Below are 121,896 nucleotides of genomic sequence, written 5' to 3'. Positions count from 1 at the left end.
TTAATGATTCATCTTCCTTGACCGGCTTACACTCTGGTTGGGAGTGTGATGGGGGGCTGAATATCAGGACAATGTAGAGCGATGAAAACTGAACAACTAGAGGACGTTTTGAGTTGAAAATGCACATAATCATGAACAGGATATTACAACTAATTAGAGTTAGGCAGAATTATTCCCCTCTCAGACTTACCTAGGTGTATTTTCCATGTACCATACATACACAAACGCTTGGCATTAGTATCTGAAAAGGTTAGTGAGTCAGCCACTTCCTTATTTGGGTTGGAGAGCGGAGAGGGTGTGTCTTATTTGAGAATGAATGGGCATAGTTAGTTCAGTGCTGTCTGGTGTGGGACAGTTAGTGTCTCAGAGAAAGAGTAGATGTCTGATCCTTAAAATGGCTCTCCTCTATCCTTAGTCATCAGTTTATCTAAGGAAGAATTGGTTGAATTTGGGATTCTCATCTTCCGAGGTGGATGTGTTAGTGCTGGGGTGAACCTGGCTTGCATGGCAAACTGAAGGGAAGAAACCTAGTGTGGTTTTACTCTTCTCAGTAGGATGATAGCACCCGAATGAATGATGAGCATATCGGGATACCACAGTAACAGGATGACTTTAACCTCCCAACTAGCACCCAGACTGAAGCACAAGAGGGTCAGATTCAAGGTAAGTTGTCTTTATTTCTATGTCAAAGTTGTCATGTGTTACTGTGTATTCATGTCTCTTGTGTAAAAGCGTTCAATGTTTGTGTGGAGGCATAGGCGATTGAAGGCATTGGTTCAATAATCCTAGTTAAAGTGAAAGTCTTGGTCAATGCAAAAACAATACTGTCACCAGTGTCAGGCAGTGTAAGTGCACTGGGGCCCACCACTATCGAGGCCTACATGGACTCCAACTCAAGATGTGCACAGGCCTGTAAATAAACGCCTGCAGACTCCTGCGGGGTAAAAGAGGGCATCTTTCCCAGACAATTCAGCCCACCGGTGTTGCATTAGAAAATGGAATCAAATTCCTACGATTGTTGTTTTTCTTTGCAGGCTTCAGAAATAAGTTAATTGGACAGTGTGCTCCTACAAATGCTTGTCATTATTGGATGACTAAATTGTCAATGTAAATGTTGGTGTTCCTCCATTTGCAATGTAAGGTCCAGTCTGTCAGCTGTCTCCAACATTACAGGTCCCATTGCCCTAACTGGTCCTGTGTACTTTTCAGTCTCTAGCTCAGGTATGCACAACACCATTTTCAGAAACCAAATGTAGTCCTATGTAATGATTGAGTATACAGTAGAGATATTTTTGTAGCACTGCGGTGAGGTTTTTCTCTTCACAAAGTCTGTTTTGTTCAAGAGGTTCATAAAGAGACCATTAAGCTAATATTTATCTGCCCTTAACATTGGTTAATGTACTCTAGGAATCCACCTTTTTGGATCCTGAACCACCAACTGAATTGTGCTGTTTTCACAGTACCCCTGAAGAGCCCTCTTATGTACATTTTAACAGCGGTCTTATAAGTCTTCTCAAGTACCCCATTTAGATTGTCCTAGTACCCCTGTTGGGAACCACTGCTCTTCCATCAGTATGGTGGGTAAAGAAAGTCACCACTCAATTTCAATATGTTCACCTTTTGTTGCCTTACAGCCTGAAATAAAAACACAATTTTATTTACACACATAAACACACATTATCCAAGTGAAGAAAAAAAAATAATAATAATCTGAAAGTTCATAAAAAATATATTTAAAAATTAAAAAGGTAAATATTCTATTTGGTGGATATACCCCCATGAGTTAATACTTGGTTGAACCACCTTTTGCTTGAATTACAGCCATTGGTCTCTTTAAATATGTCTCTGATAATCTCTGCTAGACTGTGCAATATTGTCCCATTCTTCCTTGCAGAATTGTTGATGATTAGACCATTGCATGATGATCGTTAATGGACTGCACTCTTCAAGTCATTTCACAGATACTCAATGTCTCTATACAGATACTCAGATTGCTCTCATTCACTCCTGCACAGTTTCCACACAGCTGCAGCTCATTCCATTCATCACCTCTGCAGTATATCTACCCAGGCTGTTCACCTCTTCGGCGCCAGATCGTTAGTCTACACCACAGGTGTCAAACCGGTTCCACGGAGGGCCGAGTGTCTGTAGGTTTTCACTCTCACCTTGTACCTGATTGATTAATTAGTTCACTAATTGGTTAATTTCTACCCCCACCTGGTTGTTCAGGTCTGACCTGGGAACCAATTTAAAGGAAAACCCAAAGACCTGCAGACACTCGGCCCTCCGTGGAACCGGTTTGACACCCCTGGTCTACACCTATGACCTTGCTCAAACTGCTGCTGCTTGCTACTCACTTGAGTTACCTGCTTCACTACCTCCCGCCGATACCTGTTGAACCATTCTCTGCCGTTTTCTGCGAAGCTGCCGAGTTCCACCCTGCACTGCTCACTCACATTCCCCTGGATTTCTGTTGGTGAATCAAGACTGGACATTCTGTGACTACCCACTCTGGTTCTCAGCCCTGCCCTGGATTCCTCTCTGCCTGCCTGCCTGTCTTGCACCTCACTACCATCCAGAAGCTGCACTGCCCAAACTCCCCCCCTTTGCACAATTTAGTTTGACTGTTCAAATAAACATCTCTGAAAGCTATCTGCCTCCGTATGTGTTGTCTCTGTGTTTTGGGTCAAACAGCATCCTGACACAGCCTCCCACAGAGGCCTGATTTGTGGAGCACTTGTGATATTGTGGTCATATTAACACACTGACCAGTCTTTACCATAAAGACCTGAAGCTCCTTTAAAGTTACCATTGGCTTCTTGGTAGCCTCTCCTCCTTGCACTGCCATCCAGTTTGGAGGTACGGTCTGGCTGGTCCCATTCCCCTTCCACTTCTTAATAATGGTTTTAACTGTGCTCCAAGGGATAGACAAAGCCTTATAATTAATTTAATATCCATCCCCTGACTTGTGCAAAACTTCATCTTGTAGATCTTTTGAAAATACAGTATCTCACAGAAGTGAGTACACCCCTCATATTTTAGCAAATTTATGATTATATCTTTTCATGTGACAACACTAAGGAAATTACACTTTGCTACAATGTAAAGTAGTGAGTGTACAGCTTGTATAACAATGTACATTTGCTGTCCCCTCAAAATAACTCAACAAACAGCCATTAATGTCTAAACCGCTGGCAACAAAAGTGAGTACACTCCTAAACGAAAATGTCCAAATTGTTGTGTTATTTTGAGGGAATAGCAAATTAACACTGTTACACAAGCTGTACACTCACTAATTTACATTGTAGCAAAGTGTCATTTCTTCAGTGTTGTCACATGAAAAGATATAATCAAATATTTACAAAAACTTTTGTTAGATACTGTATGTTTCCACCCATAGTGCAGTCTGTGATTGGAATTGCAGTATTATGCAGTGGATTCCTCTAAGAACAACTGCTTTTATTCTAAACTAATCAAAATCACTGCAATTGAACGTAGATGGAAGCCAATTAGTTTGATGTTTGCAATTGCAATTCTATTTTACTGTATCCAAATTTATTTTTGGTATTTAACTGTTTTAATTTTAATTAATCTTCAAAGCTAATTAGATTTCATTTTTCACTTGGATATTGTGGGTTACTGTGTTTAAATAAAGGCATATTTTTTGTGTGTTTTCATTTCAGTCTGCAAGGCAACAAAAGGTGTGATGACTTTCTATACCCACTGTACATCTAGCAGACCTGAACAGGCATATGCAATGTTTTATGACTTGTGCACATAAGATTGAAATACATCCAGGAAGGTTTGCCGAAAAAAATTCTCAGTGAGAAAAAAAATCTATTTTTAGCATTTTGGAAGTTGGGGATTTTGAGCCTATTTTCCATTTGAACCAGGTTTGGAAAAGGGACTGCAGGTTAATATTGCAGCCACATGGGGGCACCAGTTAGACATTAGCCAAACTGGCTTCTGTATGCTGTAGTTTGGAAGGCTATGGAGACAAACGTTAAACCATTAGATGTCATATATTCTGATCTATTGCTGGTCTTCTGTGCTCAACCGTACCCTTGTGTGCTTTAAAAAGAGCAAAAAAACGGAGTGATGCCTATATTTACAGTCCTTTTGAGAATGTTATGGTCCATGTTTCACTACAACCCCATTTCCAACAAAGTTGGGGCGCTGCACAAAAATCTAATAAAAACAGAATACAATGATGTGCAAATCATTTATCCCTAAATTTAATTGAAAATAGTACAAAGACAACATATCAAATGTTCAAACTGAGAAATGTTATTGTTTTTGGAAAAATACATACATACCCCTTTGGAAATGTATGCCAGCAACACACTTCAAAAAACATGGGACAGGGGCATGTTTACCACTGTGTTCTATCACCTCTTCTTTTAACAACACTCTGTAAGCGTTTGGGAGTCCAAATGCTGTATTTTTGAAAGTGAAATGTTCTCCCATTCTTGCTTGATATATGGGTGACAGGTCTGAACTGCAAGCAGGCCAGTTTAGCACCCGGCTCTTTTTCTCAGAGCCATGCTGTTGTAATATGTACAGAATGTGGTTTGGCATTGTCTTGCTGAAATATGCAAGACCTTCCCTGAAGTATGGCCTTCCCTGAAATACGTTGTCTGGATGGCAGCATATGTTGCTCCAAAACCTGTACATATTGTTCAGCATTAATGGTGTGTTCACAGATGTTGGTTTTTGGCCTTGTCCCTTACATACAGAGATTTCTTCGGATTCTCTGAATATTTTAATGATATCATAGATGATGAGATCCCCAAACTCAATTGTTTTGCTATTTTCTGTTGAGAAACGTTATTGTGGTGGGGAGCATCCTCACTTCTGACAGACCAATCATCTCTGGAATTATCTTTTAGTACCCAATCATGTTTCTGACCTGTTACCAATTGACCTAATTAGTGATGTGATATTCCACCAGGTTTAGTTTTTACTCAAGTCATTTGTTGCCTCTGTCCTAACTTTTTTGAAACATGTTGCTGGCATCAAATTCAAAGTGGGCGTGTGTTTTTCAAGAAACAATAAAATGTCTCAGTTTCAACATTTCAATATGTTGTCTTTGTACTATATTCTACTGAATATAGGGTTTAAATGATTTGCACTTCATTGCATTCTGTCTTTATTCACATTTTACTCAGTGTCCCAACTTTTTTTGAAATGGGGCTGTTGAATCTGATGAATTTGTAACAAGATTCAACATTTCTGTAAAAGCACTTTGTGACGACCGCTGATATAATAATGGTTTATAAAATAAATGTGATTCATAAAAGCTCATTAAAATAATTATAGCCACCATACTTTGCAAGTATTTTATATTTTGCATGTGATTATAATTTATGACAGTCATTACAAATTACAGTCAGCGCAATCAATTAAAGTAAATACACACCATTACAGTCATAGCATGTAAAACGTGTCATACTCATACCAAGTGTCTGGCGGTTAATCGGAGTCCTTGCAAATGCACAATAGCTTAGTGTAAATGCAATAATTGTCATCAGTTTTATTTTATTTTAATAAATGTACTTTTTATATTTTGTTTTAGCAATTTGCATACATCTTTGATAAATCTTCATTAGTTGGTTTCTACTGGTCATGTGATTTTGGTTAATAACCTCTGCTCCTCCCCTCGTTACCTTTAACTACACAGTGAAGTGCCGATTAGATGTCTGTGAGTTGATGTAAAAAAATTCCATTCACCTTATTACCACTTTCATCTCTGTAATTCTTTCCTGTGACTGCTCACTGGAAGTTAGTGAGTTGAAAAGAAGGAAAGGTGGTGAATGGACTTCCTGCTCTTATAATGCAATACCACCTTATTGTCCATCTGTCACAACGGAAACTGGTGAAAGAAAAGACTCTTGGCTTCTGGGTTTGCTTCTCATTGTGTACCACTGGAAGAATAGCTTCTGCTCAGCCAAAAGCTAACAGGCATACGAATCCAAACACCAACTGTCCCATCTTAGTTATTTGTGATGTTTTTAGTATCAGTCAATGGCGTTTCAGTTGATTTTGAGGCACATGTAGGGAACAGGAAGTGCAAGTTTTCAAGGGCCCCCAGACAGTGGGAGACACACATGGACTGAGATTCCAGTTTGCACGGTCCCCCTTGGTAAATCCTAGATAAACCCAGACAGGGCTATGCATGCTGGGTTACCTAGATATTTGCTAACAGGATCCTGCTGTTTATTTAGTTCTTCCTTTGCTCATATTCCTTGTTTTGGAGGGTAATTGGTTGTTTATGTTACCTTTTATGGGGCATAGTGCCATGCAGGGTATTGTAGTAGGTAATGACTACAAACTGGAACTGCTGTCGAAAGAAACAAAAAAATAACTGTCTCCTATTTGTTCGCATACAATGGTAAGAATAGTTCAGAGATGCTTCTGGGTAGGGCTTCTGCTGTAAAATTATCTTATGTCTGAGTTATTAAAACCACATGGGCATTGATTTTCTGCTATATATTTCATGGCACCAATAACAATTCTGGGATATTCATTATATTTTTGTGTAGTGGAATACACTTGGAATATGCTATTCCACTCCATTTTTGTGGAGTGGAATTTATGTATTTTTTTTCTTCACAATTCACCCCCAGATATGGTCAGTTAGTACATCAGACGTACATTATAGACCGGGACACGCAACACACACACCATTACACAGTAGGAGGGGTTGATGGTGGGGATGTTTGCGTGTGCTTTAGGGTGTTTTATTTGTGGCAAAACCAGCGTGACGCACCAAAGAACTGAACCAAACCCAGGACAGAAGGAACCAATTACTACCATGTTCTAGACAACGTATCCAAGAGAAACAGGACTGTCCATCTCTGAAAGGAAAATGTGAACATATCCATTGGCTGTGTTAACTATTATTTCAATACTGGGGTTCTTTCCAAGTCTGTCTAAATTTTATTTTACATTTCTTATTCACATGTGTCACATAGTGATTTTATTAACCTTTTCATAATTACTTTAATGTTCTTTCTGGGTTATTCTGGTTTGGCTGTGATCATCATCTGGGGTTTTGGAAATAGTTTCCTTTTCAGATATGCTGTTCCTTTATCCATAAACTGGACATAACAAAGAGAGATATTTATCCAATAAACTCTAATTATCCAGGTAATCCACAGATTATTTACCTGTCGAATAACTCATACACCAGATTATAAACCTGTTGAATAGTTTATTGGCCAGATTACGATAGGATAACACTTTTTTAATCCCTGTGGGGAAATGCAGGTGTTAAAGCAACCACACTGACAGTAGTGCAATAGGAATGCAAGAACTGTAGAATACAAGGAGCCTGTTGAATAGTTTATACCCCAAATTATAAACCTGTCAAATTAGCTTGTACCCCTGGTAATGAACCTGTCATCTAGCTAGATCGTACTTCAGATTATGAACTTGTTGAATAGCTTAAACTCCAATTTATGAACCTGTCAAATAGCTCATAGTCCAGATTATTATTCTGTCGAATTCCTCATTCTCCTGATAATGAACCTGTCAAATAGCACATACATGAGATTATGACAAACAGGTGGCTTTTGTTGTATTGTTACAGTCTTTTGAAGAAAGCATGACTATCTTTGTCACGTGATTTGTGACCTCACAAATAAAGGTCTGTCTTATCTGAGTGTGCTGTCTCGTCCTCAATAAAATGTCTTTGTTTCTGTCGCATAGAGGTTAAAACACGAGGGCTACCACTCAGTTGGAAGATAAATGACCGCCTTGTTTTAGCTAATAGAAAGAAAGAGAGACAGAGGGAGAGAAAGAAAAAGGACAAAGGGAGGGGGTAAAAAGAGTGAGAGAAGGAGGGAGAAAAGAGTGAGAGAGAAAAAAAAGAGAAAAAGAAAGGGTGAGAGGCAAAAGGAATTAGAATGACAGGGTGGGTGGATGCAAATGGAAAAAAAGCAGACATGGAAGGAGGGGGAGAGAGTGTGGGTGGAAGAACAGGGAGGGAGAAAGAGAGAGAGCCAGGGCAGAGAGTTGTGTAGTCTGTCTGTCTCATTCCCATCTCTGTCTCTGTCTACTCAATGTGTTTGTCCCAATCTCTAACCACTTCATGAATGTAGAAATAGACGTATCAAATCATCAACAGGATCTCCCTAAGGATATCAAAAACTGGGACGTTTCTGTTCTCTGTCGCTCATGAAATATGGAATTCCTACCTTGTCTGTGAAAATATTGGATTTTACCATTTCTGTACATTTAAACTCTCCTGGAACCAGGTAATGACTATGTTACTCTCCTTGTGTTGCGTGTATGTAGGGGGTAAAGGAATTGGTTAAGTAGTGTCTATATCACAGAATTTGTTTGTTAGTGCTTGTATGTATACAGTAGAAAAAGTTCATGAAAGACTGCAAAGGGAATTTCAGTGAGATTGAGAGGAAAAGGGGAATTTCAAAAAAGATGAAGGGAAAAAGTGAATTTCAGTGATCTTAAATGGAAAGGAGAATTAAGGAATGGAATGTGTCAAGGGAAAAATGAGAATTGGAGGAAAGGAAAACTAAATGTCCTACTCACTCATCCCTGGAAATAAGCAGTACCCAAGACCATAAACACTATTACAGTTGCACCTAACATGTGGTGTAGAAATACAGTGAGTAGACATGTCAACATACTAATATTCCGGCTGTGTGGATTGCAGTGGGGCAGTGGAGCCAGGAGGTGGCTTAGTCTGACCTCAGGCAGGAGGATAATGGATAGTGGATCTATTGTACCAGTGTGTCAGAGTGCCATACTCTCACATGACCCATTCATTCATACAGTGTGTTTGTGTGTGCGTGTGTGTGTGTTTCACCATCATGCTACCAGACCACAGAGCTCCCCCAATTGAGCTCCAGTTTATCGATGTGGACGATCTACCTGGAATGTCTGGTGGTGTTCAGATTTCTGAAACCGTACTCATAATGCAGAAGTATAAAATCCTTGTGGTGTTTGCGCAGCCATGACTGTGCTAGTTAAAGTTACTTGCGTTTACTTTGATCCCCAAGAAACACACCAGTTTAAATGTTATTACTGAAGGACTAGAACGAACAGGTGCGCGCATTCGTCTGTGGGCTTGTTCCTGTGTGCACGCATTTGACATAGTTTTTAGTCGACTAAGTGAATGGAGTCTTTCATATGAGCTTGGGCTGCTTCAGAGGATCAGAATCACTTATGTCATTTTCTGCAGCTTTGCATTGTTTTGTCAGTTGTTTCCCACAATGTAGTGAAGACATGAGTTGTTTCTCACACTGTAGTGAAGACGTGAGTTGTTTCCCACACTGTAGTGAAGACGTGAGTTGTTTCCCACACTGTAGTGAAGACATGAGTTGTTTCTCACACTGTAGAGAAGACATGAGTTGTTTCTCACACTGTAGTCAAGACATGAGTTGTTTCTCACACTGTATTGAAGATGTGAGTTGTTTCTATCACTTTATTGAAGATGTGAGTTGTTTCTATCACTTTATTGAAGATGTGAGTTGTTTCTCACACTGTATGGAAGACGTGAGTTGTTTCTCACACTGTAGTGAAGACGTGAGTTGTTTCTCACACTGTAGTGAAGACGTGAGTTGTTTCTCACACTGTAGTCAAGACATGAGTTGTTTCTCACACTGTATTGAAGATGTGAGTTGTTTCTATCACTTTATTGAAGATGTGAGTTGTTTCTCACACTGTAGTGAAGACGTGAGTTGTTTCTCACACTGCAGTGAAGACGTGAGTTGTTTCTCACACTGTAGTGAAGACGTGAGTTGTTTCTCACACTGCAGTGAAGACGTGAGTTGTTTCTCACACTGTAGTGAAGACGTGAGTTGTTTCTCACACTGTAGTGAAGACGTGAGTTGTTTCTCACTGTAGTGAAGACGTGAGTTGTTTCTCACACTGTAGTGAAGACGTGAGTTGTTTCTCACACTGTAGTCAAGACATGAGTTTAGGTTGGATCCCCATCTGCTATTGCCTGGGCAGCAGCTTCATTAAAACATGTGACCTAGTACAGAACAAGTATAGACTACAAATCCTTAATTATCCAACATAAATTAATATAATAAAACTGTACATTGGAAACACTCGAAGAAACAGCAAAAATATGAACACAAATTTCTTATAGATACAGCTCTGGAAAAAATTAAGAGACTTTTTCTTTCCTTTCCAAAAAAGTTGAAAAGGAAAGTTTTGAGTGAGGAACAGAAGCGTTCAATTTGTAGTGGTCTCTTAATTTTAACCCTTCTGTTCCTCACTCAGAACCTTCTTTTTTTACTTTTTTGGAAAGGAAAGAAAAAGTTTCAGTGGTCTCTTACTTTTCTCTGGAGATATATATACAGCTCTGGAAGAAATTAAGAGACCATTGTGAAATTATCACTTTCTCTGGTTTTACTATTAATAGGTATGTATTTGAGTAAAATGAACAGTTTGTTTTCTATAAACTACCGACAACACTACTCCAAAATTCCAAATAAGAATATTGTAATTTAAAGTATTTATTTGTAGAAAATAACTGGTCAAAATAACCAAAAAAATATGCATTATTTTCAGACCTCAGATAATGCAAAGAAAACAAATTCATATTGACAACAAAATACTAATGTTTTAACTTCAGAAATCAACATTTGGTGGAATAACCCTGATTTTTAATCACAGCTTTCATGCATCTTGGCATGCTCTCCACCAGTCTGTCACATTGCTGTTGGGTGACTTTATGCCACTCCTGGCACAAAAAAAATGAAGCAGCTCAGCATTGTTTGATGGCTTTTGACCATCCATCTTCCTCTTGATCAAATTCCAGAGGTTTTCAATTGGGGTCAGGTCTGGAGATTGGGCTGGCCATGACAGGGTTTTGGTCTGGTGGTCCTCCATCCACACATTGATAGACCTGGCTGTGTGGCATGGAGCATTGTCCTGCTGGAAAAACCAATTCTCAGAGTTGGGGAACATTGTCAAAGCAGAAGGAAGCACGTGGTTCTTCCAGGACAACCTTGTACTTGGCTTGATTAATGCTTCCTTCACAAAGACAAATCTGCTTGATTCCAGCCTTGCTGAAGCATCCCCAGATCATCACTGATCCTCCACCATATTTTACAGTGGGTGTGAGACAATGTGGCTTGTAGGCCTCTCCAGGTCTCCATCTAACCATTAGACAACCAGGTGTTGGGCAAAGCTGAAAATTTGACTCGTCAGAGAAGATGACCTTACCCCATTCCTCTACGGTCCAATCCTTATGGTCTTTTGCAAACTTCAGTCTGGCTCGTCTTTGCTTCTCATTGATGAATGGCTTTTTTCTAGCTTTGCACGACTTCAGCCCTGCCCCTAGGAGCCTGTTTTGAACCGTCCTCGCCGTGCACTTCACCCCATCTGCTGTTTGACATTCTTTTTGTAGGTCACTTAATGTCATCCTACAGTTGTTGAGAGACATTCGAATGAGTTGACGTCATCTCGGTCAGTGGACAGTCGTTTTCGCCCTCTGCCAGTCTGTAGCTTTGTTGTCCCCAATGTCTGTTGCTTGACTTTGCTCTTATGAACCGCCGTCTTTGACATTTTCAGGATGGAAGCAACCTGACGCTCACTGTATCCCTCTGCCAGTAAAGCCAGAATTGAACCCTTCTTTTCCTCACTTAAAGCTTTTCTTTTCAACTGTCATGCTGAATAATTATGTTTTATTCAAATTAACTTTGAGGTACTACTTGCACTGTTTTTGCCATCCAGCTGGTCCTATTGCAAGAGGATAGTGATGACCACAGCAGTGGTTTTTATACTTTTCCTTGTTAAATTAGATTTGGTTTAGGTAATCACCTAATCAGTACCTCATTAAGTAAAATGAGGTGTGCCTGTGTTGGAATTTAACAGACAGTGGAATGGAATGGCTGCCATACATGTAGAGATGCTGATTTAAGAAAAATTAGGAGTGGTCTCCTCCAGAGCTGTATTTATATTTTTATGTGCAATTCTATATTTAAATACATTTCAGAAACAACCTGCCTGAGTAACCTCTTGTGGCAGAGCAGTCAATAATGATGTCTCTCTATAGAACTAACTGGAATGCTGAACAAGATGTCCTTGTTTTTCTCAGCTTCTGGGCTCCCATTCCTGGGTAAGAAGCTGTATTTAACATAAAAGAGCAAAAACGTGGTTCATTGTGGAAATATTTGCCTGCATGAGTTCTTGAATTCCATCCGAGAGAAACAGTATAAGACAAGGAGAAATGAGGGGTGGAGTCGCTATTGTGGAAACATTACACCGGCTCACAGCAAGTGAATGTGATGTGAGAAGATATAAGGTACAATTCGTTTCACGTTGTTGTTTTCTCTTCGTTTTCCTCTGGTTCATGTTTTGTGCTCACAGCTGTTGAAGGGTCATCTGTGTTTATGTTCAGTGCATGTTCAGGTTGAAAAATTTATATTGAATATATTTCTCCTGGTTTATCTGTGTACCATGTGAGTGTGTGTGTGTGTGTGCTTACAAATATGACTGTGTCTAGCCCCTCACTTCACTGTTCTGCTGACTCATTGAACTTTGATGTAAACTGAGCGTGAACCCTTCCAGTGAATTCATCTATTCATTGACTGCTCAGAGCGTGGTGAAATTCACACCCTCTTCCTACTTCTCACAAGTTGCTTCACTAGATAGAAACTTCCCTGGAGGCTCATTCTAAAGTAAATTAAATGAAAGCAGCTGGATTGAGGGCGTCAATGGTTTTCGTGGTGATGCGAAGCATCATGGTTTGGTCATCTGAATCTGCTTTAGGATTGTAGGAGAAAATTACTTCTGTCTCCTTTTAGTACTTCCTAACTATAGAAATAGAATCTACTTTAAACAGATTGTCACAAAAGGCAAATCCTAGTCAGCTACAATACCTTAGTCGTCTTGACTTGAAAACAAAACACACTTCCATTAATTCTTAACATTTTCTTTTCATAATTCTTTCTCAATTACAATATTGCCGAATGCAAGTAAAACATGTTTTACCCCTATTTTACCATTGAAGGGCACATGCTTGCTTGCTACAGCAGTGACCAACTAGGGTTATTAACTGCGTTGCTCATGCCACACAGCTAACCCTAGTTGGATCTGAATGTTTTTGGGTACTGGTGAGATGCTTGAAGCGCTAGGCTATGTGCTGATCCCAATGAATTAGTTCACTCTTTAAGCCTGAATAAACCATAACCCTCCCCCTTCCCACCTGGGTCGAGGTTCCCCTGCCTCCTAGAATCCTTGGAGCAGGTGAGCAGGGTTAAGTGCATAAAAGTGGTCTTCCATCCAGGAATGTCTGGGGGATAATCTTATATTCTTAAGATATTTCACTCCTTTGTATTGCCTTTTCATTTTTTTTATTAGATGTGAAAGTGAGGACAGATAGGAAGTGAGAGTCCTAGTGTGCTAGAAAACCAGTTAAATGTTTACCTGCGCTTGCACTGGTACGTTTTGTTCTGGGGCTTTGCCTTAGACCACTAGACCACATCAGGCCACTGGAGGGATATTCTTCAACACCCTGGTGAAAAGAGTTCTCCCTGCCAAATGAAAAGCTTGAATCTGTCATCCATCATGGAGAGGAGCAGAGAGGGATGACAACACAGGTCTGAAATAGCTCTTTTGGCAGAGAATGGTGCTCGCAAAGCCAGGGTTGTGGGTTCAATTCTCACGGGGAGGGGTTAATAAAGTTTAATCACTCGCTACTGTAACTCGCTCTGGAGTTAAATGTCTTTCAAATGTCAATTCACCCCAAATCTGTGCAGCAGTCAAATTTGTTTGCAAATTACTTAAATGTCAATTCACCCCAAATCTGTGCAACAGTCAAATGTGTTTGCAATATTCTCCTCCTTAAATCTCAAGCCCAAAACATACACAATATTTTCCTCATTTAATCTCAAGCCAAACCCCCCCCGCAATATTCTCCTCCTTTAAACCCCACCCCAAAACACCCACAATATTTTTTCTCCTTTAATCCCCAACCCAAAACACACCCAATATTCTCCTCCTTTAATCTCAAGCCCAAAACACACACAATATTCTCCTCCTTTAATCCTCAGCCCAAAACACACACATTATAATCCTCCTTTAATCCCCAGCCCAAAACACAAACAATATTCTCCTTCTTTAAATCCCAGCCCAAAACTCATACAATATTCTCCTTCTTTAATCCCCAGCCCAAAACACACACAGTATTCTCCTCCTTAAATCCCCAGCCCAAAACACACACAATATTCTCCTCCTTTAATCCCAAGCCCAAAACACACACATTCCATCATGTTCCATGGCTTGGGGGGGGATCCTCCTCGTTGACACAAACATGGTCTGAAGAGAACCAGTAGTGCTGCCAGAGAAAGACTGACTCATCCCCAGAATACAAGTGGCTAGTGGCAAGAGGATGGTATTCAGACAGGCAGTCACACCGTGCAGCTGGCCATCCATGCCCTTTCACCAAGGCAGATCTGGGTTCTGATGCTTTTCGATTTCCTCAAAATACTTTGAACATTCGAGTCTGTCTATAGTGCTATCTGGGACTGGTTTACAGATTCACAACCCATCAATTGTTTTTATGAAGCCATGACAAGCTTGATCAATAAAACAGTGGAGATGATATTCAAGAATTCCACTAGTAATAATGCGTTGAGTTGAGTTGAGGTCAACGTATTATTCCTATTTTACTGTTAGATAAATTAATTTTGATTTATCTCATTACTATTTTTTTTATATCAACAGAAGTTGGTTTAGAAACCAATTTTAATATCTCAAGTTATTGAGCTTAACTTTTGTTATTTGACATACTGGTTTCATCAACATACAGATTTTTCTTGGCTGCAGGTTGATGTTTAGTAAAGTCCTGCTGAAGAATTCGCTTCACCATCCCCAAGAGACCTTTATGTCCCTGGGTTGGCCCACAGGAAACAGCCCTGCTCTCTAGGCCTGTTCCATCTGTTTCCCCGGTTGTCTGACTTTTTTGTTTATGTTTTGATTTTGTTAAATGATCCATCATCTGTGCTCATTTCCCTTCATCCACCCTTTGGCTTTGACCATGGGAACAGACATAAGGGATCAATACTAGACTCTCTCTTTATCTCACCCATCCACTCACTCTCTCCTTCCTCCTCTCTCCTCCTCCCCTCCTCCCCTCCCCCTTTCTCTTCCTCCCTCCTATTCCCTCCCTATCCCTCCTCTCTCCTCTCTCCTCCTCCCCTCCCCCTTTCTCTTCCTCCCTCCTATTCCCTCCCTATCTCTCCTCTCTCCTCCTCCCCCTTTCTCTTCCTCCTATCTCTTCCTTCCCTTTATCTCTCACTATGCTTGTTGTTTTTCTCTGCCAGACAGATCCTGAGGTGCTCTACAGCAGGCATGTATTCTCCCACATCCTGTATAAAGACGGGTGCATCCCACTATGATATAGCGTTATCAATGCTTTAACTGTTTCAGGTTGATTCATTTGTTCCATTTCATATTTAGAAATTCCCCAGTGTACCTGACAATTCCCCAAAATTCTCACACTTTCAGATCGGAAACTCAGCCCTTTGTTTTGCCAACAATACAGAGTCCCAAGAGCAGGAAGCTGCTTGGTGGAATTCCACAGATGATGACTCAAGGTCTTTTCCCACTTTTCCGCCTCCCCTCCTACTCCTCCGCCTGCGCTATGACACGTATTTCCACTGTGGGTCCCCAACCGCCAACGCCAGCTTTTATTTAAAACAAAATGGAAATGCTGAGTAGTTCGTATCCACAACAGAGCTGAGTTGGGATGTCCAGCTGGGCGCATCTGTTCTACCATAACTCCCTCCAATCAATGGAAGGACTGTGTGTGGATGAGAAACAGATTTACATTAGTTTATTCTGCTTCACTTGTTCTCTTCCTCACTTCCTCTTCACATAAAGGAGATCTGGACTTAGACATGACCTTGTGGGCTATCTGTCCAGTGTGTGTTTGGACCACAGAAGATGACTGTTCAAGTCCTACACTGAGGGTTATTCTGGGTGTCTAGGGAGGAAGTTCAGAAAGGTCCCAGAGTTTAACCTTGGACCTGAAGAAAGACCTATTTCGGAAGGATTCTTCTGATCTTGTTGGCCATGTCTCTCGTGTGACGTGGGTGTAACTGGTTTATAATGTGCACCCCTGGGGCCCTCTAGAGCTCGGTGAGTGACAGAAGTAGGCAAGAGGTTATGTGTAGAAAACCATGTGGTCGATTGGCTATTGCTATACGCCTCTGTGGAAAATCCTACAGAAAGACAAGTATCGCACTACAATTTGGATTCCCTGTGAGTAGAGACGGTGAGTGATTGATCGTCATCTTCGTCTTGTTGAGAGCATTGATCTTTTACATGTTGTTAGTATAACCGCCCCGGACAACTAGCTTATCTACCAGCTGTTCACAAACCCCTTCCTCTCTTCAAGCCATCTAGGCTGTTGCTTCCAACTGCTGGAGGTTGAAATTACCAAAATGTTCAGCTGTAGCCAGACATTGTGATGGTCCGAACCTAGTTTCAGTTATGAATCTGAATATTGTAGTTTGTTTATTTTCCTTTCATGTGCTTCGAGAAAATTACTTTAATGAAAACTCTGTATAAAATGAATAAATGTTTTATCTTATTAGGATAACTGGAAGCCAATCAGATCAAATCCAACAGTTCTATTATAGAACTACATGTGCCTCCTAGATGTACATACCCACATGTTCTCCGATGTCCGCTGTCCTTCGGTTTCCTGATTTAATGTCCCTTTACTGTGAACTGAAAGGGGAGCAGGGATCAGTCTAACAGAGCCCAGACTGTGTGGCTGGCTTGGTCTATTTTGAGCAACCCGTGGCAACACTGCAGGGTATAATTGCCCGCTCCATAATCACACGTTACAGAGGAGGGCCCAGCATTTACAAGCATCTCTCCCACATGATGGGTGTGTGCGCTGAGATCAGATCAGAGTGCTCTGTAAGAGTCTTCTGTGTGTGTGTGTGTGTGTGTGTGTGTGTGTGTGTGATACATTACCCCACGGTCCCTGTCACTCTATGTCCTCCAGTTCTATTCTCTGTGCGGGTTGAGATGGAACCAGTGTTGACCATACATTGTCACCGAGTGGCATGCTGGGAGGTAACAACAGGGTTAAACAGGGTTAAGGGGCCAGGGACCAGAGCCAGTAATAAACAGGACAGGAGGACGCTCTGTTCTCAATGCGACCGGAGACTAACACTGATGAGGATTGTCAGAGACAGCCATGTGGCACTACCCAGCTGCTCTGGCCTGAGATGACATCACAGGGAGAGGGAGACAGAGGGAGAGAAACACTTTTGTGTTTCTGTTTACCATTTTCAATTACTGTAAATTACTACACGCAAGATTACAAGGGGCAAGCAACATGAAATATTAGTGGTCTACCACAGTAATGATAAAAACACCCAAGCATAACTAAGGATTGTCAGTCATACTGTCCTCCAGTAGCGATTTTGTTATGAGACATGATTTAATTATTTCCTCTAACTTCAGCTAGTTTTTTTTTTTAACCCAATTTCATATATTTGACCTGTCTTTGCTTGCTTGAGAGAGAAACGCTTCACATTCCAGATAAACGTCCTGATAAGATGCAGAATGAATGTGACAAGGAAGGAGGAGGGGTGAAAGGTTTTGAAAAGTACTTTTCAGATATTTTTTTCTGAACGTTAAGGAGAGAAGGTATTCAAATGGGTTGTCCTCATCTTCAATACACATCATGGCAATGGTAAACAGAGACAAACAGAACAAGGTAATCAGCCATATAATATGTATATATTTATTTGTATGTAATAATCTAATGTTATTCTTTTGGATATAAAACCTGTTTCCCTTTCATGTTCATGCTATTTTTTCCAAAATAAAAGTAGTATTATTAAATTAGTGATTAGTAATACATTATCATTATTACACTAATCATTTTGCTATGTTATTACCAGTTATATTATCTTGCAATATCTGCTTATACTTATTAACTGGTATTAACAATTTGGATTATCATTGTGCAAAGAAAGGAAGTTAAATCTCCTCCCTTGCAAAAGGAAACTCATTGCTGTCTGCTCATTTTAACGTCTTTATCAAAAAGCTCATTTTGACTTTCAGGAATGTTTACAATGAAGCAATTTTTTGCTTGGTGGCTACGGAATCCTTTTGAGAACATGTGTCATCCCCACACAGGCTTGAAATCACTGCCCCTAAGCACCGGCTTCTAACCTACTGTATCCTGATTGTTCCAAAATAATCTATGTGGGAAACCAAAACTAGGATCTACTGTGACATGTATATTTCTACATGGGCCACAACAGATTCTCACTTCTCGTCTGTCCTGAAGAGATGACTTTGACATCTAGTTTAGCTCTATGGTTTTACATAACATCCAGAATAGATGAAGAAGGTGGTGGCATTAGGGTTAGTCTAAATGTTTGTCTGCTTCTGTTTGTGGTTGAGACAGCTCACTGCATGTTTAGAAGTGCAATGTGAAACAATTACTCTAATTCAACTATATATACTACACAAACTGATAAGCAGGTATAGTCTACAGTCACTGCTATGTAATAGCCTAGTGCTGGGTTTCCAAACCTGAGTGATGCATTCGGTCTTCAATGAGGTCTGGAAAATGTGTTTGATCCATTTTATGCTAAACAGATTAATCATAAGTATTCTAAATAGATAACGTTTTCTAAACTACTCCAATCTGTTTGTAGTTCAGATTTATTGAATCCATCGCTGAGATGGTTCATCCAGTTTCATAACACTCCTGTTCAAAGTTGAGATAACCATGTGTGACATCAGCTATCAACTGGTCATATCAACCGTCTGTCTTTAGATAGCTATTTACATTTTGTTTGGGATCTGACCAGCTCAGAGGCATGGCATGTTGCTCAGACTGAAGTGAGTGCCTGAGTGAGTGGGGGGATTTCTAAGCTGGAGCCAACGAGCCAGACAAGACTCATCAGTGTTAGTGTTGTCTACGGTTAGTTTTTGTTTGTCTGCTTAGTCTAGGATGTTTCTATTTACCGTATTAGACGTCTGATCTTCCGGGCCTTTTCACTATTTGCTGAGGTAAAATGTGTTACAAAGCTGGACTGTCACAGACGCTGATTCATGCCCAGGGGGACGCTGCCAGTGAGCATAAATATTTTCTGTCTTACCTTAGCCATTGCAGATGCACTGAGTGTGTGGGTCAGTTGAAATTACCTTTTCCGCCTCGTGTCTCGATAGACAGTGTGTGTGTGTTCGAAAAACTGTAGTGCTCTGTTTCCTACAGAGGGCACAATATAGTGACAAATGATGAACTGGACAAATATAGATTGTTGGTCAGGAGATGGCGATAAAGCCTAGGAACCATTGTAGACGACCTAGAAAGTGATGCATCTTTGAGATTACCGTATAAGTCTATTTTAGGATATTAATTTCTCTAGTTGAGCAGTTATCTGGGACAGCTGAGTTCTAAGGAGAGCAACGCTTCTATATTAAGTTTGTCATGTGTGTCTTCAGTGTGTGTGACATACTACAGAATATCTTCACCTGTGTCTTTGTCTGTGTTCTGACAGGATCTCCATGTGTCAGAAGGTGTGATTGACAACACAGCCAACATGGACCAACTGAATAGGAATGTTTTGGAGCATCATGGACGACAGACTCACCAACACCAGGTCTTACAGGTGCGAGGGTGTGTCAGTGTGTGGATGTGTCAGTGTGTCGATGTGTGTGTGTCGGTGTGTGAATGTGTCAGTGTGTCGATGTGTGTGTGTCGTTGTGTGTACCTGTTTTATTTTCTTATCCTAACTATGATTATAGTACAAAGAAAATAATGAATATACAATTATGTGAATATTAAATGAATATTAAAAGTAGCTTTATTAGACTTTGGGTTAAGTTTAGGATGGGTGTTATAAAGGAAAAGCTATTGAGATTAAGGGGACATTTTCAAACAGTATTAGATTGCTGGTCCTCAAAATGCAGTCAGTCTTTTTTTTTACTTGCCCATTTTGGCCTGGACATGTAATATGTTGTTTATATGTGCACAATCTATGAGTAGGAGCACTGTCATACCCTCATTTAGCCATGAAATTCCAAGTTTAGAAGCCTTCCGTAGTATTATTTCTATGTTGTGAAGGTCAGCAAACAATAAGACTGGCGCTAACGACTAAGGTCAGGAGATGGCATGGAGGATAAGGGGCTCAAAAAGACTGTGACATTATGAACTCTGGGTGAGAAATTTTGTTTTAGACTGACAGAAACAAAGAGCTGAAATGAATGGTGACTGAGGTAATTCTCGGGGAGTCGATGATATATAGCAGAACCTTTCCACCATGTAATATTTAACAAGGAAAGCTCTTAAAATTAGTTTTTTCAAGGAATTACTTTGAAGCAGCGGTGACAGTGTGATTTACACACAGACGCACGCAAAGGAAATACTTAGCTAGCTTGTTAAACTGCAGATGAGAGGCTGAAACAGTGCCTTCAGGTGTACTGGCTGCTTAGTTTTATATTCATACCTTCTTCAAAGCATGGAACATTCCTCTATATACATTTTAAGACAGACTCTAAAGGCATGATGCCTAAAGCTTTATTTAATGTAAGCACCCCATGAGTCATTTATCTGCCATAAAGCTACTATTGTATGTCTTCCTGTTTATGTAGCTACATGTGGAGTACATTGAGGTCAAACCAAAGAAAAAGGAAAAAAATCTACATTTGAATATCAGTTGATAAATACACTTTGAAAGTAATTATTTGAATGTCCTGGAAATATACTGTACGACTGGTCCATAATTAGTGGACACAATTGGACAGTCTTGTGCTTTTGTCTTCAAAATTAAACCATCCGGTCTCTCCCTGCATGCCCAAACGAGGGGGTGGACCCAGATATCCTGCCTAGCGTAAGCTTCTTATTAATCCTATAATGGGAGAAGTTGTGCAGTGGGCCGTGGGGAAACATACAGCTTAGTTTGGCAGACACCCACTCCAGTCTCCTGAAAAGCTCCAATAACGTGTGAAAGAAGGAAAAAGGGGAATCGATTGGGAGTCTGCTTCCAGGCTGATAGCCATGTGGACATGGGTATATGATCACTAAAACGCCAAAAGACCGCAGTCCAAGTTTGGACTTCACAATTTTTCACAGTTTTTTTCTTTATCTCACGTCTAGGGAATCATGTCGGTTTTCTCATTGACTTGTTTTTTTAATACATTTTTTGGAATTTATAGAGCACTCCACTGGACCTGATTGAGACAGGCAAGTCACTGAGGTTCCAAGCTGAGCGCCCCCACCTGGTCAGTCTAGGTAGTGGACGTCTCAGCACAGCCATCACGCTGCTACCTCTACAGGAAGGTAAGCACTTTGGTTTCTCTGAAATATTCAGAGGACGCCTCTATTGAATGTGTTCTTGGACTATAAACCAAATAGAGACATATTTTGATGTAATCACCACGGCAATGTTGCTTTGAGCAGACTGAAGCAGATTCTCGTGATTTCATTTCCTGTGTTTTAGCCAGTAAGTGCTGTTTAGAAGCATTCCCACAGCATGATACTGCCACCAGCATAGTTCACTTGAGGAATGGTGTGTCTACCACACAGCCCATGGTCATGCAGACCTCTTGATATAGCTGACTGACTCACCATTATTCCAGTCTCCGCCACTGAACTCTGTTTCTCTTTCAAAATGATTGTTGACCTCTATGAGTTCTCTCAAAGTCTCCTTGTTTGATCCCTGTGTTTTGAGGAACACATTTTTTTTTGCAGTACCAGCGAGGTCTGAAGCAGCTTCCACTTCCTGATTATTAATACACTGATATTATTTGTTGCTTTTTTAAATATATGCAGTCATATTAATTCATATTTAAGTTCTGTAGTATGCTCTTTGGTCATCTTAATCCTTCAGATTCACAGCCTGACCAATGACACTTGAACATTGGAATTTTTCACCAGAAAATGTCACAGCAGCTTCATTTGTTCAAAAGTAGAGGTTAATGGTAAGGTCACTGTGTCCTTATTTGGGGAATGTGTAAACTGTCAGCATCCACTCCACAGGGGTTGAAAATGTATATACACACTACTGTTCAAAAGTTTTAAAACACCACAATCTTTCCAGTTTTTATTGAGTTTCACACAGTTTAATGTTATAATGTGCTCTGAAATTAAAGCATAGAACAAATAAACAACTGGAGACAAAAAATAAATCATGGAATGGTTTTGTTTAACAAAATTGTATGTTAATATTTGACTCATCAAAGTAGCCACCTTTTGCAGACATAACAATCGAACAATCATGGTATTCTTTCTACGAAAGAAGTCAAATAAATTTTGGAACGCTCTTCCCAACACTGTTCCAGAAGTTCCCACAAATATGTTGCACTTTCACCGTTCTGGGTTGCTTTGCTTTCACCCTTCTGCTTAATTAAACCCAAACCAGCTCGATAAGCTTTAAGTCTGGAGACTGTGCTGGCTATTACATGATTTGAAGCTAGTTCTGACTTGGAACCCCTGACTAATTAGACCTACACCAGAGGGTATTGAACGGCGTTGCAAAATACTGTGGTAGCCATTTTGGTCCAACTCACACTGTGCAGGTCACTGACTTTGGATCTAGCAGGAACCATTCTTTTGCCTACTCAGTGGTGAACAAAAACACTGTGTGATGAACTGAAGATTTCAAGATGGCTTTCTTACTGTCACTTAACTTGTCAAACCTGCAGCTCAAAATGTGGTCTTCACAGTTGAAACTTACTTTCTTCGAATGGTGTTAAGCTGTGCTTGAAGCTGTTGTCCTGTAAACTGCCTCTCACGCAATCTGTTGACTCTCAGACACTTGTCTTCTGATTTAGTTGTTACTTTGGCCAGACCTCTTCCTGTTAGAGTTTCCTCCAGTTTCCAAGTGCCTTTTGAAGGTGTACGAAACTGACACCTTTCTTTGTAATTTCTCTAAAAGAAAGACCTACACCCTTAAGGGTTATAATGTCTTCTTTTGTTAATTGCCTTTTCTCGCCATTATGATAGCAATATACTACTTCCTGCAGTACAAAACTGTCCCAGTAATGCTTATGAGGGTGTTGTAACACCTTTAGAGCTCACACCCCCCCAAAACATCAGTGAGACACCACCATGCTTCACAGTGGGAATGGTATTCTGTTCACTATAGGCCTTGTTGATCCCTCTCCAAACATAGCGCTTATGGTTGTGATCATAAAGCTCTATTTTGGTCTCGTCACTCCAAATGACAGTGTGTCAGAAGCTGTGAGCTGTTATTGTAACCAGATTTTCTTGTGGTATTGGTGCAGTAAAGGCTTCTTTCTGGCAATTTGACCATGCAGCTCATTGAAACAACCACACTGTCTTTATCCAGAGCAGCCTGTATTTCTCCTAAGGTTATCTGTGGGTTTTTCTTTGTATCCTGAACAATTCTTCTGGCAGTTTTGGCTGAAATCTTTCTTGTTCTACCTGACCGTGGCTTGGTTATCAAGAGATCCCTGAATTTTCCACTTCTTAATAAGTGATTCAACAGTACTGACTGGCATTTGCAAGACTTTGGATATCATTTTATATTCTTTTCCATCTTTATAAAGTTCCATTACCTTGTAACGCAGGTCTTTTGACAGCTCTTTTCTGCTCCCCATGGCTCAGTATCTAGCCTGCTCAGTGCATCCACGTGAGAGCTAAGAATCTCATTGACTATTTATACACAGACAATAATTTCAATTTAAAAAGCCACAGGTGTGGGAAATTCACCTTTAATTGCCATTTTCACCTGTGTGTGTCACCTTGTGTCTGTAACAAGGCCAAACATTCAAGGGTATGTAAACTTTTGATCAGGGCCATTTGGGTGATTTCTGTTATCATTATGATTTAAAAAGGAGCCAAACAACTATGTAATAATAAATTGATTCATATGATCACTATCGTTAAATAAAAGACAGTTTTATTTTGCATAATCAGTCATATTTTCATATCAATGCTAAAATGTCACAATTTCTGCCAGGGTATGCAAACTTATGAGCACAATTGTACATATCCGTTACATTTTTTTAAATCTTATGAAGGCAACCACATGTAATGACAAGAAATGCACAGAAACAAAGATATGACTCAAATGGTTTCCGGTTCCACCAATACAAATGTGACTAAAAGGAATTAGTGAAAATGTTCATTTCAGGAAATGCTTTTACAAATTACCCATTAAAACTGCCACACAAGTCATGTCCACTTGCTTTGCAGCGGGATTCATAATTGTCTTCCCCTCATAAGAAGCTGATTTACATTCTTACACAATAACAACCAGAAGCTTAAGCTTTTGCAGGGGAAAATCCCTAACTGGTTTAAATAAACTAATGATTCCAAAGGTCTATCCATGCATTCACCTGTGCCCTAGCACAGAGCCAGGAGGTGGATATCCTATCTGTCTGAGAGGGGTATGAGAAGAGGAGGGAGCGATGAAATGAGAGTGCTGTGTTCAACCATGGAGCCTGTGTCTTCAGAGCCTCACCACATCTAATAATCCTAAGAATGACAAGTAGAGGACTTTGTGATAGGGAGTAGAAAAGAAGAAAGCAGCTACGCAACCACATTTCACATTGAAGTTACTTAGCACATGCTCTTATCCAGTGTGAGTTATGGTAGTGGAACAGTAGATTTTCATACTATAACCATGTTAGTTATGGACGAACTGAACACAGATTAATCATAAACGTCAACAATTTGGTCCTCTGTCATTTCCATTCCAGACATTACTGAAATGGATTAGCAAAAGATGGTGTTATAACAAAGCGGGAACTTCAAAATTGCATGGACAATGGACATTTTCAAATCTAACCAACAAATGAATGAGCGAAATACAGCACGTTGGCCTGACTTTCTCTTCACCCCTTTCAAACACATTAGTTATCTAGTGTGCACAGACACAGACGTATCTAGTCTCACAGAAACACTCTCTCTCCACACTTCCTCTCTGCCCCTTCACCCTGGACATTGTAACTCTACCAGTCTCACAGTGGTGGTCTCGTGATTCCTTTATCACTATCTTCCTGTCTGGAGAGTCGAGAACACAAGAAGCAGCGCTGGGAGGAGGTGAAGTGGTATGGCCTGCTGCAGTCCGACACACTGAGATTGGACAGGAATTCGAAATGCAGCCTGCTCAGTGATGCCCCTCCCCCCACAGTCCATGGCTATTTAAACGGTCTGGTGAAGCCAGGGTGATGGCTAACGTGGTAATTTGATGAATGGGGGGTTTAGGGGAAAGTGCTCCGCCGCCACCACGCCACTTGTGAAGTTATGTGCTCCACTCCTTTCTCTGGTTTTGCCTTTCATGCCTTACACCAGTAGTGGTTAGTCTACATGTACCATGTGACTGCCACAAGTCTGCTATCTGCCATGTTCAGAATGGACCTAGCAACTGCTGTAAGTTGTACTCCTCACACCCCAAGTGGCTAGGCCCCCATTGTGGCCATGAACTCTGGCTTTATTCCTTCCCTGTGACATCAGCCTGACCAGCGCAGCCCCCCCTTCCCCAAAACCACCAGTGCGGCTTTGAACTAGAACAATACAGTCCTTGTTAAACATCTTAAACTACCCGAGTGGACATGACTGAGTAGAATGAAACGGAATAGAAAAGAACAGAATAATATATATTTTACATTTATATTTCAGTTATTTAGTAGACACCCTTATCCAGAACATCTTACATTACTCCGGTTTTTTTTGCCCTACATGGATGTGTTTAAAAAAAGGAGATCAGGATTAATGACTGAATGCTGTGTTGTTACAGGGCAGACTACCTTGGGCAGTGGAAATACAGATATTTCCCTGCAGGGTCCTGGCATTGCTGCCCAGCATTGCTACATCGAAAACAGGGCAGGGTGCATCACCCTCAACCCCTGTGGCAATCAGTGCTCTGTGGATGGTCTTCCTGTCTCCAAGCCTGTACACCTTTCACAAGGTAATGTATACTGTATATATTACAATAACCACAATACAATTGAATAAACACATTCTTAACGTGTTATGAGAATGATTTAGCTTGTTACCAGGGATTTTGAGGAATTCCAACAAATGTAAGTCCATTCAGAGAAAGTAAATTAAACTCCAATTAAAATGAAATGTCCTCCTCATTGAAAAATCATTCAAGATGTGCATTTCCTGAAATAATTGGATATTAAATTGAATTCACCAAAACTCAGGTAATTACCTAATATTTTTCCTTTTGTATTTTAGGTCGTTCGTCTCAAAATACCATGTTTTCAGCGAATCCATATTTCCATTTCAACCAAATCAGCATTGTTGTAATGAAAGACCTTCGTTAAATACTATCTAGCAGCAAAACCATGCTTTACATTACCCATGTAGAACATTTCCTAGCTACATGTTTTGTTTCCTTTAATAAGAAACACAGGAAAGACATTAAGAACCGCCTATCTTGCTTGATAGCAAATGTATGACCTTGACTTAGATAGAGGGATACTTGATTAAACAGGCTGTCATAATTGCTTCAAAGAGTCCCTCTTGTTCTCTCTATCATTCTCCTTCACTTACTCTCTCTCTTTCCTACTGCTCCACAATTGATTTAGTTAGGTGGGCTGCATATTACTTCCGATTTTGCAAAACAAGGTAGACAGAAAATCGAACAGTGTAAATGTCATGTATAGACTTTGGACCCAGCCAAGGAAGATGACACGTGGAGGGTTAAGATAACCCCAACTTACCTTAGCATTGTACAGGGAGTATTCCTGGAGACATGATATGGTGATGTTCTATTCTACATAGAAGATCATGCAGAATTATTGCCTGATGCTTTTCCTGAATGATTTGCAGATGAATTTCTAACCTTACTACCTACAGACTGAAACATTATTACAAACCAGTCTAAATTTTATTCTACCAACTAGTTCCAGGAAAATGAAGATGGTTGAATACATCACTTTCTTACATGATGGCATCACAAACAATATTGATACTGGGTTCACTGCCCAAAAAGGGTGTCTAACCCCTGCTGTATTGTACAAAACTACCACATTTGAAATGGCTAGGGTGAAGCCTTGTTGACAGACAGAAGGTATAGGGCATGATAAAGGAGACAAACAGTCAGGTTTTAGTACAGTAGTAAAGATTATATATATATATATATATATATATATATATATATATATATATATATATATATATGTATGTATATATGTATGTATGTATGTGTGTGTATATATATATATATATATATATATATATATATATATATATATATATATAAATATATCCTGCCCTGCCCAGGGTTAGTAATTCCATTTTCAAAAGCGGACAGCAAACGTCACGTGGTCCTATAATAAAAACCACGGTTCCATAATAAAAGAACCAACCCGCCCCCTCCCGCGTCTTGCAACTATAGGGCCGAAGCCTGACAATAATATAATTTGTGGACTGGGTGGGCAGCCAGTGTGTGGGTCGCGGAGCCTACAGACAGCTGACAAGGAGGCTTGGGCTGCGGTAGCGTAGGCTACACTCGGATTCAGTTTTGTATTTAAAACGACAGAAAGTTTGAGTAGACTGTAGAAGAGTGCGTTTCACTTACAACGGTCTGTAGTAGTCTACTCTCCTCGTTAATTTGGGAACTTGCTCAATAATTTGCGAGAAAAAGGCTATTAGGCATCTGAATCATAATCAAAATAGCTTGCTTAGATTTATAATTCACTTTTACCGGACCTGGACATCTGGGATTTTTGTGCTGAAGGAGTAGAACCGCAATACTTTATATTCAGAGGCATTGGAAAAGCACGCACTTCTCGCGCGTTGTAATTAAATTACAAGGAAGAGCGAATGGAAAAAAGACAATGTTGAAAGCAAATTAACTGAAGATACACGTAAGTGAATATTGGGTCTTTAACGAATAAATATTATTGTCTGTTAAATATCTACCTGTGAATGTCATTTTCAAAACGAAAATGTGCTTGAACGCCACCATCGAAGATGTCGAGGTGTGCGGTCATTGCTTTGATAGACATCACCGCAAACAGCTATTTTTTGTTTTTGCAATTGTTGTAGTTAACTATTTTAAAGCGAATTTGTACTTTACTCACCTGTGGTTCATGTCTGTCAGCTATTTCACATGCTTGTTCCTAGAATGTATATGCTGTTCAAGTTTTGCATTTCTCCTCTTGACCCCTCTCCACATGAGTCTTAACCACCATGCACCGTCACCCTTCCTCCTCCCACACCTGTTCCAGAATAGAATGTGGGTCATGTTCCACTGTTGTGTCAATACAGTGAATTGGCACTGGCACTAAGGACCAATTAGACTTGAATCCTTTGACCAACTCTGTTGCCCAATAATATTGATTGCGCCATTTTCTCTTCTTTGTTCAGTTTTTGTTATGAGATGACTGTGACTCAGGGAGCCAACTAAAAATCAATCATAACCCTTCAACCAATAAGTGTATTGATAATGACTGCAGTCCACTACATTGTCATTGTAATCCCTTTTTTTATGTTGTATGTAGACCTCTGCTTCTACTAACATGCTATCTTATAGACAGCCTCTCCTCCCTCTCTTTCAGTTTCTCTCTTTGTCTCCCTGTCATTCCATTCTTGAGTGTGTTCATACACAGCCTGGATCATTTATTAAATGAAATGACCTCCAGTCATAATTCACCACTAAAACATGCCTGACTGAGATTGATTAAGCAGCTCTTAATTTACCACATTGTCAACAGCCAGCTCTGAGGTTTGAGTGGTCTGATCAGTGCAGTGGCAGAAGGTGGTTAGAATCACTGGGGAAGCCAAGCCAGGAATAAAGCTATATTACAAACTGAATTGTGATAATGGTGTTGTTTACTTTGCTCTATACGTAGTCATTCATACTCTGCATCACTCTAAGGTCCATGAAACCACAAGACAGTGGTTGAAACCACACATTGGTTTTAACGCAATACTAGAGATCCCTAAAGTATGTTGCATGTACTAAACTGTTCCCTGTAATATGACATATACAGCTCGGGAAAAAATTAAGACCCAACTCCTATTTTTTCTTAAATTAGCATCTCTACATGTATGGCAGCCATTCCATTCCAGTGTCCGTTAAATTCCAACACAGGCACACCTCATTTTACTTAATGAGGTACTGATTACGTGATTACCTAAACCAAATCTAATTTAACAAGGAAAAGTATAAAACCCACTGCTGTGGTCATCACTATCCTCTTGCAATAGAACCAGCTGGATGGCAAAAACAGTGCAAGTAGTACCTCAAAGGTAATTTGAATAAAAAAATATTATTGACCATGACAAAAGAGTTGAAAAGAAAAGCTTTGAGTGAGGAAAAGAAGGGTTCAATTCTGGCTTCACTGGCAGAGGGATACAGTGAGCGTCAGGTTGCTTCCATCCTAAAAATGTAAAAGATGGCAGTTCATAAGAACAAGGTCAAGCAACAGACATTGGGGACAACAAAGCTACAGACTGGCAGAGGGTCGAAAAAGACTGTCTTTCTGACCGAGATTGCCGTTGACTCATTCAAATGTCACACAACAACTGTAGGATGACATCACTTGACCTCCAAAAAGAATGGCAAACAGCAGCTAGGGTGAAGTGCACGGGGAGGACGGTTCGAAACAGGCTCCTAGGGGCAGTGCTAAAGTTGTGCAAAGCTAGATAAAAATCCCTTCATCAATGATAAGCAAAGACTAGCCAGGCTGAAGTTTGCAAAGGACTATAAGGATTGGACCGTTGAGGAATGGAGTAAGGTCATCTTCTTCACCTGGTCGTCTAATGGTTAGACAGAGACCGGGAGAGGCCTACAAGCCACAGTGTCTCGCACCCACTGTGGAATTTGGTGTAGGATCGGTGATGATCTGGGGATGCTTCAGCAAGGCTGGAATCAGGCACATTTGTCTCTTAATTTTTTTCAGGTTTTCGGGTTAAAAAACACCTAGGCTTATTGTTTTAAACCATGTAGAGGAAAAGCAAAACAAACTACAAAGAGCTGTGTCCGCTATTCTAACAACATTTGAACAAGTTCTTGACCTAGATTAGGTTAACAACACCAACTGTCTAAAGTACGCTTCCTATCTTAGATACCAAGGCTTCCAGTGGTTGAAGTAAAGGAAGTTTTCGCTATTAATGATTCTGGGGCCTTTTTTCGGATTATCTAACCCAATCCTGGACGGTGGAGACAGTTTTGAGAGTACAGTTTTTCCTGCAGTCACTCAAAACGTTTTGAGAATGTGCAGTCCCCTGTTGTGCTAATAAAATAAAATCTTGCCAATTTCCTAAAAGACAGGTCGTCATTCAGGAATGTTATCAGTCAGGGAAAATAACTGTCCTGGCCGTTCCCAACAGTATGAAAATCGTGCCAATGCTCTGTAGTAGTAATAATTTCAGTACCTCCCCATATTATTAATGCAGAACGGGACTTAGGACATAATTATCCAAATAGCTATCACATGCCTACTTATAGAATTGAGAGTTGTCTGTTTGGTCGATCCCTCCAGCCTTTGCCTCTTCCAGTTTCTTTGGGGACGTGGAAGGTTTTGCTAAACTGCAGGGTTGATAAGAGCTTGAAAGTTAATGCCATCTGTTGCACGCACTGGAGCCGATTCATAACAAGTTTCCTGAAAACATTAGGTAGCAATAAATCCCACTCATAACGTGAGCTACAGTTTAGTAAACAAACACGGTTGCCAGATAAATCCTCCTTGCAGACAGATTCACATATCGGTTTACCAGCAGCTAATAGAACTTGTTGGCATTTTTGTTTAAGCTGTAGTAGTTTACTAGCTAGCGTGGGCAACAGTTTAGTAAACAATGCCGATTGCAAGATAAATCTAACAGATTCGCAATCGGTTTACTAGCAACTAATACAACTTCCTGGCATTTTTGTTAGAGCTCATTGTGCAAGCTAACGTGAGCTACAGTTCTGTGAACAAAGCCGGTTACGGATACAGCCTCCTCACAGACAGATCAATCCACGAAGTAGCTGCTTTTACATTCTCCAGAGAGAATTAACAGTGATAACCATTGATACAATGCTCGTTTTGACACAAATACAATGGTCGTTTTGACACAAATTGTTTTCGGAGAACATACAGAGAACTATATCAATATACCCTAGCCTTCCCGTTTTGGAAAACCGAATATATCATATAATTTCGAACGCTAAATCTGTTGCCCCGTTCACTTTCATTTTAGCCGGGAGGTGCTTCCTTTAAAATATCTTAAACTCTCAAAACTGTATTAATTAAAAAATAATAATGTCTCCACAGTCCAGGATTAGGCCATATAATCCGAAAAAAGGCCCCAGGATCAAAAATGCCGATCCTTTAAACTTCTGTACTATTTGGTCATGGGAACAATGAAGGGTATGATTTCAATTGCTGTCCTGAATGAGAAATCAAGACTGTTTAATTTAGGGTTTAAGTACAGGTTTTAGCTAGATAGCCATTTAAAGAACAATACATGGCAGGATTCACATATTCCAGTCAATTATGGTTTTAATTAGTGTGATATTTTTGTTGTGAATCCAGATCTGCATTACTTTAGGATGTTGTGTCGGGCAAGAACTACCAAAAGTTGAGAACAGGAAAAAACTATTTGTCTAATTTTAATATATTTTTGTCAGTGGAAGTCAATTGCTAATGAATGTAAATCATTAAGATGCTTGACAGGGACAGAGCTTCATCAATTTAAATGTATGACTTCACAATTAGAAAGCCAGATTTAATTGACAAAAAATCTTTCTCTCCTGTGTTTGTATATGAAAGGATACAGCCGAATCAAATGGTTTTTCATCATGCAGTTGCAGCCAGCAGTCTCAGAATTGACAATAACCAGAACATCCAATGTGCATTGAATGTCTTTATCAGCGACACTTTAATCTGTTGTTTTATTTGACAATTGTCATTGTTATTCCATGTCTTAAAAATTCTGAACTAGTCATTGGTTCCAGGCAAATCACTTTACCTCAGCAAATAGCCAATATTACTTTGCATGTCATAAGCCTACCTTCAGTGCTATATCATCACTCGCTCAGCTAATAATGCAGCGCTACTTATCTACCATGATGGATGTGAACCGTGGCTGGAGGTGCCAGCTGGTCTCTCAGCTTTAATTGCCAGGAGGAGTAGAAGGCTAAGTGGTGGCCTATAGTCAAGGCCTTTTAAAAGCACTGCACTGAAATTTGCAGTCCTTCCCTGAAGAATTAATCATTACTTGGTTTGCAAGTCGTGAATACTGGTGGGATGTGATAGTCCTGTTTTTTCATACAGACAATGTTATCAGGTACTTTAACTTGTGAATGCAGAGGTCAGCAAAGAGACCGTTTTTCACAACACTGTTGTCCACTTTTGTCTCCTGTCCCATGTCAAATGATGCATTATTTTCTCCCCTAACCAAATGTTACTGTCTACTATCTGGAGTCTTCATTTCTGGACTGCTCCTGAATTCACTTTCTTATCCATTAGTATTGTCTCTTTACCACATTAATCTTAAACTTAAGTCCTGTGTAGGGGGGATGCTATCAAACATCCTCACCCATCGTGCACTCATAGTTCAGACCCACGTCCAGCTCTTTTTTTAGACCCCCACTGGACAGCTTGTCCTGGTAGTCTAACCTTCCATTTCCTTGTAGTAACCACTCTATGTTTCATCCTCTTGTCCCTCCAAGGGTGCATGCTGTGCTTTGGTCAGTCAGCCTTTTTCCGCTTTAACCACCCAGAAGAGGCCCTCAGGATGAAGAGCATGCTGCCAGGTGGGAGCCAGGGGCCTGGGGCCTTCAAAACCCATCAAACAGGTATTGAAGCTTCGTACAGCTCATATTACAGGAGACACTCATGTAGCCATAAAAACACAACAACGAAATACAGGAATCAGGCAGTTCTTAAAGAAATCATCTGCTCATAAGCGTAACATTGCAACCCTACAGCAACAGTTTCCGAACTGTTCTTCTTTAGCGGAGCAGTAATTTCCAATAGCTCTCGAGGACATCCTTTGGTGGAGTCACCACATTTACTTCTGTGTCAATTTGTTCTACACTGTAAGAAATGAAGGACAATTATTATTACTACTACAGTATAAACACTGTGCATCGTTAAAAGCTAGAAGAAAAGTAGGTACAGTAGCGTCCCACACAGAAGTATTATATATTGACATGTCTTTTGAAAAAAAATAAAATAAGTGCCTATATTTTTTTTAAACATATACTAATATATGTATTACTAATGTATGGGCATATACAGCTCCTGAAAAGAATTAAGAGACCACTGCACCTTTTTCTTTCCTTTACAAAAATGTTGTAAAGGAAAGTATTGAGTGAGAAACAGAAGCGTTCAATTTGCAGTGGTCTCTTAATTTTAACCCTTCTCTTCCTTACTCAAAACCTTTTCGAATTTTTGGAAAGGAAAGAAAAAGGTGCAGTGGTCTCTTAATTTCTTCTGGAGCGGTATGTCATATATATATATATATATATATATATATATATATATATATATATATATATATATATATATATATATATAAATAGCATTCTCCATGACTGTGTTAAAATGTATTATGTTTAATTCCATGTTGTGTTGATAAATGCTTAAAGTTCAGCATATTTCCTAAACATATTCAGGGCACATATTTAAATGTATGTTGAGAAATCCTCGACATATATGTTCATATATGCTTTGCATGAGTTTCCCGTGTGGGGTGGAAGATGGTGCTTCCTCCATCTCGTTTGCCAGTGATTGGAGTAACCCTAACCCATGCTTTCCTGACTGGTTTCACGTAGATAGCATCTGTAGCCTGTGACTGGAAGTATGCAGAAGAATCTTTATCTTTATATTTAGCGACACCAGATCCCTATAGGATTTCAGAACTCGCAGCTGAGTAACAAAATCTACACCAAACCCTGGCCTTAGTCCCTACATTACGGTACTATACCTCTTGGACATTGTAGTAGGGAATAGGTGCTGGGTCTGTCTGTGTGCATTGCACTTTTGAAACATCCAAACCTTTAAAGCACTGTCTGGTTCTCTCTTGCCGTAGACTCCCACGCAACAGGCAATGGGAGCCACCAGCCTTCCCCCCGTGAGAGGACCCGTTCAGGCTCTGGGCCCCACCCCATCTCCATGACCGGCAATGTAGAGCGGGACCTTCAAGACATCATGGACTCCTTGGCAATGGTCGATCCCCAGTCCTCTGTGAAGATGGCCCACCACCCCATCCCACAGTCCCCCATCTCCTCCACACTGAACGGGGTAGGGCGTCACCTTTTCTCCCCTCCAACTAGCCCCGGGGCCATGTCCGTGGGATCCAGCTATGAGAACGCCTCCCCTCCCGGACCCTTATCCCCGCTGTCCTCCCCTCTGTCGGTTGCCGGGATTGGCGCATTCCCAGGGCCTGTTTCTCCTTTGGTGCCTGCCCGCTCTTCCAGCCATACCCCCACCACCCAGACCCCTGTCCCCCAGCCTCGGACCTCCCCCCCTGGTGTCTCCGGTGGCCCAGCTGGGGTGCAGAGGGTCTCGGAGAGCCCCAGGCCTCTGAGGAAGACCCAAGCAGAAGTTTCGCAGAGCCCGGCTGCTTCCCGTAGAGGCCTGGGTGGCCCAGAGACCCCCAGAGCGGTACACAGGACTTCCTACATCCCCGTCTCCAGCGCCAGAATAAACACTAAGTTCTCTGGATCTCCAGCCTCCGCTGCTCCCTCCAGCCCAAGGGTCGGAGTGGGGGACTCAGGCTCTCGTCCGCCCAGCCCCCAGCTCTTCTCCATGGGTCAGTCCCACACAGACAGCCTTCAGCAGACACGCATGACCCCTGAACCTTTCGGACCTTCCTGTCTGAGGGACCTACCCCCTCCCAGTCCATCAGTGTTGCGCAGAGGTGCTGCTCTATCGCAGGGCTCCCTCCAAGAAAGGGGTCTGCGAGCCAGGAGTCCCTCACCCACCTCTGGGGGAGGGGGACAGCTGAGTGGCAACCTAGCCTCGGGCAGTCTTTCGGGGTCAGAGTCAGGAGCTGTTCCTTCTCCTCTCACTAGCCCCCGGGGTCAGAGGAAGAGGGCTGGAAGTGCCACCAGGGAACCAGCCGGAGCCTCAAGGGACCCCAGGGGGGGTGTACGGACCCGGGAACGCAAGAACAGCATCTCTGAGATCAATGACAACGAGGACGAGCTTCTGGAGTACCACCGCTGGCAGAGAGAGGAAAGGCTCCGTGAACAGGAGATGGAGAAATTGGTGAGTGTTTAGGTATTTGTGGGTGGGTGTTCTTGTGTGGAGTGGGGGTGTTTCTTTTTTAGTATGTTTGTGTCTGTGTGTCTGTGTGTTGGTTGGGAAGAGAGAAGGACCTTTATTTTGAAGCAACTGCCCCCCTTGTAGTGGGTAATTATAGCAGCTGTTGTGACAGCCACGCCCTCAGCACAAGGGCCTTTAAACTCCCCGAGGAATTTCTACAAGCATATCACTGGTTGCATACCCTATTCCCTGTTTAAAATGGTGCACTACTCCGGAGCTGAACTCAGAGATCTGGTCAGAATGAGTGCACTATGAAGGGGGAAAGGTAACATTTTGGGAAGCGCCTCAGACTGGGCCTAGGGGGAACGGGTGGCTGGCACACACGGATACACACAGTCTGAGGGTCTGGGTTTGCACTCCTGGCAGCTGATGAGGCCACAGAAGGAGGCTGTTCCCTTCCCAGTCTCCCATATACCGACGCTATTTCAGGATCCAAGACACTGGCGAGCGAACAGGCCAGTTACTGACAGCATGTTGCAATAATAGCATGTCTGAGCGTTAGCATTTGCGGTAAAAAGGGATGTGTGGTCAGATCTATGGGTTGGAGGGGAATAAATCAAGCATATTTATTAGTACAAAATACACAGCCAAACATGCACTGGAACTTGATGTGAAAATATGCTAACTTTGAGGGACATTCTGCAGAGGTAGGCTGTTCAGTATGGATACAAATATTATGGTCTACGCAACCCGGGTTCAGAAATAAATAAAATTTCTATGGTAGATCTTAAACTGTAGGTTATTACTTTAATTTAACATGGATTTACATAATTTTTTGAATTTTCAGGATGTGCAGGATATTTAGGTTTAGGAAAAAAATCAGAAACATACTTCAATAAAATGATCCACTCAGTGGTTAATACTTTTGCCATTATTGTCCCTTTCAGAAATAGTTGTAGTTCTTTGCTAAACTGGCTAAAATAACAGTAACTGTTATAATCAAATAATAAAAACGTTCTCTCAACACCTCAATGTTTTCCTCAGCTCTTGTCTAACTACAACAGTTCCAAATGATATATATATATTTTATTATTTTATTTAACTTCTGTTTTTCCAGATTGGTCTCATTAAGCACTTTAGTTAAAAAAAAGGGTGGTGTGCCGTGAATGATGGTGTAAATATTGACAGCCACCCACTTCATTATCCATCATTATACAGCAAGTAAGGGTGTTATTTTCACCATAAAAGGTGATGATGGCATGTTCCAGGCAGTTATAATGGAATAGAAAAGACAGAATTTTGCCACTCCCTCATCTATAATGTCTGAGTGTTGCCCGCTCTCTTTGTTCCGTTGAATGCAATGCTCTAGGCCACTGGCACATATCCGCTGTGGCGCTGCCAGTCTTATCAGACTATGGGGGGTGAAACAATGACCATGCTCATAAAGAAAAATTGCTCACTCTGGAATCACTATCTCCCTCAAAGAGATCCTGTTTCCAGCAGAGCTACAGGAAGAGACTGTGGTTTCCGCTGTCAATTGAGGTCTTTATCAGCTCCCTTACTACGGTACCTGTTCAGCTGCATCTCCTGGCTGTTTGTCAGACTGTTTTGGAATTATTTAGCATGCAGTGGGGCCTTCTCACCTCCAGGTGGCGACCACGCACCATATTAGGTGCTTGGATTTACAGAGGTGTAGGAATTGAATGCAGTTGGATTAACTGGTGCCAAGTGAGTTGCTAATTGAACCTCTTCATGTGGCGCTGTGGTAGACTGGCTGCCAAAATCTCCCTTTCTAATTTCATCAAATGGGATTTGGGATTACCAGATGCTTCTGCCAAGACTGGAATTAATGACTCAAAGAACAAACTGCCAGTTACCTTTCACATTGTTCTGAACATTTTGTCTTCACAGAGCTATACGCGGGAGCCTTGTTGCTTTTGAATGCACCCTTTTAGATGCAGGCTCCATAAACCCAGAGTTATGAATAGCCTTTAAGGAAATTGGCTTTATGATCTCATTTGAAATCATTCAAATATCTGATGTCCTGCCAATAAGGCGAGTTGTTACAATAAGCCAAGAAATAGCTCTGTGTTGCCACTCTGTCATAAAGTAGTGGTATACGGCTGTTGAGGATTCACATGCTTTTCTCCTTCGTGCATGTTTCTGCCCTGGGCCCAAGTTTTCAGAATTTTGCCCCCAATGTCTTTTAGATGGTTTTATGGACAGTAAATTGGGGGATGATATTAGAGAGATTTTTTCCTTAAAGAGCTGTAGGCTGAAATAATTCCGAAGCAGAACATGTGTTCCCGGGGCAGCGGATTAAACTGCTGGACCACCATAGGCTGCAAAATGTGTCTTTTGAAAAGAAGAAAAGGCATAGAAATTGCATGAATAGAATGGATGAATCTTTGACGAATGGCATCTCCTAATCTATTCAATTTCTGCGTATTTAATCCTACACGCAACACCCGACATCCAAATTAAAGGTATAGGGGGTACAATTTATTTTTTTATATGGGCAGGAACAATACACAGCATGAGTATAACATTGTTAGACTGCCTCTGTCTATTTAAAGGGCACAGTGAGCATGCCATTGCATTTTAGCTTTTCCTGGACTGCGTTGTGGAGTAATGGGTGGCAACAGCATCATGGGAGTGTTGCAGGCAGATTGTAGGCCGTTCAGTATATTATAGACAGGAAGTAGGACCTCTGTACACATGCTAACATTACCCCACACAGTGACAATACTTCACCTTAAATCAGTAATATTTCAATATACCTTTTCTCCTGCAACCTCAGCCAACCTTAACAAGTCATGTGTGTCTAACTTCCCACACTGTATTGTGTAATGCAGTGTTCTGTGTAGATAGGATCTTGTGGAGATAGATGTAAGCGTAAATGACCGCCGCAGGTGTTGAGGTCAGAGGTGACAGGTCTGATTAGGTAATTGAAGAGGTCATGAATGGTCACAGCAGGGGATACTGAGGGAATGAGGGCAGCATAGTCTTTTACTGAGGGAATGAGAGCAGCATAGTCATCCGTCCAGTGTTTTTGTTGGTGTTACCTAATGTGTCTATATTGAGAATGTGTTGAGTTTGAGTATATGAGTGAAAAGTTCCAGAGTGTGTATATTTGTACAGGAATTATGTATATTAGTTTCCATCTTTATTTGGTTGGTAACACTTTTATATCATTCAGTTTTAGAATAGGGGCTCTCAATTTACAGTCACCTCCAAAACTATTTAAAAATCAAAAGATAGTTTTAAAATAAATGTTTTTACTTCCGAGCTATATTGAATACATTTACTTTATTCTATTTTGCTTTTACATTTACATTAAAAAAGATGGGTGTAAAGATAGACAATGGTACCAATCTCTTTTCTATTTTTTTATTGAGGTTGGAGAATACATTCAAAGGAACCCTTCCTCCAAATAGCACCTTTACAGGTTCTGGAGGCATTTTGGCGGTATTTTCTGGAGGTATTTTTGCTCCTATGGACTGCTCTCTTCAATTTAAATCAGAGATTTTAAATTGGGTTCATGTCCAAAAATGCAGATGGCCAAACTTATATTTTATGGGATAAAAAACACAAGTATAATAAAATATGTATATATTATTGGGTACAATACTAAACAACTCAGTAAGTGATTTATAAATTTTCTAGAGTAATTTTTGCTCATCTTTATTAAAGGCCTCCATCCTTTTGAAGTTGATGGTATTGGCCTCCAAAGAGGTGGTCAAGAGGCATAGGACTATATTCTATAGAAGTCAAAAACAGTGGTTCCAAACATAATTTTAACATTCTCCCTGGTCCGTCTATATTAAATTGCAGACGGCTGGTATGATGGCTAGACGACCCCATGTAAAGGGACATGCTCTCTTGTTTCTGGTGTCCGATTACAGTCAACCAATTGAAACAGCCGATAGCTCGGGGATAGTTGCTTAGAAGGGACAATGTCAGACAAGGACAGTACAGAGCATTTCAGAAGCAATCTGAGTTGTGCCATTTTGTTATATGCCTTCTCACCCTGTGTGCTTCTGTGTGTGTAGGAGCGACAGAGGCTGGAGACGATCCTTAACCTGTGTGCGGAATATTCCAACACTCCCCAGAGTCTGGGGACTGAGACAGGAAGGACAACGGGTCAGTTCCCTGGACCAGGGGAAGGGGGTGCTAGAGAGAGATCCAGTATGCAGACTTGCAGCGAGGTCGCCCAGCGAGGAGGAGCGGCTCAGAGGCAGAGAGAGACTGACGACCAGAGAGAGGAGTCTAGCAGCACGGAGAGCACTCACCAGGAGGTGAGAAATAATACACTCACGTTTGTTTGACTGATTGAAAAAAGTCTACCTAAAGTTGACCTAATTTACCTCTTTCTTTCTCCTCAGCAGGAGGACTCTTCAGCCTTAGGCTTAGGTATGGTTGGGCGTCAGGAGCAGCAGTACCTGGAGGAGGAGAGGACCAGGGTTCTGTCCAGGGTGGATGACCTGAAACACAGAGTCACAGAGCTGGAGCAACAACTGCAGGAATCCAGACAGGAAGTGCGAATGTTTACCAACAGCAACCTTTATCCATTTTCAGCACCTCCAGTTATGAGCTCTCTGTTAAAATACAGTGCTTTGCAACACTGAAACCATAGGAAACTGATCTGTCTCAAATGTAAAGGGGACCTCTGTTACAAAACCAAAACAACTGCCGTGGATGAGCAGTGGCACTTCGTCTTATAGAGCTGAGGATGGACCTCAGATTCTAGTTCCCCTTTAGATTGTATTGCTCTTCGGGTGTCTTGGCTGGGTTACTATGAACTAAGCATTGTTGAATTTCCATCCCAGGCGGAGATGGAGAGGGCTCTGCTGCAGGGAGAAAGGCAGGCGGAGCAGGAGCAGGTGGAGGCAGAGATGGAGATCATATCACACCTCCAGTCTAAACTCAGCCAACTAGACAGGGCCACGCAGTGGGAGAAAGACAAGGTAACAGACCACACACACACAACTACTTTATCACTTACATGCCACGCCTTTCTACAGACACAAGGGTGCCTGGACCTTGTATTGTTAGATAGTTGTAAACCAACGCACTCAGTCAATGATCGACCACAAGTAATATAGCAGAGAGTGTTGTCCAAATGCTCAGCTAACAGGTTTTTTTACTTCCTTTTCTCTCAATGAGATGCTTGAAGCCTTGCAACCCAATGCACTTTAACCCCTAGCAATCTAATCCTCCAACCCACTCACACTAACCTAATACACTGCCTCTGACTTCTAACCTTTAAAGCTGCTTGGCTGCATGGCGTGGTTTTTGAGCAGAGTGTGTTTTTTGTTTCCCCCTGGGACGGTGTGTGTGTGTGTGTGTGTGTGTGGGGTGGGTGTGTACGGTGTGTGGTTGCTTGTACACTGTGTGTGTGTTTTAGGGGAGGGCTAATGTGTCCACTGAGCGGCAGGTCCTGGAGAGACTTCGTAATGGGTACAGTGAGTTGAAGAACCAGCTTCATAACTGTCCTGAATCCATGAGGGAACAGTTGAAGGAGCAACTACGGAGGGTCAGTGCTGTTCACATCACCAGTCCACTAGAGCACCAGAACTTCAACACTTGAACTACAGGGAGACTGGGTTTGGTGGTCCAATGGGTTGGTTATCACAGTGCTAATTAGCCCAAATCTAAAAGTTCCTCTCTAATATTGTCACAGTTAAAGTATGACACATTTTCATTTAATCAAGGGCAAAAGTACAAAAAATGATTCCTCCTTTGCAAGCTAATGATTTTAAATGATATAGCTAGCATGGCATCACACATGAACATCTTGCTTATTTTTTCATTTTCCCTAAATGCTATAGCAAAATCTAGACTGACTGTTTTCGGAAGTCAATTTGTAGACCTACATTCTAATTATATTAGCTAGCTACTCTATTGGCAAATTAGCTAGCTCGATTTTGGTGGAAGAATTTCAACATTGTGAGTGCACATAGAATGAAGGGTTTGGTTGACACTATTAATTCCAGTTTTATTCTTTGGATTATTAAAGAGCTCTTTATGTAGCAAACAAACCTTTTATCCTGGTATTGGTTGTAGGGTTAGCATCCCCAGTGCAGAAGAATACAGAAAACAATAATTGCAATTAGCCCTGCTTGCAATGAAAGTGAAATGCTGCTTGAATTAACTGATACAGAGCCTGCTAGCTAGTTGTCCACCACTGCTATTTATACTTTTAGCTCTATTAAATATCAATGAATAATCATAATCTTAAAAATATACACAGAAAAATATGCATTTACCAAATCACCCGCCGATATTTCTACTTTGCTCAAATCTCTCCCTCGGCTTAGCGTTACTATGACAACAGTGTAGCCCTTTGGCTCATTCAGTTTGCAGTTCCATGCAATGCACTCACACACAAAGCCAGGCTCATACAGGTGTGAGGTGACTAGAGTTGATCAAACAAGACAAATTGAAGGCTCTGTTTATCATGAAGCAATTTAAATGTATTTCTGACTGACAGTACATTAAACTGCCTCTGATCACAAAGTTGGTCAAATACAAAAAGTATAATTTCAAAAATTTCATTCATTTCATTCTTTCAGTGAAATGCAGAAAGATGTGTTTTACAGAACGGGTGCCAACCTTAGTGTGTTTGAGGGCTTATAAATCCATGTTGAAATAAAAATGAATAAGAACAACTGTCCACATCAAAATTCAACATCTTGGTCTTACTGTCAATGTTGAAAACAGTCTTGCAATAGTAAAATATACTGATGTTGTGAAATACACATGAAAATAAAGTGTGACAACCAACCCTGGTCTCCCCTACAACACTAACATGTCAACACTAGAACTACAACAGTGAACTGCCGCACTATAACTGCAATTCTAGAACTACAGCACTAAATAATTAGAACTACATGAGTATAACTAGAACACCAGAAATAGACCAACAACATTTTCAAAAGAACTACATGCCACATTACGGAACTGCCTTCAGATTCATGACAAACTACAGGCTGCACTAGACAGAAACACCCTCAGCCCAACAGATATAGTCAACAGATCAGGCAGTCATAATGCTTCATAGTGATGGGCAAATGAGGCTTCATTAGTGTTATTTTAGCAGCAGGATATGATGCTGGCAGCACTCAGATTTTCTTTATCACAATAAAATCCATCATTGAAATATATAAGGCAATATAGCTAACAATCTAGTCTGTAAAAATTAACAGAGAAGAACAATGTTGGAACGGACATTAATGTCACGGCTTCGGGGGTTGAGAGGAGCAAGGAGGAACCGGAGAAGGCGTGATGGAATGATAGTTTAATGTTTCCCAGCGAGAGAAATCAGTAAATGTATACACAAAGCGTTGAACAGCTCTTCCATAACGTAGAGACAATTACACACAAAGACAGGGGGAGCAGAGGGAACATATATACCGGGGGAAACAGCGATGATGAGGAACAGGTGCACAAACGAGACACAGGTGAAATGTATGATGAGACGGTGGTGTCAGAAAGCAGGTGACGTCGACCGCTGGGGCCCGCCCGCTGCAGGGGGAGGTGAACCAGCAGAGGTCGCAGTCGTCACAATTAAACATAAAATGACAGACTAGATTGACAGACAAGATTGTTAACTATATTGCCTTAATTCAATGATGCCTTTTATTTTGAAAAGGAAAATTTGTATTATATCCTGCTGCTAGAAGAACGGTATTGAAGCCTCGAATGGCCATCACTAATGCTTCACAGTCATTACACATCATGCAGTCATAACGGTTCACACAGTCATAAGGCTTCATTACATTCATCACGCTTCACAGTTATAACACATCACACAGTTATAACACAGCATACAGTCATTACACTGCATAACGTCATAACACTTCACAATGTCATAACACATCATGCAGGCATAATGCTTCACACAGTAAGAGCAGTTCAAAGTCGTAACACATCTTACAGTCATAATGCTTCACACAGTCATAAAACTTTACAAAGTCATAACACATAATGCAGACATAATGCTTTACACAGTACAACACTTATCATGGTCACAACACATCATACAGTCATGATGCTTTATCCAATCATAACATATACTGTAATACCATTTGATACATTCAGAACCAATCACCTATTAAAAACACATAGTGAATAGTCTGCTGTCCTTCTGTTTTCCTCTATCTGCTTAAGTGTGTTGCCTTCTGGGGGAAAAGCTGTGAAGGAAATTACATTTGGACGCTGTCGTTTATTTAGGAGTATGGGAGTCTCAATCCCTTTGCATGTGCTTGATGTATTTCAGATGTTTTTAGTGAAGTAGCCTATGTACATTTTGCCCTTTCTTCTGTGTATGTTGCAATGCTGTGTAACAACTTGCTTGGCTAATTAAACAACTAGCTACATGCTATAGTCGTTGTTTTGCTCCCCAATTTGTTTTTCATCCAATAACATGTTTTGATGTTGTTGTACTTCTATTTGTCATTGAAAAACAGTATAATATTGAATGGGTGTGATCTGTCTGTCTCTGTCTGTTATTGTATGTGTCTACCTGCCTGTCTGTCTTTCTGAGTGTAGGAGGCTGAGGTTCTGGAGGTGGGGACCAAGCAATTTGAGGACTTGGAGTTCCGTCAGCTGGAGAGAGAGAGTGGCCTGGAGGAAGAGAAGGAGACCCTCAGCAGACAGCTGGTCCTGGAGAGGGCTGAGTACCACCGCAGCGTGGCCAAGAGAAAAGTAAGGACACAGTACACTGCAGTTGTCTTAGCCAGACCAAGCCCAACCAAGCTGAGCAATAATATACTGGTCCTGTCACACATCCACTATAGTTTCTAGAAATGTGCTGCAAAGAATGAGGTTAAAAAATATATCACAACTAGCATGAGACTGGTGATAATAATAATAACAATAAATACCATCATGAAACATGTAATCGTTAGAACCTTAGAGCTTGGATGTGAAGAGGCGTTCCCCTTGTTTCTTCAGGAGAAGATGGCTGTTCTGGAGGTGCAGGCCAATCAGTTAGGGGTGCAGGCAGCCCAGGACTACGAACGGATGGTCAAGGACAGGACCGTGGCCCTGCAGCTTCTTAATAAAGAGAAAGATAGGCTTTCTGCCCTGGAGAAAAGATACCAAAATCTGACTGGAGGCCGGAGTTTCTCCAAGCCCTGCAGCACCGGAAAGGAGGTGAGAAGAAACACTGTTTACAGTGCCCTCCACAAAAATTGGCACCCTTAGTAAATAATAGCAAAGCAGGCTGTGAATTTATTTTCTTTATTGTTTATTCTCTTGATCTTTCATTCAAAATATGTACACAAATGAAAGAAGAAATAAATTATTATCATAAAACAGAAACTTTTCCAAAAAATGTGTCTCAATTTCTGGCACCCCTTCATTTAGTACTATGTGCCATCTCACTTTGTCAAGATAACAGTTCTGAGTCTTCTCCTATAATGCGTAATAAGGTTGGAGAACACATGGCAAGGATTCAGAGATCATTTGTCCGTACAGAATCTCTCCAGATCCCTCAGATTCCGAGTTCCACTCTGGTGGATTCTCCATATCACTTCATCCTACAGGTTTTCTGACGTTTATGTCAGGGGACTTGGATGACCTTGATTTTGGCAAAACCTAGATTTTTGTGTTGAGGTGTGCTGGAAGATCCAATCACAAACCAGTTCAAGCTTCCTGGCAGAGGCAGTCAGGATTTTGTTGGGTTAGGTACATGGAGTCCATGACAACATGTATCCTAAGAAGTTGTCCAGGGCCTTTGGAAGAAAAACAGCCCAACAACAACAAAGAGCCACCACCATACTTCATTCCTTAGGTTTACAAGGATTTACAGTGGAGAAGGAGAACTGACCCTACTTCCCTGGCACAATAATATAGCAGCGTAAAAGCTTGAGGCTGAGACCGGGGGTCCAAAGTTCTCCTGGCTCTGTTGCAGATCAAGATGATATCTGACGATTCCAGCTGCCAGTCTGCTGACAACCCCCCCATCCTTGTCCATCTGGTCATGCTCCTGAACTGGATTAGGTTTTATAGACTCTGGACACAGTCCAAATGCATTTATTAATTATTAAAACTTGTAATCTTAAAATGTTTAGAAGAGGAGTGGTCACCCCTCAGTGCCTGATGCCTTTCTAGGATTCTTCATAAATTTCAGCATTCTTAGGGAGTTTTTCCTAGCCACTGTGCTTCAACACTGTTGTTGCTTGCTCCTTGGGGTTTCAGGCTGGGTGTTTTGTAAAAGCATTTTGTGACAACTGCTGATGTATAAAGGGCTTTATAAATACATTTGATTGATTGACCACCATACTCTACAGTGTGGATGAGATACTTTTCTGCAGGGCTATCTTTCTGTATATCCCAAACCCACCTCTGGTTTGCTCTATTTTGGCCTCATTTGACCAGAAGAACCTGATTCCTTTGAAAGTTCCAGTAATGTTTGGCAAACTGTAGATGCCACCGACACCCGGTTCAGATTGATCTCCAGGAAACACACAGATTAGCACTTTATAGAAATCACAGTATACATTTGGATGACTCCCAGGGTGCCCGGTATCAGCTACAAGTCAGTGAACAACCCTAAAACCACTTTCAGACGGTACCTAAGGTACAGGTAAAGACAGTTTCACACATTAAACCCCCAGGCTCCCTTAAAACAGCAAGGCATACCACAGGCTAGTAACAGTTTACACAGCAAAATACCCAAAACACATACTGCATGTTAGATCAGCCAACACATGCTTGAGGTAAGTCATGGAAGTACGGCCCTCTGCCAACTACTCTGCAAAGAGTTATATGTCTCTGGGAGAATAAACACAGTCTCTGTCCACTTGTCCAATGTTCTATCCCAAGTAGCTTACCCACTCTGCTACTCCTTAGCTCTCCAGGTCAGTCGGGAACATCACTCTGTTGCTGGTGTTGACAAGGGTGTGCCATGTCTCTCGGGTGCCATGGCTTTGCTCCTCTCGTATACTGGGATTTAGCTTTTGGGTGACGTTGCTTTGCACCTCTTTGTTGACGGGGGTGTAGCTCACATTGACCGGGGTGTAGCTCGTGTGATGTCACTCTGCTCTTCTCGGCTCTGCTCCAGCTCTCGAAGAGTGGTCTCTGTGTGAAGGTGAACAACAGGGATCAGGCTGCGGCAAGCCTCCAGCCCTAGTGACTCTCACTGACCAAATCGTACGTAGGAGACAACCATACCTTTTTGCATGGCTAGCGAGCATTGGTTGGTCCTCTCTGCTGCTGGTGGGTCTTGCTCTCTCTTGTCCACGTCCTCAGCTCCTCCTTATTTCAGCCCTCATCGTCACATATTGGCTGTAAACTTCATTGTCTCGTGCTGGTGGTGAATGTCCTCGTCTCTTTGCTCCTGCCCTGCAATTCCTCCTGCAGATACTTTGGACACTCCTTATATGCTACAGGTGTCCAGTGAACACCTGCCACACACCTGTTCCCCATTTGATCCCACTAATTACCTAGTGGCACCACAGTCCACAAACACAATGTCCATCCCTCTACACGGTTTACATATCACCCCACCTATAGTTTCCACAGGTGACAAGGCACTTGAGTTTGTTGTTTGAGAGGAAAGGCTTTTTTTATGGCAACCTTCCATCTGTGATCCTTTGAGATTCTTTTGCCACTTGAACCATCCTCCTCACTGAGTGTGGGGTCAATATAGATGCACGTCCTATTCCAGGAGTTGCTTTAAACTTGTTAATTATTACACGTTTTATTTCACATGTATGCATGCATGTTTCTCAATCATTTACCTAATTTAGACTCCAATAAAGATTTTTGTGAATATTTTGAATACATTTTGTTTCCAGCCTGTGTTGCTCAAATTTACAGCCAATATTAGTGGAGAGCATTGTATTCTGTACATATCATTTAGTCAGGATAGTCCGCTCAAAAACAACATACGCAAGTCTGACATGGTCTGAGTTCCTAAGATAAGCCAAGGGCTTCTGTTACTGTTAATTGTCTGGTTGCTGACACACCAATGTGGTGATCGGCTGTTTGTCTTGGTGGACAAAGTGGTTTAAATAAGAGAGGTGAAGGTTATTGTAGTGATTGGATCCTCTGTTCAATAGAAGGGAAACACATTCATTTTGGGTATTCCAGGGAACTTGTTTGAAGGAGTTAAGATATCGGCTCTTCCATTTCCAAGAGTTTCAGAACCAGAATCTTTTGGTACCCCCCCCCCCCCCTAAAAAACACAAAAGTAAGAACAGTCAGGGTTTTACAGCTTGACTAAAAATGTGTACTGAAAATAGGAAGTGCCGGTGCTACATATCAGCGAGCCTGATCTAGTGCTGGTTGATGAGGAGGTTGGCCCACCTCCACACCCTCCCTGCCCTCCTCCCGCCTCCTTCTCTTCCTCGTCCTCCTCCTCTTACTCCCCAGATCTCTGTCCACCCAGGCCGCAGGAGGTAAACAAACATACGCATGTGGACTGAATAGACAACCTTTAATGCAGCATGAATACACACTTACCCATAATCCCAATGCCTTTTGGGGCATATCCTAACACCGCCTCCTCTAATTTGGGGGTCAGTCCCCTGAGAAGAGTGGACAAAGTCCCTCTCAGGCTTTTGTTTGTCAATGACTCTATGAATGGTATGCATTTTAACATGCATAGTTTGTTGGGGTTTGTCTTATTTGGATGTTAGATCCAGATTGTTTGGATCAGTTGTGGGGGTTTTTGTAGATCGAGTGTCTTTCCTTTTGTGTTGAGTACTGGACCTATAGTTATGGACTAATTCATTGTGTGATGTTTATGCACAACCATGTACTTTAGGGAAATAGCGCATGCATATGGAAAGTGTGTATAGGAGGAGTGTGTGTGTTTATGTATTTCTTCATTGAGTAAACAATGTTATTTCAATTTGCATTGTGGATGTCCATTCAGGAATATCTAAGGCTCTGTGATGTCTATAAGATGTATGGGAGCGGTGTTCCTGTCACGATCTACTCTACCACTGCGGCTTCTCACTGCCACCCTCACATAGTTGCTTCAGCAGCTCTACCCAGCGAGGTAGAACGTACCACCTGCTTTTTTATTTCTATTTCTGTCATGTCATTCACATTTGATGCAAGTCCATCAAAATGTCATAATCTTTTGTTAAATGGCTTGCTTGGCGATATACCTGTGGTTAACATTCTTATCTGTTCCTGCTTTCTCCCAATTTCTACAACTTTTGCCTTGATTGTGTTTGTGTTTTTGGTTGTGTGAAGGAATATGTGACCATTAGTCAGTTAAGCCAGATGTTGAGGATGCAGGAAATTGGCCCCTCCCCTGTACCTTCTATCCAATCATTCCAACTTGCCCTTGCTGAACCTGCCTTCTCCTGCCACTCAACTCCATATGGCCACTCCCCCTCTCCGTTAGTTGAGGTGTGTTTTTGTCTCTCCCACTTTTCTTCAAAAAAACCTGTAACCTTTCAGAAACTGTCTCATGTTGACCACGTTTATACAGTGATGTGAAATAACATTGTGGAGTTCTCCTGGGCTTTGGCATAGATAAGCAGTATTTTACTACATCTTTCAAAATGGACTCTCATTAAGGCCATTTACAATTTATTTGATCAAATGTTTTTGTTAGTTGGACCAACGTTTGTGCGCATATAATGTTCTAAACTCACTGAAGTATTGAATAATGTCAATAGTCCTTCGTTCATGGTTATTAATACTGCATGCGTGGTAAAGAGTCTTTGATCACAGGTCTTTAATACTCTCATCAAGGATTTTCCATTCTAGAGCTTAGTTTTCCTGCTTCCTTCTTTTTCTATGGTTTTCATCCTGTCCCTTTCTCTTGCTTGGCTCTACGATCCTCTGTCTGGATCCTTTGCAACAACCAGAGCCAGCCTGAGTGGACTAGGCCTCACAACACAGTCCTTAACTTAGAACGCTGGTACCAGGACATAATGTCAGCAGGAGACCCCCACCAGCAATCAGGCCCTCCTCCTCTCCCAGTTAAAACTCACTCCTCGCGCAGGCCTAGCCAGGTAAACTTTTCATCTCTTCCTTTGCCCTACGCTCCTTAATCTGTTTCATTTTCTTAAGTAAGGTTTGGTTCCAGTTGGGTAGCTGACGGGCTGTGTTTGTATGAATGTGTTTTGATGCTACCTGGTCATCGTAATCTCCTAGGGTCATTGTGTCCCGGCAGCTTGATTCGGTTTGGGACACCTGTCTGGCTGAATGGTTTTGACGTCCTGTGTCTCGTGTTTAGGTGTACCGGTCCAAACCAGATGGCGATGTAGGACAGACAGCGGCTAACTCTATTTGTGTCAACGGCGCCGCCACTCCACCACAGTCCAATGGGGTTACACTGGACCGAAGCACACCCACCATGGTAAGAGACTGGCATATACATCTTCTAGCCATGCAGATGGGAGTACTGTAAATGCACAGAAGCTTTGGTTCCAGTGAATTTGGGATGGCATCAACTATGCATTTATATTATTAATGGCACAATATGGCTGAAACACTCCACCGCCCTGATGTTACAGGACCTGAAACAATAACATGGTTGGCTTATGACACAATTACTGGCCTATGTCACCCATCACATTATTAGACCTGCCGACACTTCCACTTTACTGGCCTATGTCACCCATCACATTATTAGACCTGCCGACACTTCCACTTTACTGGCCTATGTCACCCATCACATTATTAGACACTTCCACTTTGGTAGGGTGCAACTTCCACAGGACATGGTAGGACTTCCATTATCACCTGCTGGGAGGTCCTAGATGATTTATGATAAGGTGGAATTTCCATTTTATGATGTAGGCATGTCCGGTGAATGAATTATGATGTGTATATACATTAGTTGAAATATGACAGTATGCTTGAACTGTGATTGCAAATCTTTTGAATGAATAGTTTTTTTACATATTCAACATTTGGAAGCACTATAGCAATTTTATCAAAATGTGTGTCGGGAAAATTGGTGGTTGTTTAACTTACAGAACCAGAAACTCTGAAAGACAAGGCAGAACATGTGAGTCCTATCATATTCTACATTTATATGCATGCCCTTTCTCTACATTCCTTCCAGGGTCTACAGCTGGTCTCCAGGGAAATGTCACTGTCAGGCCCTCCAGACATTATGATGGACAACAAGAGACATCTATCTCTGCAGAGCAAAGGTAACCAAGAACCTCCCCTTTCCTGGTCATTGATTAGATGCTCTAACCACTAGGCTACCAGCTGGCCCATTATTGTAAAAAACAAACAAATTCTGCCTTTCAAATTGAATGCATGAATGATGAAAAGAACCATTTGCACATTTGCTAAAGAGAAATGATTACATAAATGAGATATTTCTTGAATTGTTTTGGCTAGCAAGACATGGGAGCTCCTAGTCAGCCCTCCCTGTTCTCTTCCACCTCCCCCAGGCTTTCCACCAATCTATCACCCCAAGCATTGTCCTTACCCCTTCTCCCAATTCACCCATCAGTTCTCCCACTGGAAACTGCTTTTGGCTGTGCTGCAACAATGAAAACATGAAAATAATGATTGTTTGCAATATCCTCATATCATGACCACTAACTCGGGTTGACGGAGGACTGTGTGTAAACAAGGTCCTGTTGCGACAGCTCAGTACTCACCTCAACCACCCTGTCCGCATTCTCCCGCAGGTCCATCTCCAATGGTCCACCACTCCATCCTGCACCACCAGATGCCCCCCGCAGGCGACCCGCAGTACGACACTCTCAGCCTAGAGAGTTCCGACAGCATCGAGACCTCCGTCTCCACCGGCAACAACTCCGCCTGTTCTCCAGAAAGGTGAGAGACTGGGAGGGGCGGGACTTACTCTGTTTCCATGGGAACACTCAAGTCTGCCCTCTCTGTCTCCCCGACGATGAAGGGTCACTGTGTTCACTTTTGTTCCCACAATTTTTTGTTACACGTCTGTTCCCTTGACAACAAGTAAAACGTTACCTGTTGCCATGCCAACCCGCTTAAGTGGAAGGCGAGGAAAACCTGACCTTTTTTTTTTTTTATTGGTTTAAGGGGTTTCCCCAAGCTATTACCAGAGTGGAAACGGTTTCATATAAAATTGGGAGGATATAATGACTCTTTCCTGGTTTTGTACAGAAGCTTGTCAAATGAAATATGAGGAGGAAGGTTCTTCTGGTAACTGGTTGGCCTTTGTTGCTCTGTTGTTTCAGACTGTCGGACGTTTTGAAGGCATGTCTTTCTTTACTTTTCATTCCCCGTTCAGTGCTGCAGTAAACATCTCATCTGAAATTCCACCGCCTTTCCCTCTGCTTCTCTATTCTCCTCTTCCCCCTCTGAAAACACTAACCAAAACATCTCTCACTACGTAGTGGCAGTGGACTGGAGGCCCTGCGGATTGAAGAGATGGAGAAGATGCTAAAGGAGGCTCAGCAGGAGAAAGCCAGGCTGGTGGAGTGCCGGGTGAGTGCCGTCACAAACAGGGCACATGACCCAGGGCAGATGGGGATTCATGTCAGCGCAACTGACTCTGACTCTGCAATCATACCCCCGCAACCCTGCAGTATTTACACAGTCATTTTTCCCCTATTGTCAGAGTTTTTCTCCATCTCAAAAATGGCTGATCTTGGGTAATGAATAAAAGGAATACTGCAATTCCGTTTCAGTCATTGAGCAGATGGTTTTATCCAAAACAACTTTGGATAACACCTTGAGTACTTTGTGATAAGCGCCATGAACGAGAACACAACCAGAGAACTTTGACCTTGTTGGGGATTAGAAACAGCAACCTTTTACTTTCGGGCCGTAAGCTCTAACCACTAAGCTATTGCTACGGCTGGTTTGAATTAATCTCAGATTTTGAAGTCTCTTCACCTTCGTTCTCCCCATCTGTCTCAATTCACAACCCCTCATTTCCCCTGACCCTCCCAATCACCTTGTTATTGTCTAACCACCCCCCACCCCCGCCCTCCACTAACATGTCTGTCTTTCCCGTCGCTCTCATCTCTCTCCCTCAACTCTCCCGTCCTCCTATCCCTTTCCCCATCTGTTGTCCTCTCGCTTTTACTCCTGGCCCCATCCCCAGGAGAGGGAGGTGCAGGCGCGGCGGCAGATGCTGGAGGAGGAGCGGAAGAGGCGCGAGGAGGCTGAGAGGAGGCTGCAGGACGAGACAAGCCACAGGCAGAGGCTGGTGGAGGAGGAGGTGAAGATGAGAGAGAAGCACTTCTCCCAGGTCAGTGGGACATCCACAGCAGGAGAGGAGGAGGGTGGGGTGGGTAATGGAGAGAGAGGGGGATGGTACAAATGCGAGAGAGGAAACTCCAGAGAAATAGGGAGCGAGGGTGGAGAGATCAGACTGTAAGCTAGAAGAGAGAAGCTAAGGGGAGGGTCAGAAGAGTTTGAAGGAAGAACAGAGAGCTAGACCAAGGGAGAGAGAGAGACAGAGAGAGTGGTTGTGGGTTCGATTTCCATGGGGGGCCTGTATGAAAATGTGTTCACTAACTGCTATAAGCGGCTATGGATAAGAGCATCTGCTAAGTGGCTTAAATGTTATGGAGAGAGCGGAGAGAAATAAGAGTTTACTGTAAAGTATGATGTACATCACAAGTGCTTTCATCTCAGTTGAATGGCTTTAATTGTTTGAATAACGAATAATGAAACCAAAAAAACATCCTTTGGGATGATAATGGTGCACCTGGTGTGCCTCATTAAGTGCTACTTATTACATTCCATTCTCCCCTAAATATTTCTACTATGAAATACTGTGTGTTTGTGTGTCTCAGACTTTACGGCAAGGGAAAATGAGAACCCTTAGTGTGTCTGTGAAAATAATCTACATCACATCCTGCCGCCAGGCCAGGCCCATGACGCGCTACCTGCCCATCAGGAAGGAAGAGTTTGACCTGCGTTCCCACGTTGAGTCGTCGGGTCACAGCGTGGACACATGTCCCTATGTAATCCTCACCGAGAAGATGTGCAAAGGGCACCTGGTCAAGATGGGTGGAAAGATCAAGTCGTGGAAAAAACGCTGGTTTGTCTTCGACCGTCTCAAGAGGAATTTCTCCTACTATGCTGGTAAGGAAAAAGAAACTAGTCACTAACCAGTAATCACACACATCAATTTCTAAACTTTTATTTGAAGTACAAGCAAGTCTATTAACAAGCAATTATCTTTACAATGACGGCCCGGCAAAAGGCATACAGGCTTCTATGGTGAACAGGGGTTGGGATTGACCGCATGAGTAGGAAGCAATGGTCTAGCAACTATATTTTTTCCCTTCCTAACTGTTGTCATGAACTCAGGAGAGTTGAAGGTTGTGACAAGCCTTCTTCCTAGGCATCCAAACCAAGCTGTTCTGCTTTTCCACAATTCTCTTCAAACCAGGAAGTCACATGGTTCAACTTTCTCCGTCAAGTCACTCGAGTGAAATAACATCCATGTGTGCTGTGTACCCAGGGAGTCCTTCTAAGGTGCTCCTTTATATAATTCTCCTCAACACTAAAAAAGCCAGGCCTACCCCAGTATTTCAGTTTTGAATGAAATCTGAGTCAAATTACTTACTTAACCTTTCTTGTGACAATAGTCTAATTAAAGTGGCCGGTTAGTGTGGTTTCAGTTTGGACTACTTCTACCCAATTCTCATCATCTCCAAACCTCTTACTCTCTCTCCTTTCCCTCTTTTTCTCAGCTCACTTCTGCATAGCCTTTTCACCCCCTCACTCCCAACGATGATGATGGTGATGATGGTGATGAAATAAGCTGCAATAGTTTCTGGTGCTGTGCGTTAACTCAGTGAGGCGAGGCGGTATAGGCTAGCTTCTGGCTGGCTTGGTCGTGACTAACAAAACCAAACTCCCAACATTTCAAAAACATTTATCTCATTACTAAGCAGGTTTGGCTAATAAAAAAGGCAGAGCGGCGAAAGAGGCGACAAACGAGAAAAAGTGGGACGCATTTCAAAGCGTTTGCTTTTTGATTGTTGTTGGCTACACACTAACACGCCTCCCTGGCAGTACCAGGGTTTATTTAAGCAAGGAAGAAATGTTGAAAAATTCAAAGGATTTCAGTGATTGAAATTCTTAAAAATTCTTAACTCTAATATCAACTTGACTCTAATTATTTATTGTAAAGGACAATTTTACACAGTCACTCATCCATCCTGCGCATTTATGATACCTTGATATTATATAGTAAAATTCTGCTTGTACCCTTTTTCAAATGTAGCTGTAATGCACCTTGGAATGCAGTGTGCAATATAAATTATGTCATGTTATAATATAAATAACTTTTGTTTAAACTAATTCCAATTCATCCACTGTACTTTACATTTGTGCAAAATAAAATCAAAACATAAAAAAAATAAGCTGCTCATTGAATTCCGATTCTGTTTAATATAAAGGAGGCTAGGTTCTCACAGAAAGAAGACACATTCATTATCTTTGTGGTTTCTTCAGTATTTTTTTTATCAGAAGGGGGAAGCTTGACACTATTCAGTGTTATTTTGTCAGATTTTAGACAGAAACAGAAAGGCCTGTTATTGCATCAGTATAAGACTATAAAACACAGTGATTCTCCTGTCTCTCCTCTCAGACAACTTAAAACAGAGCGCTTTCTTACTCTCCTTCTTTCAGACAAGCACGAGACCAAACTGAAAGGACTCATCTATTTCCAGGCTATTGAGGAGGTTTACTACGACCACCTGCGCAGTGCCACTAAGGTACAGTAACTTTTTAGTCCTAACAGCTTCACGCTCATTACATTGTACATATGTCCTTTAGGTGTCTTTGAGGAAGTTGATAGTAATCATTGTTAATTTATTTACTGTGATACCTTTTTCCTGTAGGTTAATGTACAGTTTTTAGTTTTTTTGCTTTACTGCTATTCTAAATAATGAATTAGTAAGAATGTAAAGTGTATGCAAAACTAATGATTTCACTAGATTTCGCTAGGGGAAAACTATAGTGATTGTTTTAAGATTTTGACCAATTTACCAATTGTATTTGCCATACTTTTGTGCTAATGAAGACATAACCATATCCATAAATAGTGTTGTTTCCAGAGTGTGACTGAGTGCTCCCAATTTACTGTGTAAACCCCATTTCTCTCTATTACTTTCCATGTGTAGAGCCCCAACCCATCGCTGACCTTCTGTGTGAAGACTCACGACCGGCTCTACTTTATGGTGGCCCCTTCTCCAGAGGCCATGAGGATCTGGATGGATGTCATAGTAACCGGGGCTGAAGGATACACCCAGTTCATGACCTGAGGGACCAAGCTCACCGGGTGACAGACCTTACAACATGGTGGTGTGCGCTAAAGCATGTCATGAAAAAAACAAAAACTGAAAAGAACAGAAAGTGAGCGTTCCTTTCTGGGCAAGTGTGATTAGCCCCTCTCCATTTGAGTTTGTTTTCTTCCAAATGGTGCCTAAAAAACACTGGAGAGAAAGACTAGGGGCCTGCTGCAGCTGGATGTCTATCCACAGTTCTGCACTCGTCTGCTGTTGTTCATGACTGCGTCTACTTTCCTGGCGTATAGGCCTCTTCAACTTGCGCAGATGGGACTCTTCCTCTTTGTGATCGATGAAGGAAATCCAATATGGCTTTCCAGAGGTATCATTGGGAATCACCCCAGTAAAGATCATAAAGGAAGGAAAGTTTCCAATATTGAAAAGGGATTATTTTTTTGTTGCCAGTCTGGTTAAAGTATTTATACTATAGCATTAAAGCCAGGCTAGCTGAACAAGAGTTTATATTACTAGTCTCTGGCTGTATGAAAAGAACTCTATATAAAGAAATATCGGAGTTATGGAAAAATAGGAAAAGGAAAAAAAAAATCCCTTTTGTTGCCAAACATTTTTGATTAACAGAGTATGTATATGCACAAGTATTGAGTATGGAAATATTTAGTAGTTAAGTGAATTGTCTAATATTTTATTAATTGTAAGTCATCATATTAATGGCATTTTATTTAGATTACTCATTCAGATAAAAGCAAAATTATTGTGGCAGGTATTATATGCTTTGTTTGTTTTTTATATTTTATTGAAAAAAATGTTTTGGGAATATCATAAGCATGCAATTTTTTTAAACCAGTGTTATAGAACACCATCTTCTCCATTTTACCTACAACACGAACAACATGGTACTGACGGTTATGTAACTCTCAAAATAAACGCCTTTTAAATAAAAGTTGCATATGCACAATTACAAGTTGTTGATTATCTTTCTGGTAGCTAAAAATATATACAATACACAAAATATGAAGGCTTCAAATTAGTATTGCTGTATAGATAGAGATAGACTGGTTTTGGTACTGTATGAAAACCTACCAAACTGACACCAAGCCCAATTTCTTTTTCTTTAACATTTTCCTTCAGCCACATGGCAAAGTGTAAACAGTTTTCAATGAGCAGTAATATAGTCCCTTTTCTCGCAGCACTATAGTCAAAATATATAGTACAAAATCTATAATATAAATCCAGGAAGGACCAATTCACATTAACATGTATTGCCACAATAGTTGAATGATTATGTAGATACATTAGGAATGCATCGTGCTGACCAAGCTTGACCATAAGTGCAACACATGCCAAATTGTCTCCAAATGGATATTTGCATTATTCTCTGCACCATGATAAAGAACTTCACAGCGAGCAGGATGAGAAGGTGATATTCTATTAAAAAAAATTCTAGCTAAGATTTTTTGTGGATCAATGGACAGCATTTTGTTTGTTAGATTTGCCACCACCAGCAAATCTACTAGCTAATGTAGCAGAAACTTAATTTGAAACGAGGTGTTATAAAGTTGAGGTGTTTTGTGCACCAATGAGCAGTATTTTTGCATACTGACATGTTAACATCAGGTAAGTTAACTAATACTGAGCCACCCAGTCAAACTTAAATGACAAGTCAGTAACATCATATATACCTTTGACTTAGGAACAGACCACCAAAATCACAGTTCACATGACTACAGTACACGTGGAACACAATGCATGCGTTGATTGTGATTGTGATTGTGGGTAGTATCTCTAGCGGAAAGGTTGTCTATTACCTTGATGGGCAGCAATATTCATTTTCACAATCCACTTACACATTTTCAAAAACAGATGATACATCATGAATTTGATAAAAGAAGAGTTAGGGCTCTGGGTAGCTCACTTGGTAGAGCATGGCTCTTACAATGCCAGGGCTGTGGATTTTATACCTGTGGGGCAAGCACTCATTACTGTCACTCTAGATGAGTATATGCTAAATTACATAAATGCAAATGTATTGTAAAGGTAACTATTTTCCCAGGCTATGGGAGTTTTTTGGGAGTAAAAACTTTTTTCAGTCGCTCAATAGGTTTTAACTCAAACTATTTCAGTCAGGCAGGAGACTAACAGACTGGAGACAGACTGTCAGTTCTGCCACCCAAAACGTATCGCCCACATCACCCTAGCGAATCACCAGTCTATTTAAATATAAAGGCACTCACCACTGCCCCTAGTGGCTGCACTAAATATAACATATTATACTAAATCAAGTGTGCCACATTTACTAAATGGACTGTTCTAGATTTACATAATACTGTGCTATGTCTAGCATATGAGACCAGTTTGAAAACAATAGACATTTTTGGCAGTTTTGATTAAATTAAGGCCAAGGTTTTGTAAAGAGTTTGAGTCAACAGTTAATTCCATTATTCCCTGTTATATAAACACAAACTGAAAATAAATAAAACAGCAAGTTATTAATTTACTTTTTTTAAATAACATATTCAGCATTATACAAACTTCTCAAGACATAGAAATAAAACCACACCCATAAGTATTTACATTTAAGTCTTATACAGTGCAAAGTAATGTTAGCTCAGCAATTTGTTTTACAGTTTAACTTTTCTGATAGCTACTTAACTGAGTTAGGTGTACTTGCTAATCCTGGGTTTTGGTACTCAGGAGAAAACTTAGAGACAATACCTTAGTTACTGCCCTAGTAAGACCTCTTGGTTCAAGTTAATTCAAGGAGACAGCGCTGCAGCATTACACGCAATTGCTCATATAGATTATGATATCATAAAAATACATGTCAGGAGTGGGATCTTTGGGGAGAATCTGATTTCACATAGCAAGGTTTAAATGGGGTTTGCTGTTGACAGACAGGTATGAGGTGTCTACAATCTATATAATTCATATGTAGATCAAGAGATGTCTGAGGCTAAAACAGACATAGCCTATGTTAGAAAAGTAATCCCCCAGGGGCATGGCGGGCAGACACTTCATTCTGAAAGGTAAATTACAGGGCATTAAGTGCTGCTGAAGTACCCAGTCACAATTTTCATTTCACCTTGCTTTTTAAACAACGGGTGGAGGAGCAACTGAAAAAACACGCTGCCTAATGTTTTCGGCTGTGACGGTGATCAAGTCTGCCAGGAACATGTCACACCTACAGTCCCCGCAGGCCGGCACATGTAGGCCTCTCAAACAGCCATATTAACTTTACCTCACACATAACCCTACACATCTCAGCCACTACAAATTCTGTCGCCTACATTTCTGAGTGAAGAGTCGTTAAGGATCCGTAGTGGGCCTTTGTTGTTTGACATTGAGAATTCCAAGTGCCAACATGCAGTAATACCTATGAGGCTTCCGAGACCTGCAAGGATGCCATGTTGAATAATAAACAGGATCTTTAAGAAGCCCGTCTACACTCATTACAGTGGCGACGAGCATTGAGTGACACCCAGGTTCAACGCGGGTGAAATATAGATGAGCAGCAAGCGATCTCTCCATTTTCACACACACACACACACACACACACACACACACACACACACACACATAAAAATCTTCTGACACAGTCCCTCAGGCCTCAAGCGCCCTCAGTAGTAGGAGGATTGGGGTCTCTGTAAGCACGTTGTCGTCTCACAGATGGTGTGCTGACAAAATGTATTGTAAACATTACAGATGCAAAGTTATTTATATAGATACTTTTTTGTGATCTTTTGAATTCATAACATAAAATCTGACTTTTATGTGCTTAACACACAGAAATGCGTGGCCGAGGTTGGTGCAGAGGGCAGGATGTCGGATAGGGCTGCCATGTCTTGCCATTTTCTAACAACTCCTAGTGGTTGGTTTGTCGTCTTGTGCAAGTAAAACTGTGTTTGTTGAAGCAATTTATGTACTTCATTTAAAGGTACCTTATTTGAGTTTCAAGAAATCTACTCCAACACTCACACAAACACAGAACGCGAAAGATACACTGTTGGATCTTAAGCACACCAAATTCATATGATGTTACAATGACATTCTTAAGGTATCATACAAATTGTAAAAACATTTGGTTAAAGTTGTACATAGTAGTACTAATGACAATCACCTTCACTTGCTAAGTATATTTACACACATATACACACACTTGGTAGAATAGTGCATGTTGTGGTAGACACCATTAAGAGACAGTATTAATATTTAAATATGTTCCCAATTTTACATACATTACAAATCAGTGTGGAGCACTGATATAAAATGAGATAATGAGCAGTTTTAGTGGATAAATGTATATCTAAATGCAAGACAATAAATAGAGTGCAAATGCACTGTAATTTGTTCTCAGCTAGAGGTTGCTTGATGTGGCTAGAATAGTCTATAAAGTCCCTGTGGAACAGATAGCCGGTTGCTGAGGACCACAGCACGGGGAATGAAGAGGCAAGAAACAGCCACTGATCACCTGCAGACCGGACAAACCACACAGGAATTCAGGACATGAGGATGGACTTCACGATTGATGCGTACAATAATTGTTGTCTCAGCTGATTTTTTATTACGTTTTTCCTTTAGCTCCCGAAAGTAATAAATTAATATGCCCACGCTTAGTGAATTTATAGTAGCATAGGTATTAAAAGAACCTATTCACACATTGACCAGAAGGGGGCAATATATATCCAATAACATTCAGTAAAATAAATCTACTTTAAGACTGTTTAAAATAGACCAGCAGTGCCAACTGAGTTCTCCACTTCCCACTTCCCAAAAACACTACGAACTTTCTTCTACCACCACATGTACCACCTTTTTAAACCTACGGTTATATTTTTATTTTCTCTGTTTCTGTCTATAGTATTTTAACTATTTCAAAGTGCATGCTTTACAATTCTAATTAAAATATCTATCATATGACGAACACAGAATAAATAAAATGTAATAATGAAGGCATGGCGTATGTTGAAAATTAGGCAGCATTATAGTACGTTGACAAATACTTCCTTATTAGACCGGTTGTTAAAACAAACTGTAGTATTCATTTGAATTGCCATATGATTATATTCAACTTGGAGTCATTTCCTTGTATGGGAAGATGTGTATCTTAACATTGTCCACTGCCTCTCAAAAGGTGAGAGACAAACCCAATGGCTGTTGCACGCGTTGTAATGTGAAGATCAACATCAAGAGCGCTGTGAATGACATTGAAGGGCCGCCTGGGACAAGATTGCACTTGACTGTGAAACATTGCTGGACTGAGTGGGGGAAAAGTACAGGCAATAGCTTTAACGCTTGCCTCAAGCGAACCACAAGATTTAGTAAGATGCCGTTGGCTCTGGGCCTTAGGCCCTAATTCTTGTTTGTCATTTGGAAGCATGACAATTATTTCATGGCCATTATTATAAGGCTGCTTTGCTAATCGCATAAATTGAGAGTATGAAATATCCTATGTCAGGGTATGGAAGGGTTTCTCCTTATTCATGACCCTTGCATTGTAGATTTGGGGTTTTGGTTGGTCGTGCTGTCGCTCTCCTAACACCCATCTTAAAACAGGACTCAAGCAAATGTTTTCGTCCTCAAACAGTTCTCATTTATCACGGTCTCCTTCAACACAGCGAGAAGTCATAGCGTGACTTGTTTCTATTAGCACAATTCGGCTCGGGCTACTTGGTTATCAAGGTGATTTTACGCATGCCAACACGTTTACTCATGCTTTGACTAAATCTTTCAAACATACAGTATTTTGTTTGTCTTCATCGTTACTAATATTTTCTTGAATGCAGACATTGGAGAAAACATGCAAGCTAGTAGGCGACACTGCTGAATGTTAACATTACAAATCCCTATTGGAATGCATGCCTATCCTTCAAAAGTCATCCATTCTTCCAGTTAGAAATATTTTGATCGGATGTTCAAGGAGGGGATGAAGAAGTTGAACACAACAATGAATTCAGAGAGAGTTGGTTGGCGTGTGATGAAATTGTGATGTAACCCGCACTAATGTACCATACATGCACTTGGCATGCTATGCTCATGCCTTCTGACTTTCCCTGTTTCGTGTAATGTGCAGTATATGCTCACTTATGAATCAATACGAACGAAAATAACTTGCAGACCAAGCATGGTATCTACTTTTCACTATTTAATATAGCTTAGTGGTGCGAGTGAAGTTGCTGACATCACGTTTTCTAATCTCACATTAGCTTGTATACGTACAGCAATTAATTCGTTGTAGCGCACAGACAAACTATAAAAGGACAATCATTGTAAAGATTTGCAAAAACGTTAGATTTTCTACAACACAGTCCCATGCGTCAACATGAAATTACGCATGCTTTTGAAAAATGTCAATATTTGGTGCATTTGTTTGCACTTGTGGAGACAGCAGACAAAAAAAGTATTGACAAAAACAATGAAATCTAGATATAGAGTGCAGACACATGGGAACAAATTCAGCAACAGGCTATGTGCGGGACACAGGATTCCTCTCACGCTGAGCGAACAGAAGGGCTCTCGGTGGACCAATTAATACGGCCGCGAGAGGAGTCAGCGCTTTCCTGGGAGATAGCCTACTCACTTCACAACCATTATTATCTCACTCGCCTCCGTTACGACCGCGCTTATCCAGATTGCATCAGGTCGCCTTTCTACAACTCAACTGTGAACTGTCATTTAGGTTAGTAAGGTGTTACAACTTCAAAGGATATGCATTGATACTTTAGGTTTAGTGTTGTTTGAGACAGCAGGTGTAAAGAGAGATTGTTTCCATCCCATTTGATAGTAATTACAACTAGAGATACAACTCTCAGTTGAACAGGATGTTTCCCTTAAGGATTGAGCTAAACACTTTAGTTTTGAGTTAGGTTTCTTTAACTCTCTTTTGGGGTTTAGATGTGTTTTTGTAAGAATTAATGTTAACTGATTACCCAAAACCAATCAAGATTGACAATAATTTAATATCACACAAAATAATGTGGTGATGTATAAAACTCTTCCCCTAAACGGGGTAAATCATCTGAGGATTTATGGTCAAACTAGGAGTCAACAAGCATTAGGCCTACCCATAAACTGTTTACAAATACTACTCATTTGTAATTATGAATGTAGCATAAGAATACTGTGAAATGTGAAACTTTTTTTCGGATATGCAACTCAGCAGGTGTGAGCTGGTAGAGGGGAAACATGGGTCGAGCTCTAAACTAGAGCATAGAGGAGAAGGAAAGAGAGCAAGCACCGCAAATCCCATGGCAACAGCAACCAGAAAACATGTCTAAAATAGGGGGCAGTGTTCGCTATTACTATAGCAACAGGAAGACACGGCTCCTTCAATCAGCTTTTGGATTTGCTGAACAGGGATAAAAACAAGGCATTATTCTTTGCATAATCGTCATTAGCGGGAATTAATTTATTAGTGTATAAATTAGATATGACCAGCTGCGTCTTTCAGGGCAGGCCTCTGGCCTTTTAAGTATGTCGTAAAACGATGTCTATAAGCCCCATGCAACGAGATGTATGTCATCGATGTTTAAATGTAATAATACTAAAACAACGTTTCTAGTCTCTCTAACTCCGTTTGTTTACATCACAAAACCATAATCCATTAACCGCGGAGCGCGCGTCAGGTGTGCCAAGACAGCAACAGGCAGAGAACACCGGCAGGCGCGAGGTGGCAGATTACTCCAACCCTCCCCGCAGGCTAAATAAAATGTGCTGAAGATGCGATTAAATGAGTTGTTCTCAGTCGTTAACATTTAATCACAGCAAAGTAGTCCAGCAAAAAGTTTACACAGCACCCTGTTGCCTAGACAGTTCTGGAGTGTAGCATAGTCAACATGGCGATTGGCCAAAACGTAATTAAACAGGAACAAGGAATTGGTAGATTGATAGCTTGTTTTATTTGTCAGTTATTCCAGTTCTTCTATATACATTATATATATTTTAGGCTAGGCTACAAGTTATATATGTTGGGCTGCAGGAGGGATTTCCCATGTGCAGTATGCTTTCTCACGTTAGTTTTCTTGATTGAAATTGTTATTCTACAATCCAGCTATAACACACAATACATAATTACAAAAGGAATTATTGGGCTACAATGTATATTGAAATCCCAATAACAATATACACGTGCAATTTTCAGGACAAGTATGACGGTCCGCATCCGCATCTACAAACTATTTTCTTCCTCCATTGCCACTGAAGATGTTGTTTACGTGGAACATGTGCACAGAGAGCGCTAAACCAAAAACCAACGGGTGAATGTCTAGCACCCGGTAGCCAATCCGGGAACAGATATATCCTAGTTCATCCAATAGCGGAGCGACAGGTCCAGTGCGTCCAGCGAATCTGCGCTCTGCCTGAAGCGCTGATGCAACTAAGTTGCAATAGCAACCAGTATCCCCTGTATAGCAGATGGTGTCCTTCCTCGCTGCATGAAATTAAATAGTGCCCGTGTAAACAATAAGGCGCATGAGTGTTTACTCGATGTGGATTCAAGAAAGATACGTTTTTAAATTGTGTAACTGCTGTTATGGGGAAGGACGTATAAAGCTTTCTGTCCCCTTAATCATTGCCAATAGCCCTACACTTGTAAAGAAATCGCCATTAATATCAAATCAACCGATAGTATTGAATAGGTCTTCTATTACAATAGAGCGCGCGCGGGTGTCTTGAAAACAAGAGAAGGTTGGAGAGGGCGGAGGAATCTTCAACGTGGTTTGCCTCCCCCTCATGACGCAGCTGGTTGCTAGGTGTGAATGAAGTGATGCTCTCAATTAATCGTCACCCAGTCATCAAGTTCATCACAACAAAGAAGCAACAGCCAAGACTCCACTTCTATCCCGGATTTTCCGAGGGAGAAATGGCTTTTTAAATATATATAAACTCGGACCCTCTCAAGAATCCGTGCTTTGCTCATGCAACGCACCCCAAACTCACATCAATTTCCTGCAAGAATGGAGTAAGTGAAACTTGTTAGCTACATTGTATTTTTGTCTGAAACTTTATAGCAAACCCACTTCTGATCTGTTAAACTGCTGTGATTGTTACATTGTATCAGTTTCACATGAATTGAATTCCATGTTGTCTATAAGCGACATTTTTAATTGAACGTTTTGCGTTGTGGCCACTGCCGTAAACTTTGTAAAAATAGAAATAGCTGATATATGTTATGGCAATGGAAGGATAAGGCTAATAATTAATATTGTGTTATGATGTTATTGCTGTTTAAGTATATATGTATATGTTTGTATGTCCTACTATACTTACAGGTGCTGTCATATGGCAATACTTATTTTTTTGTTCAGTTCCTTCTCAGTATCCATTCATTTAGGCTATTTGTTATTACAGTTAGGCAGTGTTTTGTCACCTGTTACTAAAGATTACATGAAATGGTTCAAGTGCAGACTAATCTATCTCTCTATAGTGGGGTAGACAGTTAACTCGTAGAGGCAGTACCGTGCTCCTATTGAGTGTGGGCTATTCTAGGTAAAACATAAACAGTTGTGCTTTACGTCATTGGCTGACGCCCACGTGTTGTGAGTACTTCAAGATCGCCCGTTGTGGTTGGTAGTGTGACAGCTCACCGATCTTATTTAGTTCCTTTGTAGCTTTTCAGACTTCAAAAGTCTAGTTTTCCTACTGACCAGTACACATCTTGTTTTATACATTAGTCAGAGCAAAAATTAGGCATTAGATGTCTGAATAACTGTTTGGGTTGGTAGCTTATTCCAGTGTTGTGATACAGTAGGCTATGCACTGAGACAATTCTGTTGGAACTAGTTGAAAAAGCCAGGAGCCTAAGCCAGGTGATAGGAAATTGATGTATTTCTTGCAATGATACAAATATGTTAATATGGTTATAATGCAACATATAATATTACATATTGTGATTGCTTGTTACTTAATAGAACAATTGTAACTTGGTACTGGATGTGCCTTTTCAACCTGTTGAGGGCTTTACCTATCAAAGAGTCTGAATGGGGTCAACCCAGTAAGCTTTTTCCCTGTCCCTTTGTTGGGTGGGGCACGACTACGTTTGGGTGGACAGTAAAAAAAAAAAAAAAAAAACTATAATTTTTTTGACGACTGTACACCCAAAGCCACAACGTATACAGTTTTTAGGGATTCCCGTTAACGCCTTCCCCACTCCTTTACTTTCAATAGGTGTCATTATGCTCACCCAGCCCTGCTCACTGTGGCTCAACTCTCAGACCCCTCCTACTCATATCGTACCATCGGACTACTCGGACTGAATCAAAAGATCAATAGACAAAATGATGGCAGTTCCTCTCTGGAAGACTCTTCGCGTCTGCCCGGCAGACCCCCTCGCTCTCTCTCACCCACAGGCTAACCCCAGCCAATCACAGGGGTGCAGGGGGGAGGTGCCAGAGGAGAGCCAGCACTTAATTGGTGAGTTGCAGAGAGTACGCTTTTTTATTTTTCCACATTTCAGGTGGGCACCGCACTGCAGCACATTCGTTCTCCCTCGAACAGTGAGTAATAAACGAGTCAACGTCTCGAGTTTATTCCAGTTGAAATGTAGCTACTTCTTGCAAAACCATTTGAGTTGTTTACACTTATTTTCAGATTTTGAATATGGCTTTAAAATACAGACAGGGTTTTATTTTATGCATTATCAATATAGAAAATGTTATTACCATCAATTTAGTTGTCGTTAATGTACATTCAATAAGGATTTTTCTTGCATTTATGATACGTTTTTTCTTTTACTCTCTCAATAGGTGATGGTCTCACAGACTGGATGACGGAAGAAGTGGATTTCTCCTCGTATCTCCCAAACCCCCACCCCTCTCCCTCCCCCAATTCCTCCCTCCCCCCCTCACCCCTCCAGCATGACATCCAGGTGCCATCTGACTTGGAGGTCATGACCTCTCTGCTGCAAGAAGAACTTGCTCAGCTGGAGGACTACTTCCTGTCTGAACCACTGCCAGAAAAAGGGCCAAAACAGGGCAAATGCGACAAGGGTCCACCACCAATGGGTCCCCACCAGTCACACTACCAGATGCCCTATCACGCGTCATCATACTCCACTTCCAACCAATCGGAACCCAGCCCTTTACTTGTTACCCTGGCAACTGGGGAACTAGACCTGCTGAGCTTTTGTGGAGGTGGGCCTATTGGGCGATCAAAATTGCCAAGACATGCCCCTTACAGTTGCAGCAGTCGCCCCAACGGGTGTGGTCGCAAAAGAGTTTCAGACGCAGTGAGGGTGGGCGAGGTCTACGAAAACAGCATATGGAGTTCCAAAGGTAATAACTCAGGTAGCCCAGCGGCAACACTAAATGGCAGTTATAGTTCAGTAGAAGATGAGCGGGTTGGGACGAAAGGTTACTGTCTAAGTAGCGCAGTTGAGATTCGAAGATGCGCCATTCTACCCAAGGACGAGAAACATTTTCGGTTCACCGAAGAGGTTATAGGTGTTGGAGGCAGCAAAGTCGGTGGTGTTGGTGGTGTGTACAGCAACTATGGCGGGCAGTTGGATATCCCACACAAGAAAGAGGAGCTGTTGTTGTATGGCATGAGGGAAGCAAATGTCAGTTGTTGTGGTGTTGGTGGCGGAGGAGCTAGTACCAGTGAGATAGACCCATTAAGTAGTAATGTCAAGGTTGGCGTAGTTGGAGAGTTGTCTTCCAAGGTGTCGACCATTCCTTGGAAGACTGAGACCAGTGAAGGTTGTTATATCCAGGCAGCATCCCAGCCAGAGGCCTCCTACCAACACAACTTCCTAGGCTCGGTCAGTGAGCAAGTAAAGGGGGAGGGTGTAGAGATGGGCCGTCATCATCATGACTTCCACTGTGTCGGGTTCCTAGAGGACCAACAGGGCCCGGAGTGTCTAGCAATGGATAGGGAGGCTCTTGACAGACAGGTCCGGATGGGTTTGAAGGAGGACCCCAGTCTTCTAGTGAAGCCCGAACTAGAAGAAACCCTTCCAGTAGAAGTCTACCGTCAGCCGGAACGCAAGCAGAAGAAGAGAGACCAGAACAAGACTGCAGCTCACAGGTATGATTTATGCAAGCACTGAAAACTCATTATGGTATTCAAACCTGAGATAAGGCACACTGAACTCAAATTTTCTCACTGATATCCAACTAATAATTGGCGCAAATGTACGAGTTGCGCGCCCTTCTCTTATCTCTTATCTCCGAAATGTCAGGTTTGTTTCCAAAGTTTGTTCTAAATGTCTTGATTTGAACAAAATTGCCAGATCAAATTTTGTTTTGTTTAATCCCGTCTTCCCACCCCACCAGGTATCGCCAGCGTAAGAGGGCCGAGCTAGACTGCCTTGAGGAGCAGCTGCATGGCCTTGAGGGGCGTAACCGGGAGCTTCGGGACAAGGCAGAATCAGTGGAGCGAGAGATACAGTATGTCAAAGACCTACTGATCGAAGTATACAAGGCCCGCAGCCAGCGGCTGAAACAACAGGACACAGATGCCTGATGAAGAAAAGACGATGAAGACTTTTCCGCAAGTAGATTCTATGGAAAAACAACTGGGAAATGTTAAAAGTTTTTGAATGATTTCAAAATCAAATGTTTTTTGTTTGTTTTTGGGGCGCGGGGGAGGTCAGGGTTTGATTGCATGTTTTGATTATTTGTGTTTCTTTTGTTTTAGTTTTTTACTCAACCAACTATATTCTATACTTCCAATGTTTTGGCAACTAACACTAACCATGCAGGCATGCACTGTGATGCTGAACTGTCTCAACTGACAATCAATTTCTGAACAGGTCTCCTGTGGAATGGAGATGGGTTTAATTTCCACCAGTGATGTGTTTTATATGCTGGTTAGAAAAACATGAGTCAACCAAGGCCTCACAAAGGTCTTGATGTCAATAATTTAGCTACTGGTTAAAGATTTGATCAAAAGACAATCTTTGTTTATTTGTGGCAGCTTTGCACTATTTGTATAATCCCAAATTATTGCAATAATTTTAAGCAAAGTGAAATGAATAAGAATGGAAAAACAGCCTTTAAGGATGACATGTGATTTTACTGAAGGCATTGTTCCCTCAGTTGCAAATTGCAATATGATACAATCAGTTTTGCGGCTCAGGTTATGCAATTCATGCTCAAGTTCTAGAAGTATGTAAGTCGGAAGTACTGGATTGGAGATTGGGCACTGCCCATTCTAGTTGATTTATTTGCATGGCAAACACTTTCATAGCTACAAAAATGAACAAGTTATGTCTGTCTAGGCTGAATGATGCTATAAAGCTACTGTGCACTGATTCCTTAGCAGCCTCACATTGTATGCTGTCTCTCAGCAAATCCACCTGTATGTAGATGTTTCCTAACTGCTTCTGTTCACGGGATTAGATAATATAGGATTTCAGAAATGAAAGTGGGACCCACTGTCTATTTACATCCTGTTAAAAAAAAAATCAGGTTTTGTGGTTTTATATAGCGGGTATGCTCTTGTCTAATTTTAAATAATTTTTCAATTCTGTCTTGAAAGAAAGATGGTAGGTAGTTATAGTCAGCCTTTGCTTTTTTTCTAAAAACAAAAATAAACTATTTTTCACTAGAATGTTTGTGATAGCTTTTCATGTTCTTTACAGCTTTTGTCTACAAGGATGCAGTGTCATTTAATTTAGCTTATAGCTTTCATTTTATAATTAGGTAAAATTATGTTTTTCTAAACATGGTGAATCTATAAGAACATTTGACAATATACCATTTGAAAATTTGAAAAAGTCTTATATTCAATAGATATTAATACAATTGAATTGTTTGCGTTTTGAATTAATCTATGTTAAAATGCAATAACTCTCAAATAAATTACTTATTGTCTTAATAAAATGTAATTAATTATCAGTATCAATATCTCAATATTTTGGATGAATTAGACACTGCATCTTTTTCAAATATGCTCTGTTATACTGGCGATATACAATCATGTTTCTGAATACAGCTTTTAATGCAATGTGTATTAATGTCATACATTTATATTTAGCTGATATTATTTCCAATATTAACATCACCCATTAAAGCAACACGAGAACGTACGACCTAAGTTATACCAGATAAAAGAACCATGTAATTTTGAAATAATTCCAACATTTCCACTCAATAAACTTACTGTGTTATATGTCATTCGTTTTATCCAAATAAAGTGATTTGTGTCTGCATTGTAGCCTAACAGTTTATTCTTCTTTTGAGGGATATGCGTTATGGACCGGTAATTACAAAAGATAAGCCAGCGGAGATTTAGCCTGAATAACGGCTCGATTATGATAGGCCTACTTCTTGAACTGCTACATGAGGCATTAAATGTATTTATTTTTTTGCTGATGGATATCATTTTGTTGTCTTTTACAAAACATGGATTAGATGGATTTATGAACAAAACCTGGCTTGCTTTCAATTATATGTAACGTTTTATTCACTTATCCATCTGCTCCTCGGAACGAAAGGCCAAAAAAACGAAATACTGCTGTTGTTCATGAATAGGCCAAATATTTTTAGACTACACAGGATTTAAATCAGTGCGATCTGATATTTTCCCGTTGTCTTGCAGGCTATATATTTATACATTTTCCAAATATATTGGCAAGTCCAGTCAATGAGTGACCGTTACTCACTTTCGTCTTTTGTCACTTTCGCAGGAGCTTAAAGTACTGGGATATGGTCTACACTTTAAAATAAAATAATACCATGAAAATAATTTTACCAACGATTCAGATGAGCGCCAATACAGTCCATTTCACACAAAAAAACATAACATTCTCATTGGAGGTGTTTTTTTGACTATTCTTCAACATTATATCACAAAATAGGGGTTCAATCATATATTTTATGTAAGGTTACATCGGTGAAAATGATATATAGCCTAAAGGTTTCAGAAATAGTAATTCGCATTTTCATCCAGAAAGTAATTGTATCGATCATATCCGCCTGGCCAGCTTTTTTGTGCCACAAGGAAATCCCTAACATCAAATCCCTTCCCATCTGCTTCAAACGAGTGGAAGTTGGCAACCAAAATGCCAATAATGTTGCAGGAAAATCCCTGCACTCCCACCACTGATATTACTTCAAGTATCAAGTCACATTTTAAAGTTTACGATAAAAATATTAAATATTTGAATATCATTTTGTTCTGAAAACTATGTTGTACACAGTCTAGCGCCCGGGTGGTTTCGTCCTGTCATCAATGTGCTATTAATAAATTTCAAATTAAGTAATTCTACTCCGTTAAATAATCAATTAAAATAATTCATAAATAGTTAAATTGCTAATCAAATGACTGGCTCAAGATGGTAAAACGTTGATATCACATTATGCCCCGTCATTTAAAATTTACTTTGACAGACCACTTATCAATGTTTATAAATTAACGTAAGTGCAAAAAATTACAAAATCTTCCACAACAATAAAGTGCTATTATTGAGTTACATTGTTAAATAACCCATACTTTCATGATAGAAACTGCAATGTTTTAATCAAATCCAAGATATCACACATACAAACATTTGAAAAACTTGAATTGCATCCTACAAGTCCAGACCTCACAGTGCTATAAAAACAAAATAAAGGCACTCCAAACATACAGCCTGAACTAAACAAATATATTCTTTATACATTCAGTTTTATGACCAAATAAAGACATTAAATAATGTCTGCTCTCCAGATGACAGTTGTAGGGTAGAGCATCCACTTTCCAGCTTACACAGGAAATCCCGGTACTAAAGCGAAAGGCAGACTGGCTGATTCCACAAGACTGATCACAGAGATACACATTCTCTCACCCACTGGACTGGTCTTCATAGCAGGCTGATGATCTGATGGTAGTCACACTGTGGAGACGCAACATGCTGTGAAGCCTGACGGAGCTTCTCACGTGCACCAAGGGACAGCAGAGCCTTAAGGCACAAATATGAGAGGTTGGAATATGGTCTTCTAGTGTGTTTATGTATGTGGATAAAAAGATGAAATGACAATATGTATATGTGCATGTGTGTGAGAGGGAAAGCGAGTGTGCACGCGCTCGCATGTGTTTAAAATAAGAAAGTGAGCGTACGTTCTAATGAGAGTTTGTGCAAGACAGAGCGTTTGTGTGTGTGACCGGACATGCAGGGTTGCATCCAGAGTTAGATGACCCAAGGCAAGTGTGTAAAGATAGTGTTGGTAGACCATAACAGGAAATATAGCAACCTTTGAAAAACACAATCAATTATATACCAAAAAGACTGACAAATAAAGAATGTTATTTTGTAAACAAGAGGTTCATGAGGGGGATAACAATCCACAACAGCCGGCCTCGGCACACATTTTTGTTGTTGCTGTATTGGAAATGTAGTAAACCTACGTAACACACTTTTTAAAGAACATTACATCATAAATCAGATAACCAGGCATTGGAAAACATTTAAAATGTGTTGGACATAAATATTGAACATTTTTATTGAAAAATGTTGGTTGTTTGGTAGTATACATTTTAAAAGATTTATTTCATTTGATCCACTACGACTATTTTACGGAGCACTATATCATATATTTCACTGTGTAAACTTCGGGAGAGATATCTTTCTGTTGGATACAGTGACATCCTTACCTGACGTAGTGCGTCCTGTTGGCTGTACAAGCCCAGGGTTGCCACAGCCGCTCGTCGTACAGCGTGCTGGGAGTCGTTACAGGCAGCATGTAGGAGGAGGCGGGGCACGTCTCCCTCCAGAAGTGAGGCCACGCCCCCTTCCACAGCAGCAATGTTGGCCATGGCGGCACAACAGTGGCGGCGTGTCAGAGCATCGGGGTCCGCTATAAGGGGGAGGAGCTCGGTCGTTGCCGCATTGGCCTCCTCCACCCACCCGCAGTCGTCTTCTCGGTCGGCAGCATGTCGTTTCAGCACAGAGTCGTGTCTACCTCCTACCAGGGACTGGGAGAACACAGTTTTTTCTGCTTTGCTCTTTTTCCCATCTATGGCGGTCGCAGTGGCACTGCTGGCCTCTGTCCAATTGGCTTTCCCTGTTCCAAACCCCGCCTCCCCAATGAGTCCTAACCAATTGCCTGCAGCCCGGCAGGCCGTCCTGCGTACAGAAGGGGACGGGTCACTGAGACAAGCAGTCATTTCATGGAGGAGTGTGGGTTTCAGCTGGATCCTTTGCGGGTTGCTGGTGGTGGGCGGAGCAAACGGGTTCATGTTACCTAGCAGGCTGCAGGCTGCTGCCCTGACCCGGTCATCCGGGTGAGCCAGGGCCTGGTGGAGGAGGGAAGGTTCCAGATTGAGATGAGAGAGAGTGGATGGTCCGGACCTGGGGGAGCAACGGGCAGATTGGGACAGCAGGGTGAGGAGCTCCACAGCCGAGCCCCACAGGGCTTCACCTTCCGACTGGAGCAGGACAGAGAGCAGGGAGCTAGCAGTCCTGGACGCAGACCTGGGTTCACCTGCCTGCTCCCTTCCGCCCCACTCAGGGTCCACGCCACCTTGGGGGAAGAAGAAGCCCCGGGCCCTGGCATCGGCTGTGAAGAAGGGGACAGAGCGGCCCGGGTCGCAAAGCAGCAGGCGGCACAGGAGAGACAGCGGAAGCTCCAGGAGAGCCGGAGGAAGTGATTGGATTAGCTGGAGGGGGTTACACAATCCGGTTAAACCATAAAACATGAAATACCAGTCAGACATTGAGCCGCACAATCTAGTGGTACAGTTGTCCCAATATGGCCAGGTCAGGCCATAGGAGCGTATCAGCAGCTGTAACACAGGAAGGGCTGGAAGTGCGACTAGGGCAAACCTGTCCTGAAACTGCATCATAAAGACTGGAAACGTTTTACTGTCACTTTGTGTCAAATAGACATTTTAACAGACAGGGAGATCAATTGAGAGTGGGGTCTTCAAGCCCTGTCAATGCCTATACCAAAATCCAAAGGTGATGGTAATGTTCTCCCAAAGAATCTGTCATAGCCCAGTAAAATGTATGCACAGCAGTGTTCTAGAAAATGGAGCACAGCTCAAGCCATTTCTCCAACTGTCAACAGATGAATGGACTTGCCATCTGGGCTTTGTGCTTCCAGCGAATGGATGTCCCCAATCCAGTCTGTACACAATATATGCTCAAAGCTGCTGTAATGGGAAAACCTCACCTGCAGCAGGCCAGAGACGATGCCAGAGCTGTGATACAACTGGAGCAGTCGGTCCATGGTCTCTGAAGACAGGTCCAGGGCGAAGGGAAAACACAGCAGGTGGCAGCTCAACACTGATAAGCTGCTCCGACTGGAGTCACTGCCCCTGGGCGGGGCATATGTCCCATCAGATGGCCTGGACATACTGCAAACAAAGAGGCACTCCCTGATTCGTAAGAGTATTGCAGTGATAGACTCATTAGTGTCTGTAGAATGTCTACGCCAGGGGTGTCCAAACACTTCCACAGAGGGCCTAATGTCTGCAGGTTTTTGGTAAACCAATTAGAAACTAACCAATTAGTAACCTAATTAGACTATCAAGTACAAGGTGAGAGCGAAAACCTGCAGACACTCGGGCCTTCGTAGAACTGTTCGGACACCACTGGTCCACGCAATCTCTTTGAACCATTGAACATCTTGTCATGTCAGTGCCTCAGTTTCTTGCATATAAATTTGGACTGCTGTCCAGTCATCCACACACCACACATTTAAGGGATTTTTTGTGAAATTAAACTATGTATAAAAATTTGACTGGTAATATTTCACCGAACATCTAGATTTGGGTACATTTCACAATACTGTTCAACTGCCGAGTTCCTTTGAGAGGAAAAGTCACACTCCAGAATTTGAAATGGATTCAGGTTAGGGCTCTGACAGGGCTACTCAAGGACATTTTACTTTTTATTACTTAGCTACATTCCACTGAAACGTTGGCAGTATGTTTGGGTTGTTGTTTAGGCAAACTACTGTCCTAGTTTCAGCTTTCTTGGAGATGGGAGCTGAGTGCCCCAGTCTTTGACAATGAAAAACATCCCCATAACATGATATACTGCCACCACCATGCTTCACAATAGGGCTGGTGTTGTTTGAGTGAGGTGCTAGGTGCCACACTACAATTCAAGATAGGTGCTCTTGACAAATGGCTACCTTCTTTTCACGCTACCATACTGTACAGATCTGTGGAGCGCTTGGGATATTGTTGTCACAGGCACACTTTGGCCAAAGATGTCATTCGCCTCTTGGTAGCCTCTCTAATCACTATTCTTCTACTTGTTAATCATCCAATTTAGAGAATGTTTTATTTTTTATGCCATAAACCTTCCACTTCTTAATAATCATTCTGATCATAATCCAAGGCAATTAAAACATTTACAACCATCCCCTGATCTGTCTTTCCGTAACTTTGTCCCTTAGATGTTCTGAAAGCTCCTTGGTGCTCATGTTTTAATGTTTGCTGTACAATTCACTATCCAACAGATGCAACCTACAAAAACCACAGATTTCTATCCTGAAAAGTGGAAGCCAATTAATTATGAGTGATTTTAATGGTGATTGGTAACACCTGAGCATATTTTGGATTGCTTTTGCAAGGGGGAGGATCAAAGCCCCAAAGATAAACTGTCATTATGTAAAACCAATAACCCTTGTTTTTTCATATTGTTTTTACTGAACACACACCAATGAGCAACACAGGAATTTCATCCAAAAATATAATGGGTGTGTTTATGACAATTAAAGGCACCATCGCTCTAGGTAATTATGTACCAATTACTAAAGTTTGTAATTCTACATTTCTGTAATAACCATACATAATCTCCTCAATACAATCTAGAACAAGAACTTGAAACAACAACGCTGACCATGTTTGTGTGGTGTTCTGTTCCTTGGAGTACTAATTACAAGCAGATGCTAGTAAAGATGGTTCAAAGATATATGGATCACCAATCTGCAGGAAGGACGTTTGTAAAAAATAAACTGCCATGGGGGCCAGATCAGGAAGCTCAGACCCACCGGAGTTGTAGTCCCAAATGGGGGGACCATGTACTAAACATGCTGTTATTTCTTAAATTGTTTATCTGATGTGGATGAAAATGTCATCAAAATGAACCCCATAATTGCCCATAAGTTGCTCTCCAAAAGCATGTTCGCTAAATGACTAAAGGTTTTATTACAATAATCACAGGAAAACAATTAATATGAAAACAATGAGACAGTTTGAAGGAAAGCTTACTAACCAATCAGTGTTGAGCAGGTGTCCCAGAGTGACAACACAGGCGGTGTCACTGTCAGAGAACAAGGGAACACAGCTGTACGGGTCTTTTGTAAGTACAAACAGTGCAAGGGACAGGAACACATACAGACCTAATGAAAAAGAAGGAAATTGTTAATTTGATGAAGATTTTAAGAAGAATACAGGTACCACTACACAGTCAGAAATGTGTCTTTGTTTTGTTTGTAAAACCAGCAGACAATAAATAAAGTAAAGAAACAGAAAAAATTATTTACATAAAACAGAACAGACAGATTTACAGAAAATCTTTAATTTCCGTTATAGCAGGCAGGATAATATATTACAGAGGTTTTAATCATCACTGTACTCAATGGTGAGATACCACAATAATAATCAAGGGACAGTTCATCAAAAGTAAAAGACCTGTATTTGGTCTAACGGAATAGGAAAAAGTTCAAAGATATAATGTATTGTCCAAGAGAGAGCTGTGATCCTATTCCTTAGGCAAAACCCATGTATATTAGCCCCATGTGGTGTTATTTTTACCATTTAAGGAAAAAAACTCTGTTCGGGTGGAGGTTGTCACCAATGAAGTACCAATTTTCACCCACAAGAGGCGCAAAATGCTTGGATCCAAAGCAGCGACATGCTAAACATAGAATAAATAATGCATTGACATTGAAATTAAAACATTTATTGATACTTTCCATCCAATAAACAAAGGTGTGCAGGTGCAGCTAACCTCAGTAAGGGCTTGGAGAAGCAATGATAAGAGGCCATCGCAGATACCCCAACCTGCTGGTAAGGGCACATCTAGCTAGGAAAGGAAACAGTTCAGTTTTTCTGACGAATTGGGAGAATTTTAAGACATACATTGGATGTAAAAGTCTACATACCACTGTTAAAATGCCAGGTTTTTGTGATGCAAAAGAATGAGACAAAGATAAATCAACTTTTTGTACTTTTAATGTGACCTATAATGTGAACAATTCAATTGAAAACCAAACTGAAATCTTCAAGGGGGAAAAAATGAAAAAACCTTACAATAACCTGGTTGCATAAGTGTGCACACCCTCTTATAACTGGGGATGTGGCTGTGTTCAGAATTAACCAATCACATTCAAACTCATGTTAAATAGAAGTTACACACCTGCCATCATTTAAAGTGACTCTGATTAATCACAAATAAAGTTCAGCTGTTCTAGTAGGATTTTCCTGACATTTTCTTAGTTGCATCTCAGAGCAAAAGCCATGGTCCACAGAGAGCTTCCAAAGCATCAGAGGGATCTCATTGTTGAAAGATATCAGTCAAGAGAAGGGTACAAAATAATTTCCAAAGCATTAGATATACCATAGAACACAGTGAAGACAGTCATCTTCAAGTGGAGAAAATATGGCACAACAGAGACATTACCCAGAACTGGACGTCCCTCCAAAATTGATGAAAAGACAAGAAGGAAACTGCTAATGGAGGCTTTCAAGAGGCCTACAGCAACATTAAAGGAACTGCAGGAATTTCTGGCAAGTACTGGTTGTGTGCTACATGTGACAACAATCTCCCGTATTCTTCATATGAATGGGCTATGGGGTAGGGTGGCAAGACCGAAGCCTTTTCTTACAAAGAAAAACATCCAAGCCCGGCTGAAGTTGGCAAAAATAAAATGTGTTATGTACGTGGGAAAATGTGTTATGGTCTGATGAAACCAAGGTTGAACTTTTTGGCCATAATTCCGAAAGGTATGTTTGATGCATAAACAACACTGCACATAACCCAAAGAACATCATACCGGAGGCCTTAGTCAGGGTGGAGGGAATTATGAACAATTCCAAATACCAGGCAATTTTGAAACAAATCCTTCAGGCGTCCGTTAGAAAGCTGAAGATGAAGAGGAAGATCAACTTTCTGCATGACAATGACCCAAATCACACATCCAAATCCACAAAAGCATGGCTTCACCAGAAGAAGATAAACATTTGGAATGGCCCAGCCAGAGCCCAGACCTGAATCAAAATGAACATCTGTGGGGTGATCTGAAGAGGGCTGTGCACAAGAGATGTCCTCACAATCTGACAGATTTGGAGCGCTTTTGCAAAGAAGAGTGGGCAAATATTGCCACGTCAAGATGTGCCATGCTAATAGACCTACCCAAAAAGACTGAGTGCTGTAATAAAATCAAAAGGTGCTTCAACAAAGTATTAGTTTAGGTTATTGTGAGTTTCTATTTACATTTTTCCCCCTCAAAGATTTCAGTTAGTTTTTTCAATTGAATTGTTCACATTATAGGTCACATTAAAGGTGACATGATCTTTGTCTCATTCTTTTACATCACAAGAACCTGGCATTTTAAGGGGTGTGTAGACTTTATATCTGCTTTAAGTATCAAATTAATACATAGAACATTTCCCAACAACACTTTCTTTTCATCACATTTCTACAAGCTCAATGCTTACTATGGAACTACATTTTTATCTTTTTACTAGGCCAGAGTGCAAAAGACATTTCTAACATGTACCTTTTAATTAACCATACAATTTTCTCATCATATTTTAGGCAAATAGACACATGTAGCTCACCTCACTTGTGTCTGAGACAAGACTTTTGAGTTGGGCAGTGATCCTGTCAACGCTAAGTTCAACAGAGACTCCACAATGGGAGAAAATAGCCAGAACAGCCGCTGCTGGCGGCTTTTGCATGTGATAGAAAAGGAAAATGAGACACGTTAACCCAGAATCTGTTAAAAGCCAATTTAACACGACTAGTTTACAGGATTTTCAGTCAAGTTTCCAACTTACAGCTAAAGGGTTTGGGTCTGGCCAAAGCAGAATTTCTAAAAAGGATGTGGCGTAATCATCCAGTCTACAGTAAAGAGACATTGAAATATTAAGCATGTTGTAATTACATACTTTGATGACTATGTACTTAATTTATTAAGTATAGTAAAATGATTAAGCACAAAGGAGAAATATCAGAACAAACTTGTTCTTTGCATGTTTCCAGTCACCGTGCTTCTCCCAGTAATTCAACAGAAGAATGATCACTTCCCCCAGTACTGTTGGACTCCATGGTTGCTGAAGGACATCATTATCAAGCAAAGAAATACAAAACAAGAGTTGGCAATTTAATTGAAAGGGATATCCAACTAATTAACATTTAAATTCTTGTTTACCTTACAGGCTATTTTATTTTAATTTAGGTGATCAATTTCATTGAATTATTAAAATCTCAAGTCAAAAACTATACATAGCACAGATAATATCAAAAGTAGATACGAACCTTAACGACCACTGGATTTCCCACAATATCCTGGACCAGGTTAAATAGGAAATTAGGTAGTTTAAGTTCATGTCTCATGCCATGGGAGTCTTCTGTGTCAGAGGTTAAGATTAGGTTGGAAAGGACCTTCAGCAGCTGACGGATCTGACATGCCCCCTCCAGGACACCATCTAATAGCTGACCAAGAACAAAGGGTGTATTTCAAAGCATGCATTTGGATAAGACAAACCAAAACAGTTTTAGCTCAATTATTGGTTTCTGACATTTTAATGTAGTTAATTGGGTGGAGCTTCCATCTTCATTGTGCTTCATGGGCTAATTGCTCATGACGACACAGTTGTAGTCAGGAGCACAAGTGAATCCGGTATCAGCCAAAGAAGTACCCTGAAACCAGTTGACCAGCTCTTCCTTAAGACTCAGACCACAGCCCATCTGTATTTATCGACCTGCTGGTTATCTGAAAGTGTCAAGACTGTATATTAATGAACGATGTAGCCTTAAAAGTTTACAAACTCTTAGTGTCTGTACAGTGTACCCATCAGCTCTTGGTAATATATAGTTTGAAATCCAGAAAAATCCTGTCTGACCATTTTCCTCTTTTAATAAGGTGCTGTGACCAACAGTATGTACGTGAACAACTTTTTTTATAAGTCACCCAACCTTACATGCCTGTCTGCATGGACAGCTCCGGGAAAAAATTAAGATACAACTGCACCTTTTTCTTTCCTTTCCAAAATAGTTGAAAAGGAAAGTTGAGTGAGGAACAGAAGCGATCACGTTAATGCCTCCAGGTCATGCAAAGTCTTTGGTCGTCTTGCATGAACCGCACGTTTGAGATCTCCACAGAGTGGCTTGATGATATAAACATCAGGAGACTGTGATGGCCACTCCAGAACCATCATCTTTTTCTGCTGTAACCACTGGAGGGTCAACTTGGCCTTGTTCTTAGGGTCATTGTCATTCAGGAAAGTCCAAGAGTGTCCTATGCGCAGCTTTCGTGCAGAAGAATCAACATTTTCTGACAGTATTTTCTGATAACATGCTGCATTCATCTTGCGATGAATTTTCACAAGATTCCCTGTGCCTTTAGAACTCACACCCCCAAAATATCAGGGAGCCACCACCAGGCTTCACATTGAGGATGGTATTCCGTTCAAGTATTGTCGTATTGTGCTCCTTGAAACAACCACACTGTCTTTTTCCAGAGCAGCCTGTATTTCTCCTGAGGTTACCTGTGGATTTTCTTTGTATCCCAAATAATTATTCTGGCAGTTTTGGCTGAAATCTTTCTTGGTTTACCTGACCTTGGCTTGGTATCAAGAGATCCCCGAATTTTCCACTTCTTAATAAGTGAGTGAACAGTACTGACTGGCATTTGCAAGGCTTTGGATATCTTTTTATATATTTTTCCATCTTTATACAGGTCCATTACCTTGTTACGCAGGTCTTTTGACAATACCTTTCTGCTCCCTAGCATGCCCAGTGCAATACAGTAGCTCATCTGTTGAATGTGCATCAAAGAGCCTTGCCCGCCCATCACCCTGGTGCCGGTTCACCGCTTTTCCTCCCTTGGACCACTTTTGATAGGTACTGACCACTGCAGACCAGGAACACCCCATAAGGGCTGCAGTTTTGGAGATGCTTTGACCCAGTCATCTAGCCATCACAATTTGGTCTTTGACAAAGTCACTCAGATCCTTGCGCTTGCCAATTTTTCCTGCTTCTAACTCATCAACTTTGAGGACAGAATGTTGCCTAATATATCCCACCCACTGACAGGTGCAATGATAATGAGACTGTCAGTGGTTTACGGTTATATTATGACTATTTCTGGTGGATATTCAAATTATGTCTTAGGATTAGTTCAGGATAGACAAAAACTTTGCTGACTACATGATTCTCTCATCTGTTCACTTGACGAAATGGTCGGTTATCGTCACCTATATTGATACAGTAGTTATTGTATCAATGTAATTCACGAATGGCTAATAAGCTGTTAAAACTGCCAGTGGCAAAAGCCATACAGTTCGTAGATGCCATTTGTGGTGGAGGTAAACTTAATTAGAAACGTTACTTAGTTTAACACAATGGTTGATGTTGTCTAATGAAATATTCAAACTTGGCGTCACGTTAATGCATGACAAAATTATATAATGTCAAGAGGCTATACCGACACCTGGCAAATGTATAACTCTGTGTGTAGCTCTGTGGCTCTGTGGTTAAAGACACAGACTTTGACGTGGGCAACCCGGGTTTGAATCTTGGGAAGTCATCAACAACCAACACTTTTTATTGCGGGCCGGCTGAACTAGGCTTACCTCAGAAGTTAGTGGCAGACAACTTGCATTCTTCTGCATGAAAGATTCACATGGGATGCTCTTGGACTTTCCAGCACGACAATGACCCAAAGCCCAAGGCCAAGTTGACCCTCCAGTGGTTACAGCAGAAAAAGGTGATGGTTCTGGAGTGGCCATCACAGTCTCCTGACCCTAATATCATCAAGCCACTCTGAAGAGATCTCAAACGTGCGGTTCATGCAAGACGACCAAAGACTTTGCATGACCTGGAGGCATTATCAAAAACGAATGGGCAGCTATACCACCTGCAAGAATTTGGGGCCTCATAGTGAACTATTGCACGCTGCACACTGTCACTGATGCTAAAGGGGGCAAAACACAGTATTAAGAACTAAGGGTATGCACACTTGAACAGGGGTAATTTCATTTTATTTGTTTTGTTTGTTTTGTTTTGTTTTATGATTGTGCCATTCTGTTATAACCTACAATTGAATATGAATAAGAAATTTATTTTGCCTGCTAACTCATGTTTTCTTTAAAATGTTTACCTATATTACCAATTCTCCAAGGGTATGCAAACTTTTGAGCACAACTGTGTGTGTATATATATATATATATAAAAAAACACACACATACAGCTCTGGAAGAAATAAGAGACCACTGCAAAATGATCACTTTCTCTGGTTTTACTATTCATAAGTATGTATTTGAGAAAAATATTTTATTTTATTCTATAAACTACTGACAACATTAATCCCAGATTCCAAATACAATTACTGTCATTTAGAGTATTTATTTATAGTTTTCAGACCTCAAAAAATACATATTTATTTTTCAACAACAAAATACTAATATTATTTAACTTAGGAAGAGTTCAGAAATCAATATTTGATGGAATAACCCTGATTTTTTATCACAGCTTTCATGCATCTTGGCATGATCTCCACCAATCTGTCACATTGCTGTTGGGTGACATTATGCCGCTCCTGGCACACAAAGCTCAGCTTTGTTTGATGACCATCAATTTTCCTCTTGATCAAATTCCAGAGGTTTTCAATGGGGTTCAGGTTGGGAGAGTGGGCTTACCATCACAGGGTCCATCAGGGGTTCATCAACAGTTTGATTGACCTGACTGTGCGGCATGGAGCATTGTCCTACTGGAAAAAAACTATTCTCAGAATTGGGGAAGCAGAAGGAAGAAGGTGTTCGAAACCGTCCTCGCTTTGCACTTCACCCCAACTGCCGTTTGCCATTCTTTTTGTAGGTCCCTTGATGTCATCCTACGGTTGTTGAGTGACATTCAAATGAGTTGACAGTCATCTTGGTCAGTGGACAGTCGTTTTCGCCCTCTGCCAGTCTGTAGATTTGTTGTCCCCAATGTTTGTTTCTTGACCTTGTTCTTATGAACCGCCGTCTTTGAAATTGTTACGGTAACTGTTTCCCTCTGCCAGTAAAGCCAGAATTGTACCCATCTTTTCCTCACTCAAAGCTTTTCTTTTCAACTATTTTGTCATGCTGAATAGTTCTTTTTTTATTTAAATTACCTTTGAGGTACTACTTGCACTGTTTTTGACATCCAGCTAGTCCTATTGCAAGAGGATAGTGATGGCCACAGCAGTGGTTTTTATACTTATCCTCATTAAATTAGATTTGGTTCAGGTAATCACCTAATCACATTTTCTGTAATTCAAATCAAAACAACTTCATATATACTAGATTCACAACACAAAGTAAAATGAAATATTTCAAGCCATTTTTGTTTCAATCTTGATGATTATGGTTTACAGCTCATTACCTCAAAGTATCCATTATCTCAAAATATTAGAATAAAAAATGTATAATACAGAAATTAACCTGAGAAGAGCTCTAATCAGCTAATTAACTAATCATCTAATTAACACCTGCAATGGTTTCCTGAGTATGCTAATTCATGCACTAGGGGTGGGACGATATGAGAATTTCATGCCACGATTATCCTGTCCAAAATTATCCACGATTTACGATTTTATCCTGATTAAAAACATCGCAATGAATAGCCTAAAACACTGATGACTTTGTGTGTGAAGTGATGATAATATAGAAGCCCCTTAACTCTTGAGGGACGTTCATTTTAATTAGCCTTCTGTCAGACAGCCCACACACACCTTTATAGTTTACACATGTACACAGGACAGGTAGGCCTAATTCGTGCTCAAACTCCTATTCAACAAATAAATGAAAATGCACACATTAAAGGGTGAGCGAGATATATGTATAATACACACGGCTCCATATTTTAAAATAGGAATGTCCAGCGATAACACAAAATGCTGGTGCAACATCAATGGCCACTGCAAGACAGGTTTAAACAATTTAGCGGACTTAAACCAGCCTTGTCATCTTTCGGACACATTTCTACTGTATCTGGTATCCTAATTATCAGACAAAAATTAAGATCTGATTATCCCTCATTCCTGGCATATTTCAGATTGGATATAGCCGACTTTAGAGATCAGTCAGATTGGGTATGGATTTTATAAAAAAATCTGACGGATGTTTTGGGTATCGGATAAAAACGTCATGGATACAGTACGGCAGGGATATATATTTCGTGATCACACGAAGACCTCCACCTTAGGACACGTTCTTGGTGGACAGTGAAGCACAATCAAGTGGTTCTAAGACGTTTCCGGTAAGAGACCGATAAATGGCTGATGGAAATAATGGGTCTTTTCGTAATTTAAAATTGCATTCCTGCAATGGAGTTTGGAGAACGTTTTTTTTTTTGTAAAATCTATACAATACAATTAGTGAGATGCGCTCCACAAGTTGTCAGGAACACTTCGGTGACTGGCAAGAGATGAGAGGTGAAAATAGATTTCATTTCTTACCGATATTGACTTATGGGCGCCTTATTAGCTAACAATAAGACTATTTGATGTGAAGATTCCTCATAATCAAGGACGTAGGTTTGATTTCAAATGTGAGGGGGACAAACACTAGCGTAGAATGGTGACGCCAGGCCGGGGTGCAAGATGTCCTTACACGGACCCCCGGGACGAAACATTGTAAAGCAGTATGACTGACTGTGATAACCACATAGAAACACACTATTTAAAATAATTTTTATAGAGGTCAAGCACAGGCCACCCACCCACTGCAGGCCCTGGTGCAACTGCACAATGGATACATCAGTGGGGACAAATATGTTTCTGCAAACGCCCATGGTTTTGGAATGGGATGGTCAACGAGCTCATATAGGTGTGATGGTCGGGTGTCCACATACTTTTGGCCATATGCTGTATGTGCACTGATGGACACTCGCAAAATACAGCATTCAACAATTTCATTTAATATTACTTAGTTTACATAGTGTATTATGTGCGCTATTAGTGAAGAGCTACAACAGATCTCTGTATTTCAATGTGTGTGGCTGATCTGTAATCTACATGTACATTTTGCCAGTACTGTACTTGAATTTCACAACCTCACCTCCTAAGTTCCACCACTCTCGGGCATATCTACACTGGTTGACTCAAGATCCTTCTGGTTCTGCTAATAAATATGAATATTCAAGATATGGGCTACACATAACATAACTCATTTTCTTTAGGTTATCCACCTAAAAAGACAACATTTCAGCTCCCTGGTTGACCTTTTCTCCCTGGCTGTCTGATCCTGCTTTGACAAGGACCTTCTCACGGTCACCATCTGATCCTGCTAAAATTCAGGACATAAAATTGACATGAACAACTTGAGGTACATTGACGCCTGCAGAACCAGATGGCAATGTTTGATCTAGAAGACCCACATTAGGTTGAAAGGTCAAATGCAGCTACTTATGTAGGGAACTACAACACTAGCCAACTTTTCAAGAGATTAACTTCTAAGCTAGTTAGTTAGCTATAGCTTCTAATGTCTCATACCTAGCTAGCTGTAACACTTTGCGTGTAACTCACTTTGCATTGCATATAAAAATACCAGTTTGTCTAACTTCAGTCTTTTCTTGGCTGGTGTCATACGGTGCTAGTTGTGAGTGAGGTGAACCTAGTGTAATGTAGACTGTTTCCTAGTTAGCGAAATATAAATGTTATATACATATATAACGTTAGCCTAAGTATACCTTACCGGTTTTAGAAAAACACTCTGATAAGATAAATATCTACCTCATTAATACGTTATGGGAGGTAGTGTCAGCTAGGTCAGTGTTTTTTAACCCTGCTCCTGGAGGCACCCCAACTTGCATGCTTTAGATCTCTCTCTGTTCTATCACACCTGATTCAAATTATAAGCTCATTATCAGCTCTTGATGAGCTAACTCAGGTATGTGAGGGCGAGGAGCCTCCAGGAGCAGGGTTGAAAAACACTGAGCTTGATTACCAAACTTTCATGAGCCAGAGATCACAGCTGATAGTTGCAACCGTATCCTCTACCCTACTATGGTAACCATACCTATCTAGCAACTACAGTACCTCAAAGCAAAGTGCCTGAGTGTGGTCCTAAAGCCAGTCTGATTCGAATTACGCAATAGCTTACTATACTGCAATGTTCTAAAGAGTTTGAGCTTTTCTTATAATAAGAGTTCTGTTGGTTAGAAGTGGGGGTTTCATATTCTATTTGTCTTCTCATGTCACTTTCAGTAGAAAAGCGTTAACAATTAGCCTACAATATAAACAAAATTATAATTAGGTTTTTTTCTGCATGTATTGTATCTGCGTGGCTTCTAGGATATCACTGGTTTGGTTGAGCTCAACATTGTTTCAACGTCTTATTTTCCATGGTAATGGAATGGACAGGTATTTGCATATAGCAGGAAGTTGAGATGATCAGAAGCTTTTTTTTGTAGACTACTAAGTGTAGTGGTTAGACTAGTCCTGTTGTAAAGGAATTGGAAATCTAGTTCATTCTTTATATAAAAAAATTCAATACCAACTCATAATGACATTTAATTTTGGCTTCATTGACCATACATTGCAGAGGATGTTTAGTGGCGTAGTACAACGTGAGAGGAGATGTGCGCGCCACTTAAATAAAACAAGCAGTCAGGGAAACTTCAGCGATGGGCAGAACTTTTTCAAGTCACTCATGTGAAGATTATCCCGATTTACGATTATCCCGATTATGGAATTTCTCCACGGTTTCATAATCGAAAGTATTTTCCATTTCCACTCAATACTTAGTCAGGGGCTCCTTTTTGTACGAAAAGGAGGCAATCAGCCTGTGGCACTGCTGAAGTGTTATTGCAGCCCAGGTTGCTTTGATAGCGCCCTTCAGCTCGTCTGTGTTGTTGGGTCTGGTGTCTCATTTTCTTGACAATACCCCTCTGATTCTCTGTGGGGTTCAGGTCAGGCGAGTTGGCTGGCCAATCAAGCACAGTAATACCATGGGCAGCAAACCAGTTCCCAGTTGTTTTGGCACTGTGGGCAGGTGCAAAGTCCTTCTGGGAAAGGAAGTCAGCATCTCCATAAAGCTTGTCAGCAGATGGAAGCATGAAGTGCTCTAAAATCTCCTGGCATACAGCTGCATTGACTCTGGACTTGATAAAACACAATGGACTAAGGCTGCACAAAAATATAATCGAAATTGCGATATTGACCTGCGATCCAAATGGCCAACTTACGTGATTTTCAGCAAAAAAAAAAAAAAAAAAAGTTAAATATATATATATATATATATATATATATATATATATATATATATATATATATATATATATATATATATATATATATATATATATATATATATATATAGCGGGTGCTGTAGGTATTTTGTAGATTACATAAATACCTGGTCTAATTTTGTTCAAATACTTTTCAATGTTAGTTTGAGTTAACACTGCAACTGCTAGCAAATACTTCTGCTTAGCTAGCGAGTGGCATGCTGCAAACGCCATTGCATTATATGAGCAGTTAAACGAACATTTAAACACAGGCTGCACTTTCAAATTGGTAATATGTGTAAAATAGAAAACAACGTTAACTTGATCTTTTATTCAGTTTAATAGCACATTAAGAAGGCTACGATCTCTATTTTTAAGTGAAATTATCTAAGCTGTTTACACTAGGCATGGGCATGGATAGTCTAATATTCGAATACCCAAAAATAATGTATTATTCGAGTACTTGTGTGTGTATTACATTGGTTCCCCCATATATTTTTCACGTTTATGTATTTTTGGTTGAAATAAATTGATATTTATATATAATATTTTATTATTATTATTATTACTGTATATAATATATTATTTTTTGAAATACTATTAAAAATAAAATCTAAAATGTTTACATATGACAATATACCACGACATTTATAAAAGGTATACGTTTTTATCAAGTCGTTTTTACGTCACCCATGTTTGTTGTTTACAATCGTCAGTATGAGTGGTAGTACTGTAGTGTGGTGGGGTCCAGAATGACGCAAATGTTAGCAAGTGGATGAAATTTAACTAATCCAAGGGAAGATATAATATATTTACTTAATTAATGTTACCTACGGGAAAAATATTTGGCCACAAAATGCTACGTTAAGCTCAGCCATAGAATCGAAAGGCATTTCAAGAGTGCAGAAAACGCCCATACGGAAAATAAACACATTTGGAAAATATATTCCTGAATACATTTGGTAAATATATGTCAAAACGTTTGAAATTGGACGCTTAAATATATTTGTAAAAAATGCATTTAATGCATTTTTAAAATATATCAGACAATAGGCAAGGTGGTGTTTCAAACCTGCGAGCTTATGTTCCACAATCAAGAGTGCTAACCACTACACCAAACAGGATTAGGATCATAGGAGAGGCAAGTAGTGATATTACCAAGTTTACTTTAGCATGTTAGACTATATTTATGACTAAGATTAAATGTAATTTGGTAACGTACACATCTATAAAATGTGTTTCAACACCTAAATGTGACAATCAATACGTCGGTAATTACATTTCATCATTTTACTTTCACAGGACCTAACAATTGTAATGACAGCATTGTTGACGGTGAAATACATTTGGACAAAACTGAAATGTATTTATACATTTTCAAATACATTTCAGAATAAAAGGTGAAATACATTTTGATACCTGATATGTATTTTGAATAAAGATAAATGTATTTGACATATATTCAGCATACATTCTACATACATTTAGCATTGCAAAAATATATTTAAAATACATTTCCTTTCCGTATGGGGTGAGTTAAGCATATAGCTGGCCAGCTTAGCTAACTAGCTTCTCTAGACTCTTCCATCCAATAAACTCAATGTTATATGTGTTGATAAATATTGCCTTATAGTACTGTTGCCGAGTTTTGCGAGTCTATCACACGGCTTCCTCTATACGCGCATCCGCTCTTTTTCTCACACAAACGGCTAATTGAGCAGATGTTAATTGAGAACGACACCCACTTGTGCGTTATGTAGTGGGGCTCATGTTGTATCGGTAGTTTTTAAAAACATGTATTTCGGTTAACCGAATACTATTAGAATAAAACTATTCGGATAGTAAAATCTTGTCCAATGCACATCCCTAGTTTACACCCATGTTTGAAAATCGCCATTGTGATATTAGTAAAAGAAATCGCGATTCTATATTTTATCCAAATCGTGCAGCCCTACAGTGGACCAACACCAGAAGTTGACATCGCACCCCAAATCATCACTGACTGGAAACTTCACAATGGACTTCAGGCACCTTCAGACTCTGGATTCTGTGCCTCTCCACTCTTCCTCCAGACTCTGGGACCTTTACTTTCATCTGAAGAGAGGACTGAATTTCTTTTTCTCCTTTGACCAGGTAAGACGCTTCTGAAGTTGTCTCTGTTTCAGAGTGGCTTGACACTAGGAATGTGACACTTGTAGCCCATTTCCTGGACATGTCTGTGCGTGGCGGTTCTTGACGGACTGACTCCAGCCTCAGTCCGCTCCTTGTGAAGCTCCCACAAGTTCTTGAATCGGCTTGACAATCCTCTCAAGGCTGCTGTCATCCCTGTTGCATGTGCACCTTTTCCTACCACACTTTTCCATTCCAATCAACTTTCCATGAATATGCTTTGAAACAGCACTCTGCAAACAGCCAGCCCTTTCAGCAATGACCTTCTGTGGCTTACCCTCCTCGTGGAGGGTGTCAATGAGTGTCTTCTGGACAACTGTCAAGTCAGCAGTCTTCCTCATGATTCTGGTTGTGTGTACTGAAGGCTAAGAGAGTTAATTAGCTGATTAGAGCTCTCTTTCAGGTTGACATTTCTGGAAAAAAATGTATTCTCATATTTTGAGATACTGGATTTTTGATTTACATGTTCTGTAAGCCGTAATCATCATGACTGAAACAAAAAAGGCTTGACATGTTTCACTTTGTGTTATGAATCTAAAATATTTGAAGGTGTCACTTTTTGATTTGAATTATGAAAAAAAAAGGCACTTGTATATATGTATATGAGGCGTCTGTCCTACTCTAAGGAAGACACTTAGAATGCCATGTTTATACAATGATGAGCCAAAACATTATGACCACTCACAGGTGCAAGGAAAAAACGTTGATCATTTCCTAACAGGGGCATATGTCAAGGTCTGGGTAGAACAATCAGTTCTCACAATCAATGTGCTGGATACAGGAGAAATGGGCAGGAGTAAAGATCTGAGCCACTTTGACAAAGGCCACATTTTTATGGCCAGACAACTGGGTCAGAGGATCTCTGGAACAGCAAGGCTTTTGGGGTGCTCCCAGTCAGCAGTGATGAGTACCTACCGACAGTGGTCCGAGGAGGGACAAACCACAAACCGGCGACAGGGTATTTGGCGCCCAAGTCTCTTCAATGTTCTAGGGCAGAGCTTTCAGAGCTCTGGTCTAAGGCAACAAAGGCTATCCTGTCTGGTCCAAACAGACAGGGTCTACTGTGGCACAGAACATTTTTATGACGGTTGCGGGTGGAATGTGTGACAACACACAGTGCATCGCACCCTGCTTCATATTGGGCTGCGTAGCCGCAGATCGGTCAGAGTGCCCACGATGACCCCGTCCGCTGTCGAAAGTGCCTACAATAGGCATGCGAGCGTCAGAGCTGGACTTTGGAGCAGTGGAAGAAGGGCACCTGGTCCAATGAACCCATTTTCTTTTACATCAGGTGGACGGCCTGATGTGTAGGTGTGCGCCGTTTACAAGGACAAGTGATAGCACCAGGATGCATTTTAGGAAGACAACAAGCCGATGGAGGGAGTGTGATGGTCTGGACAATGTTCTGCTGGGAAATGTTCTGCTTGGCTCATCAGTGTGCAGAGGCATGACATTCAAACACCGGATATATTTTCTGAATTTCAACTTTGATTTGACTGCCTAGATTCAACAATAATGGCTTTTGAGTAGTTACCAGGACTTTGGATGTCAGCAGTTTCTCTTTTAATCGATGTATGATTTTAATGGTTTCTCCGCTGGACACGGACATCTGCTTCCTTGGATCTGTCTTCTGCACCAATCTCTCCCAGTCCTCCTCACTGTCCACATCCTGACAAAAACAAGCACCAAAATTAACAAACCACGATAGGCTGAAGCTAAATTCATATGTTGCAAATAACTTGTTCAAATTCAAAACCCCAGTTTTTAAATTAGTGTCTTTGACCCTAAGGTGGGCAATCCAGGAGCTGACACTAACCTGGCTGTGGAACCTAACGATACCCAGGCTGCTCCAATCTAGGTTCCTCTCGGACTGGGGCAGCCTCAGGGCCTGCCGGGGACCCACCTCCACAGAGGGGAACTCCTGCTCATAGTCCCGACTAATCTGACCCCTGACGAGGACATGGGGAACCTCCTTTCACATTCACATGAACCACTTTGTATACCATCAGTAACATTTGAGCTTCACAGCCTTCATCGAAGTTTTTAACATTTACCACACACCTGGTGACGCAACCATCAGACGTGGGAATGCTTTCCATAGCTCAGAGAACAGCAGCCTTTGGTTAACAGACTGGGAGTTTCGAGGTCTTACTTTAGCAAGTACTGAAGAACCCTACCTGGGATGAGAATTGGCTACCCTGTTTGTGTCTACTGTACCTGTTGTCGGATGCCTCACAGGCTGACTTTTTGGGGTTCAGGCTCAGATTGGCAGTTGATTGTGACAAATCCTGATGCAAACAATGGGAGGGAGGCGACAGGCTGTCTTTGGACAGGGGCTTTCCTGCAGGCGCTGTCCTTGAAGGAACCTGACTGGTGGCTACTGCCTTTCCACTTCCCACCTAAGCAGAGTTCAAATGAGTGTGGTAATAAGGGAACTGAACAGCTTGTCCTTACAGCTTTTCATGTCCTACATACTTATGATTACACACTTCTATAAAGTATAATCATTCTTGACACCGTGCCCAGTCCGCCCACCTGTCTGTTCCTCTTGTACTTGTCTCTCTGTTCTCCTGCCTTGCGGAGCAGCCTCCCCTCTCCACCACGTGGCACTGTTTTCTGTGCAGCCTGCTGGAGCTTCAGAGCCTGTACATCTGGGCTGGGAATTACAGTCAGAGGGCTGGACGCACCAGGGTCGGACAGCACTAAAGACCACAACAACAACTCAATGACATTAGAGTGATGTCTTAGAAAAGGTCTTCATGCATTTAATGTGTCATATTACAGCGGCACTCAAAAGCGGCTCCCCCTTGTTCTTTTCCCCATTTTATTGTTACAACATTAAATTGATTTCATTAGGAACTATTGCCACTGATCAACACAAAAACATCCATTATGACAAAGTGAAAAATACTATCTGCAAAATGTTCTAAATTAATTATAAACAGAAAACAGAAAATAATTGATTACAAAAGCATTCACCCACAATGCCTGTGTTGATCAGTGGCAAAAACCCTTTCATTTCAGGCTGTAACAAAAGTTCAAGGGGTAAAATTAAGCACACCCCCAGAAAAGCTGCCCTTTTTTTAAACACTGTTCTATGTAGATTGCCAGTGGTCTGGAATTTTCTCCATTAGTACATGACCAGTTGGATCTGTTTTGATGCACCTGATTTGAATTTTAGCCATTTTAATGAAGGTGGTAGGTGTGTACTACATTGTTCCACATAGGGAAATTGCATTTATGTTTACTTTTATTGCATAAATGGTTTCCAAGTAGAATTTTTGTGATTTAACTTGAGTTAAGTTTATTAAACTTGTGACATAATGTCACAAATATGTGACATTAAAGAAGACAACTTTCCAGGGAGTGTACTTTTTCATATGACTGTGTACTGTTTGAAGATATATGTGGCTTGGTTGATAGAGCAATACACATGTAATGGCAAAGGTTGAGGGTTCGATTCCTGGGACGGCCCATATAGAAGAATGAGTCCCTTTGGATAAAAGCATCCGCTAAATAAATGACATACATTATGAAGAGGTCCATCATCAAAAGATAATGTAGAATTAAAAACAGTATTACCTACAACTCCATCAGAAACAAAGGGGTGTTTTAGGAGATGTGGCCATGACAACCTCTTCTGGGGATCTTTAGTCAACAAACCCTTTAAGAATGTCTGTCATGGAAAGATTGAAGAAATTATTTGTACTGATACAACTCATAATATGTAACTACTATCACAATTCATTATTCATTACATGAGCTGACTTTTACATTTTTAATCACTTGATTTCCAAAATGAATCACGCACACAAATTCTGTTATAGTGCAATTCATTACTGTTTCAACACAAAACTTTCAAAAATAATGATGAAAATATATTTATTTAACAAGTACTCTGTGGTACCGTGCATGTCTGGCTCATAGTGTCCGGCCACTTGACTGGGTCCCTGACTATGAGCTGCACCAGCTGAAAAATGGAGTTGGTGTAGAAGGGCGGCGCCCCCGTGTGGAGTTCATAGAGGATGCAGCCCAGAGACCAGAGATCAGCAGTGTGGTCATAGGGCTTCTCCTCTACCAGCTCTGGGGACATGTATAGAGGTGTCCCCTTAATGGAGGTCAGAACCAGGGTGGAAACACTCATCGCTCTGGCAAATCTGGAGGATATGAAACATAGACACACACAAACAAACATGCAGACAGAATGAACGAGAGGGAGAAACACAATTTGGTTAAATGGGAATCATTCTCCGTTTGCGTCCTCCACTCCTTCAATGTGATGAGTGACAAAGCGTGGGCTGTCATCAGTAAGAGTGATATAGCCAACAGACTAAAGGCATCGCTAAGTTTCCCTTCACAAGAAAGGCTGTTCGTTTAACACCAAACACACTCACCCAAAATCACACAGTTTCACCACGCCTCCTTTGCCTAAAAGAATGTTCTGCGGTTTCATGTCTCGATGAAGGATGCGATGGGAATGCAAATAATACAAGGCAGAGACCAACTGGCAGGCAATCTCACGGACCTTCGCATAGAATTAAAAGTATATAGCGTTACTGTCTGCTATAGTTATATTTCATATTTTACCTACTTTGCATGTATTATATTATTTTTTAGAAACATCATATTACAGCCTGGACGGCTTTACCTGAGTTTCTGGAAGGTTTCCATCATCCTCCAGAATCTGGAACAATTCTCCCTCAGCATACTCAGTCACAACAACAACCTGCATTGATAGCATTGCAATGTTACGTTGCTAACGTAGGCAATAGCTTAAAAGGTAATTGTTTGGCTTGATGGCTGTACATTAGACGGGGTTTTTGCAATTCTAAAAATTGCAAAAACCCCGTCTAATGTATGCAAGGTCTATTAAATCGGCATTAACACACCTCCCTTTCCGTCTCAAAGCTGTCCAACAGCAAAACAATGTTTGGGTGTTGAAGTCCCTTCATGATGTCAATTTCTCTTTTTAGACTACGCAGTTCCTTTTCTGATCGGCCAACCTTTGGAATAAACTTCAGAGCCACGACCTAAACAGGGAGCGCAGTACTTGATGACTAAAACAATGTGGACACGCATAATGATTCAGAGAACTTCTAAGTTCTCGAAGTGCATTCAACGTATGTTTTCATTACAGGCAGGTTTGTTTAGTTAACGTCAAGACTTTATAATTATTACTAATAATAGTTAAGTGTACTTACTAGGCCACTGAATTTTTTACGCCCTTTATACACTCGTCCAAACGAGCCCTCTCCTATCATCTCCAAAACGTGATACAAGTCCATGCTGAGCCAATTTCTTAGCTTATCTCGTAGTTAGCTAGCTAACGTTAGCTAGTAAATCTTGTTCCTGATGGGACACTATCCCTCTTTAATGTAAATATCCTAGCTAATGCAATAATACAACTTTGTATAAGAACCTGGTGTAGAAACTTAACATAATTCTTAATTGAACCACAGCCTATGTTCTCAAACAAACAATACTTGACATCGGTTATTGAGAACAGAATCTATGACAGCGCTTGGACACTTGTTGCATCCGAACAACGCGCCTTTTTTAAACATTCTCACATAAATAGTCAACACACTAATCGATGATTAATACTCCTTATGGGTTGTTTCATCATACATTATCAACTACATATGTAATGCATATCTTCGATTGACTAGGTGAATTATGTTACAAAATTAGGACGGGTAACTATTTGATACAGGCTTTTGAGAAGGCAGCAAATATGTCGTGGGGCCTTAGCCTGACAACTGACTTTGCGTGCTAGCAACAGATTGTATCTTCTGATTCTGACGGTAGAAAGACAGTGGACAAAACTCTGGATGGAATGCAAGAAAAAACAACCGCGATTTTATTTAATATAGTGACGGGCTGATCATTTCATTCCAATGCCTGAAAGTACATCACATTTGCTTTTCTCCTGACACGCACACACACACACACACACAAAAAATTTTATTTTTACAACACTATTTACATGTGACAAATGCTTATGGACCTCTATAACAATGGTTAGGTGTTGCCCCACAATAACTTGTGGTATCAGTGTATCCAATATACTGTAGACAAGGGGGCGATTCAATAGGCCCACAGTTTGAGTACAATGAGATATCATGTGGAATGACATTTGTATGACGTGAAATGTGAGTGGCATCTATAGGTTCAGAGTATTCATAAGGTGTGTGGGGGGGGGGGTGGTTGTCCAAAGGAGGTATATTCTCTGTTGCACAGGCTAGAGTTGGAGTCTGCATAGATGACCAGGAGGCCTGCAATAAAATATGAACACATTACGTTTGATTTACTCTGCAATAGGTATTACTAATGATGCCCATATTTTTAAAATGCATTTAGGAGACTTGAAATATCACACGAATTGCCACATAACATATTTTTAAAATCCGTTTTGAATTGTATTTATATATGTAGCATACATTTGTCAAAATTCAGATGCCAAAGCTCCACATAACATTTGAGAAAATCTTATAATAGGTTTATAAACTCAAACCATTGAAAATGGTTCCCCTGCCCAAAGTCAAACACTGGTTCTAAAGAATATTCTCAGGCACACATTTATTAAAGGGCTAAACTCAGAATATAAGAAAATGGCAAGATCCACAAATAAATGCTATACACTAGATACTACAACAGAAGAGGAATCTGTCACTACTGCGTACCTGTCCTTCCCTACAGTCTTGGTGCAATCTTACTCCAAGGGACCAGGGTCCTTGATAAGTGGACTTGTACGGTTCACTGTAGGCTGCAGGTTCCCTCTGTTGAATGGAGCTGAAGTTGTCACTGTACATTGACAGACAGTCCATCCCATTGTCGCTGGAGTTGTCTTCACAGGGCCAGGGCTGTGAGCTCAGCTCTGGCACTAGACTAAAGGGTGGTGCGCCGATAGCATGTTGATACCAAGAGTTTGCATATTCCTGAAATAAATTGTAATTTTTTTTTTTTTTTATTATTTATTTTACAAAGAATCGTATGTAGTTAGTTGATATTTAATGTGGAAAAGGTGATGGTTATTATAGTAATGTGTGTTTTGACCACTCTGTTACTTTTGACCAGGACAACACCTTCATTGCTAAAGATGCTTTCCAGGGTTTTTAGCCACTGGTTGTATAACAGGTCCCAAAATATTGTGTACTATGTCATGTATGTACCAGAATGTGCCCCATTTCATAAAAACCACTCACTTTGAAACTTGGAATTTCATGACTAAGTGAGATTTGGCTTTTTCAAGGTCCTACAGAAAAAGCATCTATTTTCACTACTGAACATCCTTCGTTATTGGTGCAGAGTTGTAATTCTGGTATTGGGAGTTAGAATGTTGCTCTTCAATGTTAGGTTAAAAGCATGTGGCCTCGAAAGCCTGTCTACAACCAATAAAATAACAAACCGATCAGTGCTCTAGTGTAAGCAAAGGTTGCTTCCAGTAGCCATTAAGTCTTTAGATACAGCCTTTGGGCGGTACAGCACGCTGTCCTGGGCACATGTTGCAGAATGGGTTCAAATCCTTTGACAGAGATTTACTAGCGTGTTTTACTTTTGACTAAGTGCAAACATTTGTTTTCTCTCTTTGTGCATTTTGCTTTTTATAAGGAAATGGTGCTCAACTTACCGATGCCAATGTACTTTGATGAGCCCTGCGATTTTTCAGCAATTCCTTGACCGTGATCTTTACTCGAACACCTTGGTAAACCTTAGTTTTTTCTGTCTCAAGGCAATTTTATTTAAATAATTTATTAGAAAAATACATTCATGTTTGAACGCCAGCAACAACTTTGATTTCGTAAAATCGATGTTATCTTTATGTTGCCTAATAACAAACGTTATTTTCAAACCTATTTTAACATTAGGCTACAGTGAAATCCTACTCAATGGCTATTCTAATGAGCTTCAGTTTGGAACCTACACAACTTATTGGATTTCACTTTTTTGGCCCATCTAAAATATTGTCAAAAAGTAGGTACTCACCGCATGACATTTTGCCAGGAGACTAACCTTTGCAGCCTGCAAAGCTAAGCACTTGGAGGCGAGTCAGTGGACAGCGGCAGGGTGCTGGATCGGTTGGTTCAGGTATTTCGGTGTTGATAGGCTAAACGACATAGGATCTCCAAATTTCAAAAAGGGTAAAACATGAAGACCTTTGAATTTTTCTGTTTTCGCTTCAGTGTTTTATGCTTCATACATGCTTTGTGTAACTTCGTCGTCATAACGATTAACAATGATTGTGCGATATATATTTGAATATTCAAATTCGCGTCTCAAAAAAGGAAGTCGTTTGTGCTGGTCTAAGGCGACCTCTACTGTTATTACTCCATAGTCACAATCCTCCCAAAGCAGACATTGATGCATTTTCACACACGTTTCTTAATGTTTTAATGGCTATATCACAGGCGATCACGCGCGGACACACAAATAATATTGGGAGAGTTATAAAACACTCTCAAACAGATTTGTAATAAACTCACAGACACAGATATATACCAATGAACAACTGCAAAGAGTTCTAAAACACAAATTGACCTATATAAAACACAAAGATACAAATATAACCCAACAAACATGAGCACAATATGTATTTACAAATCAAACTAAATAAAAATATGTATGTATATTGTACAGAAACAAAACAAGCCAAAATTAACCTTATGCTCAACTTCAGCCACATTTCTGACCACATTTTGTGCAGTGAAAACAGTATCCATGAATCTCCACAACAACGTTTTAGTCCATATGTATCTGTGTGTATCAGTAGGCCTTCCTGGGTTCATATGGCAACCACGTGCTAGTCCCATCATCCTTGACCCAGGAGGCATCACTGAGGGGGACAGCACTACTACCAGGATCGTCAGAGGGCACAGGTGATACCTTGACCCCTGGAGACTCCCCTGATGACACCATGTATGTATAGCTGGATGGGTAGCTGGATGAAGGAGCATATGAGGAACTAGGGTAGTGCACCTCTTCCAGTGGGTGCAGGGAGTAGGGCTGGGAGCCAGACAGGGACAGGGTGGATCCTCCACCACGACTGGGGATGAGCCGGTAGAGAGAGGGGCTGTCGGGGTCAGTCAGTGCCAGGCCAGATGAGGCTGTGGTTGGCACAGGGCCTTCAGAACACAAGACCTCACCCTGACTCACTGAGTCCCCATCAGATGGCTCCCACGAGTCTCTCTTTTGAGAGAAGACAGAAAGGAAGAGTGAGAAGAAGGGTTAAGAAAGCAACACACAGATCTATTAACACAAAACTAAGTGTGGATCTGCAAAATGGAAGATTCAGTTTGCAGATCGTGAAGATATTTCAATTGATGGATGATTGTGAAGATATGAAATTTGAAAAAGTAATGGAGAACATTTGAGGAGGGAGAGCGACCCTCCAAGGATATGCCTCCCCAGACAGTCACTGACCCACTGGCAAATTGGTCATGCTGGATGATGTTGCAGGCAGCATAATGTATACCAAGGCGTCTACAGATTCTTTCAAGTCTGTCACATGTGCTCAGGGGAAACCTGCTCTCATTTGGTGTCTTTTTCAAATTCAAGGCCTTAAACTTGGGAGATAGTGCTTCTTGTCTCATTAGACAGCAGCTCAAATGTATATTGACACTAAAAGAAGACCCTTTCTCTCTGTCTCTTAGTCTTTGTATTGGTCTTTTGAACTCTATCTCTATGGAAGTTAACAGCTTTACGTTAAATGTGTTCGTACCAGGAGAAGATGGGAAGATTCCCCAGGAAGAGGTGGCAGAAGGTGAGGCAGGGACGAGGTTGGGAAGAGGGATCCTCCACTGGTGGTGAAGGCCGTGGCACCACGGTAGTCCCCGAATTCGGGTGAATAGTAACTGTCGATGTAGGCAGGGTAAGTGGATGAATGGTCGTAAGAGAGAGCCTTGCCCCCCAGAGTTGAGCTGTAGGAGTCAGAGGAGTACTGCTTAGCGGACGGGCTGAAGTCTGAGTCGGTCAGGTAGGGCCTCCGCATGCTGTAATAACCAGGAAGCATGTGGGATCCTGAAAAAAGAGTAGGTAGATTAAGCTTTCTCTGTAATACTGGACTGCCTTCTCCATAAACCACTTAAAGGCAACTTAAATTACTGTGAGTTTATACGCTTTACTGTTCAGTGCCAATCAACAGCTTGCTGACTGCTGGCAACAAATGTTTGCAGACCTCGGGCAGTCTTCACAACACTTCATATATTTTTTTGTAGATCTTTATATATTTTACATATTTTTTAGTAGATTGAATTAATGTCGGGAAATATTTGTAAGAAATATAAAAGGTCGGTTGGACGATGCTAGTATAATTTTTTAATAGTGCCACAGACTGGGCCAGCATAGGAAATCCACCATTGGGATAATAGTCCTGCTGAAAAGTGAATATCATTCCAAACTAAATTTATTCTCTTGCAGTATTTCCCTGTACTTTGTTCAATTCATTCTTCTTTCAGCTTTAACAAAATCCTCAATCTATGACTCATCTGACAACAGCCAGTTTTATGCAGAGCTCCTGATGGTTTACCAGTGCATTAATCCACTCCCATCCATGAATCTCTGTAGCTGATCCAGAGTGATTGTTGGGCACTCTATGGCTTCTCAGAAGTGCCCTTTTTGTTTAAGAGCTGAGTTTTGTGGGACAGCCTTATATTGGCAATGACTGAGTGGTGTAATGAAACTTTCACTATTTCATTTATTGATTCACTGTGCTCCCTGGGTTCACTGTGCTATTATTTTGTACCAAATTCCTCATCTATGTATTTATATAGCTTTATGTCTAACTTATTTTTACAATGCTCTTTAGTCTAACAATGATTGTTTAAAAATGGGACAGAAATTTAAATGTTTCACTGGTAAAGCCAATGGTAAGGTAATTAACTGGCTAAGGCATTTTATTGCATCCATGTAAACCGGAAGCTTCCACCACACATGAGTGTGAACATCAAACCTTTGTATCTATTGTATATTTTGAGTGTTTTAAAATTAAATGTCAAACAGAATGACATTTCAATGTACAATTTGTAATTCAGTGAAGTTAGAGAATTGGTCAGGGGTCTGAATTGTTTTGCAAGACACTCTATGTGAGTTAGGACTCGGTGAGTTTATTGACAGCTCACAGCAATATTTTGAAAGAACGTGTTGTTTTCCTACATCCACATTCCTTTCTCCAGCATGTCCATAAACTATACTTGAAAAACCTTATCATTTGGTTTGCTTAAATATAATTATTTATTTGTCAGTCATTCTTAGTATTCAGTAATATCGAAAGAATTACATAGTTATTAAACAGAAGAATTGCATTGATGAAGGGATTCATGTTTTCTCGCTTTGCTGTTTTTTTTTTATACAGAGTTATGATGCAACCTTTTTCTGTAAAAATGTTTTCTTCTACCAACAGCCAATCAGTGAAACCCTAATACCAGCGCCAACACAACTTTTGTTAAAGCTGCGCTAGATAGGATTTCTTAAGTAAAAAAACAGAAAGTTCAGTGTCACTGTGTCAGTGGAATTTTTGCATGCCGCAAAGTCCCAGCCAGTTCGGTACCAGCAATCCCTTTCCAGCCAATCGCCTTCATGCGATGCGGGCTATCCTCAGCTTATTTTGTGAATGTGCATTTTACCTGAATGATATTTATAGCATAAGTACACAATAGGGAGCGGAGTTCGGCAGTTAGAGACCAGGAAAACAAACTATAATTCCTTCCAAAGCGAAAGAAGACTTAGACCCCCTGTCTATAGCTAGCTACCAGGAACCCCTAGCTAATGTCAACAAGGCTTTTTTTTACTGAAATAATCCTAGTTGTTCAAATTTAACCAACACAATATCATTAGTCTAACTACAGTAGCTATCTGGCTAAAACATTGCCGCCATGCAATGAAAACTAGGAGCACAGGAAGGAGAAATCTAAAAGAGAACGTCACAATATGTGTAGCAGTTAAGGAATGGCTGATTGTGACTGAGTAGGTTATGAACTGAAAAAATGTGACATAATAAATGACTCATGGCCTAGTTATGAATTAAAACATTAAACAAGAAAACGTTTATGACCTGTTTTTTGGATAGTAATATCATTACTATTTATTTACTTTTTTGGCCCGTGGTTTGGGTCCTAAACGTTAAATTCAGTCCCGGGCCCTTGGATTCCTGTCGGCGTCCCTGCTTAAAACAGAGAGCAAGACTAATAGACTGATTGTAGTTTACAGAAGTGTCTCCCAAAGAAATATTATTCAACACTGTCCAAGGAGGTGTGAATTCAATCCAACATGTTTCACAGCTGTAACGGCTGTTCAAAATGCTTACGCTAAGCATTAACCACAAGGCATGAAGACGTATGCTATATATTTGATTTAATTTGGAAAATGTTTTTTACAGTATTTATTTTGCTTTGAGTGTTAGGAATAGTTTGCTTAGATCAACGGGGGGGGGGGGGGGGGGGGGTTAAAATGTGAAGGCAGCAAAATGTGAAGAACGTACAAGAGTGTGTGGACTTGTAGTTGTGACTGTATGCTATCCCAATTGGACTCGCACCTAGAACCATACACTCTTACCAACTGTGCATGACAGGATCATCATATATCATCAACTTCCTCAATATGCATTTGTAAATGTCATTGTGTGTTTTAAATAAGCTCTAACAGCGGACTCACCTGGCATCTGCACAAAGGTTGCCTGGGAATGACTTGTCCCAGCCTGCAGATGAGACAGAGACTGATTATTACTACCTAACACTATTCTCATGGAACCAGCGTTAAACAGACCTTTAAATAATTCATTTACACAACCATGATATGTTTGGAAAAATTTACTATTTTCTAAGACATAAATTTCTCGTGTATGGCCAAGTGTCTTAGAAATAGAAATGAATTTTTTGCATCACTGTTTTTGTATTTTTTGGCACCAAAGTTTCCCAAAATGTGTCTCAACTAAATAATTTGGTAATTAAAGAAAATCTTTAGAAAATCTTATTTGAATTTACATTTATCCATAACATGTATATAAATCATAAAAATGTTATGCTCTTGAAATTTACATTAAAGTATAGCATTTATGAAGTGAAAAAAAAACACCATCTGTGGACAAGATTTGCATTACTGAATTTATTTTCAAATTCCTTTGAAAATTGAATCAGTTTTTGCATTTTAAAAATGGAGTCACCCATGATGCTGCACCTAGTGTAGTTGTAGATAAGCACACTAAGTTAATTTACTTTCTTATATACCTTCAGAATTGGGTTCTGGTTTCTCAAACACCTGCTTTTTTTTATACATTGGATGTCTTTAAACAGTTATCTGAGTATAAAAGGTTTGTCAAGTATTTTGGTTTCTATAACTCTCATGTATCTTTTTTTAAAACACAAGCTTGCATTTGGTTTCAGCATTGAGTTACCCCACCACTTAAAGGAGGATATCTCCCACTTTGATACGTTTACTTGTTTTCACACTTCCCTATAGTAATATCTCGATATCCCAACTCGATATGTCATATTCAGTGCCATCTGTAAGCACAGGGACAGTGAATTTTTTTCTAAAAGATGTTCATGATTGCACATTCAGTATATTTCCCAACTTGCAATTCTAGACATTCACTGCTTTCCCTCATTGCTTGCATGTCTGGATTTGAAATCCAATAATTACTGTGAAAGTATATACTCACCTAAAGGATTATTAGGAACACCATACTAATACTGTGTTTGACCCCCTTTCACCGTCAGAACTGCCTTAATTCTACGTGGCATTGATTCAACAAGGTGCTGAAAGCATTCTTTAGAAATGTTGGCCCATATTGATAGGATAGCATCTTGCAGTTGATGGAGATTTGTGAGATGCACATCCAGGGCACGAAGCTCCCGTTCCACCACATCCCAAAGATGCTCTATTGGGTGGAGATCTGGTGACTGTGGGGGCCCTTTTCAGTATAGTGAACTCATTGTCATGTTCAGAAACCAATTTGAAATGATTCAAGCTTTGTGACATGGTGCATTATCCTGCTGGAAGTAGCCATCAGAGGATTGGTACATGGTTGTCATAAAGAGATGGACATGGTCAGAAACAATGCTCAGGGAGGCCATGGCATTTAAACAATGCCCAATTGGCACTAAGGTGCCTAAAGTGTGCCAAGAAAACATCCCCCACACCATTACACCACCACCACCAGCCCGCACAGTGGTAACAAGGCATGATGGATCCATGTTCTCATTCTGTTTACGCCAAATTCTGACTCTACCATCTGAATGTCTCAACAGAAATCGAGACTCATCAGACCAGGCAACATTCTTCCAGTCTTCAACTGTCCAATTTTGGTGAGCTTGTGCAAATTGTAGCCTCTTTTTCCTATTTGTAGTGGAGATGAGTGGTACCCGGTGGGGTCTTCTGCTGTTGTAGCCCATCCGCCTCAAGGTTGTGCGTGTTGTGGCTTCACAAATGCTTTGATGCATACCTCGGTTGTAACGAGTAGTTATTTCAGTCAAATTTGCTCTTCTATCAGCTTGAATCAGTCGGCCCATTCTCCTCTGACCTCTAGCATTTTGCCCACAGGACTGCCGCATACTGGATGTTTTTCCCTTTTCACACCATTTTTTGTAAACCCTAGAAATGATTGTGCGTGAAAATCCCAGTAACTGAGCAGATTGTGAAATACTCAGACCGGCCCATCTGGCACCAACAACCATGCCACGCTCAAAATTGCTTAAATCATCTTTCTTTCCCATTCTGACATTCAGTTTGGAGTTCAGGAGATTGTCTTGACCAGGACCACACCCCTTAATGCATTGAAGCAACTGCCATGTAATTGGTTGATTAGATAATTGCATTAATGAGAAATTGAACAGGTGTTCCTAATAATCCTTTAGGTGAGTGTAGATTGTCAATGTTATTTCACCATGCAGGTTTGCAATGAACAGAATCATATTTTTGCTTAGGGACATAACAACAGGGTTTTTCACATTGTTGGCTCTGGGATTGACCATTTAGGAATGATCACTTTTAAAACACACAGTTTAATATAAATATACACAGCTCAAAAAAATTAAGGGAACACTCAAATAACACATCAGGTCTCAATGAACAAAATATATTAAAGATCAAAATCTTTATTGTACATTCTGTACAATGTTAGTTGAGAACAAAATGACGTCAATGGAAACCAAAATCACCAACCGATTGAGGGCTGGATTCAAACTCAAATCAAAAACCAAAGTAAACAATTGAAATATCAACCTGTTCCAACTTGTGTGATTTTCATCACGGCAACTCATAATGTGACTCAGTAGTGTGTATGGCCCCCCATGCCTGTATGCACTCCCAACAATGTCTGGGCATGCTCCTAATGAGATGGTGGTGGAGCACCCTCTGGGTGTCCAGGGTTATCTCCTCCCAGACCTGGATCAGGGCATCAGTGAGCTCCTGGACAGTCAGTGGCGCTACTTGGCAGTGTCGGATGCACCGATACATAACGTCCCAGAGGTTCTCAGTTGGATTCAGGTCTGGGGAACATAAGGGCAAGTCAATGGCATCAATGCTTTCATCATCTAGGAAGTGCCTACACACTCTGGCCACATGAGGCTGGGCATAGTACAGCACCTGGAGGAACCCAGGGCCCACTGCATGAATTTAAGCTTTGATGATGGGGCTGGGGATTTCATTCTAGTACCCAACAATAGTCAGGATACTGCTGGCAAGCACGTGGAGGTCTGTGCAACCCTCCAAGGATATGCCTCCCCAGACAGTCACTGACCCACTGGCAAACTGGTCATGCTGGATGATGTTGCAGGCAGCATAATGTATACCAAGGGGTCTACAGACTCTTTCACGTCTGTCACATGTGCTCAGGGGGAACCTGCTCTCATCTGGGAAGAGAACGGGGCGCCAATGGGAGACATGCCAATTCTGGTGTTCTCTGGCGAATGCCAGTCGAGCTGCTGGCTGTGAGCATTAGGTCCCTCTAGTAGAAGTTAGGCCCTCATAACACCCTCATGAAGTATGTTTCTGACAGCTTGGTCCGAAACATGCACACCAGTAGCCTGCTGTAGGTCATTTTGTAGGGCTCTGGCAGTGCTCCTCCTATTCCTCCTCATACAAAGGAGTGACTACGGCCCTGTCCAGCTCTCCTCATGTAACAGCCTTTCTCCTGGTATCCCCTCCATGCTCTTGAGACTGTACTGGGAGACACAGCAAACCTTCTTTCCTACGACACGTATGGGTGTGCCATCCTGGAGGAGCAGGACTACCTGGGCAAAATGAATGGGCTGAAGGTACCGCCTCATGCTACCAGTTGTGACAAGGACACTAGCAAAACTAGAGAAGACTCATTCAGGAAGGATAAGGAGAGAGCAATTGTCTGTGGCCACCACCTGCAAAACCATTCCCTTTTTGGGGGTTGTCTCGCTGTTGCCTCTCCAGTGCACCTGTTGTCATTTTCATTTGCACAAAATATGACATTGATTCGCAATCGCTTATGCTTCCTAACTGGACAGACTGATATCCCTGAGGTTTAACTGACTTTAATTACGTGTTCCCTTAATGTTTTTGAGCAGTGCAGTTTTCAAATTAAGCACTTAGGTTTTTATCACATGGTTTCATATCATTTGCATGCTTTAAAAGTTTGATTTCTTAAATCTATAAACTTTAAAAGTGTATTATAAAGCTTATAGATAACTATTTCAGGTTTTAATAGCCTTTTTTGTGCATCTTTAAAAATATTGTAAATAACTCTACAGGATGCTGTAAAGTTTATTTTTGGGAAGATACTTCTATTACTTTACCTTTCAAAATGTGTAATCTCATGTCTTTGCTGCTTTTGCTTTGAAGTCTGCACAGTATAGGGGGAGGTTTATTGGGTTGCAGTATATGGGGTTAAACTGAATGATCATACAATTAAGTAGTGGTTGATTTGTATCCATTCAATCTCCATGCTGAGGTGCTGTGAAAGGTTTTTATTTTAAATTTTTCCCCCTCGAAGATTTCAGTTTGTTTTTCAATTGAATTGTTCACATTATAGGTCACATTAAAAGTGGAGAAGTTTTATCTTTGTCTCATTCTTTCACATTCTCATTCTTTTACAAAAAACAGGCATTTTAACCGGGGTGTGTATACGTTTTATATCCACTGTATAATCCACTGACTACAGATCAAACAGTTGCTATAAGGTTTTAAGTATGATATAGATTCACAGCTTGTATTTCAGGGTATTTGTGTTATTCATCATTTAGTATTGGTTTCACCATTTAGAATTGACAAAGTTAATATATATTATTTGAAAGCACAAAAAATATTGAGACTATTGGTTTGGCAGGTGTTTCTGGTTTGAAAGATATGCTGCCTCAAATAATTTGTGCAGACATATGAGAGTTGTCATTTAGTCATTTAAAATACACTCTTTTCCAGGGCAACTTACAGGTAATGCATACATTTTAAGAAGCTAGGTGGCGCACACAATTCAGTAACAGCACTCAATTAATTTGTTACTGGCAAAAGTCAGTGATGGGAAGGCGACAATACAAATAATGAACATGACAAGCATAATTTCACCAAGAAAACAGAAGGGGTGGCTGTTGTTATTTTTGATACTCTTTGAAGGGTAGGGTTTCAGATGGTTTCTGAAAATAAGCAGATTCTGCAATCCCAGCCTCAATGGGAAGCCGGTTCCACCATTGAGGTAAAAGGACAGAGAACAGTTTTGACTGGGCAGATTAGGAGCTGCCTTTCTGTAGGGACGGGATGGCCAAAAAGGCCAGAAGTCGCAGAATTAATAACCGGGTTTAGATGTAAGGTTTGAGAATTGCCTGAAGGTAGGGAGGGGAATCTCCCCTTCCTGCTTCATAGGCAAGCACCATGGCCTTGTAGCAAATGTGAGCTTCAACTGAAATCCAGTTGAGTGAAGGGAGGAGTGTGGTTACATGGGAGAACTGGCCACGAGATGGGAGCCCTACCTACAGAGAGTTGCAATAATTAAGACCTGAAATGAGAAGTACCTGGACTAATATCTGACCTCAATTAAATGTTTTAATTTCATTGTTATGAAATAATAGTAATATTCTTCAATTACTATTGGAAATTAAATTGGAAACCTTTAGGAAATTGTGGTGAAATGCACAACATCTGCTAATAAAGTAATAAAATGATAATGTAATAGATATGTATAAATGCATTTTTTTTCAATGTCAGTTTCTTTAGAATATCCCATGTATATGTGCTGTGGTGTGTGTTCACTGGTATACATTATGCAAAACATTGCACTGAACTAAGATCAGGCACACAATTCCAGTGAGAAAAAATGAAAGGAAATAAGCAATGAGATAGAGTGAGAGAAGTTCAGTGAGACGGGGGGTGGAAGATGGAAGAATGGTACTCAGGCAGGCAAATGATGTGGGTGGAAATTTGAATGTAATTTGCCAATTCGACATTGGGATGTGCCCCTCAAAGTGCCATCTCTCCAGCGAGTACACAAACTAATTTGCTAAAGCACAAAGATAGCCACGACTGACTAGGGCTAATGGCACGGGTCTAGACTGGTTTCGCCATTATCCCACACCTATTTAAGCATTTGACTTGTGACAAAAATATGAGAGTATAATGGACTTTTGTTTTTCATCTTTCACTAAAATGAAATTTACAGACCACAGACAGAGGTGCTGTATGCCAGTGTCCCATTGTAACATAGCTACACAGGTCTGTGACCATAATTTGTAAGGGATGCACAGCCACCTCAACATTCCTAACCAATGTGTGTCAACTTAATTGAAATCACCATCAAAATTGTCATAGAGACAGTTGTTTCATTTATTTTTTAGACAGTAGCCATTATTACATTGTTATTAAGCAGCAGAATCACACAAATCCTTTAAGGTTCTTCTGCATCAACCTTTGAAATAGTTCAACATAAACAGTCATAAGACATCACCAACCGTGACCAAACATGCCCATCAGAATAAAAATATATGTTTATTTTAAAGGTCCTCATTCCCACTGACAGTTGAACAAAAAAAGGCAAGAGTTCTTTGTTGTCAGTTATCGGACTGATGTGTCCCCAGGAGAAAAACAAGCAGCCATTTTATGATGTGCTGGTGAGACTGATGAAAGGAGCTTGTTGTCTTTCTGTGTTTGTTCTAGATCTGCGTTTGGAGATGGCCTAACTTCAGCTTAAACAGTCTGGGGCCCAACAATGGCTTACTTGTTTGAGATGATCTGCTGGGGAGAAGGCTAGCAGCTTTGGCAGGTGCTTCTGATTGAGGTCACTGATAGGTGACCTACTAGCACTGAAAGCCCAGCAGAGATGTAGCCTGCTATCAATGGACTACAGTTGGAACATGTCATGGCTAATAGTGCGGTGAGGTGAATGAGTCGCATAGCCATGAATAGAAGAGAACCTGCTATTCATGTTGGATATTAGCTTTATGTGTCTCTTTATGGACCCACTGTTGACATTGTGAATGTGGGTGCACACACTCTCACTCTCTCACACACACACACACACACACATTCTACGGGCATTTCCTTTGTGTGGTCAGTGGTCGCCATGATCACTGAGTCGAAAGAAAGGCGATACAGAATGTAAATGTTCAGAGCGAAAGTCTTAGACACATGAAAGAGAGAAACGGATGGGAACGAATGAGGACAAGCCGAAAAGTAAACTCACATTAAACCTGGGAACGCTTGTCTGCTTCTGTCTCTTCTCCGCCAAAAGGTCCTTGACTGTGTGTTTGACCCTTACACCCTGGTACACCCGTTTGGAGTACTCTGTAAAAAAAATACCGGAGAATCAAAACAAAAAGGAAGATAATTATTTTCATTGTTAACATTAGCAGCAGTGAATTTCTGAGAATGTGTAGATAAACTTGGCAAATTAAGTTTAAGCATGTTGTTTTGTATTAAGCATGTTACTTGTATGTACTGCACACGTCAGTATTAGTAGCCTACAGCCAGGATATTTCATTTTGTACAACCACAAAATATTACAAATTATGCAAATGCTGCTATGCTACATGAGTATGTTTGGCAGGAAAAATATGTGATACCAAATATCTGATTAGAGATTTTATAGCAACATTGGCTACAGCAGGCGTTATCCAATACTTTAATTTATTGTGATTCCTTTTTGATAAAAGCATTTTTAAAAAGTCTGGGAGAATGGAGATTAACAAATTATTCTGAGAAATAGAAATAATTTATTTTCTGCAACATAGAAATGTATCTATCCAACATGACAAAAACAGATTGAGGGATTGAGAGATGTATTTAACACATTGTATATGTTGCTGCATCAAATAGTTCATAAGAAATCCCAGTGACCTTAACTTAAAATGTTACCAGATACCAGTGGCCTTCAGAAATGTTATAAACCTGCGACTTTTGGCCAAAGATTCTATAGCATACCATAAGGAAATACATCTAGAGACCAAACAGCTTATTTTTCCTTTGTTTCAAGCATATTAATCAAGTAAATATTTAAGAAAGACAAAGTTCTCTATACAACCGCTCAATTTTAATATCTTTATATGGTTTAAATACTACAACTCCTGTTTTAGGGCATTTAGTACAAAAACACTTTCCTTGTAAAGATGAGACATGAGGAAACTATACCGTACCATCCATGAACGCACCTGCTTCCATCTTGTAGGCCAAGCGGTTTATAAAAGACTGTTAATTTTAGGTTCTTCTTTTAGCGTCTCCAGGAGTTGACCTGAGCTGTGTTCATGATACCAAATTTCAGCTCCTTACAAATAGTTTAGCAGTCCCATGGATGGTCCGATGTAATGGCCAAGCCATAGGATCGCCATGGAGGCAGACTTTTTTCGCTTTGTGTAAATGCAAATTATTGGCAGGACGTTTTTCCGACATTTGCATCGTCACTCCAGATTAAACAGAGAGAACCCATTTTACTCACACTATTGATGCAGAGGGATGTGTTATGGAATTGTTTTGGGGATGGGGATGATGAATGTGGCAATGATGATACAAATGATGTGTATAGTGTGATTGGAAAGTACAGGACAAGGACTTTCCTGAGGAGGAGGAAGATGATGAGTGTCACTATTGACCTCATCATCTGGGCAATATGAAAAAAACCCTAACTGAAAAAGGAGTCTTGCTCACCTGTAAAGCTGCAGTGTATCTCACAAAGATTAACTTGTTATCTTGCAGAGGGGGTTTCCCAGGAATTAAACGGCTGTATGTGGCTAGACACACAGACCCCACATTAAGTAGGGGATTCATTTGGGATATTATATAAAGATATTCACACATTTATCTCTGGGTAAAGTCTTGTGTGCTTTATCATATAAAAGGCATGACTGTGTTCATGTGGATGTTAGTTACCTGAGTCATTTATATTATGATTGATTCAAAAAGGCAGTTTGGGCTTTGAAAATGGATGTCCTTGGTGTAATATCATTTTAATACACTGGAGACTGCTAAATGCATGTCCAGTCTGGAAAATCAGTTATCTGTGATTGATGAGGAATGTTCATGTTTCTTCTGTAAATGCTTGCTGTATCTAAATCTGTTGCTAATGATTGGTGAAATACGGGCAGCAGGTAGCCAAGCACATAAAACATATGACCAGACACCGAAAGGTTGCCATAATGAATCTCTAACCAGGTAACGTTAACAAAATGTAATTCTGCACCTGATCAATACAGTTTACGTGCTCAGATAACTGCTACCAGGTTGTGGTGGTTAAGGGCAATGTGTCAACTCACGTGGTGAATTAAGAATTCAAAAAAACATTGAAGTACAAGTTACTATGTCACACACAGTAGTCAATGGGAGGACAAAGGGAGGTAACGATGTTATTGAAAAGGGCCTAACTGACAAGGTAATCCATTGCAGCATTGTCTATTAATAAAAAACCATCCTCTTTCCACAGAAACGGTCAGGTACATTGAATCATCTTTGAATCCTTATTCAATGAATCATTGCACTTCTGTTTTCATGGGAACGTTATCAGGTTTACTAACTCCACCCTCTTTCTGACAGACACCTTCTGCATATGCTCCTGTGTTGCTCTGTGTTCATGTACAGTTTGATAACATAGTGCCTTCTTTATCTCTCTCTGACAACTATCTATGCTGGCTGGAAGCCACTGGCTGCCTGTGAGCACCCTCTGCAGCATGCCACGCAGCAGGAAGTTCCGGTTCTCAGTGATGATGCAAAGAGACCTAATTCGGTTGGTAATTAGGTGATGCTCCATTTCAACATTTCCTCCACATTTACTGGATTGGTTGAACAGTGGTTTCAGGAATGCCTTTTTCTTGTGCAACAACCTTCTCACACATTTCTTTGAATAGCATTTTATAGGAAGCAAATGGTATGACAGCCTCCTCAAACTTACAAGCAATCTTAAAGAATTCCCTAAGGGTTTTGTGGTTAAGCGATAGGATTATTACATCTGTGTAGGTACATTAAGAGTGGCAGTTGGGTTTTGGAGTGCAGGAAGGAGTCAATTTTCAGATAATGAAAATAACAGAAGATGTTTACTTCATCTTTGTCCTTTTTGTTTCAATGGCATGCAGTTGGAGAGATAAACAGCTAGAGAGGTGAGGAGGAAAATAGAAAATGGAGGTAGACAGGCATGTAGATAAACAGACATGAGCATCAGGCAGAATATGCTGACACTCTCTAAAGTCTGATGAAAGCAATTGCAAGACTGCTTTTAATAATTTGCTTTATGCACAAATTCCCAGATCAGGAGTGGTGTCAGGAATTTGCTCCAGATGCCTGGTTGATCCAAGATGCCGGATCCGCAGGGTGAACAAAGTATCCTTTGACCAGCATTTGCCAGTACCTGGGCAGTTGAGGAGGACATTAGGGGGAGGTGGATGGGGACATACGCTCCCCTGTCCTGTCAGCGCTCTTAATTAAATACAGGAAGCAGCGCAAACTAGCTAGGTCCACACACTCAGGCTCTGTGTTGATAGCTATTGGAGCGAGGAGGAAGTGGTGGACAGAGGAAGCGGAGGCAACGATGCTTGGTCCATGCCTTTGACAGGCCAGGAAGCCTTTGAGGTTCACGAGAGGCTGGTTGGCAGCAGAACACAAAGCAAATGAATCTGTGACATCCAACTTTTTTCATAGTTTAGTTTGATTACAGCTTTGTAGTTTGTCTTAGAGGCAGAGGGTGATAAGGGGTGTAAACTAAAAAGGTAACAAAAAAGAAAGAAGAATGAATTGATACCTTTCTCACCTGGTCATGGACTTTGAAGTCTTGAGGGAAGTGATGATTTGTGTTGTTGTGATTTGGGCTTGAGTAAGGTGTGAGAGAGTGTCGATGGCAGAAAGACCAGCAGAGAGAAAAGAGAATGTTTGGGGATTCAGACCTTTTCTTGTTGCAGTGGAATTTCAGTTCGTCTTTATCAAGACGTAGCAGTGGCTTCAAACACTTCTCTCTTCTTCAAAAGAAGGACGTTGTCTGAGAGACTGACGGAGAGAGACAGAGAGAAAGAGACAGAGAGGGATGGTTGTGCCGTAGTAGAAAGACGACCGGAGGAGTGATCAAAGAGCATTTTAGAACTGATAGTGTGAGGGAAGGAATGGAGACTTTATAGAATCAGTTCATCATTTTGGATAAGTGACTAAAAAGTCTGTAACGTAACAGCATCAATCTTTAATTAAGGCCACAACAGCACTGGGATTTGACACTCAGTCATATCAGAACCAGACATCCTCTGATACCTTACATCCTGTGGATTGATTCACCGTGGCTACTTTTATCATGAAAACCACATCAGAAAGGAAAAATAAGTAATTTCAGAGACAATGGACCATTATTTTCTTTTCAAGCCCACATCAATGGATCACTGAGGGGGAAAAAACACCTCATTAGAGTTACAAAAAGATATTCTCTGACAATATCAGCCTCATCTATTCTCTGGTCCCTCTCAAACAAAGATTACCGCCTGGCTTTTAGTGCAGGAAACTATCTGGCCATTGGCCTATAGCAGGTGGGGTACTGCAGACAATACATCACTGACACCTGAGGCATATTGGGGCCTGTTTGTTTGACACTACAAAGGACAAAACAGGAAATCCCATCTTGGCTCTATTCTGGCTCAGTACAACTCACTGTGCTTTCCCTCCTAGCTTTGGGCCAAATCATTGCTCAAGATATACTGGGGCGCTGCCGGGGCGTATTCGTCTTTGACCTAGTTAGCAACGAAAAGCAATGAGCACTTAACGTAATCTATCAATCAGCCGATTAAGGTGGCCGAAAGAGCAAAACAGTTTAATGGCACAATTTGCAAGTTGTTTGTTTCATTCACATGGTCGTTTGTTCGAGACCAAAGTGATAGAGGGTGGATTACGAAAATGGTCTTTGCTGTCGATTGACTCATAATTATGAGCTACAGGCAGAGATGGAGCACTTGCTGAGTTGACGCCAGCTGGGCACGTTCTTTGGCTGGGTTTGTTTGGGGAAACTGCACCTAAAGGCAATCGCATGTCTGCCAAGTTTCTGAAGCCAAATGACACAAAGTGTTGTTATTCTGTTATGACAATATGTTGGGCAGCCAAGCCATGCTTAGGCCGGATCCTGACTGAAAAGGCTAGTGCTTGACAATTACACCTGTTTTTCCAAGCTGGTGTATACTGTAGATGTCGTCATTCAGCTGAGAATACGTTAGCATCCACTTTTTCCATGCAGGTGATTTTTACCTGCATAACCTGGCCTGGTTGATATTATACACTGCTAAGCCTTCACCTGACATCATCTCTGCTCCATTGCTCCACCCAGCAGGTGAGGAGTCAAAATGGCTGACTTGTCATTACATTCATCTGCTTGTTTACTGTTGTTTTGATACTCATTTCAGCACGCTGTTGCCATTCTACTTAGCTCATAAAAAAGGTGTCATCACAATAATCCATCCTAATAACAGCTCATTGGCATTTGGATCTGAGAGATTAGTGAGTGTTTGGAGTAAGAAATGGTGGTTTTAATTGTTCAGTTGTCAGTCAGCCTCTATCTCTGTTGCACTTGTGTCGATGTCACACTCACTGAACTGTCTTTTTATACTGTACAAGGAAATGGAGAACTGTGCCATATACCTGCAGTTGTGTTACATTTCCACTAGGTGAGAGTGTTCCCCTTTGCATACAGTAGATGACATTACTCCCTGGTGGTTTAACAGACAGCCCCCAAACTAACCCACAAGCCAGACAGTTTTCATATGCTATGATGGTCTTGTGTAGCTCACTTGGTATAGCATGACACTTGCAGCACCAATCTTGTTGGTTTGATTCCCATGGGGCTAGTATGGAAAAACACTAAAATTTATTAACTAACTACTGTAAGTCGTTCTGGAAAAGAGGGCCTGTTAAATGACTTCTACAACCAAAGTGGTAATATATTTTTCAAGAAACAAATACATTTCTCAGTTTCAACATTTGATATGTTGTCTTTGACCTATTTTCTATCGAATATACAGTTTAAATGATTTGCACATGATTGCATTCTGCTTTTCTTCACATTTTACACATTTAAAAAGTTCAAAAGGAATGTTTTGAGCGAGGAACAGAAGCATTCAATTTGCAGTGGTCTCTTAATTTTAACCCTTCTGTTCCTCACTCAAAAAAGTCTACACACCCCTGTAAAAATGCCAGGTTCTTGTGATGTAAAAGAATGAGACAAAGATAAATCATGTCAGAACGTTTTCCACCTTTAACGTGACCTATAGCGTGAACAATTCAATTGAAAAACAAACTGAAATCTATGAGGGGGAAAGATAAGAAATGTAAAACTCACAATAACCAGATTGCATAAGTGTGCACACCCTTAAACTAATAATTTGTTGAAGCACCTTTTGATTTTACTACAGCACTCAGTCTTTTTCTGTAAGAGTCTATTAGCATGGCTTATCTTGACATAGGAAGATTAGCCCACTCTTCTTTGCAAAAGTGCTCCAAATCTGTCAGATTGCGAGGACATCTCCTGTGCACAGACATCTTCATATCACCCCACAGATGTTCAATTGGATTCAGGTCTGGGCTCAGGCTGGGTCATTCCAAAACGTTAATCTTCTTCTGGTGAAGCTATACTTTTGTGGATTTGGATGTGTGCTTTGGGTCATTGTCGTGCTGAAAGGTGAATTTCCTCTTCATCTTCAGCTTTCTAACGGACGCCTGAAGGTTTTGTGCCAGAATTGCCTGGTATTTGGAACGGTTCATAATTTCCTCCACCCTGACTAAGGCCCTGGTTCCAGCTCAAGAAAAAACAGCCCCAAAGCATGATGCTGCCACCACCATGCTTCACTGTGGGTTTGTTGTTCTTTGGGTAATGTGCAGTGTTGTTTTTGCGCCAAACATACCTTTTGGAATTATTGCCAAAAAGTTCAACCTTGGTTTCATCAGACCATAACACATTTTCCCACATACTTTTGGGGGACTGTTTTTGTTAACTTTAGCCAGGCTTGGATGTTTTTCTTTGTAAGAAAAGGCTTCCATCTTGCCACCCTACCCCATAGCCCATTCATATGAAGAATATGGGAGATTGTGGTCACATGTAGCACACAACCAGTACTTGCCAGAAATTCCTGCAGTTCCTTTAATGTTGCTGTAGGCCTCTTGAAAGCCTCCATTAGCAGTTTCCTTCTTGTCTTTTCATCAATTTTGGAGGGACGTCCAGTTATATGTCTCTGTTGTACCATATTTTCTCCACTTAATGATGACTGTCTTCACTGTGTTCCATGGCATATCTAATGCTTTGGAAATTATTTTGTACCCTTCTCCTGACTGATATCTTTCAACAATGAGATCCCTCTGATGCTTTGGAAGCTCTCTGTGGACCACTGAACTTTATTTGTGGTTAATCAGAGTCACTTTTAATGATGGCAGGTGTGTAATGACTTCTATATAACCCTTTGGCGCGTATGATCACACCGGTGGGATCAATCTAGAGTGGTCCCTGGAGCGTACGATCACACCGGTGTGATTAGAACGTCATGTTTAGAACGCACCATTAGCATACCTAGCTACAAGTAACGTAACAATGCCTGGTAAAACCGCGCTATTATTTACTCACATTTAGCTCAAACAGTCTTTATAACTTTATTTCCTGATTGTAATAGTTTCAAGACCATACTATGATATTAACCAGGTAGAAAGCATTCAAATCGGGACAAGAAGTGTTACTTACGTACCAACAGACAGCCAACACTAATGCACAAAAACTAATTATATTAGCGACTACTACCGATCAAAACCATTGCAAAAACTTTCTTGAAGTTACGTTCCCCGTTGTATGCATTTTATATAATTTATTCATTTTCACTGCACTGAATAACTGGTCACGATTTGTTAGCTAGCGGGCAGCTGACGTTTGCTAGCGGTTAGCTGACGTTTTCTAGCTAGCTACAGTAATAAATCAACCAACTTTTGCAGCTCTTAGAATTCGAGTCAATGAGAGAAGCTTGCAATGCAATGCATGTAGTGTTCCTTACCTAGCAAGGTGACTGTTCAAATGCTGGCGTGAGTTCAAATGCTGCAGAGTACTGAAGTCACGTGCAAAAAAACTCACGCTGGGGGGTCGGTAAGGAATATTTGAAACTCACGCGTGAAAAGGTTAACATGAGTTTGAATGTGATTTGTTAATTCTGAACACAGCCACATCCCGAGTTATCAGGGGGTGTGCAGACTTATGTAACCAGGTTATTGTAAGGTTTTTATTTTTCATTTTTCCCTCCCAAAGATTTCAGTTTGTTTTTCAATTGAATTGTTCACATTATAGGTCACATTAAAAGTGGAAAAAGTTCTGACGTGATTTATCTTTGTCTCATTCTTTTACATCACAAAAACCTGGCATTTTAACAGGGGTGTATATACTTCTAATATCCACTGCAGGAGTCTCTCAAAAAATGTGAATATTGTCCAAATATATAATCCAAATAAAAAAGTGACACCTTCATATATTCTAGACTTGTTATTTCAAGCCTTTTTTGTTTCAATCTTTATGATTACGGTTTACAGCTTACGGAAATCAAAAATCCAGTACCTCAAATTTTTGAATAAACATTTTTACAATACAGAAATGTATTGTAAAAGAGCTCACAAGGAGTGGACTGAGGCTGGAGTCAGTGGATCAAGAGCCATCATGCACAGACATGTCAGGAAATGGGCTACAAGTGTCGCATTCCTAGTGTCAAGCCACTCCTGAAACTGACAACGTCAGAAGAGTCTTACCTGGGCGAAGGAGAAAAAGAACTGCACCGTTGCTGAGATTTCCTCTGTTCAGATGAAAGTACATTTTGCTGTTCATTTAAAAATCAATGTCCCAGAGTCTGGAGGAAGAGTGGAGAAGCACAGAATTCAAGTTGGATCCAAGAAGTCCAGTGTTAAGTTTCCACAGTCAGTGATGATTTAGGGTGCCTTCTGCTGGTGTTGGTCCACTCTGTTTTATCAAGTCCAGAGTCAATGCAGCCATCTACCAGAAGATGTTACAGCACTTCATGCTTCCATCTGCTGAGATTATGATTTCCTTTTCCTGCAAGACTTGGCACCTGCCCACAGTGCAAAACGACTGGTAACTGGTTTGCTGCCCATGGTTATTACTCTGCTTGACTGGCCAGCCAACTCGCCTGACCTGAACCCCATAGGGTATTGTCAAGAGGAAGATGAGATACACCAGACCCAACAACACAGATGAGATGAAGGCCACTATCAAAGCAACCTGGGCTTCCTTAACAGCTCCGCAGTGCCAAGGGCTGTTTGCTCCCATGCTACGCTGCATTGATGCAGTAATTTGTGCAAAAGCAGCCCCAACCAAGTGCTTTAAACATACTTAGGAAACCTTTGCAGGTGTTTTCAGTTAATTAGTGTCATGAATACACAGACAGGAAAGAGGATCCAAGCGCAGAGCGCTATGTTTAATCACAATCCAAAAACAGGCAAAACAAGGAATGCAAGGGTCGGTACACAGGTCAGTCAGAATCAGGCAGAGGCACAGAAGGACAGGACTGAGAATCAAAGTTGAAATACAATGGGCTGGCAGATGTCTGGTACACAGAGAAACTATACTTGAATGGAATGCAAACGAAAGGCTCAGTAGTTTGGTGATGCTACAAACGGCTGAACTAAATAGGAACAGAGAGGGGGTGGAAGAACAGAAACACAAATTAAACTAATAGGAACTAATACAGGTAATCAGGCTACGCTCAATACAGCACATAAAAAACAAAACAAAACCACACAGGCCTCACAATTAGCTGATTAGAGCTCTTCTCTGGTCGACATTTCTGTATTATAAATTTTTTATTGTAATATTTTGAGATACTGGATTTTTTATTTCCATGGGATGTAAACCGTAATCATCAAGACTGAAACTAAAAAGTCTTGAAATATGTGTAATGAATCTAGAATAAAATTATATTCAAAATTTTTGAGACGCACCTGTCTATTCAATTCAATAAATAATTACTAGACCCTTAATACTCCATATGAAAACACAAAATACAATTTATTTAATAATAATAAGAAAATCTAAGTTGATGGTTCTAGATAGTACTGCCTCCTAGTAGTACTAACAGGGGCATCAGTTGGTTATGGGACTGACATACCCCAGCAAAACACCCAGTGGCATACAAAAATCATCACAAGCCCTTGTGCAAGAACTGATGCTGGGCCGTCTAGCCAAAATGTGCGTTACTGTTTTTCACAACTGCTTATATATGAATATTGACACTACTGAATAGCCATTTCACAGTGGTGAGAGAAAATGTAAATATAACAAAGGTATTCATGAATCAATAACCATAATATGTTACCAGAATTCCCCCTATGAATTTTTATTGCTTTTGCACAGGGTTATAGTCATACAAAAGTTTATTCTTCCTCAGCGTCCTGTATCTCACTTGCCATGCTACATTTTCTGACAGTCTTGGCTTGCATAATTCTTCTTGATTGGATTTCTCTCACATTGTGAGTTGTGTGACTAGTTTAGAAAAAAATTTGTAAATGAAAGTGAAAAAATATGAATAGTGCTATGTGTTGGGGTAAATGGAATTCCTGGAATATGGCTAAATAGTTTTGTGTATATTGTGTAGAACAAGTATAATGTGTGAGCGATAGTGGAAATAAAATAAAACACCAATATGTGAACTGTGCTGGTGGTAGGTTGATCTGACCACCCTAGAACACAAGCAAGCAAAACAGTGGATGAACCTGGACAGAAAGGAACGGACTCTGACATTGTTGAATTGTGTATAAGGCACTAAATTTTGCTGTGAGTGATAGGCACAGGATAATCTAAGAGAAATGCCATGATAACACAATATCATGTGACATTGTCATAGTGATTATAAAATGTCCCTCTCGGTATATCTGAGTGATTGCAACTCTCACATTATTTCACTTCTTTTTTTTTTTTTATACAATTCAAACAACTGAGCCAAACCTCAAACTTAAGGAGACTTAGGAAGTAACTGAGTTCAACAGAGAAAGAGAAACCGGAGAGTGACTCTAAATTTGACCCAGAGGAGGAAAATCAACAGACAGAGGAAGTAACGGCAGCAGGAAAATCTAAACATCTTAACAGAGTGGGAGATGGAGAAAGGAGAGTGGAGGACCAACAGAGGAAGAATAAGTTCAATGACGCTCCTGAGTATAAAATGAATGAGAGGCAGTAAAAAAGTAAGTAAAAAACATACTAATAAATACTTCACCATCTACCCTGAACTCAATAACAGGGGTTTGTTCACTTAACAAGTAAACATAGAATGATTTATTACATACAACAGGTGTCAACCAGCCAGGGAAAGAGTTGCCCACCATCAATATGGTTTATGTCTGGCAATGGCGAAACCATCGTAAACCTTCAGCACTGAGGCAATAGCAAGCCCCATATGTTCCAATGGGGAGGAGCAAACATCTTCAAAGTCAGGAGAAGGCTACTAACACTCAACACAACCGGACCAGAAGCAATTAATTGTCTAATTGAGTCATTTAAGGGAAAATGTACTTACAGTTAGGTCTGGAAATATTTGGACACTGATAACATTTTAATAATTTTGGCTCTGTATGCCACCACAATGAATTTGAAATGAAAGAACCAAGATGCAATTGAAGGGCAGACCTTCAGCTTTAATTCAAGGGGTTGAACAAAAATATTGTATGAAATGTTTAGGAATTGTAACCATTTTCATACACACTCCCCTTATTTCAGGGGCTCAAATATAATTGGACAAATTATCACAAATACTTTGTTTCGAGAATCCTTTGCTGGCAATGACTGCTTGAAGTCTGGAACGCATGGACATCACCAAACGCTGGGTTTCCTCCGTTGTGAAGCTTTGCCAGGCCTTTACTGCAGCTGTCTTCAGTCGTTGTTTGTTCGTGGGTCTTTCTGCCTTAAGTTTTGCCTTCAGCAAGTGAAATGCATGCTCGAACGGGTTAAGATCAGGTGATTGACTCGGCCATTGCAGAATATTCCACTCCTTTGCCTTAAAATACTCCTGGGTTACATTCGCAGTATGTTTTGGGTTATTGTCCATTTGTAAAGTTAAGTGCCGTCCAATCAACTTCACAGACAATATATCCCTATACACTTCAGAATTAATCAGCGTCTGTTTTCTGTCACATCATCAATAAACACTAGTGACCCAGTGCCATTGGAAGACATGCATGCCCATAACATCACACTGCCTCCACCGTATTTTACAGATGATGTGGTATGCTTCGGATCATGAGCCATTTCAAGCCTTCATACTTTTTTCTTCCCATCATTCTGGTACAGGTTGATCTTAGTTTAATCTGTCTAAAGAATGCTGTTCCAGAACTGGGCTGGCTTTTTTAGATGTTTTTTGGCAAAGTTAAATCTCGCCTTTCTATTCTTGAGGCTCATGAATGGTTTGCACAAAAAACATCTATCGTGGTGAACCCTTTGTATTTGCTCTTTTGAAGTCTTCTCTTTATGGTAGACTTGGATAATGATACACCTACCTCCTGGAGAGTGTTCTTCACTTGGCTGGATGTTGTGAAAGGGTTTTTCTTTACCATGGAAAGGATCCTACGATCTTCCACCACTGTTTTCTTCCACGGTCGTCCAGGCCTTTTTGTGTTGCAGAACTCACCAGTGCATTCTTTTTTTCTCAGAATGTTCCCAACTGTTGATTTGGCCACTCCTAATGTTCCTGCTATCTGTTTGATGGATTTAAAATTTTTGCAGCCTAAGGATGGCCTGTTTCACTTGCTCCTTTGTCTGCATGTTGTAGGTTCACAGTATCAGCTACCAAATGTGAATGCCACACCTGGAATCAACTTCAGACCTTTTACCTGCTTAATTGATGAAGAAATAATAAAGGAATGGCCCTCACCTGTCCATGAAACAGCTTTTGAGTCAATCATCCAATTACTTTTGGTCGCTTGAAAAAGAGGGGGCTACATATTAAAGAGCTGTAATTCCTAAACACTTCCTCCAATTTGGATGTGAATACGCTCACATTAAAGCTGAAAGACTGCACTTTAAATCCATATTCACTATTTAACAGCAACTTGAGAGTATTTTGGTAAACAGACAAAATAACAAAACATGTGTGAGTGTCCAATTATCTCTGGACCATACTGTAAATAATTTAGTAGTTGTTTCACCCATGATGAATGCACTACATGTACATTTCTTTGGATGAAAGTGTCAGAAAATCCACTAAAATGGGCAATGTACATTTGCACATATTTTCCACAATGAACCCTTATCATCACAGGAAGGTTGATATATGTTGATATAGAACATAGAATGGAATAAAGTTACATAAAGAAACATTTTGCAATCAAAATGTTTTCATCTGTAGTCCTCTGTTTATGTGCGCTTGAACCAAATCCTCTGTTGGTGGGGTGGCACAGCATGGAGCCAAGCAAGCACCCTTGGGTCATCTAGTTGGCATCCCAGATGTCAGCCTCTCCTGCACAATTGATGCCTGCAGATCAGGAATGTAGGGATAGTCCTTGCCAAATCTCTCTGGTTGGGCTGCAACTTGATGACATCTTGTTTAAAGTCCTCCAGAAATGCTAACTAGCAAAACCAATATGAAATGTTGCTAGATACCAAATGCTGTAAATAAA

At 40.7% G+C, this 121,896-nt stretch overlaps 4 protein-coding genes across 18 annotated transcripts; 2 read left to right on the top strand and 2 right to left on the bottom strand.

Moving 5' to 3' along the window:
- Positions 1-410: 410 nt before the first annotated feature.
- On the top strand, positions 411-56,316 carry phldb1a (pleckstrin homology-like domain, family B, member 1a). Of its 13 annotated transcripts, none has more exons than XM_020048400.3 (24): positions 411-663; positions 19,521-19,631; positions 21,178-21,301; positions 25,728-25,898; positions 32,604-32,729; positions 33,968-35,148; positions 39,198-39,443; positions 39,534-39,683; positions 39,975-40,112; positions 40,553-40,681; positions 43,699-43,854; positions 44,104-44,304; positions 47,400-47,555; positions 48,035-48,160; positions 48,361-48,519; positions 48,984-49,130; positions 49,355-49,477; positions 50,189-50,279; positions 50,772-50,919; positions 51,465-51,555; positions 52,178-52,324; positions 52,947-53,166; positions 54,724-54,809; positions 55,218-56,316. In XM_020048400.3, the coding sequence occupies exons 1-24, from the start codon at positions 574-576 to the stop codon at positions 55,356-55,358; spliced, it is 4,458 nt and encodes a 1,485-aa protein (XP_019903959.2). In that variant the 5' UTR covers positions 411-573; the 3' UTR covers positions 55,359-56,316. The 13 variants fall into 13 exon arrangements, with proteins under 13 accessions (XP_019903959.2, XP_019903958.2, XP_019903966.2 ...); XM_020048399.3 differs by having other exon boundaries at positions 412-663; positions 39,531-39,683; XM_020048403.3 differs by lacking the exon at positions 411-663 and adding an exon at positions 8,004-8,258 and having other exon boundaries at positions 39,531-39,683.
- Positions 56,317-63,720: 7,404 nt separating this feature from the next.
- atf5a (activating transcription factor 5a) lies at positions 63,721-69,486 on the top strand. Its single transcript, XM_010870423.5, has 4 exons — positions 63,721-64,296; positions 65,502-65,747; positions 66,080-67,358; positions 67,607-69,486. The coding sequence occupies exons 2-4, from the start codon at positions 65,612-65,614 to the stop codon at positions 67,794-67,796; spliced, it is 1,605 nt and encodes a 534-aa protein (XP_010868725.2). The 5' UTR covers positions 63,721-64,296; positions 65,502-65,611; the 3' UTR covers positions 67,797-69,486.
- Positions 69,487-70,774: 1,288 nt separating this feature from the next.
- On the bottom strand, positions 70,775-94,380 carry stk36 (serine/threonine kinase 36 (fused homolog, Drosophila)). 2 transcript variants are annotated; one of them, XM_020048643.3, is made up of 20 exons: positions 94,062-94,380; positions 93,750-93,890; positions 93,509-93,586; positions 93,255-93,385; positions 92,768-93,017; positions 92,443-92,536; positions 91,396-91,562; positions 91,078-91,259; positions 90,677-90,809; positions 90,395-90,529; positions 78,754-78,930; positions 78,457-78,548; positions 78,273-78,336; positions 78,054-78,164; positions 76,222-76,296; positions 76,026-76,128; positions 75,484-75,610; positions 73,430-73,634; positions 71,910-72,914; positions 70,775-71,217 (listed from the first exon to the last, which is right to left on the bottom strand). In XM_020048643.3, the coding sequence occupies exons 1-20, from the start codon at positions 94,143-94,145 to the stop codon at positions 71,119-71,121; spliced, it is 3,453 nt and encodes a 1,150-aa protein (XP_019904202.2). In that variant the 5' UTR covers positions 94,146-94,380; the 3' UTR covers positions 70,775-71,118. The 2 variants fall into 2 exon arrangements, with proteins under 2 accessions (XP_019904202.2, XP_010868724.2); XM_010870422.4 differs by having other exon boundaries at positions 73,430-73,613; positions 94,062-94,379.
- A 2,860-nt stretch (positions 94,381-97,240) lies between these two features.
- c7h11orf53 (chromosome 7 C11orf53 homolog) lies at positions 97,241-109,591 on the bottom strand. 2 transcript variants are annotated; one of them, XM_010870421.4, is made up of 5 exons: positions 109,443-109,591; positions 108,494-108,594; positions 101,509-101,551; positions 98,579-98,877; positions 97,241-98,046 (listed from the first exon to the last, which is right to left on the bottom strand). In XM_010870421.4, exons 1-5 carry the CDS (start codon positions 109,465-109,467, stop codon positions 97,624-97,626), a joined length of 891 nt encoding a protein of 296 aa, XP_010868723.1. In that variant the 5' UTR covers positions 109,468-109,591; the 3' UTR covers positions 97,241-97,623. The 2 variants fall into 2 exon arrangements, with proteins under 2 accessions (XP_010868723.1, XP_019903717.1); XM_020048158.3 differs by having other exon boundaries at positions 109,458-109,591.
- Positions 109,592-121,896: the final 12,305 nt, after the last annotated feature.

Source organism: Esox lucius, chromosome 7, assembly GCF_011004845.1.
Source record: "Esox lucius isolate fEsoLuc1 chromosome 7, fEsoLuc1.pri, whole genome shotgun sequence".
NCBI classification, from domain to species: Eukaryota; Metazoa; Chordata; class Actinopteri; order Esociformes; family Esocidae; genus Esox; species Esox lucius.
The sequence above is the reverse complement of the archived record's forward strand: the minus strand, read 5'-3'. Positions and strand labels throughout refer to the sequence as shown.

Bases quoted from the DNA above. Each gene is read 5' to 3' on its own strand.
- stk36 (XM_020048643.3), bottom strand. From the start codon at position 94,145: ATGGACTTGTATCACGTTTTGGAGATGATAGGAGAGGGCTCGTTTGGA. The intron at 91,563-92,442 runs GTAATACTGTTT...TGTGGTCTTTAG, and splicing joins TGTTTCTGATGGAGTTGTAG to TGCTGTCCGACCCTGGTGCG. The intron at 91,260-91,395 runs GTGGGCGGACTG...AACTCTGCTTAG, and splicing joins AGTACAAGAGGAACAGACAG to GTGGGAAGTGGAAAGGCAGT.
- atf5a (XM_010870423.5), top strand. From the start codon at position 65,612: ATGATGGCAGTTCCTCTCTGGAAGACTCTTCGCGTCTGCCCGGCAGAC. The intron at 65,748-66,079 runs GTGAGTTGCAGA...CTCTCTCAATAG, and splicing joins GGAGAGCCAGCACTTAATTG to GTGATGGTCTCACAGACTGG. The intron at 67,359-67,606 runs GTATGATTTATG...CCACCCCACCAG, and splicing joins AACAAGACTGCAGCTCACAG to GTATCGCCAGCGTAAGAGGG.
- phldb1a (XM_020048399.3), top strand. From the start codon at position 574: ATGATGAGCATATCGGGATACCACAGTAACAGGATGACTTTAACCTCC. The intron at 664-19,520 runs GTAAGTTGTCTT...GTGTTCTGACAG, and splicing joins ACAAGAGGGTCAGATTCAAG to GATCTCCATGTGTCAGAAGG. The intron at 39,444-39,530 runs GTGAGAAATAAT...CTTTCTCCTCAG, and splicing joins CGGAGAGCACTCACCAGGAG to CAGGAGGACTCTTCAGCCTT.
- c7h11orf53 (XM_010870421.4), bottom strand. From the start codon at position 109,467: ATGGAAGCAGGTGCGTTCATGGATG. The intron at 101,552-108,493 runs GTGAGTTTACTT...TCTCATCTGCAG, and splicing joins CAAGCGTTCCCAGGTTTAAT to GCTGGGACAAGTCATTCCCA. The intron at 98,047-98,578 runs GTACGAACACAT...TTCTCTCAAAAG, and splicing joins AATCTTCCCATCTTCTCCTG to AGAGACTCGTGGGAGCCATC.